The 133166-nt window shown below is 41.0% G+C and overlaps 5 protein-coding genes across 9 annotated transcripts in view; 4 read left to right on the top strand and 1 right to left on the bottom strand.

The window, feature by feature from the left end:
- The first annotated feature begins 9284 nt into the window (after positions 1 to 9284).
- Positions 9285 to 20821, top strand: LOC311100282 (beta-1,4-galactosyltransferase 4-like). Of its 3 annotated transcripts, XM_084141137.1 has the most exons (8): positions 9453 to 9541; positions 10682 to 10797; positions 10904 to 11293; positions 15143 to 15375; positions 15594 to 15781; positions 19038 to 19160; positions 19265 to 19369; positions 19470 to 20821. In XM_084141137.1, exons 3-8 carry the CDS (start codon positions 11011 to 11013, stop codon positions 19603 to 19605), a joined length of 1068 nt encoding a protein of 355 aa, XP_083997263.1. In that variant the 5' UTR covers positions 9453 to 9541; positions 10682 to 10797; positions 10904 to 11010; the 3' UTR covers positions 19606 to 20821. The 3 variants fall into 3 exon arrangements, with proteins under 3 accessions (XP_083997265.1, XP_083997263.1, XP_083997264.1); XM_084141138.1 differs by lacking the exon at positions 10682 to 10797 and having other exon boundaries at positions 9455 to 9541; XM_084141139.1 differs by lacking the exons at positions 10682 to 10797; positions 10904 to 11293 and having other exon boundaries at positions 9285 to 9541.
- A 20954-nt stretch (positions 20822 to 41775) lies between these two features.
- On the top strand, positions 41776 to 54896 carry LOC311100324 (rho GTPase-activating protein 31-like). Of its 3 annotated transcripts, none has more exons than XM_084141205.1 (12): positions 41776 to 42529; positions 45639 to 45741; positions 47607 to 47751; positions 47917 to 47999; positions 48101 to 48208; positions 48457 to 48599; positions 48775 to 48982; positions 49306 to 49430; positions 49655 to 49711; positions 49870 to 50583; positions 50722 to 50897; positions 51009 to 54896. In XM_084141205.1, the coding sequence occupies exons 1-12, from the start codon at positions 42430 to 42432 to the stop codon at positions 53160 to 53162; spliced, it is 4116 nt and encodes a 1371-aa protein (XP_083997331.1). In that variant the 5' UTR covers positions 41776 to 42429; the 3' UTR covers positions 53163 to 54896. The 3 variants fall into 3 exon arrangements, with proteins under 3 accessions (XP_083997331.1, XP_083997332.1, XP_083997333.1); XM_084141206.1 differs by having other exon boundaries at positions 50728 to 50897; XM_084141207.1 differs by lacking the exons at positions 41776 to 42529; positions 45639 to 45741; positions 47607 to 47751; positions 47917 to 47999; positions 48101 to 48208 and having other exon boundaries at positions 48236 to 48599.
- On the bottom strand, positions 54623 to 57678 carry LOC311100325 (uroplakin-1b-like; the record flags this gene model as incomplete). Its single annotated transcript, XM_084141208.1, has 7 exons — positions 54623 to 55036; positions 55690 to 55773; positions 56171 to 56350; positions 56757 to 56891; positions 57039 to 57113; positions 57313 to 57513; positions 57607 to 57678. The coding sequence occupies 7 exons, from the start codon at positions 57676 to 57678 to the stop codon at positions 54986 to 54988; spliced, it is 798 nt and encodes a 265-aa protein (XP_083997334.1). The 3' UTR covers positions 54623 to 54985.
- Positions 57679 to 67136: 9458 nt separating this feature from the next.
- Positions 67137 to 107945, top strand: LOC311100042 (zinc finger and BTB domain-containing protein 20-like). The gene is made up of 5 exons (XM_084140784.1): positions 67137 to 67321; positions 70736 to 70842; positions 96376 to 96561; positions 100124 to 101653; positions 106889 to 107945. The coding sequence occupies exons 4-5, from the start codon at positions 100144 to 100146 to the stop codon at positions 107416 to 107418; spliced, it is 2040 nt and encodes a 679-aa protein (XP_083996910.1). The 5' UTR covers positions 67137 to 67321; positions 70736 to 70842; positions 96376 to 96561; positions 100124 to 100143; the 3' UTR covers positions 107419 to 107945.
- A 15646-nt stretch (positions 107946 to 123591) lies between these two features.
- The window catches only part of LOC311100225 (U3 small nucleolar RNA-associated protein 14 homolog A), a 12790-nt gene continuing 3215 nt past the window's right edge, over positions 123592 to 133166 (top strand). Inside the window, exons 1-10 of the mRNA XM_084141045.1 lie at positions 123592 to 123684; positions 126932 to 127028; positions 127328 to 127398; positions 127606 to 127670; positions 127872 to 128020; positions 128102 to 128257; positions 128339 to 128458; positions 128696 to 128790; positions 129912 to 130035; positions 130167 to 130244. Of these exons, the coding sequence (XP_083997171.1) occupies positions 123632 to 123684; positions 126932 to 127028; positions 127328 to 127398; positions 127606 to 127670; positions 127872 to 128020; positions 128102 to 128257; positions 128339 to 128458; positions 128696 to 128790; positions 129912 to 130035; positions 130167 to 130244 (1008 nt within the window). The 5' untranslated portion in view covers positions 123592 to 123631. The remainder of the gene's footprint in view (positions 123685 to 126931; positions 127029 to 127327; positions 127399 to 127605; positions 127671 to 127871; positions 128021 to 128101; positions 128258 to 128338; positions 128459 to 128695; positions 128791 to 129911; positions 130036 to 130166; positions 130245 to 133166) is intronic.

Consider the following 133166-nt stretch of genomic DNA (forward strand, 5'->3'; position numbering starts at 1 on the left):
CTATCACATTAACCCCTCATTCCATGTGTCTCTCCTCAGGCCGGTGGTAGCTGGTCCACTCCAGGAGAGTGAGATAAGGGAGACCCCTCCGCCCCCACTGGACATCGAGGGGGCTCCGGCGTACTCAGTCCGGTCCATCGTGGATTCAAGACGTCGGATGGGGGGTCTACAATATCTTGTGGAGTGGGAGGGGTACGGTCCGGAGGAACGGTGCTGGGTGCCTCGGAGGGACATTTTAGATCCATCCCTCCTGACTGAGTTCCATCGTAGTCATCCTACGCGCCCTGCTCCACGTCCTCCTGGCCGTCCCCGAGGCCGGGGTCGGCGCACGGCTGGAGCCGCGCGTCAAGGGGGGAGTACTGTCACGAATTCCGCCGAGACTGCTCCTCCTCCTTGTTCGGGCAGGCTTCGGCGTTCGTCGTCCCCGGAGTACTAGCTGCTACCGTTTGATGTTCTCTATGTTTGTTTGGTTTTGTCTGTTTGGTGCACCTGTGTCTTATCACTTATTGATTATGTCACCTACAGTGGGGAAAAAAAGTATTTAGTCAGCCACCAATTGTGCAAGTTCTCCCACTTAAAAAGATGAGAGATGCCTGTAATTTTCATCATAGGTACATGTCAACTATGACAGACAAATTGAGAAAATAAAATCCAGAAAATCACATTGTAGGATTTTTAATGAATTTATTTGCAAATTATGGTGGAAAATAAGTATTTGGTCACCTACAAACAAGCAAGATTTCTGGCTCTCACAGACCTGTAACTTCTTCTTTAAGAGGCTCCTCTGTCCTCCCCTCGTTACCTGTATTAATGGCACCTGTTTGAACTTGTTATCAGTATAAAAGACACCTGTCCACAACCTCAAACAGTCACACTCCAAACTCCACTATGGCCAAGACCAAAGAGCTGTCAAAGGACACCAGAAACAAAATTGTAGACCTGCACCAGGCTGGGAAGACTGAATCTGCAATAGGTAAGCAGCTTGGTTTGAAGAAATCAACTGTGGGAGCAATTATTAGGAAATGGAAGACATACAAGACCACTGATAATCTCCCTCGATCTGGGGCTCCACGCAAGATCTCACCCCGTGGGGTCAAAATGATCACAAGAACGGTGAGCAAAAATCCCAGAACCACACGGGGGGACCTCGTGAATGACCTGCAGAGAGCTGGGACCAAAGTAACAAAGCCTACCATCAGTAACACACTACGCCGCCAGGGACTCAAATCCTGCTGTGTCCCCCTGCTTAAGCCAGTACATGTCCAGGCCCGTCTGAAGTTTGCTAGAGTGCATTTGGATGATCCAGAAGAGGATTGGGAGAATGTCATATGGTCAGATGAAACCAAAATAGAACTTTTTGGTAAAAACTCAACTCGTCGTGTTTGGAGGACAAAGAATGCTGAGTTGCATCCAAAGAACACCATACCTACTGTGAAGCATGGGGGTGGAAACATCATGATTTGGGGCTGTTTTTCTGCAAAAGGACCAGGACGACTGATCCGTGTAAAGGAAAGAATGAATGGGGCCATGTATCGTGAGATTTTGAGTGAAAACCTCCTTCCATCAGCAAGGGCATTGAAGATGAAACGTGGCTGGGTCTTTCAGCATGACAATGATCCCAAACACACCGCCCGGGCAACAAAGGAGTGGCTTCGTAAGAAGCATTTCAAGGTCCTGGAGTGGCCTAGCCAGTCTCCAGATCTCAACCCCATAGAAAATCTTTGGGGGGAGTTGAAAATCCGTGTTGCCCAGCGACAGCCCCAAAACATCACTGCTCTAGAGGAGATCTGCATGGAGGAATGGGCCAAAATACCAGCAACAGTGTGTGAAAACCTTGTGAAGACTTACAGAAAACGTTTGACCTGTGTCATTGCCAACAAAGGGTATATAACAAAGTATTGAGAAACTTTTGTTATTGACCAAATACTTATTTTCCACCATAATTTGCAAATAAATTCATTAAAAATCCTACAATGTGATTTTCTGGAATTTCTTTTCTCATTTTGTCTTTCATAGTTGACGTGTACCTATGATGAAAATTACAGGCCTCTCTCATCTTTTTAAGTGGGAGAACTTGCACAATTGGTGGCTGACTAAATACTTTTTTCCCCCACTGTATAAGTTTCCTTTGGTTTTGTTTGTAGTTGTGTGTTGTTGTCCGCCTGTCCGTTGGGGTTTTGGATTTTGCTCTGGTGTATTTGAGTGTATTGACGCACTGTTTGCGCATCCCTTATATTTCGTGTTTTACGCACTGTTTGCGTATAGCTCGCCTCCGTTGCTTGAGGCCCGTTATTTTTGTATTGTCATATTTCTGACTAGTCTGTTGGACTAAGCTTCTGTGTCCTGCGCCTGACTCTAACACCATATCCACTTCAAACACTGACACCCACGGCGGATTGTTCCTAGACTCAGGTGTTTAAACACACTTGGGGATGGGGATATGAGACCGAGGGGGACTGAACATCCAGATGGGGGGTAAAGAGAAACAAAGACATCACCAATTATCAATTGGAGATAGTAGTAATGTGACAGACTTAAGTTCGGAAGCACAGGAGAGAATTTTGAACCTTACAGCCCCTGTAACCGATGTGTGGTGGGCGTGTGCCAGTAAGGGCAGTGTAAGGCAGAGAATTCCAAAGGGTTGGCTAGATACATGCGCCCTGGTTATACTGGTTCAACTAGTTAGAATTAGTCACCAGGAACCAAGGATTAAACAGATGTAGGAGGAGTTTTAACAAGAAGGAGAATAGCCCTATTTAGATGGATGCGATTGGGCTACCAAGGGGGATATCGGATGGATACCGAGCTATGAAACAATTAGGGGAAGGGTTTACTACCACATTCTTTTGGTGGGTGACAATAAACAAAATTGTGAATTGGATTAATTATATCTATTACGACCAACAACTATTTATTGGCTGGACTAGGGATGCAACAGAAGGGATCTTTTGAACAATTATCCGCCATCTCACTCTTATGACTTGGTAAAAAGAGGTTGGCTCTAGATCAGGCAGAAAGGGGTGGTGTCTATAGAATGTTAAGCCATTGTTGTACATTTATCCCTAACAATACAAGTCCTGACGGGAGTATCTCTAAAGCCCTAGTTGGTTTAGATAAACTATCAGCTGAAATGAAGAGCATGGCTGGAATGGAGGGAAACGGACTGTTCTCCTGGTTGGGTGATTGGTTTGGTGGGTACTCTGTTGTGGTGGTTACTGGATTTCTGACCCTAGTAGTTGTGTTTCTAATATTAATGTGCTGTACTGCCTGTGTAATTCCTTGTCTGAGAAAGTCTGTTACAGATGTCGTGCATACGGCTAGTATGATGCCCCTCCTAGGGGCTCAAGAAGGAGATGCAGACACTGAGATGAAGTTGACTGAGGATGACCCTTGGTTTGCTATTGGTGAGGTGGTGGAGTGACACCCTAGAGCAGGGGTGTCAAACTCATTTTAGCTCAGGGGCCACATGAAGGAAAATCTATTCCCAAGTGGGCCGGACCGGAAAAATCATGGTATATATAACTTAAAAACAACAACTTCAGATTGTTTTCTTTGTTTTAATACGATCAACATACAACATAAAGCTGGAGCCTGAGGACAGTGTGTCCAAAATAGTACAAGCACAACATCACTATTAATCATAAAACACGTCAAGTTTATTTGAAAATTCTAAAGAAAAAGAACACACAAACACACAATGCCTCAGTGATTAACAGAACTGTTTCACAGATCACAGAACTGTATCAGGGTGTCATTTCTCAGGCAGAAATGTAGATAAAAATAATGAAATCCTGTTCCCCAAACAAGTGCAAGAACCACAGAGTCAAGAATAGGTTAAATATACAAATAAAATAAAATCAATTAAAAACAATAGCACATCAACATAAAAACATAAACATAAAGCTTGAGCCTGAGGACAGTGTCCAAAAGCACAACATCACTATTAATAATAAAACACCTCAAGTTATTTGAAAGTTCTGAGGACAAAGAACACACAAACACACAATGCCTCAGTGATTCACAGAAGTATATCACAGAACTATATCAGGGTGTCATTTCTCAGGCAGAAATGTAGATAAAAATAATGAAATCCTGTTCCCCAAACAAGTGCAAGAACCACAGAGTCAAGAATAGGTTAAATATACAAATAAAATAAAATCAATTAAAAACAATAGCACATCAACATAAAAACATATAAACATAAATCTGAAAGCGTTGCTCAAACTCCCGTAACAGTCCAGTTATTTTATATTTGAACCGCTTCATGTCTGCCACATGTTGGGTCGCGCACACATTTTTCAGACAGGGGAAGTGAGCTGCATCACCACCGGCAAGTTGCGTCTCCCACAATGACAGCTTCAACTTGAAAGAACGTATGCTGTCATAATACTGCGTGACAACTTTGTTGCGCCCTTGCAGCTGTTTGTTCAAGTTATTCAGGTGCTCTGTAACATCCACCATAAATGCAAGGTCCGGCATCCATTCTGCGGAATGAAATTCTAACACTGGTTTGCCCTTTTCTTCCATGAACTGTTCAATTTCTTCTCGTAAATCAAAGAAACGCCTCAGCACAGCACCTCGGCTTAACCATCTTACCTCAGTGTGGTATGGCAGGCCATAGATGTGGTCTTTCTCTCTGAGAAGGCTGTAAAACTGACGGTGATTCAGGCTTCTGGATCGGATGAAATTAACAGTTTGGATGACCACCTTCATGACGTTATCCATCTTTAATGACTTGCAACACAAAGCCTCCTGGTGCAAAATACAGTGAAAAGTCAAAAAATCACGTCCTCCATTTGCAGATTGCACTTTCTCTCTGAACTTTGTCACAACGCCTGCTTTTTTCCCGATCATTGAGGGCGCACCATCTGTAGCCAGGCTGACAGCGCGGGACCAGTCCACTCCGACCCTGTCCAGCGCGCCGACGAGTGCGGTAGAAATATCAGCTGCTGTCATTGTATCTGTCATCGGCACCAACTCCACGAACTCCTCGGTGACGGTCAATGTGTCATCAACTCCGCGGATGAAAAAATGGCCAGTTGTGCAACATCTGTAATGTCCGTGCTTTCATCAATTGCAACCGAAAACGCAATAAATGACTTTACTTTTTGCTTCAACTGGCTGTCCAAATCCACTGAAAGATCGGAAATCCTGTCTGCAACTGTGTTTCTTGTCAGGCTGATATTTGCAAAAGCCTGCCGCTTTTCAGGGCACACAATCTCCGCTGCCTTCATCATGCATGTTTTTACAAATTCACCCTCACTAAATGGTTTTGAAGCCACTGCGATTTCATTAGCAATGAAGTAGCTAGCTTTCACTGCAGCGTCACTGATGTCTCGGCTGTGAGTAAACACAGACTGCTGTTTCTTCAGACCCGCCAACAGTTCATTCACCTTCTCTCATCTCCGCTGTCCTTGAAAGTTGTCATATTTGTCGGCATGAAGACTCACATAGTGGCGACAAAGGTTATATTCTTTCAGCACTGCAACATGCTCTGAACACACCAAACATACAGCTTTCCCATTCAATTCCGTGATTAAATAGGATGACCATTTTTCTTGGAACACTCTGCACTCTGCGTCCACTTTTCTCTTTTTTGACAGAGACATATTGGGGCAATGAGGGTGCCAAAGCACATAATGTTAAAAGTAGAAGCCGTAATAAATATTGCGGGCAAAACAAAGTAGCTCATTGGCTGCACGTGCTTGACCTACTTGCTCTGCCCCGGTATAAACAGTTTGCTTGCTTAACACAATTGCTATTGCGCCATCCAGTGGACGCAATTGGAACAGCAGTTTATTTTATTTAAAAATTGCAGCGCATTTTTTATACAAAATCATCTCGCGGGCCGGATTAAACCTGTTTGCGGGCCTGATCCGGCCCGCGGGCCGTACGTTTGACACCCCTGCCCTAGAGGGTGTCTAAAGGGGGCCAAAATGTATTAATCTTTGTGTTTTATGTTTTATTAATCTTGTTGGGTGTAGATGGAAGGACTGAAGGCCTTTTTATTATCATTATTGCCTATTAATAAAAGTGTGATTCTTTTTGTTTGTATTGTATTTTAATGAGTGACACCCTAGAGGTTGTCAATAGGGGGAATCCTACATTTCCCTCAAATTTCTTATTTTGGGTTTTCTTATTTTGGGTTCACACCCAGTGGGTGTGAAAAGGGGGATTGTGGGGCTCTATTTTCTTATAACTAGATGTGATGCCTAGCTTAGAAAGAATGCATTAATGATTAAACATAATAGGTTTGTACTGTACTGATATAAATTGTTTAACATAACAAGCTGTGATTCATGTGAGGAGCTGTTAGGGAGTAGGGGGAGATAAGAACTTGTGTCTCACATACACGAACACTGCCTCTTTGTTAAACCGCGCCCAAGGACGTGTACTGCAAAAAGTGCTGACTCTCTGGACAAGTTGTGATGATAACAACTTATGCCTGGCAACAGTGAAGCGCCAAGGGACTGGGACCAGCCTGTGCGCCAACGATAGGCTGAGTAAGTCTAAACCACACTCAGCCTCTACCCTGATAGGCCCAACAAGGAGCGGGAACTATCACTGTCAGGGTATTTAAAGAAGAGCCTGTAACAATGGATCAGTTCTCTGTCTGCCCTGCGTGGTATTTCAGTGGACCCGTATATACGAACATCATATTTACCATTGAAGTGTTTTGCATTAATTAAAATACTAGTCTATTTTAGAAGACGTGTATTGACCTCTTTTGTTCCAATACCAGATTTGAATTGATGCAACTTATCAACTTTTACTTTAACTTTTGATATTTAAGTACATTTTATCAATTACATTTACTTTTGATACTTATCTATATTTAAAACCAAATACTTTTATTCAAGTAGTATTTTACTGGGTGACTTTCACTTGAGTCATTTTCTATTTACGTATCTTTACTTTTACTCAAGTATGACAATTGGGTACTTTTTCCACCACTGGGCATGAACTAGTTTGACAAAAGTGTTCAAAAGTCAGTAACAAGTCTTTAAAATATAGCAAGCAAATTGTGGGGATCTATTTTCTTATAACTGTATGTGATGCCTAGCTTAGAAAGAATGCATTAATGATTAAACATAATAGGTTTGTACTGTACTGATATAAATTGTTTAACATAACAAGCTGTGATTCATGTGAGGAATGTTAGGGAGTAGGGTGAGACAGACTTGTATTTCTCACAGACACATACACACTGCCTCTTTGTTAAACCGCGCTCAAGCACGTGTACTGCAAAAAGGTGCTGACTCTACAAGTTGTGATGATAACAACTTATGCCTGGCAACAGTGTGCAACAGTGAAGCGCCAAGGGGCTGGGACCAGCCTGTGCGCCAACGATAGGCTGAGTAAGTCTAAACCACGCTCAGTCTCTACTCTGATTGGCCAGCAGGGAGCGGGAACTATCTCTGTCAGAGTATTTGAAGAAGAACTTAGAACAATGGATCAGTTCTCTGAGTGCCCTGCGTGGTATTTCAGTGGACCCGTATATACGAACATCATATTTACCATTGAAGTGGTTTGCATTAATTAAAATACTAGTCTATTTTAGAAGACGTGTATTGACCTCTTTTGTTCCTAATACCAGATTTGAATTGACGCAACTTAACAAAATATATAGTTTTTATTTTCTAGACACCTAGCTAACATTAGCTACGCTGCAGTGATGATGGTGGGAGTTAACTGAATAGCTTTACCCCGGCAGTTTCAATGTAGCTTGATAGCTAGTTAAGTAATGGCATTTATATCAACTTTATCAATCAGATGGTTAACTAGCAAATATATTTGTTTTCCCCTTGCATCTAAAGCTGCCTGATAAAGCTAGCCAGTTGATAGTAAAGCTAGGATGAATGTCAGAGGCCAGCTAGCTAATGCAATAGCGGCTGTCACTAGAATGGCTGGTCTGGAGTTCGTCTGAAATGTACAATTATATTTCACATGATAAGCAAACTACTGTCATGCCTTTTCACAAAAAAAAATCGATGTACACAGAAAAAAAGAGACGATTACTTCTTCTTCTTCTTCAGTGGGGTTTATCGACGGTTGGCATCCAACATTATGGTGCATTACCGCCACCTACCGTAATGGAATGTGGGCCAGAGACAGGGAGAAACTAAATCCTACCTGCCAACCCCGTTTCTCTTTAAAAAGATAACAAAAATATTTGAGACTATATCTAATGACGTTCTGCTCAATATAATCTTTAAACTAATTTCCTGTATCCCCTTCTCCCTCATACTAAATCTCATCCTCTCTCTTTCCCTCTGATACGGCCCACACTGTAGCAATACATGCTCCACAGTCTCTATTTCCTGACAATAATCACACTTTCCTGATGGATGCTTTCCTATCACGTTTAATGTCTTATTCAACTGGCCGTGTCCCACCCTTACTCTTGTAAAAATAGCCTCCTCTCTTCTGTCCCTTCCTGCCGTCCTCCCCTCCCTGACTTTCCTCTGTACTTGAAATAAATGCCTTCCCTTATTATTTATATTCCACTGCTCCTGCCACCTCTGCACCATCACTGTATATATCAGTCTTTTTGCCTCTGCCTTGCTCATTGACAATTCAACATCAACATCCCCACTACTAAGTGCTTGTTTAGCCTGTTCATCTACTGCCTCGTTCCCCTCCACCCCCACATTGGCTGGAACCCAAGTAAATCTTATCTGAATACCCATCTGTTTAATTCTGCCATGGGTTTGTAGCTAGATACGATTACCTTCAAGTAGATCGTTTTAGTTACCTCATCCTCTGTTGCTCATGTGAGTAACTACTTCCTGAGATTTGATTGATGGAACAATCCAGCCAATGGTTAGGCGGTTGTGGTTTTTGGCAGAGGGTACTGATTGGGCAGGGGTAAAATGTCCTGCCCCCAAGAGCTGCTCAATTCAAATATTTACTTTCAAATCTCTCTCTAAATTTACGAATCTCTTGGTAATCTGACAGAACTATTTTTTGATTCACAGTAGAATATTCATACTCGTAAATGGATTTGTAATAATTCTGAAAATAAATTATGTTTACAAATCTTATTGAATGTATTCAAATGTCAAGTTACAAGTTTGCGACCGTTTTTACATCATGATACAAATTTGCAAAATTAAATGCCACATTTGCCAATCGTACTTGCAACCACGAATCTCAATGTGCGACCACGAAATTCAAAATACAAACTCAGGTAGTTCTGTCATTATAATCCCATAGTTTTCCCCTTTATGTTCACCTGTGATGCCGCGTTCAAGACAACTGGGAACTCGGAAATCTCTGACTTCAGACAAGGAAAAATCGTTTTGAAAGGTCATCCAACTCGGAATTCCAACTCGGGAACTCTGGCGTCTTCCGACCTGAAGATCACTGATTTAACCACGTATTTTCCGAGTTCCCAGTTCGTTTGAATGCGTCATGAGTCTTGAACCTGGTCTGTATTTGCACATCCTTCTACGTGGTACGGTGTTTGCAAAGGTAGTAGCCAGGAGGAGTGGCCAGCCAGCATCCAGTCCAAAACAGCAGAACTCGAGGCAACTCACAGGTAAGACATCTTCATTCTTCAAGATTTTTTTTAATTATAAACGGCAAATGCTGTGTAAACTTTAAAGCGTATTCTGGGACCTAATTTCTACCTTGATAGCTATCTGACACAATGGTCGCAGTAGCTGTTAGCTGGCTAGCTAACTAAAATGCTATTTGCATTGGATGACGCTACACTTAACAAGCTACTTACTGCTAGCAAGTTAGCTACCTGCTAGCCTCTTGGTTGCACGACAACACGAGCCATTTGTCAACATCTAAAATATGTGTTACTGTTCAGAGTTTGCAAATCAGGTGAACGTTCTATATAATTTTGCGTGGTGCTTAATCAACTCCTTCCAACTTTGACCATTCACAAATATGTCAGCAACAACGTAGTCAACGTTAACTAGCTACAGCCAGTTGGGTAACATTGAATGTGTAGCAGGCAGCATTCAAACAACAAATACGTTCACTGACTGTCAATACAGTTGGGCAGAAGGCTACTGGCTATGTCATCATGTTTCAATTCCACAACTCATGATAGGTAGCTAGCTAACAAGTTAGCTAGTGATTTGTAAAGCAAGGACTTTACAGCAAGTTATCATTTTACATCAATTTAGTTGTCTTTTGTCATGGGTCTGTTCTCTAGTCATTTTAGCTAGCCTAACCACCGTTTAGATTAGGATGATAGGTATCCCATTTTGGTTATGCAAATAGATTAGGAGAAATAAGAAGAACGTGGCAACATGTGATGTGTCTAAGCTAATCACACACACAAAAGCAGTTACAGCCTAAGATTACTACCCTGGACAAACATGAATAGTGTGCATTGAAAGACAATGGCTTGAAACAGTGTCAACAACATGAAACCAAAGAGCGAACAGGTGTGAGTGAAGAGGAGAGAATCGTTCCACTTCAGCTACTTTTCCTTTTGGTTGGCGGGAGTATATAGAGGCGAACGTGTATAGATTAAACACCACAGAGTGTACAGCCAAGGTAAAGAAGCCTACTGTGAATTCTGTTGTCGCATAGGCCTAGCCTCTGTCACAGGCATTCACTGAAGCCTGGGTGCCCAAGGCTAGTTGTGGTATAATCCCCTGGTGGAATGCTATAAATGCAAGTGTCGATGAAAATTAAATATTTATTTCTTCATATCCAGGTACAGCGTGCAGAGGAATTGAGTTTATTTTAAGTGACTCACCTTCATTCACATGCAACTGGATTTTCTCTGAATTTAAACTTTGCACCAGTGGAAAATCAATAAAATAATTCAAAGTAGGCATAATGCTTTTTTACATTAGTGACAATGATTAGGAAACTTCCCCAGAATTTTGTGTCATCAAGGGATGAGTGATCAGGGGTCCTGTTGCTCTCTACCCAGTTATTCCTCCTGTGGCTGCTGCAGAGGAAAACCAGATATCGTAAACCAAGACTGAAGCCTACCACATTTTTGGGGATTTGACACTGAACCTCTACAACTGAGAAACCATGGGAGTCTGTCCTGCTATGTCCATGTTTTTCCGGAAGTGCAAGTATATGGTACTGTTGCTGCTCTCCGTCTCCGTCTTGGCTTGGTACGCCACTTTTGCCCGTGAAACAGTGAAAGCAATTCAGGATACCCTTTTGCCAACACAAACACTTGCTGATAATGCTGAGGTCCCGAGTGTGGGAGAACAAAACTCCTGGAGATCAGTGACACAGGTCTTCTCCAATCCTCTCCCTGACACCCCACCACCAAAACAAAGCTGTCCTGAGAAATCGCCACTGCTCCGTAAGTACAGACTCTGAGTATCCACAGATGTAATTGTAAGCTTGATACAAGCCTTTCTATAACCTACTTACTGATGATGATATGTTACTGTAAAATTCCTTGTAAAGAACATGATGTACGGTGTGGCTTAACGTTGGGGGAATAACATTGGTAATAAAGAAAATACTTTAATGTTTTATGTAGGGATTGTGTAACAAGCATTTGTTACTCCTAAACACTGCTAGGCTATGGCTCGATTGATTACTTTCACATACTGTAGCAATCTGTGGTAATCTCATTCCCGGAAACTTCCGTCCATGCGCAAAGAGTCTGGTGGACAAACAGGTCAAACTTGTCCTTCGTTAGCCAATACAGAGAGCTGTGAGAATCTCCCGGCTCATAGGCATTTGCTTAATCGGCTTAATCTACCAACCAATCATCTCCTACAACACCTTCCTCCCTAAACCTCCCCCGTACGCTAGCACACCACAAGCACAGAGCCACGCCTCGCAGTCGTGTGATTCACTAAAATTAAATGATGACAAATACTTTACTCAGTAGGTCACTCCCGCTAAGTCTAACTTGGAGTGGTTGATATCCCAGGCTTATATGCACTGTGTGCAGTAGCCTGGGGATGAGGTTACCTGTGCGGTAACAATTAGCATGTAGCTTACATACAATGGCTCCTTGTTGACAGGAAGTGTACAGCTGTTGTAATTGTATAGAGTGATTCCATATGAAACCAGGACAAAAAAAATACTTTTTTTCCCCACGAGATTTAATCCATGAATGGTCCTTTTTGGAGGAAGGTTTGTTGACATATATTTGACATTTGTATCTAAAAGCAAAACTGAGAAATAATTAAGATTGTTTTGATCACGCAGACTGGGATATGTTCCGGGTAGCTTGCCAAAATAATTTAGACGAATACACTGAAACGGTGACTGAGTTTATCAGGAAGTGTATAGGTGATGTTGTGCCCACTGTGACTATTAAAACCTACCCTAACCAGAAACCATGGATAGATGGCAGCATTTGCGCAAAACTGAAAGTGCGAACCACCGCATTTAACCATGGCGAGGTGACTGGGAATATGGCAGAATACAAACAGTGTAGCTACTCACTCCGCAAGGCAATTAAACTGGCAAAACATCAGTACAGAGACAAAGTGGAGTCGCAATTCAACGGCTCAGACACAAGACGTATGTGGCAGGGTCTACAGACATTCGCGGACTACAAAAAGAAAACCAGCCACGTCGCTGACACCGACGTCTCGCTTCCAGAGAAGCTAAACACCTCCTTCGCCCGCTTTGAGGATATCACAGTGCCATTTACGAGGCCCACTACCAAGGACTGTGGCCTCTCCTCCTCCGTGGCCGACGTGAGTAAGACATTTAAGCATGTTAATCCCCGCAAGGCTGCCGGCCCAGAAGGCATCCCTAGCCGCGTCCTCAGAGCATGCGCAGACCAGCTGGCGTGTTTACGGACATATTCAATCTCTCCCTTTCCCAGTCTGCTGTTCCCACATGCTTCAAGATGGCCACCATTGTTCCTGTACCCAAGAAAGCAAAGGTAACTGAACTAAATGACTATCGCCCCGTAGCACTCACCTCTGTCATCATGAAGTGCTTTGAGAGACTAGTCAAGGATCATATCACCTCTACCTTACCTGTCACCCTAGACCTACTTCAATTTGCTTACCTCCCCAATAGATCCACAGACGATGCAATAGCCATCACACTGCACACTGCCCTATCCCATCTGGACAAGAGGAATACCTATGAAGAATGCTGTTCATTGACTATAGCGCAGCATTCAACACCATAGTACCCTCCAAGCTCATCATTAAGCTTGAGGCCCTGGGTCTGAACCCCGCCCTGTGCAACTGGGTCCTGGACTTCCTGACGGGCCGCCCCCAGGTGGTGAAGGTAGGAAACAACATCTCCACTTCGCTGATCCTCAACACTGGGGCCCCACAATGATGCGTGCTCAGCCCCCTCCTGTTCACCCATGACTGTGTGGCCAAGCAGGCCTCCAACTCAATCATCAGGTTTGCAGACCACACAACAGTAGTAGGCTTGATTACCAACAATGACGAGACCGCCTACAAGGAGGAGGTGAGGGCTCTGGGAGTGTGGTGCCAGGAAAATAACCTCTCACTCAACGTCAACAAAACAAAGGAGATGATCGTGGACTTCAGGAAACAGCAGAAGGTGCACCCCCCTATCCACATCGACGGGACCGCAGTGGAGAAGGTGGAAAGCTTCAAGTTCCTTGGCGTACACATCACTGACAAACTGAAATGGTCCACCCACGCAGACAGTGTAGTGAAGAAGGCGCAACAGAGCCTCTTCAACCTCAGGAGGCTGAAGAAATTTGGCTTTGCACCTAAAACCCTCACAAACGTTTACAGATGCACAATTGAGAGCATCCTGTCGGGCTGTATCACCGCCTGGTATGGCAACTGCACCGCCCGCAACCGCAGGACTCTCTACAGGGTGGTGCGGTCTGCCGAACGCATTACCGGGGGCAAACTACCCGCCCTCCAAGACACATACGGCACATCAATGCGAGCTGTGGCAAGAAGGTTTGCTGTGTCTGTCAGCGTAGTGTCCAGAGCATGGAGGCGCTACCAGGAGACAGGCCAGTACATCAGGATATGTGGAGGAGGGCGAATGAGGGCAACAACCCAGCAGCAGGACTGCTACCTCTGCCTTTGTGCAAGGAGGAGCAGGAGGAGCACTGCCAGAGCCCTGCAAAATGACCTCCAGCAGGCCACAAATGTGCATGTGTCTGCTCAAACGGTCAGAAACCGACTCCATGAGTGTGGTATGAGGGCCCGACGTCCACAGGTGGGGGTTGTGCTTACAGCCCAACACCGTGCAGGACTTTTGGCATTTGCCAGAGAACACCAAAATTGGCAAATTCGCCACTGGCGCCCTGTGCTCTTCACAGATGAAAGCAGGTTCACACTGAGCACATGTGACAGAGTCTGGAGACACCGTGGAGAACGTTCTGCTGCCTGCAACATCCTCCAGCATGACCGGTTTGGCGGTGGGTCAGTCATGGTGTGGGGTGGCATTTCTTTGGGGGGCCGCACAGCCCTCCATGTGCTCGCCAGAGGTAGCCTGACTGCCATTAGGTACCGAGATGAGATCCACATACCCCTTGTGAGACCATATGTTGGTGCGGTTGGCCCTGGCTTCCTCCTAATGCAAGACAATGCTAGACCTCATGTGGCTGGAGTGTGTCAGCAGTTCCTGCAAGAGGAAGGCATTGATGCTATGGACTGGCCCGCCCGTTCCCCAGACCTGAATCCAATTGAGCACATCTGGGACATCATGTCTCGCTCCATCCACCAACGCCACGTTGCACCACAGACTGTCCAGGAGCATGCCCAGGCGTTGTAGGGAGGTCATACAGGCACGTGGAGGCCACACACACTACTGAGCCTCATTTTGACTTGTTTTAAGGACATTACATCAAAGTTGGATCAGCCTGTAGTGTGGTTTTCCACTTTAATTTTGAGGGTGACTCCAAATCCAGACCTCCATGGGTTGATAAATTTGATTTCCATTGATAATTTTTTCGTGATTTTGTTGTCAGCACATTCAACTATGTAAAGAAAAAAGTATTTAATACGATTATTTCATTCATTCAGATCTAGGATGTTATTTTAGTGTTCCCTTTTTTTTTTTTTTGCAGTGTATTTAAAAAATATATAAATATTTAAATGTTTTCAGAAACTAGTGCAATGTAAATATTTTGCAATGGAGTTAATTGAGTAAAGCATAGATAATGAATTTGTCCATAAGACTTTACTATTTAATTGTCTGTATTTTAATTATGCCTACTATTATCTGCCTACAGAGGGAGTCCTGAAGCTCACATTTGAGGACTCTCTAACGCTGAAGGAGGTGGAGCGTGAGAACAGTGGAGTGGCTGAGGGCCAATACCAGCCTCCAGACTGCCTTGCCCAGCAGAGTGTGGCTGTCCTCATTCCCCATCGTAACCGGGAGAAACACCTCCTCTACCTCCTGCATCACCTGCACCCCTTCCTCCAGAGGCAGCAGCTGCACTACGGCATCTACGTCATCCACCAGGTATTACTCTCATGATGTGTAGTAACAGGAAATTATGTCAGTTTCACTCTTAGAGCTAATCATTTGTGAGCAAATTTGTATAACCGTTTCATGAAGAGGACTTAAATGTTCAACATGTTTCACTTGACTCAAGAATATTGATGGGAAAAGTGCAGCACTGATTCTGAGCCTGATATGGGTTACAAACGTTGAAATTGATGATTTGTTTGTTTTGACAGGCTGGAGAGGTGATGTTTAACCGGGCCAAGCTACTTAATGTTGGGTACTTGGAGGCACTCAAGGACTACAGTTGGGATTGCTTTGTTTTTCATGATGTGGATCTGGTTCCAGAGAATGACAACAACCTATACAAGTGTGACCAACAGCCCAAACACTTAGTGGTCGGCAGGAACTCCACAGGGTACAAGTAAGTATCTCAGCTCTCAACCCATATCCACCTACAGTACCAGTCAAAAGTTTGGACACACCTGCTCATTCAAGGGTTTTTCTTTATTTTTACTATTTTCTACATTGTAGAATAATAGTGAAGACATCACAACTATGAAATAACACATATGGAATCATGTAGTAACCACAAAAGTGTTAAACAAATCAATCTATTTTATATTTGAGTTACTTCAAATGGTGACATAACATGGCACTTTCTTCAGTCCTCTTGCTATGGTGGCTAACAGGCCTAGTTACCATGGTCCTATCAATTATCAGTGATGGGCTCATAGAAGATGGTTCAAATACTTAGAATTCAAATTCTGAAGAATCTTTGTTTCCCACAGTCTCATTATTTGCAACACTGTGGTGCTGTGGGGGCTTATTCAAATGAAACAAAACACATCAGGAGTTTCAAGGTCGATGTGTACCTGTGGCAGACAGATAGCATAAGGGCCTGTAGTGGCCACTACTTCACACAGAGTACAGTATGTTTTTCTTAAATGAAAAAGTGGAGGAAGAAAGTGGGAAAAACTATAATATTAAGCATTAAGGTTATTTTCTGAGATTAAATAGGCTAGAAAGGGAGGACTGAAAAAGGCCAGATGCCCAGATGATAGCAATACATTATAGAGATAGCCAGAGGGATAAATAATTCTAAAAATATTAAAAGAGAGAATCAATCATTTTGATTTGATTCATGTCGTTACTGCTTTTAATGAGCTCAAGCCTACAATTTATAAAACTTTGACTTAATGTCTTGAACATTTTTAAACCCAGATTGCTTCATTTACCAGGGTAAGCGTAAACTACAGTATGTTCATTATAGTGGATAATCTAAATAGCCTATTTGGTGACTGGCTGAGCATTGAACATTGAACTTCTATTAAGGCAAGTTGTCCAGGTCCTGAGGCAACAAAGCATCCCCAAACCATCACACCACCACCACCATGCTTGACCTTTGGCATGATGTTCTTACTGTGGAATGCAGAGTTTGGTTTTCGCCAGGCGTTACTGGAACCATGTTGTCCAAAAAGTTATACTTTTGAATCATCTGTCCATAGACGACTTGCCTTAATAGAAGGAACCATGAATTCTGCTCCGTATCAGAGAATTCTACAGGAGAATGTCAGACCATCCGTCTGTGAGCTGAAGCTGAAGCGCAGCTGGGTCATGCAGCAAGAATGATCCAAAACACACAATCAAGTCTACATGAAAATTGCTAAAAAACAACAAATTGGAAGTTTTGGAATGGCCTAGTCAAAGTCCAGACCTAATCCCAATTGAGATGTTGTGGCAGGACATGAAACGAGCAGTTCATGCTTGAAAACCCACACGTCACTGAGTTAAAGCAGTTCTGCATGGAAGATTGGGCCAAAATTCCTCCACAGTGACATGAGAGACAGATTAACTACTACAGGAAGCATTTGGTTGGAGTCATTGCAGCTAAAGGTGGCACAACCAGTTATTGAGTGTAAGGGGGCAATTACTTTTTCACACAGGGGAATTGGGTGTTGCATAACTTTGTTTATGAAATAAATATGTAATTGTTGTGTTATTTGTTCACTTATGTTCCCTTTATCTAATATTAGGTTTTGGTTGAAGATCTGATAACATTCAGTATCACAAATATGCAAAAGTAGAGAAAATTAGAAAGGGGGCAAATACTTTTTCATAGCACTGTATGTATATGTATGTGTAAATATATGTATGTGTATATATACATACACATATATATATTTACACATACATACATACATACATACATACAGTACCAGTCAAAAGATTGAACACACCTACTCATTCAAGGCTTTTTCTTTATTTTTACTGTTTTTTACATTGTAGAATAATAGTGAAGACAACAAAACTATGAAAGAACACATGGAATCATGTAGTAACCAAAAAAGTATTCAACAAATCAAAATATATTTTATATTTGAGATTCTTCAAATAGCCACCCTTTGCCTTGATGACCGCTTTGCACACTCTTGGCATTCTGTCAACCAGCTTCACCTGGAATGCTTTTCCAACAGTCTTGAAGGAGTTCCCACATATGTTGAGCACTTGTTGGCTGCTTTTCCTTCACTCTGCCATCTGACTCATCTCAATTGGGTTGGGGGATTGTGGAGGCCAGATCATCTGATGCAGCACTCCATCACTCTCCTTCTTGGTATAATAGCCCTTACACAGCCTGGAGGTGTGTTGGGTCATCGCTGCAGAATGCTGTGGTAGCCATGCTGGTTAAGTGTGCCTTGAATTCTAAACAAATCACAGACAGTGTCACCAGAAAAGCACCCCCCACACCATAACACCTCTTCCATGCTTTACGGTGGGAACTACACATGCGGAGATCATCCGTTCACCCACATCTCGTCTCACAAAGACACAGCGGTTTGAACCAAAAATCTCAAATTTGGACTCCAGACCAAAGGACACATTTCCATCGGTCTAATGTCCATTGCTCGTGTTTCTTGGCCCAAGCAAGTCTCTTCTTCTTATTGGTGTCCTTTAGTAATGGTTTCTTTTCAGCAATTCAACCATGAAGGCTTGATTCTCACAGTCCCCTCTGAACAGTTGATGTTGAGATGTGTCTGTGACTTGAACTCTGAAGCATTTATTTGGGCTGCAATTTGAGGCTGGTAACTTCAATGAACTTATCCTCTGCAGCAGAGGTAACTCTGGGTCTTCCATTCCTGTGGCAGTCCTCATGAGATCCAGTTTCATCATAGCACTTGATGGATTTTGCGACTGCACTTGAAGAAACTTTCAAAGTTCTTGACATTTTCCATATTGACTGACCTTCATGTCTTAAAAGTAATGATAGACTGTCGTTTCTCTTTGCTTGTTTGAGCTGTTCTTGCCATAATATGGACATGGTCTTTTACCAACTAGGGCTATCATCTGTATACCCCCCCCACCTTGTCCCAACACAACCGATTGGCTCAAACTCATTAAGAAGGAAATAAATTCCACAAATTATATTTTAAGAAGGCACACCTGTTAATTGAAATGCATTCCAGGTGATTACTTCATGAAGCTGGTTGCGAGAATGCCAAGAGTGTGCAAAGCTGTCATCAAGGCAAAGGTTGGCTATTTTAAGAATCTCAAATATAAAATATTTTTTTTAGCACTTTCTTGGTTACTACTTATTTTACCTTTTATTTAACTAGGCAAGTCAGTTAAGAACAAATTCTGGGAACAGGTCTGTAATGTCTTGTTGTTTTTTGCTCTCGTAGATTGCGATACAAAGGTTACTTTGGAGGGGTGACGGCCATGACGAAGGACCAGTTTCACAAAGTGAACGGATTTTCAAACACTTACTGGGGATGGGGTGGAGAGGATGACGACCTTCGCATCAGGTGAGACCACTGCTAAATGTTGGACCTCTCTCTATATCTCTCACTACATCTTAGTCAATACGGAATGTTATTGATCAATGATTGATGTAATTTGTCTCTGGTAGGGTGGAGCTCCAGAAAATGAAAATTATACGACCCCCCCATCTTATAGCACGCTATACCATGGTATTTCATAAAAGAGATAGCGGCAACAAAATCAATAAAGAAAGGTGAGTCACGGTGGACACATCAATGATAAATAGCTTGCTGTATTGGAAATATCATTCGTCATTGAATTAATTTCATTCTGAAATCATTTCTCCTTCACAGGATGCGTTTGCTAGGACGGACACCTAAAGTCTGGAGAAAGGATGGCCTTAACACCTGCTCCTACAGTACTCTATCAGTTGATAGGCCACCTCTGTACATTAATGTCACCGTGGACATTGGCAAACCACTGCACTGATGCTTCAGAGCACCTCTCTTCGTTTACTGCTGTGTGTACATGATTAGTGATCTGGTATGTCCGTGTTACTTACCAGAGGGTCGCAAACAGAAGGTTAGTGGCAGTAGCTGTTGACCATAATTAATGTGATCTACTCAAAGATTTCACTGTAAACCATTCCAAGCAGGGCACGTAAAATTGCTAGGTCCTCATAATGTAATGTAAGTCTGGAAGCCCTTCAGTCAAAACTGGTGACCAGGTTCTAGCAGTGAGAGTAAGACCAAAATATTATATTTTTATTTATCCTAGACTTAAAGGGGCAATCTGCAGTTGCTACATCCATTTTTGGACTTATACATTTACGATATTTAACCATTGATTCTTGAAGAATACAACTTATAAATGCCTAATGAACTTAGTTCAACTGTTGAACCCCCTCTGAACCCAACATATAAGCTTATTTTACGCCAATGTTTGTAAACATTGTACATGTAAACAAACACTGTATAGCCTCAAAACATGCTTACAACTATAATTTTGATATCTTGGATGGTCAGTACCTGTCTATTAATTTTTATGGTTTAAATTTCTCCAGGCCCGTCACTCAGCTTTTTGCCAAAACAGAGGCAGGGAGATGCTTTGTTATTGTTTCAACTAAGGATTTGCCCTCTAAGGGTTGTTGTTACTTGATTGTTTCAACAAGAATATGTATTCTAATAGAGCGTGTTGTCATGTTTTTGATTCTAAAGAATCCTGGGTGTTAGACCTGGATTTGTTCATTTCTTAAAATCTCTTGTTGTCAAAAGAAAATGGGAACGAAGAATTTCTCTCAAATCATTCCTATATGATGAATGTAGACGGTAATATGGGACACAAGGGACTCATTTGCATATATTAATCATTCTCACACGGTTCCATGTTTATGAAAGTATGTTACATGAAGATCAATTGTAATTTTTTATGAAATCTTTTTCCAACAACATTATTACAGTGTAGATGACTTCATTTTATAAACATTTATCACAAGTTTGATATTTTGGATTAACATTTTCGATATGCTGATAAAAGATTTGTGAAGTAACTCATACAGACATCAGATGTGTAATATTGTATGATACTTTCTGTTGCCTTAATGCTGCAATATGTTACTTTTTGGGCGACTCGACCACATTCACATAGAAATGTGTGTTATACACTGCTAAAAAAAATAAAAGGAACACTTAAACAACACAATGTAACTCCAAGTCAATCACACTTCTGTGAAATCAAACTGTCCACTTACGAAGCAACACTGATTGACAATACATTTCACATGCTGTTGTGCAAATGGAATAGACAACAGGTGGAAATTATAGGCAATTAGCAAGACACCCCCAATAAAGAAGTGGTTCTCCAGGTTGTGACCACAGACCACTTCTCAGTTCCCATGCTTTCCTGGTTGATGATTTGGTCACTTTTGAATGCTGCCGGTGCTTTCACTCTAGTGGGAGCATGAGACTTAGTCTACAACCCACACAAGTGGCTCAGGTAGTGCAGCTCATCCAGGATGGCACATCAATGCGAGCTGTGGCAAGAAGGTTTGCTGTGTCTGTCAGCATAGTGTCCAGAGCATGGAGGCGCTACCAGGAGACAGGCCAGTACATCAGGAGACGTGGAGGAGGCCGTAGGAGGGCAACAACCCAGCAGCAGGACCGCTACCTCCGCCTTTGTGCAAGGAGGAGCAGGAGGAGCACTGCCAGAGCCCTGCAAAATGACCTCCAGCAGGCCACAAATGTGCATGTCTGCTCAAACGGTCAGAAACAGACTCCATGAGGGTGGTATGAGGGCCCGACGTCCACAGGTGGGGGTTGTGCTTACAGCCCAACACCGGGCAGGACTTTTGGCATTTGCCAGAGAACACCAAGATTGGCAAAATAGCCACTGACGCCCTGTGCTCTTCACAGATGAAAGCAGGTTCACACTGAGCACGTGACAGACGTGGCAGAGTCTGGAGACGCCGTGGAGAACGTTCTGCTGCCTGCAACATCCTCCAGCATGACCGGTTTGGCGGTGGGTCAGTCATGGTGTGGGGTGGCATTTCTTTGGGGGGCCGCACAACCCTCCATGTGCTCGCCAGAGGTAGCCTGACTCCCATTAGGTACCGAGATGAGATCCTCAGACCCCTTGTGAGACCATATGCTGGTGCGGTTGGCCTTGGGTTCCTCCTAATGCAAGACAATGCTAGACCTCATGTGGCTGGAGTGTGTCAGCAGTTCCTGCAAGAGGAAGGCATTGATGCTATGGACTGGCCCGCCCGTTCCCCAGACCTGAATCCAATTGAGCACATCTGGGACATCATGTCTCGCTCCATCCACCAACGCCACATTGCACCACAGACTGTCCAGGAGTTGGCGGATGCTTTAGTCCAGGTCTGGGAGGAGATCCCTCAGGAGACCATCCGCCACCTCATTGGGAGCATGCCCAGGCGTTGTAGGGAGGTCATACAGGCACGTGGAGGCCACACACACTACTGAGCCTCATTTTGACTTGTTTTAAGGACATTACATCAAAGTTGGATCAGCCTGTAGTGTGGTTTTCCACTTTAATTTTGAGGGTGACTCCAAATCCAGACCTCCATGGGTTGATAAATTTGATTTCCATTGATAATTTTTCTGTGATTTTTGTTGTCAGCACATTCAACTATGTAATGAAAAAGGTATTTAATAAGATTATTTCATTCATTCAGATCTAGGATGTGTTGTTTAAGTGTTCCCTTTATTCTTTTGAGCAGTGTAGATCTGTCATTCTCATTGAAAGCAAGTCTAAGAAGTGCCAGATCTAATCTATGTGCGCTATTTCTATGCCTCGTTTTTGCATATTTTACTTTCGGTTTTGTACACCAGCTGAAATTACAAAATTTTGGGTTATGGAAAATATATTTCACAGCGGTTTAGATGGTACAATGATTCTCTACACTATACTTGGCTTGTTTAGTCACATAAACTGAAATTAGGCGAACTATTAGAATTTCTGCAACCAGGAAATAGCGGAGTGATTTTTGCATGGACTGCCCACTCCATGATCTCGCCATCACGGTTGACAACTCCATTCTGTCCTCCTCCCAGAGTACAAGGAACCTTGGCATGAGCCTGGACAACACCCTGTCGTTCTCCGCTAACATCAAAGCGGTGACCCGATCCTGCAGGTTCATGCTCTACAACATTCGAAGAGTACGACCCTACCTTACACAGAAAGCGGCACAGGTCCTAATACAAGTACTTGTCATCTCCCGTCTGGATTACTGCAACTCGCTGTTGGCTTGGCTCCCTGCCTGTGCCATTTAAACCCCTACAACTTATCCAGAACGCTGCAGCCCGTCTGGTGTTCAACCTTCCCAAGTTCTCTCATGTCACCCCACTCCTCCGTACACTCCACTGGCTTCCAGTTGAAGCTCGCATCTACTACAAAACCATGGTGCTTGACTACGGAGCTGTGAGGGGAACTGCACCTCCTTACCTTCAGGCTCTGATCCTACACCCAAACGAGGGCACTACGTTCATCCACCTCTGGCCTGCTTGCCCCCCTACCTCTACGGAAGCACAGTTCCCGCTCAGCCCAGTCAAAGCTATTCGCTGCTCTGGCACCCCAATGGTGGAACAAGCTCCCCCACGACGCCAGGACAGCGGAGTCACTGACCACCTTCCGGAGACATTTGAAACCCTACCTCTTTAAGGAATACATGGAATAGTATAACAGTAATCCTTCTACCCACCCCCCCATAAAAAAAGATTAAAAAAAGAAAAAAGGGTGGTTGTCTCACTGGCTATCCTAAGTTGAATGCACCAATTTGTAAGTCGCTCTGGATAAGAGCGTCTGCTAAATGACTTAAATGTAAATGCATCTTTAACTAATCCATTTGTATTAGAACCAGAGGTCTGCTTTGTTTGTAATTGCTGATCTATAGTTCCTTGTGGGTTGTCCCATTTTTAAGTTGTTAAGAACCACATACTCCCTTTATATGTGACACCTTTTTGATAGAATGTATTCTTGGTCTATGCCTGTTTTTAAAAAATGTTATCCAATCAAATAGGACTATTGTGTGTAGTTTATTTATTTATTTATTTATTTATTTATTTATTTATTTATTTATATATATATATATACATACATACATACATACATACACACAGTGAGGGGAAAAAAGTATTTGATCCCCTGCTGATTTTGTACGTTTGCCCACTGACAAAGACATGATCAGTCTATAATTTTAATGGTAGGTTTATTTGAACAGTGACACACAGAATAACAACAAAATAATCCAGAAAAACGCATGTCAAAAATGTTATAAATTGATTTGCATTTTAATGAGGGAAATAAGTATTTGACCCCTCTGCAAAACATGACTTAGTACTTGGTGGCAAAACCCTTGTTGGCAATCACAGAGGTCAGACGTTTCTTGGAGTTGGCCACCAGGGGCCTGTTGCACAAAACTAGGATAAGGGATTAAGCCAGGATATCTTGGTGATCCTGGCTCAATTGATCCGTAATCCGGTTGCACTAAAGATGGATAGGGGGCAGGAGGATATGTTATGGTATAAATTACCATGGAGATTTATTCTGTGGAGCTAGCCTGCTCCAGACCAGGCTAAATTCCAGGATCTATTTAATCTCATCCCTAATGTCAGTCAGCAGTCACCACAAATGGAAACCAATAGTTATTTCACTGCTCACTATACATTGTTATCACATATAACTAGACCCACTGTCATTATTTAAACGTTTGTGATCATTAATTTCAATGATTTTGGATAAAAAATGATTTTTAGATGATGTTGCTATCATTAGATAATTTACAGTTTCCCATAGACTATAAGGCTATATATAAAATGATAGAATATTAGGGCCACAGAGGGGAAAAAAACACAAGTCATAATATTGTAACCAGTTGTTTTAAAGGAGGACAGTTGTTAAAATGACAGATGTGGGGCATTTCGTGAAATTGTACTTCAGTATGGTTTCATAAACAAAGACATGCTGATGTGCCAGAATATTAAGTATCACATTGTCATAAGTATCAAAACTGTAAAAACAATATGTAGCTTTTCTGCAGAAAGAACCAGCCTCATAAATTTATGACTTTATCCTTTTTCTTCAGTGTGGCCCTAGTACTCTGTCATATAAACAAATACACATTCCATATGAATATAAAAACACAATGTGTAACATTATGTTCCTTTATTGAATAAGGACAAAACAAAGCAGGTAAACCATCAGCTCCTTTCGAAACTGAAGTCACAGTGACTCTACAAGATGGAAAGCACAGAATCCAAGCATATTATACAAAATGATACATACACATTCAAAGGTCTGTATATAACACACCCTGCATGTCTGCACACTAAAATAAATGCAGGACAAATCCATACACATCAACTGAACAGACAAATGAATGGATGCAGTAGCCTCCCTGCAGCCTTGTATTACACACAGTATACCGCACAAACATCATAAGAGGCCAAATTCGTAAAAAAACGAACCCAAAAAAACCCAAATTCCTCTGCCACCGCAGGACATATTTAACCAAAATTGAAAGCACACATACTAACTAAAATAATTCAACACATATTGGTCCCTCAGCAGCCGACCACTGTCGTCATCAGGGAAGATTGCCGGATTGTCCCAGTCCATGGCTGGTGGCACTCTGGGGGCCCTCTCCTTCCTCAGGCAGGCCACATTGTGGAGGACAGCACAAGCCACAGTAATATCACATGCCCTAACAGGGCTGACCCTTAATTTGTGAAGGCAGTGAAAGCGTGCCTTCAGGAGGCCAAAGGTCATTTCAACTCTGGCCCTGGTCCTGGCATGGGCATGGTTGTAGGCCTGCTGTGCTTCCTGGGGGTCTGTGAAAGGTGTCAGGAGAAAAGGCTGGCAGCCATACCCCCTGTCTCCCAGCAACACACCAGAGAATTCACCTGTCAACACAAAATCTCATCATTACTACCTCATAAACACAGTGATATTCTTGACACAGCCATGATGGTTATAAATAGGGGTTGTGTGGCTTACCTTGTGATAGGCACTGATAGATTTCAGAGGCCCGAAAGATTCTGGAGTCATGGACTGAGCCAGGCCATTTTGCCACAACATTGCTGATCACACAGTCAGCATTGCAGACCATCTGAAATCATAAGATGAGGAATATTACACCAATCAATGCACATCACTGGCAATGCAGAGTGTTCGTCAATGGACAATATCAAAAAGTTATGTTCACCTGAACATTAATGCTGTGAAAGGATTTCCTATTCACAAAATCGGCCTCATGGGCACCTGAGGGGGCTTTTATCCTTATGTGTGTGCAGTCCACTGCACCAATGACATTGGGGAAACCTGTCACACAAAGTAATGAGTATCCTACTATGTGTTAACAGTTGTCCTGTAATTTGTAGATCCTCTTACCTGCAATCCTATAGAACTCCTCTTTGATGTCAGAGTCTTCTGTGGCCAGGGAAGGAGATGAAGACATCTGCTAATGCTTTGATAGCCAGACACACACTCCTTATTGTGCGGCAAATTGTGGCCTTGTTCAGCTGTTCTGCATCCCCCACTGAGTACAGGAAGGCTCCACTAGCAAAAAAGCGCAAGGCCACACAAACCATTTGCTCCACACTCAGTGCATGGCTCCGTGCAGTGCGGTGCTTAATCCTGGGACCCAGTAGTCTGCATAGATACCTGATGCCATCTGCAGAAAACCTGTATCTTTCATATAGATGGTCATCAGGGAAGGCCAGTGGGTCCAACCGGTCCCTGAAGACCCTTTCTCGCCTGAAGGCTCTCCTCAGCACAAGTGCTTCTTCATCCACCACATCTCGCACGAATGGGCATGCCATTGTCAGAGCAGAAAGGAACACACAATTTTGGGCCTTCATATAGGCTAGTGGCCACACCTGGTGCTGGGGGGGTGGGCAAAAGAGGGCGATGCCTTATAACGATGACTTGGTTGTACTGATTGCTGGGAAAATAAAAAAAACCTTAGAAAGATGCCACCGTCCTGTGTGCTCACAATAAGAGCTCATATGTCATGGCTCACTTGACTTTACGAGAATATACCTAATTTTTATTTTGAGCTGTGTCATCTTCTTGGAGCTGGGGGAGGAAAGAAAAATAATGATTAATACATTTGTGTTACAGTTAGCATACAGTGTACATTGAAGGCATATCTCACCTCCCTCTCAAGTTTTTTTATTTCAAGGTCCAGTTTCCTAATTGTCCTCTTTTTTATTTCGGACTCCAGTGCAAGATTTTCCATCTTTTTCTTCTTGTACTGAATGTCTATGTCTGCCAGTTCTATTTGGCGCCGGAGGTGGTTGCCATACAACTTTCTGATAGCTTGTGAGCTCTGTGAACACAATACAATTAGCGCAGCTGGAATTTGGCAGGATGTGGTGTCCTTTTATTAATACGCACTGTTGCCAGGCTGGTTTTCCCACTGTATAGCATCTGGGTCCTGTAAAAGAAATTAGATTTTTTGATTTTGATGAGGACTCCTCACCATTGTAGAGTAAATAGTACTTTCACAGTCTTAACATGATACCTCATGCCTTCTGGAATCCAGAGAGATGGTCTCCTCCTCATCATCGTCTCCATCATGTGCTGTTGCTGCTGCACTGGGGCCTTCACCCTATCACATTTAATCGGATTCATATTGAAGCTAGTAGACAAGACATGCCAGGCCTACAGTATGCCTTTGATGGAGTACTCACTGGATCAGCATCGTCTGGTGCTTGTGCTGGTGGCTCTAACAGGAACACAGTGCTGCCAGACACTGCAAGGCAATAGGTAAACCAAAGTCAGACAGTCCAAATTGATTCAATATGAATGTGGTTGTATCCCATGTAGAGATGGAAGGACATACCTTGAATGAAGCGGGTGGCATCTTGGGAGGAACCTATGCTCGTCTCTTTCCCCCCAGGGATCCCCTCTAAGACGGGCCTGCCTTTATTTAGCTCCAAGGCCATGTCCTCTGCTGGGGTAAGGTCAGCCTTTGGTGACCCACCACCCGTGCCTTGTCTGTGGGTATTCTTTTTCACTGCTAAAACAGTACAGACAATGTGTGAGCAGGCACCTTCTGGGTACAATATATGCTTGTGCTTTGTTAAATATTAGTCAGGGACCATACCATTCTGCAGAATGTTCTTGTATTTGATTTTGACCTGCTGCCATGTCCGTTTTGGCCCGTTCATGTTTAATCTACACACACACACACACACACACACACACACACACACATTTAATGGAGTCACACTGCAAAAAATTACTTGGTATTTTTGTCTTGTTTTCAGTAAAAATATCAAAAAATTTATCATAGCTTTATACAGTGTGATGGAGTTACTTTACACAATTTCACTCATATCTGCAGTGCATTTCAATAAAAAATTTAACCGTTTCATAATTACAGTACAACTGCATTTTTGGAGATGTGAATTAAATATTTGAATTGTCATTGTGATGTTTCAGCGGAGCGGTGAGTGTGTAATTGTGCACTACTTACGCATTCAGGCGGTCTGCAATACTTTGCCACGCTTTTTCTCTTTGCTTTATCACTGTGGCGGTGTTGCCTTTCTTCTTAATTATATCTTTTACCTCCTCGTATGCCTCCATGAGGATTTGTGCTTCCGACGGGGAAAAGTACGCGGCTCTAGTTGCCATGGTAAATCAGTTAATCTGTGATCTGTGGCGGGGTCTATTTGAGTGAGCCGTGAGCGCGCACCTATCCAGGATTGGTTTCACCTGGCTTAATGAATCCGTGTCTGCTCATCCTGGCTTGGTCTTTGTGCAACCAATTAAGCCTGGATGCACATGTTTTGGCTTCATTGAGCTCAGCTGAGTCATTTATCCCGGATGTCTTAATTCTACTTTTGTGCAACAGGCCCCAGGTTTGCACACATCTCAGGAGGGATTTATTTTTATTTATTTTTTTTAGTTTGAGTTTATTTTTACAGGGACAGTGCACATTAATCAACGTTTCAGTAAAAGTGCCGGTTTTAGCCAGCCGGCTAATTTTCAACCGCAGTCCCTGGGCAGGTTATTAAAAACAATTACAATATAGACAATAACAACATAGAACAAGACATAGCATACAGACATAGCAACATAGGACAAACAAGACGTAGCATACAGACCGAGTAACATAGAACAAAAAGCAGCAAGACAAAATTCATAAAAGCAACAAAGTGTTTCCACACCTCACAAGTTACAGACAACAGACATGGAAAGCGGCAACACACAGCTAGGGACCATGTTCACAAATCTGATTGACCTTTAGCCATGTCTTCAAGCATTTTGTGAAAGTGTGATATGTGGTGCAGTTATGTGTGTCTGATGGCAGTGTATTCCAGACATGGGAAGCTCTCACAGAAAAAGCGGATTTACTAAAGGTGCTTTTCCTTAGGGGAACTACACAGTCACCTCTCATGGCAGACCTTGTGGATCTGCTGCCATATGTTTGGGTTTTCTGTTTAACAAAAATACTGAGTGGAGGGGGAGCCAAGCCATTTAGGATCTTGAATACAAGACATGCATCGGTGTATTGCACAAGATTTTCCCAACTCAGGAGCTCATGCTTTCTAAGGATGTGACAGTGATGATGGCTATTGGGCTTCCTATCAAGCACTTTGAGAGCCTGTTTGTAGACAGACTGAATAGGTCTTACTGTTGTACAGCAAGCTTGGGCCCAACTAGTCAAGCAGTATGTTAAGTGGGGGAGTATTTTGTCCCACTCCTATTTGCAGATCTTCTCCAAGTCATTAAGGTTTCGAGGCTGACGTTTGGCAACTCGAACCTTCAGCTCCCTCCACAGATTTTCTATGGGATTAAGGTCTGGAGACTGGCTAGGCCACTCCAGGACCTTAATGTGCTTCTTCTTGAGCCACTCCTTTGTTGCCTTGGCTGTGTGTTTTGGGTCATTGTCATGCTGGAATACCCATCCACGACCCATTTTCAATGCCCTGGCTGAGGGAAGGAGGTTCTCACCCAAGATTTGACGGTACATGGCCCCGTCCATCGTCCCTTTGATGCGGTGAAGTTGTCCTGTCCCCTTAGCAGAAAAACACCCCCAAAGCATAATGTTTCCACCTCCATGTTTGACGGTGGGGATGGTGTTCTTGGGGTCATAGGCAGCATTCCTCCACCTCCAAACACGGCGAGTTGAGCCAAAGAGCTCCATTTTGATCTAATCTGACCACAACACTTTCACCCAGTTCTCCTCTGAATCATTCAGATGTTCATTGGCAAACTTCAGACGGCCCTGTATATGTGCTTTCTTGAGCAGGGGGACTTTGCGGGCGCTGCAGGATTTCAGTCCTTCATGGTGTAGTGTGTTACTAATTGTTTTCTTGGTGACTATGGTCCCAGCTGCCTTGAGATCATTGACAAGATCCTCCCATGTAGTTCTGGGCTGATTCCTCACCGTTCTCATGATCATTGCAACTCCACGAGGTGAGATCTTGCATGGAGCCCCAGGCCAAGGGAGATTGACAGTTATTTTGTGTTTCTTCCATTTGCAAATAATCGCACCAACTGTTGTCACCTTCTCACCAAGCTGCTTGGCGATGGTCTTGTAGCCCATTCCAGCCTTGTGTAGGTCTACAATCTTGTCCCTGACATCCTTGGAGAGCTCTTTGGTCTTGGCCATGGTGGAGAGTTTGAATCTGATTGATTGATTGTTTTTGTGGACAGGTATCTTTTATACAGGTAACAAGCTGAGATTAGGAGCACTCCCTTTAAGAGTGTGCTCCTAATCTCAGCTCGTTACCTGTATAAAAGACACCTTGGAGCCAGAAATCTTTCTGATTGAGAGGGGGTCAAATACTTATTTCCCTCATTAAAATGCAAATCCATTGATAACATTTTTGACATGTGTTTTTCTGGATTTTTTTGTTGTTATTCTGGCTCACACTGTTCAAATAAACCTACCATAAAAATTGTAGACTGATCATTTCTTTGTCAGTGGGCAAACGTACAAAATCAGCAGGGGATCAAATACTTTTTTCCCTCACTATATATATATACAGTGGGGAGAACAAGTATTTGATACACTGCTGATTTTGCAGGTTTTCCTACTTACAAAGCATGTAGAGGTCTGTGATTTTTATCATAGGTACACTTCAACTGTGAGAGACGGAATCTAAAACAAAAATCCAGAAAATCACATTGTATGATTTTTAAGTAATTGATTTTCATTTTATTGCATGGCATAAGTATTTGATACATCAGAAAAGCAGAACTTAATATTTGGTACAGAAACCTTTGTTTGCAATTACAGAGATCATATGTTTCCTGTAGGTTTTGACCAGGTTTGCACACACTGCAGCAGGGATTTTGGCCCACTCCTCCATACATACCTTCTCCAGATCCTTCAGGTTTCGGGGCTGTCAATGGGCAATACGGACTTTCAGCTCCCTCCAAAGATTTTCTATTGGGTTCAGGGCTGGAGACTGGCTAGGCCACTCCAGGACCTTGTGATGCTTATTACGGAGCCACTCCTTAGTTGCCCTGGCTGTGTGTTTCGGGTCGTTGTCATGCTGGAAGACCCAGCCACGACCCACCTTCAATGCTCTTACTGAGGGAAGGAGGTTGTTGGCCAAGATCTTGCGATACATGGCCCCATCCATCCTCCCCTCAATACGGTGCAGTCGTCCTGTCCCCTTTGCAGAAAAGCATCCCCAAAGAATGATGTTTCCACCTCCATGCTTCACGGTTGGGATGGTGTTCTTGGGGTTGTACTCATCCTTCTTCCTCCAAACACGGCGAGTGCAGTTTAGACCAAAAAGCTCTATTTTTGTCTCATCAGACCACATGACCTTCTCCCATTCCTCCTCTGGATCATCCAGATGGTCATTGGCAAACTTCAGACGGGCCTGGACATGCGCTGGCTTGAGCAGGGGGACCTTGCGTGCGCTGCAGGATTTTAATCCATGACGGCGTAGTGTGTTACTAATGATTCTTTGAGACTGTGGTCCCAGCTCTCTTCAGGTCATTGACCAGGTCCTGCCGTGTAGTTCTGGGCTGATCCCTCACCTTCCTCATGATCATTGATGCCCCACGAGGTGATATCTTGCATGGAGCCCCAGACCGAGGGTGATTGACCATCATCTTGAACTTCTTCCATTTTCTAATAATTGCGCCAACAGTTGTTGCCTTCTCACCAAGCTGCTTGCCTATTGTCCTGTAGCCCATCCCAGCCTTTTGCAGGTCTACAATTTTATCCCTGATGTCCTTACACAGCTCTCTGGTCTTGGCCATTGTGGAGAGGTTGGAGTCTGTTTGATTGAGTGTGTGGACAGGTGTCTTTTATACAGGTAACGAGTTCAAACAGGTGCAGTTAATACAGGTGATGAGTGGAGAACAGGAGGGCTTCTTTAAAAAAAACTAACAGGTCTGTGAGAGCCGGAATTGTTACTGGTTGGTAGGTGATCAAATACTTATGTCATGCAATAAAATGCAAATTAATTACTTAAAAATCATACAATGTGATTTTCTAGATTTTTGTTTTAGATTCCGTCTCTCACAGTTGAAGTGTACCTATGATAAAAAATTACAGACCTCTACATGCTTTGTAAGTAGGAAAACCTGCAAAATCGGCAGTGTATCAAATACTTGTTCTCCCCACTATATATATACAGTGGGGAGAACAAGTATTTGATACACTGCCGATGTTGCAGGTTTTCCTACTTACAAAGCATGTAGAGGGCTGTCATTTTTATCATAGGTACACTTCAACTGTGAGAGACGGAATCTAAAACAAAAATCCAGAAAATCACATTGTATGATTTTTAAGTAATTAATTTGCATTTTATTGCATGACATAAGTATTTGATACATCAGAAAAGCAGAACTTAATTTTTGGTACAGAAACCTTTGTTTGCAATTACAGAGATCATACGTTTCCTGTAGGTCTTGACCAGGTTTGCACACACTGCAGCAGGGATTTTGGCCCACTCCTCCATACAGACCTTCTCCAGATCCTTCAGGTTTCGGGGCTGTCGCTGGGCAATACAGACTTTCAGCTCCCTCCAAAGATTTTCTATTGGGTTCAGGTCTGGAGACTGGCTAGGCCACTCCAGGACCTTGAGATGCTTCTTACGGAGCCACTCCTTAGTTGCCCTGGCTGTGTGTTTCAGGTCGTTGTCATGCTGGAAGACCCAGCCACGACCCACCTTCAATGCTCTTACTGAGGGAAGGAGGTTGTTAGCCAAGATCTCACGATACATGGCCCCATCCATCCTCCCCTCAATACGGTGCAGTCGTCCTGTCCCCTTTGCAGAAAAGCATCCCCAAAGAATGATGTTTCCACCTCCATACTTCACGGTTGGGATGGTGTTCTTGGGGTTGTACTCATCCTTCTTCTTCCTCCAAACACGGCGAGTGGAGTTTAGACCAAAAAGCTCTATTTTTGTCTCATCAGACCACATGACCTTCTCCCATTCCTCCTCTGGATCATCCAGATGGTCATTGGTAAACTTCAGACGGGCCTGGACATGCGCTGGCTTGAGCAGGGGGACCTTGCGTGCGCTGCAGGATTTTAATCCATGACTGCGTAGTGTGTTACTAATGGTTTTCTTTGAGACTGTGGTCCCAGCTCTCTTCAGGTCATTGACCAGGTCCTGCCGTGTAGTTCTGGGCTGATCCCTCACCTTCCTCATGATCATTGATGCCCCACAAGGTGAGATCTTGCATGGAGCCCCAGACCGAAAATGATTGACCATCATCTTGAACTTCTTCCATTTTCTAATAATTGCGCCAACAGTTGTTGCCTTCTCACCAAGCTGCTTGCCTATTGTCCTGTAGCCCATCCCAGCCTTGTGCAGGTCTACAATTTTATCCCTGATGTCCTTACACAGCTCTCTGGTCTTGGCCATTGTGGAGAGGTTGGAGTCTGTTTGATTGAGTGTGTGGACAGGTGTCTTTTATACAGGTAACGAGTTCAAACAGGTGCAATTAATATAGGTAATGAGTGGAGAACAGGAGGGCTTCTTAAAGAAAAACTAACAGGTCTGTGAGAGCCGGAATTGTTACTGGTTGGTAGGTGATCAAATACTTATGTCATGCAATAAAATGCAAATTAATTACTTAAAAATCATACAATGTGATTTTCTGGATTTTTGTTTTAGATTCCGTCTCTCACAGTTGAAGTGTACCTATGATAAAAATTACAGACCTCTACATGCTTTGTAAGTAGGAAAACCTGCAAAATCGGCAGTGTATCAAATACTTGTTCTCCCCACTGTATATATATATATATATATATATATATATATATATATATATATATATATATATATATATATATATATATATATATATATATATACCAGTCAAAAGCTTGGACACACCTACTCATTCAAGGATTTTTCTTTATTTTTACTATTTTTTACATTGTAGAATAATTGTGAAGACATCAACTCTGAAATAACACATATGGAATCATGTAGTAACCAAGAAAGTGTAAAACAATTCTAAATATATTTTATATTTGAGATTCTTCAAATAGCCACCCTTTGCATTGAGGATAGCTTTGCACACTCTTGGCATTCTCTCAACAAGCTTCATGAGGTAGTCACCTGGAATGCATTTTAATTAACAGGTGTGCCTTCTTAAAAGTTAAATTGTGGAATTTCTTTCCTTCTTAATGCGTTTGAGCCAATCAGTTGTGTTGTGACAAGGTAGGGGGGTATACAGAAGATAGCCCTAGTTGGTAAAAGACCATGTCCATATTATGGCAAGAACAGCTCAAACAAGCAAAGAGAAACGACAGTCTATCATTACTTTTAAGACATGAAGGTCAGTCAATATGGAACATTTCAATAACGTTGAAAGTTTCTTCAAGTGCAGTCGCAAAATCCATCAAGTGCTATGATGAAACTGGATCTCATGAGGACTGCCACAGGAATGGAAGACCCAGAGTTACCTCTGCTGCAGAGGATAAGTTCATTGAAGTTACCAGCCTCAAATTGCAGCCCAAATAAATGCTTCACAGAGTTCAAGTCACAGACACATCTCAACATCAACTGTTCAGAGGGGACTGTGAGAAACAAGCCTTCATGGTTGAATTGCTGCAAAGAAACCATTACTAAAGGACACCAATAAGAAGAAGAGACTTGCTTGGGCCAAGAAACACGAGCAATGGACATTAGACCGATGGAAATTTGTTCTTTGGTCTGGAGTCCAAATTTGAGATTTTTGGTTCCAACCGCCGTGTCTCTGTGAGACGTGGTGTGGGTGAGCGGATGATCTCCGCATGTGTAGTTCCCACCGTAAAGCATGGAGGAGGTGGTGTGGGGGTGCTTTGCTGGTGACACTGTCTGTGATTTATTTAGAATTCAAGGCACACGTAACCAGCATGGCTACCACAACATTCTGCAGCGATACGCCATCCCATCTGGTTTGGGCTTAGTGGGACTATCATTTGTTTTTCAACAGGACAATGACCCAACACACCTCCAGGCTGTGTAAGGGCTATTTCACCAAGAAGGAGAGTGATGGACCTGGCCTCCACAATCCCCCGACCTCAACCCAATTGAGATGGTTTGGGATGAGTCGGACGGCAGAGTGAAGGAAAAGCTGCTGAAAGTGCTCTGTATATGTGCGAACTCCTTCAAGACTGTTGGAAAAGCATTCCAGTTGAAGCTGGTTGAGAGAATGCCAAGAGTGTGCAAATATAGCTTGGTTTGAAGAAATCAACTGTGGGAGCAATTATTAGGAAATGGAAGACATACAAGACCACTGATAATCTCCCTCGATCTGGGGCTCCACGCAAGATCTCACCCCGTGGGGTCAAAATGATCACAAGAACGGTGAGCAAAAATCCCAGAACTACACGGGGGGACCTAGTGAATGACCTGCAGAGAGCTGGGACCAAAGTAACAAAGCCTACCATCAGTAACACACTACGCCGCCAGGGACTCAAATCCTGCAGTGCCAGACGTGTCCCCCTGCTTAAGCCAGTACATGTCCAGGCCCGTCTGAAGTTTGCTAGAGTGCATTTGGATGATCCAGAAGGGTATTGGGAGAATGTCATATGGTCAGATGAAACCAAAATAGAACTTTTTGGTAAAAACTCAACTCGTCGTGTTTGGAGGACAAAGAATGCTGAGTTGCATCCAAAGAACACCATACCTACTGTGAAGCATGGGGGTGGAAACATCATGCTTTGGGGCTGTTTTTCTGCAAAGGGACCAGGATGACTGATCCGTGTAAAGGAAAGAATGAATGGGGCCATGTATCGTCAGATTTTGAGTGAAAACCTCCTTCCATCAGCAAGGGCATTGAAGATGAAACATGGCTGGGTCTTTCAGCATGACAATGATCCCAAACACACCGCCCGGGCAACGAAGGAGTTGCAGCCCCTAAACATCACTGCTCTAGAGGAGATCTGCATGGAGGAATGGGCCAAAATATCAGCAACAGTGTGTGAAAACCTTGTGAAGACTTACAGAAAACGTTTGACCTGTGTCATTGCCAACAAAGGGTATATGTGGTCCTCTGTAGCTCAGCTGGTAGAGCACGGCGCTTGTAACGCCAAGGTAGTGGGTTCGATCCCCGGGACCACCCATACACAAAAAAAATACAAATTTATGCACGCACGACTGTAAGTCGCTTTGGATAAAAGCGTCTGCTAAATGGCATATTATATTATTATTATTATTATTATTATTATTATATAACAAAGTATTGAGAAACTTTTGTTATTGACCAAATACTTATTTTCCACCATAATTTGCAAATAAATTCATTAAAAATCCTACAATGTGATTTTCTGGATTTTTTTTCTCTCAATTTGTCTGTCATAGTTGACGTGTACCTATGATGAAAATTACAGGCCTCTCATCTTTTTAAGTGGGAGAACTTGCACAATTGGTGGCTGACTAAATACTTTCTTTCCCCACTGTATATGCTTCTGTAAGTTATGCCTCATTCATATTTGAATAGTGTGAGGTTAAAGCTATATCAATTCTGTGGTCCTACTATACCTGAACGATAATGAATGATTCGTGTTAGAATATATTTATGGATGCCATGGTGACTGATTAATTAAGAGTGCCATGTTGGGTGAGGCCTTTCTGTCTTGAATGTTTTGTACATTTCCTTTCAAAACCACATCTTTAGTCTTGTAGGGTTTCATTGGGTGTATGGTGGGGAGACCCATATGAATCAAATGGAAGTTATGAATTCAAGATAAATAATCTATTTCTATCAGCGAAATATCATTCTCAAGTGTGTTTCAGTAAGGGATAGTCTTTGATTTGCAATGTCGTTTTTTGCAGCATTGCTTCATCAAATAGCCTATAGTGTAAAGTGTTTGTTTTGACAGTGGATTGACAAGACTGATTTCATAAAGTAAGGTCCTTAGATGAATTTAAACAGAAGTCCCTGTTCTTCACCCACTATGCTTTGCTCTCCATATGATGGATACAATGCAATGTAGAACATTTTCATCTAGTAGTTTGACTACAAGTTTGAAGGACGTGCTCTGAAAGGAACACTAGTTTCACCAGTACAGTCTTGTGGAGTGACCCAAAGAGGGGGAAGGAGTGTGATGTCCGAGCCTTTGTATGGACAAAATGATGTCATCCCTTTTTCCTGTGATACAGAAAGAAAGCTTTGTTCAACGGAGGCCAGGATGGCCAGAGCACCATTTGAAACATTAAGCTTTGAGCCCAACAAACAAGATATCACATGATGCCATAGGATGTAGGATTTTAACTGTAAGCCAACTTCACACTACAGCCGACATCAATATCTTAGAATAAGGATAACACCATAGCATTACCTCCTACTTACATGTACTATTAGTCAGCTGTCCTTGGGAAAAATATACAAATGAAGGCAATGGGATATGTAATAATATAATAATAATATGCCATTTAGCAGACGCTTTTATCCAAAGCGACTTACAGTCATGCGTGCATACATTTTTTTTTTTTGTGTATGGGTGGTCCCGGGGATCGAACCCACTACCTTGGCGTTACAAGCGCCGTGCTCTACCAGCTGAGCTGGTGAGCTGGTGGGTTGTTAGATATGGCTCAGCAGGCCTGGTCACTTGACTGGAAACTTTATTTTAAGCCAAAACAATTGTTCCATTAAATGCCCGTTATGGCTAAAGACCTGGTGCTAAAGTAAGGGTCCTGACAACATGACCTCACCTGGAAAATCTATGGGCCGGAGTTATAATTTACATCTACTATAACTATAAACACCCTTGTTTGACCCTACTTGACAGAGTCATATACAGTGCATTCGGAAAGTATTCAGACCCCTTGACTTTTTCCACATTTTGTTACTTTACAGCCTTATTATAAAATTGATTTAAATTAAATGTTTTCCTCATCAATCTACACACAATACCCCATAACGACAAAGCGAAAACAGGTTTGTAGAAATGTTTGCACATTTATAAAAAATAAATAAAAATTACATTTACATAAGTATTCCTATGGTATCACACTCTACTCAGTATTTTGTTGAAGCACCTTTGGCAGCGATTACAGCCTTGAGTCTTCTTGGGTATGACGCTACAAGCTTGGCACACCTGTATTTAGGGGTTTCTCCCATTCTTCTCTGCAGATCCTCTCAAGCTCTGTCAGGTTGGATGGGGAGCGTTGCTGCACAGCTATTTTCAGGTCTCTCCAGAGATGTTCAATTGGGATCAAGTCCGGGCTCTGACTGGGCCACTCAAGGACATTCAGAGACTTGTCCCGAAGCCACTCCTGCATTGTCTTGGCTGTGTGCTTAGGGTCGTTGTCCTGTTGGAAGGTGAACCTTTGCCCCAGTTTGAGGTCCTGAGTGCTCTGGAGCAGGTTTTCATCAAGGATCTCTCTGTACTTTGCTCTGTTCATCTTTCCCTCGATCCTGACTAGTCTCCCAGTCCCTACCGCTGAAAAACATCCCCACAGCATGATGCTGCCACCATCGTGCTTCACCGTAGGGATGGTGCCAGGTTTCCTCCAGACGTGATGCTTGGCATACAGGCCAAAGAGTTCAATCTTGGTTTCATCAGACCAGATAATCTTGTTTCTCATGGTCTGAGAGTCCTTTAGGTGCCTTTTGTCAAACTCCAAGCAGGCTGTCATGTGCCTTTTACTGAGGAGTGGCTTCCGTCTGGCCATTCTACCATAAAGGCCTGATTGGTGGAGTGCTGCGGAGATGGTTGTCCTTCTGGAAGGTTCTCCCATTTCCACAGAGGAACTCTGGAGTTCTGTCAGAGTGACCATCGGGTTCTTGGTCACCTCCCTGACAAAGGCCCTTCTCCCCTGATTGCTCAGTTTGGGAGTGCGGCCAGCTCTAGGAAGAGTTTTGGTGGTTCCAAACTTCTTCCATTTAAGAATGATGGAGGCCACTGTGTTCTTGGGGACCTTCAATGCTGCAGAAATGTTTTGGTACCCTTCCCGAGATCTGTGCCTCGACACAATCCTGTCTCGGAGCTCTACGGACAATTCCTTCAACCTCATGGCTTGGTTTTTTCTCTGACATGCACTGTCAACTGAGGGACCTTATATAGACCGGTGTGTGCCTTTCCAAATCATGTCCAATCAATTGAATTTACCACAGGTGGACTCCAATCAACTTGTAGAAACATCTCTAGGATGATCAATGGAAACAGGATGCACCTGAGCTCAATTTCGGGTCTCACAGCAAAGGGTCTGAATAGTTATGTAAATAAGGTATTTCTGTTTTTTATTAGCAATACATTTGCAAAAATGTCTAATAACCTGTTTTCATTTTGTCATTATGGGGTATTGTGTGTAGATTGAGGATTAAAAAAAAAATGTAATCCATTTTAGAGTAAGGCAGAAATGTAACAATGCAAAAAAAGTCAAAGGGTCTGAATACTTTCCCAATGCACTGTGTAGCTGAATGGAAGCAAGTCCCCGCAGCAATGTTGCAACATTTAGTGGAAAGCCTTCCCAGAAAAAAAAGCCTACACACACACACTACATGACCAAAAGTATGTGGACACCTGCTTGTCGAACATCTCATTCCAAAATCATGGGCATGTAGTGTGTGTGTAGGCTGTGTGTGTACCCCCCCCCCCCCCCCCCCTTTGCTGCTATAACAGCTTCCACAGAATCGTCTAGAATGTCATTGTATACTGTAGCGTTAAGATTTCCCTTCACTGGAACTAAGCGGCCTAGCACGAACCATGAAAAACAGCCCCAGACCATTATTCCTCCTCCACCAAACTTTACAGTTGGCACTATGCATTGGGGCAGGTAGCGTTCTCCTGGCATCCGGCAAACCCAGATTCGTCTGTCGGACTGCCAGATGGTGACGTGAGATTCATCACTCCAGAAAACGCGTTTCCACTGCTCCAGAGTCCAATGCGGGTGAGCTTTACACCACTTCAGCCGACGCTTGGCTTTACACATGGTAATCTTAGGCTTGTGTGCGGCTGCTCGGCCATGGAAACCAATTTCATGAAGCTCCTGACGAACAGTTCTTGTGCTGACGTTGCTTCCAGAGGCAGTTTGGAACTCGGTAATGAGTGTTGCAACCGAGTACAGACTTATGCGCACGCGCTTCAGCACTCGGCGGCCCGTTCTTTGATCTTTTGTGGCCTACCACTTCGTGGCTGAGCTGTTGTTGCTCCTAGACATTTCCACTTCACAATAACAGCACTTACAGTTGACCAGGGCAGAAATTTGACAAACTGACTTGTTGTAAAGGTGGCATCCTATGATGGTGCCACGGTGAAAGTCACTGAGCTCTTCAGTAAGGCCATTCTACTGCCAATGTTTGTCTATGGAGATTGCATGGCTGTGTGCGCAATTTTATATACCTGTCAGCAGCGGGTGTGGCTGAAATGGCAGAATCCACTAATTTAAAGGGGTGTCCACATACTTTTGTATATCTAGTGTGAGATATATGACTTGTTGCGATTTATGAGTGAACATTCCTATGAGTGTCACTTTTTACTCCATAGCCGTTGCTAAGTGATAATTGACAGCATTGTGCTGTTTATTTCTGATAGTTTTCAAAACCTATGAAGATGTGAAAGCAAATATGCAATTTGTTAACACAACACAATACAGGCTTGGATACACATGCCGATTGTTAATCAATAAAAAACGTCTGTTAAATTCGCTGCTCTGTTTTGCTTATTTACAGTGGGTCAGGTCATAGGGTATTGATGGGGGCGATCTCGTATTGTTACACCAACAGTTTTAGAATAAAGGTGCTAACATGGCCGAACTCTCTATATACAGTGTGGCTCTGACACTACGTAAGAAACAGCAAGGGTATGTCAATAGGATGGCAGGTAGCCTAGCGGTTAAGAGTGTTCTGCCCGTAACTGATAGGTTGCTGGTTTGAATCCCAGAGCCGACTAAGTGAAAAATCTGTCTGTGCCCTTGAGCAAGGCACTTAACCCTAATTGCTCCTGTAAGTTGCTCTGGATAGGAGTGTCTGCTAAATGACTAAAATGTAATGTAAAATGAATTAATTTGGTAGTGCACTGATTTCTTGTTTGAACAGGGAGGGCAACAAGACTTTGAACAGATCTACAAATTGCCAAGAAACAATTTTAAATCAAACAAATGTAGACCTGTAGCAGTTCATTCAAGTTATAGTTCATTCACTAAAAATGTATTTTTTCAGACCTCAAAAGTGGTCTAATGTTAAGAGTAGTCCACATCCTACACCATCAGTTGTATAGATCCAGCTATATGCTTTAAAATGTAATGAAAAACCCTGAATGTCTTTCAACCTACCCAGTAGCTATGTATTTAGGCCTACTTAATTGTATTAATGTTGTTTTTAAAGTATTGGTTCATTCTTATCAGTTAAACATTTATTTCGATAGGATGAATTGTCCTTCAAACACGTGGTTGGAGCTTCAGTCTGCTGTAGAGGGAAAATGATGAAACAGCTAAGTCAGTAACAAGTACCCTGTATGTCTCCCCCCCGCCCCCTTTTTTTCCCATCTGCGCCCTTCAAGCCCTCATTTCACTCTCCCCCCACTTCCCTCTTCCTTCAGAACTGTTTTTGTTTTCCAAACAAGGCTCTCTGTACAGGAAATTGTGTACTTTGGGAGCATTCAGGAAGGCAGAGAGCACATTTCCTGTTAGGACCATGGCAACAACAAAAAAAGTGTGGATAAAAGGGGTCAGTAATCTCTAAACCAGAGGAGAAACAGCAGTCAGCTATTCCCCTCCCCTGACTTCACTTCCCTCCCCTTCTCACAGTCTTGACATTTCAAACCTCCATGCCACTCCAGTGCCACAACTAGCATGACCTTCGAAACATGGATCAATTGAAAACTGGAAGCAAGAAGAATAAAGAAACAAACACAGAAACTATATTCCTGCTCCTCACTGGGTACATCTCCTCAGATACAGGGGAGCCAAAGAACAGGGAGATTGTCTGGACGGGAGGAAGCGAAAAAAGACAAAGGCAGACTGAGTAAAAAAACTACAACAGGAAACCAACTAATTCTGATGCTGTTTCTGCAAATCCTTCTGGGATAAATCACTTCAGAGGACTGCCATTCCCAATCCACATTTCCAGCTATTTCACTATTATAACTGACCAATGGTTTTTCCCTTATTTTTGATAGATTGATTGGAAATGTATAAAGCACTAAAAAGCTAAAAGGAAAAGTGACGTCAACTTTATTATTCTCACAAGGACTTTTCAGTCTCCCAAACAGTGTGGTTGGTCAAGATGTGAGCGGATGAATCCTTTTTGGGCGGCTTTGTATGGTTTTTACTCCTGGGCTACATTTTAGCCCTTTCCCAGGGTCTGTTGGATCATGGTTGTGTATTTGAGGATTTGTTTGTTCTGAACTCCTGGACTACTAACTGGATCCAGATGAAGAATAAAGGAGCCAAGCAGAGGTCCAAAAAGAAAGGAAGTGAGAATGCATTCGGCTGTGACTTGACAGAACATCTACAGAATTCAGGACAAGACGGTAAACTAGTTTCTTTCAATATTTATTATGTTGCTTCCCTTTCCTGCTGCTTCCCTTTTCTAGCACATTTCAGCAGATTTCATCATGTCCCATAAAAAAACTGTTACACAACAACAGAGCCCAATTATTGGCCCATATATAGTCATTATTTAACATGTACTGGATTTATTGAGGGCATTGTCATATTTCATGTTTTTAGATGTAGTAATAACCTAAATAAACAACAAATAATAGTTATGATTATGATAAAATAATAATACAGGACTATCCTTTAGAAAACACTTTTCCAAACCACCTACATTGGGAAAAGCTGTTCTCAGACAAAACGTTTAATAATTTAACAACTTAGTCTATTTTTTTTTTTTTCATTGAGCTATTACAATATTTGTACTTTGGTCTGAGAACAGCTTTTCCTAAATTGACAGCGAATTCTCAATGACTGTTTGAGACAGGATATGTAATGGTGCAGTTGAATTATCTATACATCTTCTGTATGGAACACCTCAAAGGTTTTAGGAGAATTCAGAATTAGATTGAGCCTTATTCAACACTTATGTTTTGGGCAAAGAATATGTTAAACCTCTGCTTTGGATGATTTGGTAAACGTAGTGTGAAATCAGTTAGGAAAGATCCCTGCTGTTTACATAGTTAACAGTTGGACAGTACATTATTTAGTTTATTAAGGTGTGTGACACAGATATATGTTGCAATTTGGACATCAATGGACATATGTTTTACATTTCATTAAGTCCTTTAGGCACCCACAGAGGGGATTTGTGACTTAGGGTGTGGCTCCTGGTGTTCTTGTCAACTTCCCACCAAGAGGCCTGCGTCTTTCTCTCTCTCTCTCTCTCTCTCTCTCTCTCTCTCTCTCTCTCTCTCTCTCTCTCTCTCTCTCTCTCTCTCTCTCTCTCTCTCTCTCTCTCTCTCTCTCTCTCTCTCTCTCTCTGTGAGGATTCTGGGTGGGCAACACTGTTCACAGGGGACAGTAGCAGCCAACAGATCATAATTCAGACAACAATTTGAGGATGGGTGTGTTTACCCAGATAGTATTTGAATGGAGGTAAAAAATAGTTATATGAAGTGAGGTAATGTGATGTGACTTGGAAACCTTTACTTTGAACAGATTTAACAGCTAAACAGATTTTATAAAGTAGTTTACACAAGACACATGTTTCTGCTACAGGGGGAGAAGGGACTATAATTGACTATATGGCTAATATGATGATACTTTTAGTTTTTATTTGTAAATTACAAGTGACTTATGATATCTGCTTTTGTTGACGTGACACTGCAATATCAGCTGTTGTTGACTGTCACTAACTCTGTCTGACCCTAGACAGGGAAGACAAAGGATGTGTATAATTACTTAATTTACACAGACAATTTACTTACGAGGATGTTATCCAATTTAACAGTCAACAGTATCTTATTCAATAAGCCGTATTAGATTCCTTTTGAATCCACAATAAGATTTCCAGGCAAGCAGGAGTTTCGTTCTGAGCAAATACTCAAAAGTAATGGTGACTCAAATCCCATTCGGACCAGGCAGCCACCATTTTGACCACAGGCATGTCACTGCGAGTGTCTGTTCAGATGTGGGAGAACAGACTTTCATTCATACAGCCCATGAGAACCTCAAGATAGAATGAATTGTTTGAATTGTTTTCGTGTTGCTTGGCTAATGTTCAGCTGCATATCAGCGATATCCTCATGTCTATGTGCTTATTGATTTATTGTTCAGGTTGAGTTGTGATGTTCATGAGATATGTTAAGAGTTTGAAAATGAGGGAAACGATGTGTAAACTGACATTGATCTATGCCACTGTTCCACTATAAGCTGTTGTATAGCTTATACAATAGCTCTGCATTCTCTGGGGACAAGACCTCCACGATTGCCATTGTGTGGCTAAAATGTTAAACAATCCACTGTCACTGGGCCACGCCACTGGCCAGATGGTTCCTTATCCCTTTGTAAAGAGTTCTGGGAAGGGCCTCATCTAGTGTATCTGTGAAGTGGGAATGCCTGGTAGAAAAGTGGGAAGTTGAACTATGAGTCACAAATACTTTACTTGTGGGAAAGAGGAGCTTACAGGAACATTGTGCACTGTACAGCTACATTTCTCTTCTAAGGTTGTTGCATATATTGGTTTGCCGATTTCAGTCCATAGTGGAATAACTTTCCTTTTTCTTTTAGCATGGCACAGAGGTATACTAACATATTAACTGCTGTAGTATATGCCATACTGTGCATAAGAGGAGCTATACATTTTTTATTTTCAGTTGAAATGTATTATAAAGTTGTTCCTTGATTTACAAGTATATATTAGTATAGAAAGCAACCATACATTCCTCTTAAACACAGCATTGTAGATAACAGATTTTAAGAAAAGAGATGCCCCACTAGGGAATACCGTTTCAAAATCAATAGAGAATTGGGTGGTAACATTTTGAAAGGACATTTTCTATTAGAGGAAGTATCGTAAGTAATACCAGCTGCAAGGATTGGGTGTGTCCACCTTCCTCTGAAACAAACAAACCATGTTTTACTTCCTGAGAAATTCCACCTTCTTCACAATCAGCAACCCTATGGAATAAAAAGCAGAGCTACTGTGTAAAGTATGTTTAGAATAAATAACTACTGATACAATTTATACTAATGGCAATCGGTTTCTCCCAAACTGTCCTTCTCTATCCTTCTCTGCCATGGAAAAAAATGGTTGACTCAAAGAATGAGCCAAAGATCCAGATTCTATTTATAGTACACACAGTATTAAAGGCCCAGTGCGGTCAAAAACATGATTTTCCTGTGGTTTATTTGTATTTCCACACTACGAATAATACTGTGAAATTGTGAAAATCAGTTGCCTATTACAGAAAACCTAAAGACTGTATGTTATGATTCCTCTCATAAATCATAGCTTATTCACATAACTTAGTAACGAAATCCTAATGACGACTGTCATCAGTGTTATATTTTGACCTTCACGTCAAAATCTGTATGTTGCCAGACTGGACCCTCAAAATATGTTTTATTTGGTTTGCTATGTATGTGTGTCTTTTGATGTCGAATGTATGGTTAAAACATTTTTTTTTTTTTTTTCTTCAGTTCCTCAAGTTTTAAGGACGTGTGCAGAGTTCATTGAGAAACATGGTGTTGTGGATGGAATATACAGGCTCTCAGGAGTCACCTCAAATATCCAGCGACTAAGGTAACTCTTTTTGCCACATAAAGTGCCTTCCAAAAGGATTAGGACAAGGTAGTGAAAGTTGGTGTTTGGTGCTCTATACTAAGCATGTTTGTACAGTACGTTTCTAGATCTAGGCCATTATGAACATACCATGTTGGACAACTTTTGTTTATTCAATATAAACACACGTTTCTACATTTCAATCTTACAAAGCATACAGTGAGGGGAAAAAGTATTTGATCCCCTGCTGATTTTGTACGTTTGCCCACTGACAAAGAAATGATCAGTCTATAATTTTAATGGTAGGTTTATTTGAACAGTGAGAGACAGAATAACAACAAAATAATCCAGAAAAATGCATGTCAAAAATGTTATAAATTGATTTGCATTTTAAAGAGGGAAATAAGTATTTGACCCCCTCTCAATCAGAAAGATTTCTAGCTCCCAGGTGTCTTTTATACAGGTAACGAGCTGAGATTAGGAGCACACTCTTAAAGGGAGTGCTCCTAATCTCAGCTTGTTACCTGTATAAAAGACACCTTTCCACAGAAGCAATCAATCAGATTCCAAACTCTCCACCATGGCCAAGACCAAAGAGCTCTCCAAGGATGTCAGGGACAAGATTGTAGACCTACACAAGGCTGGAATGGGCTACAAGACCATCGGCAAGCAGCTTGGTGAGAAGGTTGACAACAGTTGGTGCGATTATTCGCAAATGGAAGAAACGCAAAAGAACTGTCAATCTCCCTCGGCCCGGGGCTCCATGCAAGATCTCACCTCGTGGAGTTGCAATGATCATGAGAACGGTGAGGAATCAGCCCAGAACTACACGGGAGGATCTTGTCAATGATCTCAAGGCAGCTGGGACCATAGTCACCAAGAAAACAATTGGTAACACACTACGCCGTGAAGGACTGAAATCCTGCAGCGCCCGCAAGGTCCCCCTGCTCAAGAAAGCACATATACAGGGCCGTCTGAAGTTTGCCAATGAACATCTGAATGATTCAGAGGAGAACTGGGTGAAAGTGTTGTGGTCAGATGAGACCAAAATCGAGCTCTTTGGCATCAACTCAACTCGCCGTGTTTGGAGGAGGAGGAATGCTGCCTATGACCCCAAGAACACCATCCCCACTGTCAAACATGGAGGTGGAAACATTATGCTTTGGGGGTGTTTTTCTGCTAAGGGGACAGGACAACTTCACCGCATCAAAGGGACGATGGACGGGGCCATGTACCGTCAAATCTTGGGTGAGAACCTCCTTCCCTCAGCCAGGGCATTGAAAATGGGTCGTGGATGGGTATTCCAGCATGACAATGACCCAAAACACACGGCCAAGGAAACAAAGGAGTGGCTCAAGAAGAAGCACATTAAGGTCCTGGAGTGGCCTAGCCAGTCTCCAGACCTTAATCCCATAGAAAATATGTGGAGGGAGCTGAAGGTTCGAGTTGCCAAACGTCAGCCTCGAAACCTTAATGACTGCAAAGAGGAGTGGAACAAAATCCCTCCTGAGATGTGTGCAAACCTGGTGGCCAACTATAAGAAACATCTGACCTCTGTGATTGCCAACAAGGGTTTTGCCACCAAGTGCTAAGTCATGTTTTGCAGAGGGGTCAAATACTTATTTCCCTCATTAAAATGCAAAACAATTTACAACATTTTTGACATGCGTTTGACATGTGTTTTTCTTGTTATTCTGTCTCTCACTGTTCAAATAAACCTACCATTAAAATTATAGACTGATCATGTCTTTGTCAGTGGGCAAACGTACAAAATCAGCAGGGGATCAAATACTTTTTTCCCTCACTGTACATATACTAGAGGAGTGTGGAAGCGTCATACGTCTCCAGCTGTATTGACACCCATGTGTTTGTGTGCTTACTTACAGACAGGAATTTTGCTCTGACTTGTGCCCTGACCTCACAAAGGAGGTGTACCTCCAGGACATCCACTGTGTGGGCTCCTTGTGCAAGCTGTACTTCAGGGAGCTACCCAATCCCCTGCTCACTTATGAGCTTTACAAGAAATTCACTGTGAGTACTGTTCAAAGAGGTAGGGTCTCTACCTGTCTGTAATGCACCCACTTTGTTTACCAGAATGTCTCTTGATTTATATTAGGAATGAGTCCTTTAATAGTGAGGCACATTCAAAGAAAGAATGATGTGCGACATTGATAATACTTCACTTTTACTGTGTAGGACGCCGTCTCAGTCCAGGAGGATCATGAGAGACTACAACATATCCAGGGTGTTATCAAAGAGCTACCACTCCCCCACTTTAGGTAAAACTCACTTCAGCCCTTTGCTGCCTCTGTGATGTACCACTCAATCGTTTATATGTGGTTAAAAAGCTAAACAAATTCTGTTTGTTCTCTCTCTCCAGGACTCTGGAATATCTTACCAAGCATTTGTCCCACCTGGCCACTTTAAGTCCCCAGACTAACATGCACACCCGCAACCTGGCCTTGGTGTGGGCTCCAAACCTATTGCGGTGAGCTCTACACCAATTGTACACAAACCAATATCACCTTATCCAAGAACATACTAAAACAGTTGTATGATAACTATATTTTGTTCTTCCATTTTGTTTGAGTTATACTCTAGCTGATATTTAATGTAAAATCCCTCCTTGGTTGTGACTGAAAGCATTTCTACTTTCTCGCTTGGCTATGCGTTTCTCGCTTGGCTATGCGTTTCTCGCTTGGCTATGCGTTTCTCGCTTGGCTATGCGTTTTGTAGCTCTAAAGATATTGAAGTTGCATCCTGCAATGGGGACATGGCTTTCCAGGAGGTGCGGGTACAGCAGTCCGTGGTTGAGTTCATTTTAAATCACACTGAGCAGATCTTCAACCATGCAGCTGCACCAATAAAGACGAAAGAAGGTATGTTGTTTGAAAGTGTTGATTGTGTGCATTGAGATTTCCTGAATGTTGCCCTCTTGCTTGTTGCCCTCTTACCCTAATTTTATGTTGCCATTGGAAAACGCATTGTATTTATTGTCCTCCTTTCTACCTGATGCCAATAGTATTTAAAAAACGACATATTGTATTGCTACAGGACCCAGTTTGATGTGTGGGGAGAAGTATGCCACTCTTCCTATCAGTGGCCAGAGTGGGCCAATGAAGCTGATGAGCCTGGAGGAGGCCCAGGCTCGCTCCCTGAGCCCTAACCACCCAGCACGGAAAGAGCGACAACGGGAGAACAGTCTACCTGATACCAGCACTGCCACACTGTACCATACCGTCATAGACATATCAGATACAAAGTGAGATGGATGAGAATGGCTAGAGCGGAATCATTGGAACGGTATCAGACACATGGTTTCCATGGTTTCCATGTGTTTAATGCCATTCCATTCACTCCATTCCAGCCATTATTATGAGCATTCCTCCCCTCAACAGCCTCCACTAGTATACAGAGTAAACAGTAAAATACCCTGCAAATCAGTCTAGGTTGATTGTACTGTTTTAGCAATATGTATGTTTATTTGTGTTGTTTTGTTGTACATTTAGCACACATTGAACTTCAACAAATAACATCCGAACAAGCCATGTTGTTAATGTGCTTCATCATCTCCCTGTCTGTCAGAGGAAAGGTTTCTGGGAAATCAAAGAAGTGGAAGTTCATCTTCAACCTGGGCAAGTCTGTGACGGACTCTAAGGGGAGACTGAGCCGGAATGGGAGCGTGTTAATGAAAGCACAGAACATCACAGGTAAAGCATGATGGATATGCTTATCAACCAATATAGTGACCCTTTCACTGCTAAGGCTAAATGATTTATCATGGAAAACATAGTAACATAGTACACATTCTATTGCCACCTTGATATATTGAATGATCAAATGAAAATTAATATCACACAAATAAACATGCTACTTGAAATAATTGAGATCATGATACAGAATAAAATAACATGACTACATTCTTCATTCACAGAAAAGGCAGCTATCCGACCAGCGAGAAGCATGGACTCTTTGTGCTCTCTACAGACAGGTGGTGCTGAATGCACTAAATTGCATACGAAAAACTTGTCATCGTTAAACCTACTCACAGCAGTTCTCTCTCCCATAAACAAATCTTAATTTGCTTTGTAAATAAGGCAGAGACGATATGTATCAAACAATTTGCTTCTCATTTGATTTCCAACACAGATGATGACAAGGCAGGACATTTCAGCTCAGCAGGCGGAGCCAACGGTTTCTTTGCGCCCGGCATAAAATCCAGAACACTTGAATCTGACACGCTCCATGACGTCAGTGAACAGGACCAGAGGCGGGAGTTTGAGATGAAGAGATCGAGCAAGGCCACAGGTGGCAGCAGCCCTAACATGAAGAGAAGGGGCTCTCCAAGCGTCTCACCACCACAGCAGAAGGCTCTACCCGAACAACTGAAGGTTTTCAAAGGCGATGATGACCTCAGCAGCTGTCAGCCCAGCTCCCCTAAGAACAGGATGCTGTGTTCTGGCTCCACCCACAGCAGTGCATCCAGGCCCTCCTTCCCAGGAAGCCTCTTCCCAGAGTCCTCCCCCAGACATCAGCGCAAGGCTCTCAACATATCAGAGCCCTTTGCTGTGTCCGTGCCCCTGAGGGTGTCTGCAGTCATCAGCTCCAACAGCACTCCCTGCAGGGCACAAGGGAAGGAGAGGCCTGCTGCAGCTGCTCTGAAACCCAGCAGAGAGACCTCCCAGTCAGAACAGAGTGACAGTAGTGGCAGCTCAAGTTACAGAGAGAACCCCCTTGGAGAGAGCAGTGTTGGGAGTGAGAGCAGTATCTACAGCAACAGCAGCTCAACCCCTCTGGAAACGGAAGAGAGACCAGCAGAGGAGAGGAGCAGAGAGGAGGCAGCTTTCAAAAGGGTGCCAGAAGGTAGGACATTTTCACCTGTTAACATAGAAAACAAGCCTGTGTGTGCACATGCTTGCCCCCCCTCCGCGCATATGCATGCACTCACTCAGATGAAAAACCTTCCTCATTATCCAAGGTAATATTGTCTATTAATATGAGTTTCAGGAAGTGAAGGAGAGTTGAATGATGTTCAAGGAAAGGTGGAAGTATCTGACCTGAGACAGTCTTCCACTCTCACCACAAGAGAGGAAGATCAAGAGAAACAGCAATCTCCTGGGAAACAACTGGACAACCCGCCAGCACCACAGCATGAGCCAAAAGAACTGACACACCTGGTATGTTTAATCTCCAGTTTAACGCTGTGCTTCATCACAGACAATTAACAAAGAATAACGCAATGACAATGACTGACGCTTTAATAAGCATTTGTGGTTCATGTTTTGCAGGATATGGGATCTCTACCTATCAAGGAAGAGATGTGGTCTGACCTCCATCTTGAGCTGAAAATCACTGAGCCTGAGATTGACATTATGGACGAGGAGTTTATGCCTGTTTTCTGTTCCACCAAGAACACTTGTGAGGATGTTAAGGCAATGCCAGATGCTCCAGCAAAAAGAAGAAGCAGCCTTCCAACTCACTCGTTATTATATAAGGGACAGCCTTTGATGCCCGCCAGGCCTGCACTGACCGATCACGATGCTGCCACTGTAGCACATTCAGCAAGAAAGCACTCCTCAGACACACAATTTCCAAATGAGAAAACGTTACATTTAATGGTTGGCACAGATATGACAAATACACCTCTACATGCTGCTGATTCAACAGATAAAACAAAAAACAAACTACACACTTTCTCAAAATCTAAGCTCCCAGAAACCGATAAACTGACTTTCGTCAAGCCACGGCCTGCGGTTCGTCACCTCGCAGAGCCAAGTTTACATTCTACTCAACAAAGCCAGGTCACAAAAAGTTTGCAGCCAGGGGATTTCATAACAGACATGGGCACGTTTGTAGCAGAGAAAGGAAAGGAGCCATCAGGGAAAAGTAAAAGTCAAGATTGGGTCAAAGGGGTTTTCCATGACGATGGAAAGAATGCTTTGTCAGTTGTCATGGGAGGCATTGAGAGGCTTTCAATATGTTTGGAAGAAAGACCACACCACACCTTGGGGCTACCACACCAAGACAATGAGGATGGATGTGGAGGACACTCTGAGTTGGAGGACTTGGAGGAGGAACCTTGGGAGGAGGTCTTCCGCGCCACCAAACAGTGGGTAACCAGTCCTCTCCATTCACCCACACTTAAGGATTTGTTTGGAAAACTAGATGTGTCATCGTCTTGTTCTGCGGGAGAAGGTTTGAACTCCAAAGAACTAAACGTTCCTCCTCTATCTAGAGACGACAAACCAACAAATGGATCATGTCCTGTTAGGAGCATAGAAGTGTTCCCAGGAAATAGCTCTCAGGCATGCAGCAGCAAAACAGAGACCAAAATCACACATCTACTTCACTTATCCTCCAAAACCACATTGGTCGGTGATGATGCAACGAGAACACAAAGAGGAAACAGCTGCACAGCCAAACAGAAAAACACCACCTCCTCCCAGAGGTTTCACAGACAGACGTCTTATGAAGCATCTCATTCAGAAAAAACTGAGCAGAACAGCTTTTCCAAACACAGGCCCTACTCACTCAATTTGGATTTAGGACATCGACGCATCAGAGACATTTCCAATCAGCAAAACCTTGAATCAGCCGAGTTCACCTCCATTCAGAGAGGGGCAGTGACCCCGTCTGGGACCAAATCCAATGGCCTGTCCCAGGAACTGGAGCTGTTCCTGAGCCATCGACAGGCCCCTGTGCGCCGAAACTCGGCCCCTGTCTGTGTGTCGTCTGTCAGGACGGCCTTCATGGTAAAAACGTGCCAGGCCAAAGCCGTGCCTGTCATCCCCCCCAAGGTGCAGTACAGCCACATACCTCATCCGAGGCAAGACAAGGGCTCTGGTGCAGGAAAGGGACCAGAGAAAGAATTCACAAAAACCAGGGGAGAGAAACTAGATCCTGTAGCTCTTCTTCTTCCCTCTATCAGGGATCTAAAGGAGGAGTTGGAGAATAAGGAACCAGCACCCAAATCCCAGATAAGGCAGGCTATTGCAGAGAAACCTACAGAGACTAATAAAACCACACCTACTTCAGACCCACCGGTGCTGAGGAGGAAACGCTCCTCCAATGCAGAGGCCTTTGCTGATTGTCCAAGACCTGAACGGTCTACGGTTCTACAAAGGCCGTCCTTTAGGAACCGCAAGAGACCACAAAGCCTCATCTTGTTCAGTCCACCCTTTCCCATCATGGATCACCCACCGCTGGGGGATGATGCCAAGCTCATCCTCTCGCCCATCAGAAGTCCAACTGAAACATCAGCACTGGATATCTTTTCCAAAGAGATGGCAGATAACCTCGGGACCCCAGAGGGGGTGACCCTGCGGAACAAAATGACAATACCCAAGAGTGGACAGAGACTGGAGACCTCGACCAGCTGCTTTTATCAGCCACAGAGGAGGTCCATGATATTTGACAGCAGAAGCCACAGGCAGATTGAATGAGACACTGGACAGTTTAACCAGTCATGTTGTTTCCTAACACTACTCTGGTTATCCTCCTCTTCATCCTCCCTGTTCTTGGACTTATGTAAATGATTTGAGCAATATTGGGTCTATAAATCTACCTTTGATATGAAACTATTTTGGGAAATTAACAGTTTCTTTGTTTCCAATGCTCCACCAATCACCTCTCTGTCCTGCACTAAAATAAGCAATCTAGACTAGTGGCATGTGAAGATGTGTGTATTTCCTTTAGCCCAAATCATATGCACTAATTATCAATATTCAAATGATGTTTTTTAAATTCAGATGTTAGACATATTTTGTAATGTGCATATAAAGGATAGACAGCCAAAGAGAGGAAAATGTTACATCAACACATATTGCCATTGGTATTTCAGAAAAGCCATGTACCGGTAGTTTATTTGTTTGCATCTCATCATTGGCAATCACAAGATTGCCTTTTTCCAAAGAGAGTTGTACCTTCAGTACTAGCTAGCTACTTTGTTTTTAGTTATACCTTATGTCTTAAATATGTTTGTGAACTGAATAATGACTTCATACAGTATGAACCCGCTGACGTCCAGCTATTGTCACTGTGATCAGCTTTTATCCTGACAGTATCAGGATAGTGTTTTTCCAACATTCTACGTAATGAGAACTGCAGAAAACTGCTATTTTAGTTGTAATTGTATTATAGACACTAATAGTATTTATTTATCCAATTAGTAATCTATAGATAGTCATTAACACACTTCACCAAGTCTTAGTTGTTTTTTGTTGTTGTTACTGTTAAGAGGGACAGAGTGTGTGTTCTCTTTATTGGTCTGTAAAGTCCGATATGCTTTTAGAATGAGGAGGACAGATGACAGAAATACCTCAAGTAAAGTGTCTGATGTGATTACTTTATCTTAAAAACTAGGCTTTGCTGAGAAATGTTTGAGTTAAAATCAAAAGGAAGTGAGGGAAATGGCACTTATAATGGTGTAGATTGTAAAAAAAGAGGACTCAAACACTATGCTTTAAATGTTGTGAAGATTTTAAAAGATATCAGAACAGGGATTCTGGTTGTTTGCAGCTGTGTTGACATAATACTACGCTTGTAACCTGTACAATTTTGTATTGACCAAAATTGGATGTATTATGTATAGCCACGGCAAGTTATGCAAATTATAAATACACATATAACGGATTCTCTGAGAATTTGTTCATAGAATGATTTGTCATAATGATTTATTTTGGCAATATATTTGAAAAACATCAACAGAAGGTGAAACAAGGAGAATCATGCAGTGTTTGGGCTTGAATGAAAAATCACAGATACTTCAAATCAGTCACTGTCTCCTCTGAGAGTCGGTTACAGATGTTCAGGACCAGGCTAAATCTCTGATTTACTGTACGTTTCCCTTATCTTGTGCAGGGGTCCATACATGTCAGTATAATTGCATAACTGTTATTCATAGTTGTATAATAATTACATAACATAATGAGGGATGCTTGTAATTCACAAAGCAACCATCCACTGATTGCATAATTGGTGTGAAACATACTAACACCGATGGTATTCAAGTCGGGGTCGCAACCTCTTTTTTGGGGGGGGAACAGAAAATTAAGAGTACAGCGTATTATATGGTACAATATACACCCTTTTTTGAGAAAGCTCATTTGAAAACAATAATATTTAGTACATTTATTGCTTCTCAATTTTGATAAGAGACATTAAAATGTTATTTGTTGATCATAACAAAAAAGTGTAATATTTGTATTACTTCTTTACTGGTAGTTCTGTCCTGAAGTTTATTTGAAGATTTCTTTATTGGTCATCCTCAGAAATCCAACTGAGTGTAGTGGAAAATTACTCCCACCATCACAAAGAACTGCAGGGAAAAACAAAGAAAACCGTTGATCCAATTCTCCATTATGCTATTTTCATTTTTTTCCCACCACATTTAAAGGGACAATCAGCAGTTGCTACATTGATTTTTTAAAGATTATAAATTCACTATATGTACCCATTTGTTCTTGAAGAATTGAACTTATAAGTGCCTCATGAACTTAGTCTAACTGTTGTACTCTATCAGAACCCAAAATAGAAGCTTGTTTAACTCCAGTGTTTGTAAACCAAGTAAATGTAAACAAACACTGTATAGCCTCGAAACATGGTTAAAACTATCATTTTTATGTCATGGATGGTCAGGTCTTGCATCCATAGCTCTGTTTCTGAATTTGAGAGTGATTATATTTCTCCAGCCCTATCCTTCACTTTTTTATCGAAACAGTGGTGGGGAGTTTGCTTTGTTATTGTTTCTACTGCTGATTGGCCCTTTAAGGGGTATTTTAAGTAATGCCATCTTACAATATTTAGGCCTACATGATGAAACCAAACTTATTTTGAGTAATGCATGCATTGTCTTAATGCTAGAGCAACTACATTTGTTTCTGCAGTGCAAATTTGTTTGAATACTATACTAGTGCATGCAAAAAAACATTTCATGCTTATGGAAGTTGATGATATGCATTCTGTACTCACTGTCCAACACAATATGGCAAATCCAAACCATGAGACTCCAAAACAGTGTCTGATTAAAGGACCAGCAATGTAATCATAACAACCCTAAAAGAAATATTAGATTTTATATTAGAGCACTGTACAGTTTCATGCAGCATAACCCTGCTAGGCACCTCCATAATTTTACCACACTTTATTTTAAAAAAAAGGTTCTTAAATGGTTCTTCATTGTCTGTTGGGATTCATGGAAGAACTATTCACAATAAATCGTATAATTATTTTGAAGGTTCTCTTGGAGTAGAGTGACAAAAAGGTTATTGAAAAGCAGATGCGCTTCGTACGCAACATATTCCTCCTTTGCCCCCCCCCCCCCCCCCCCCCCCCCCCCCCAAACCATTTTTGCTGCACTCCCTTAGACTTTTGGGGTTTGTGGTGCACTCAATAATGAGGAGATGGTGAACATTTCAGTGTGGTCATTGACAAAGTCAGCTTTGACAATTACCTGTGCATGCAGGAAAGGGCTGACCCCGATTTTGCAGGCCTCTAAATGGCTGATTGCTCCCATGGCGTCCTGCTGACAGCATTGTCTGGGCCAAGGATAATCAGCATCAGTGTTCTGTTGCCTGAAGTAGGACTCATACTTCACCCAGTCCTTTGGCCCGTACACTCCACAGCACTTAGACTGCAAGAGGAGCACTCTGGTTACTAAAATGCTTCAGTTAATAGGGAGAGTTTAAGACCATAAATGATTTTACATTACCAAACTGTGGTAGTATAGAACAGTAAGTAAATAATAAATCATCATCATAAAGTAGTCAGTCCCACTGGGCAAAAACTGCTTGAATCAACGTAGTTTCCACATAATTGTGACGTTGAATCAACATTGAAAACTAATTGGATTTGCAAAAAGTCATAAACGTAAGGGCATTTAATATTTTTCTCACCCATCTTTCAACCTAAATCCAATGACATGGTGACATTTGTTGTTGATTTCACATTGAGTTCACGTTAGTTGACAACTCAACCAAATGTAAATCAAAACTAAACGGTGAACTGACGTCTGTGACCAGTGGGGTAGGCCTAGCTACCTCAGTCATGAACCGGTTCCATGTTTCTGTTATCCCGTTGATGACATAGATCTGGTCCTGGGTGCTGGGCAGATTATATGGTAGTGGTTTGTTGTAGTTCTGTAGCATTTGCTTCAGGAAGAGGTTGGGGACAAACTGAGGAGATGCATCAAAATGTTGAGAAGATAGCCAAACACTGGTCAGTGCACTAATTCCAATTTGTATCATAAAATTTAGTGTAGCAAACTCTGAAATATAATATGCCAAGACAATTTTAACAATGTATTTATCTTAATGATTTACCCAGTCTTTGTGTGTTGCAGCAGTAATAGCGGATGCCACCTCAAATGCATATATGATCACCATCAGGAGGATGTACTACAGGTAAGACAGTTAAAACAAAAATATGTCTGAGTCATGAGTTTTCTGGCCAAACGTTCCAGCAGGCCAAACCAATGATGTTTTTCAGTCAAAAGGATAATATTAGAATGCCTTTAATAACATAAGTATTCATGCATAGAATGTTTTAAAAATATTATTGTTGGAGATGTAACAGGGGTACAGCAGAACGACTCACAGCTAGTAGGATATTTCTTTTGGACACAGCTATGGCGTGCATTCCAAAGATCGACGTGCAGAAAAGGGCAAACCCAGTGAAAAGGCCTATCCAGGCTCCCCTCCAGATGCTGTCATTTCCTGTGGCATACACCAAAACATACAATCCGCCTCGATCCGATATGAAGAAGATACACATGGCCATCAAGGCAATCCCACAGCACTGAAAACAGAGGTAAAGGGGATACCTAGTCAGTTGTTGAGACAAATATCAGAGGTAAAGTCACACTCACCATTTCATATTAGTCGAACTTACCGCAATGACCAAATTGCTCCAGATAAGCAAGGCCTTAAAGCAGCGGTCCTTGGTGTCCAAATCAGGTGTCATGTTTCTTCTCTGTATCAAAAGTAAAGCATAAATGCATAATGTGCGTAGACACAGTTATAAACTAAACCAGTCACTATAGTCAAGGTAGTGCCTTAAAAATGTTTAAATCTATCAATTTATTAATGACCAACAAGTAAATTCTATAAGTGCAAGACCAGACTGGACATAACCCAATGTGTTATGATGATTCAGGTGACACCGTGGCCGGTAAGTACACTGTAAATACAGGTGTGGATCAAATTTCCATGGTGTCAGATTGAGAGGTGGTGTTGTCAGGGAGACAGGAATCTGTGTGACAGCAGAATCTCATAAAGAAAATAGAACTAAAAATAAAATGACCAGTATGATTAATACCAGTCTACAACCTTCTTTCAAAAAGACTGAATACTAAATCTATAAGTCAGACAAAATCACTACTTTTCATACAAAACCCTATAATCCTTTAAGTCACAGTGTTGGTAGGGAACTGATCTGTGCCCTGTCATTGCAAACTACAATACAAGTGGAGGCCCTACTAAACTAAACTAAAGCATTGTCATGCAAGTTGCAAAAACGATTATGTTAAAACTGAGGTAAAATCTAGATCAACTCATAGACCTCTTGACCTTCATGAGTATCCCAGTATTATGGTACACTTAGAAAAAAGGGTTCCAAAAGGGTTCTGCGGCTGTCCACGTAAGAGAACCTCTGTGGAAAGGGTTCTACATGGAACCCAAAATGGTTCTACCTGAAACCAAAACGGGTTCTTCAAAGGGTTCTCCTATGGAGACAGCCGAAGAACCCTTTTTGGTTCTAGATAGCACCTTTTGTTTTTCTAAGATTGTATTTTAAATGACACTGAAACATGTCATATGTGTAGAAAATGTGAAACCAAACACAGATAAAGGCTTACCTCGGTAAACAGAGTGATCTGTGATACACATCCACAACCAAATAAAGAATGAATGCTCCCCACAACTGGTCTTTCATTGAAGTAACATGAGATTGTGAAACCTGTTCGGTTAGTTTTGAGTGTTTATTGTAAAAGCAAGACAATCCTGAGTCATTGCAAACAAAAGTGACCCAAGATACAACCTTGGAACAGACAGTTGATTCTCAACTTTAATGACTGTATTTTCGAATAAACCAAAACTTAATGGACCACCAAATTGGGAAACTGGTCCTAAGTGTTGTCATCGTTGCTAAATTTCATGTATACTCACTTATAACAGTTCTGCCAAGTGCCAACTGAGTCTGCCTAGGCCTATTCTAAAATGTGAAAGTATGACCATCATGTTATTGGTTGAAAGTTTAACCACTGCATACAGTATGTCATAACTGGATGATCACTCGTGATAACCATAGCATTATGTTTGTCTGTTTTCTCGATCTGCCATGACACTTGCAGACTGTACACAATGATTTCAAATGATTGGAGAATCCGCTTGAAACTTTAAAAACATAGATCAGATTGCTTGCTTCGCTTGATCTATGACGACGTCAACTACACATGGTACAGGTCTGTCTCCATGGTGACATAACATGGCGCTTTCTTCAGTCCTTGCTATGGTCCCCTGTAGCTCAGTTGGTAGAGCATGGTGCTTGCAACGCCAGGGTTGTGGGTTCGTTTCCCACGGGGGGCCAGTATGAAAATGTATGCACTCACTAACTGTAAGTCGCTCTGGATAAGAGCGTCTGCTAAATGACTTAAATGTAAATGTAAATGTGGCTAACAGGCCTAGTTACCATGGTCCTATCAATTATCAGTGATGGGCTCATAGAAGATGGTTCAAATACTTAGAATTCAAATTCTGAAGGATTACTTTTAATTCAAATTCTGAAGAATCTTTGTTTCCCACAGTCTCATTATTTGAGGTACAATGTGGTGCTGTGGGGGCTTATTCAAATGAAACAAAACACATCAGGAGTTTCAAGGTCGATGTGTACCTGTGGCAGACAGATAGCATAAGGGCCTGTAGTGGCCACTACTTCACACACAGAGTACAGTATGTTTTTCTTAAATGAAAAAGTGGAGGAAGAAAGTGGGAAAAACTATAATATTAAGCATTAAGGTTATTTTCTGAGATTAAATAGGCTAGAAAGGGATGATGGAAAAAGGCAAGATGCCCAGATAATAATAATAATAATAATAATAATATGCCATTTAGCAGACGTTATTATCCAAAGCGACTTACAGTCATGTGTGCATAAATGTTTTTACATATGGGTGGTCCCGGGGATCGAACCCACTACCCTGGCGTTACAAGCACCATGCTCTACCAATTGAGCTACAGAGGACCACCCATACGTAGGGGTGGTCCTACGTATGGGTAGCAATAAATTATAGAGATAGCCAGAGAGAGAAATCCTTCTAAAAATATTAAAAGAGAGAATCAATCATTTTCATTTGATTCATGTCGTTACTGCTTTTAATGAGCTCAAGCCTACAATTTATAAAACTTTGACTTAATGTCTTGAACATTTCTAAACCCAGATTGCTTCATTTACCAGGGTAAGCGTAAACTACAGTATGTTCATTATAGTGGATAATCTAAATAGCCTATTTGGTGACTGGCTGAGCATTGAACAGTCTGCCTGGGACACTGAATATACAGTTGAAGTCGGAAGTTTACATATACTTAGGTTGGAGTCATTAAAACTTGTTTTTCAACCACTCCACAAATGTCTTGTTAACAAACTATAATTTTGGGAAGTCGGTTAGGACATCTACTTTGTGCATGACACAAGTAATTTTTCCAACAATTGTTTAGACAGATTATTTAACTTATAATTCACTGTATCACAATTCCAGTGGGTCAGAGGTTTACATACACTAAGTTGACTGTGCCTTTAAACAGCTTGGAAAATTCCAGGAAATTATATCATGGTTTTAGAAGCTTCTGATAGGCTAATTGCCATCATTTGAGTCAAATGGAGGTGTACCTGTGGATGTATTTCAAGGCCTACCTTCAAACTCAGTGCCTCTTTGCTTGACATCATGGGAAAATCAAAAGAAATCAGCCAAGACCTCAGAAAAATAATTGTAGACCTCCACAAGTCTGGTTCATCCTTGGGAGCAATTTCCAAACGCCTGAAGGTACCACGTTCATCTGTACAAACAATAGTACGCAAGTATAAACACCATGGGACCACGCAGCCGTCATACCGCTCAGGAAGGAGACGCGTTCTGTCTCCTAGAGATGAACGTACTTTGGTGCAAAAAGTGCAAATCAATCCCAGAACAGCAAAGGACCTTGTGAAGATGCTTGAGGAAACGGGTACAAAAGTTTCTATATCCACAGTAAAAACAAGTCCTATATCGACATAACCTGAAAGGCCGCTCAGCAAGAAAGAAGCGACTGATCCAAAACCGCCATAAAAAAGCCAGACTACGGTTTGCAACTGCACATGGGGACAAAGATCGTACTTTTTGGAGAAATGTCCTCTGGTCTGATGAAACAAAAATAGAACTGTTTGGCCATAATGACCATCATTATGTTTGGAGGAAAAAGGGGGTACCTTGCAAGCCGAAGAACACCATCCCAACCGTGAAGCACGGGGTGGGAGCATCATGCTGTTGGGGTGCTTTGCTGCAGGAGGGACTGGTGCACTTCACAAAATAGATGGCATCATGAGGAAGGAGAATTATGAAGCAACATCTCAAGACATCAGTCAGGAAGTTAAAGCTTGGTCGCAAATGGGTCTTCCAAATCGACAATGATCCCAAGCATACTTCCAAAGTTGTGGCAAAATGGCTTAAGGACAACAAAGTCAAGGTATTGGAGTGGCCATCACAAAGCCCTGACCTCAATCCTATAGAAGATTTGTGGGCAGAACTGAAAAAGCGTGTGCGAGCAAGGAGGCCTACAAACCTGACTCAGTTACACCAGCTCTGTCAGGAGGAATGCGCCAAAATTCACCCAACTTATTGTGGGAAGCTTGTAGAAGGCTACCCGAAATGTTTGACCCAAGTTAAACAATTTAAAAGCAATGCTACCAAATACTAATTGAGTGTATGTAAACTTCTGACCCACTGGGAATGTGATGAAATAAATAAAAGCTGAAATAAATAATTATCTCTACTATTATTCTGACATTTCACATTCTTAAAATAAAGTGGTGATCCTAACTGACCTAAGACAGGGAATTGTTACTAGGATTAAATGTCAGGAATTGTGAAAAACTGAGTTTAAATGTATTTGGCTAAGGTGTATGTAAACTTAAGACTTCAACTGTATTAGTTTTGTATATTTCTGTTGCATTGAAGTTATTCTGCATTTGCGATATCAAAATTGTATCACAAGGTTGTTTGTATGTCTGGTCTTGCTAAATTGTAATTTGGACTGTAAGATAGCTTACTTCACAATTGCCATTTTACTAAGACTTGATCTATAGATTCCTGAGGCAGTTTATAGTGTAACATAGTCTATGTGTATTCCTGTGAATGGCCTATGCTAGCTGGTGATTTGAAGTCCCTCCGGAGATATACAGACAACACTGTGAGCATTGAATTACGATTTACTCATGATTGAATGATGCGGTTGTCTTCTGCAGTGCATGGTAGAACAGGCTGCTAGCCTACTCTCTTTTCTCTGGTTTGCCGTTAGATTCTTCTCTGTTTCGAATCATCAATTGTACCTGAGCAGGAAAAAGGGGGACTTTCCATTACTGAGCAGTTATATACAGTGGGGGAAAAAAGTATTTAGTCAGCCACCAATTGTGCAAGTTCTCCCACTTAGAAAGATGAGAGAGGCCTGTAATTTTCATCATAGGTACACGTCAACTATGACAGACAAAATGAGAAGAAAAAAATCCAGAAAATTACATTGTAGGATTTGTAATGAATTTATTTGCAAATTATGGTGGAAAATAAGTATTTGGTCACCTACAAACAAGCAAGATTTCTGGCTCTCACAGACCTGTAACTTCTTCTTTAAGAGGCTCCTCTGTCCTCCACTCGTTACCTGTATTAATGGCACCTGTTTGAACTTGTTATCAGTATAAAAGACACCTGTCCACAACCTCAAACAGTCACACTCCAAACTCCACTATGGCCAAGACCAAAGAGCTGTCAAAGGACACCAGAAACAAAATTGTAGACCTGCACCAGGCTGGGAAGACTGAATCTGCAATAGGTAAGCAGCTTGGTTTGAAGAAATCAACTGTGGGAGCAATTATCAGGAAATGGAAGACATACAAGACCACTGATAATCTCCCTCGATCTGGGGCTCCACGCAAGATCTCACCCTGTGGGGTCAAAATGATCACAAGAACGGTGAGCAAAAATCCCAGAACCACACAGGGGGACCTAGTGAATGACCTGCAGAGAGCTGGGACCAAAGTAACAAAGCCTACCATCAGTAACACACTACGCCGCCAGGGACTCAAATCCTGCAGTGCCAGACGTGTCCCCCTGCTTAAGCCAGTACATGTCCAGGCCCGTCTGAAGTTTGCTAGAGTGCATTTGGATGATCCAGAAGAGGATTGGGAGAATGTCATATGGTCAGATGAAACCAAAATATAACTTTTTGGTAAAAAAGTTCGCCCGGACAACGAAGGAGTGGCTTCGTAAGAAGCATTTCATGGTCCTGGAGTGGCCTAGCCAGTCTCCAGATCTCAACCCCATAGAAAATCTTTGGAGGGAGTTGAAAGTCTGTGTTGCCCAGCGACAGCCCCAAAACATCACTGCTCTAGAGGAGATCTGCATGGAGGAATGGGCCAAAATACCAGCAACAGTGTGTGAAAACCTTGTGAAGATTTACAGAAAACGTTTGACCTGTGTCATTGCCAACAAAGGGTATATAACATTATTGAGAAACTTTTGTTATTGACCAAATACTTATTTTCCACCATAATTTGCAAATAAATTCATTAAAAATCCTACAATGTGATTTTCTGGATTTTTTTTTCTCATTTTGTCTGTCATAGTTGACATGTACCTATGATGAAAATTACAGGCCTCTCATCTTTTTAAGTGGGAGAACTTGCACAATTGGTGGCTGACTAAATACTTTTTTTCCCCACTGTACTTAAGCAATAAGGCATGAGGGGGTGTGGTATATGGCCAATATACCATGGCTAAGGGCTGTTCTTAGGCACAATGCATTGTGGAGTGCCTGGATACAGCCCTTAGCCGTGGTATATTGGCCATATACCACAAATCCCCAAGGTGCCTTATTGCTATTATAAACTGGTTACCAACTTAATTAGAGCAGTAAAAATAAATGTTTTGTCATACCTGTGGTATACGGTCTGATATACCACGGCTGTCAGCCAATCAGCATTCAGGGCTCGAACCACCCAGTTTATAATGTTGGCTACATAGTGAGGCGGATTCATGGTGACATTACAGGGACCCAACAACAACCCACCACCTCTGCTAGCTCAGCTGGTAGAGCACGGCGCTTGTAACGCCAAGGTAGTGGGTTCGATCCCCGGGACCACCCATACACAAAAAAAATGTATATGCACGCATGACTGTAAGTCGCTTTGGATAAAAGCGTCTGCTAAATGGCATATTAAATATTTAATTTAATATTTAATTTAATTAAATTTAAACAACCCATCTCTCACCCTCTGTTTATATGTGGCAATACACACAGGGTAAAAAAAAGAGCAATGAAAGGATTTTAAAGGGTTCAGATTGCCTGGGCAGTATTGCTGCCTTGTTGCCAAGAGGCTAGGCAAAACGTGCAATAGGTTATTGTATCTGTATGGTCTCTAGGCCTTTATCTAAAAACATAAAGGAGTCATCTAACCTGTTCTAACATGAACTGAAGAGGATCATCTGGCCTGTCAAAAACCAGGTTCTCAGTAATCTCCTGTAGAAAGATCACACAAAAATATGATTATACTGGAAACACTGTATGCCCATGTTTCATGATCATCAACTTTTCTTTCACTTCAGAAGTAAGGTGCTTTTCTCACCTGAAAGATCTGAAGAATTTGATGGCTTTCCATGTATTTTACAGAGCGCTCATAGGGGTCCAAGTAGGATGGCACAGAGCATGAAGACAGTTCTGAAGTCTCTGTTAAAAGCACTTTGTCTGTTGTTGCTGGGTCTGCCATCTGAGCAGGGAAATTATTACATTGTCATTTTTCAATACTGTATGATATGACACTCCAAAAACCTGTATACAGGACTAGGAGGAGTTTCAGTGATGCAATTGGCATGAACAATGACCTCTGAGGAATGAAAGAGTGAAATGGTCTGGCAAATCCATACCGTTTTTAAAAGTGACATGTTCTGAGAAATGAAGAAAATCGAACATAGGTTTCTAATTGCATCTGCTCTCATTAGCCTATATCAGCACAGAACTTTATGAACAGTAAAACGAAATGACTGAAATTAATTCACACACACCAACCTTTTCGTATGACAAGGGGTTGTTTTTCCTCAGTTACTACAAAATGTCAATGCCACTGATCTTTAGGCGCAGTGGTGGCTGAACGTGAACCTCCCCAGGGCGGGAGTTAGACGTTTCCCCAGCAACTGTAAACAAGAGCTTTTGTGAAGTCATTTATACACCTTTCAAAGGTATAGAAAGGCACCCAGTAGTGAATTTGAGCCAGTGCAGAAGACACAAGTCTGTCTGGTAGTAGAGAAGTGCTGGATACGGGATACCTTAGCAATATTCTCCCAATATCATATTTTCTGTGGAACAGAATCATTCATCAATCATTCATGGAACAGCTACAAATGCCACTTATTGCTGAAATAATTTTGTTCATTGCAATAATAAATGGTGCTGCGTTTAAAATAATAAATAACTGTAGAAACGATTTAGACTAGATGCATCCATAAATATGCCTGCTGTGCCTAATAATATTGATTTAAAGTGTTAGGAAATGTATTCAAAATGTTCAAAAGAATGATCGTTGTATTCAGTTGGTGTCATGTCTACAACCGAATATTGTTTTTATATGTAGGTTAATAGTCTAACAGTTAGCAGCCTCTGTGACACCGAGGGTGTCCGCCCCTGAACCTGAACCCATAATAAAATGACATACAAATATCCGCCAGATGGCGCTCGTAATCAACTAAAAGCATACGTCTCACAATATCCGTAAATCTACAAATCGGGATGAACACTTAGGCTACTGCCATGAGAAATGGCGTTTGTTTGACGCGACACCCAGCCTATACTGTACATTGGTTGTAGTTATGAGATTTGTCTTGCTGGACAAAGCGAAATAGGAAATACGCTTATTTGATTTTTACTGGTCTACACTTGCTCAATGGTTCTCTAAATTGTCTTTCATAATCTATTATTATAGTAGGCCGAAGCACGCGTATTATTGTTATTATGCTATGACACACGTAGCCTAATTATCCTACAACATAGTTTTATTCATGAAACAGAACCTCCTGATAAGCATAATTCCGTATGAGAACGTAAATGATACTTGGGATTTTGCAGATACGTTCAACATCTCGTGGTGTTGCCTGCAACGAATAGCCCACGATGTTTAGAATATACAATAAACATTAACTTCAGCTCAGTCTAAGGCTGATTATTGCAGTCTAGACATCAGACAAGCGCGCGCACGCGCGCACACACACACCTGTCACTGTCTAGACAAGGAGGGGGCACAAGGAAGGGGGGTCCCACACGATGCACTATTTCTTTATTTCTTGCCAGTCAGAACATACTGTACGTCTATATGTGAACGCATTGGAGAACAACATTTTTAAATATTGCTTTACTCAATCTGATTGGCCAGCTAAACCGTCAGCATTTTTTCCCCACTTGGCTTGAGGTCAGCTAGGGACGTTGAAAAATAAATAAATGAGAAAATAGAAATGCGTAGAAAGTAAAAGACACGGCAGGCAATCTAGCTTGTTGGTACAAAAAATGATAGGCAGCTACGTCATCCAATATAAAGCTGCAAACCAATCGGTAGCGGTTACTGACAACGACTTTGTCCAATGCAAAGTACAGACACATGATCGACATAATTCTCAATTGACTGCCCTTTTGATCGAGAATGGAATATTGAGACTTGAGAGAGTACTTCTGTTTAAATTATAGACCAAGAGCCATACTTCCAATATAGGCCTGTTTCATTATATTTTCGGATAAAAGGTTTTAAAATGAAATTAACACTTGATGACCTGTATAAAAATGATTTGCTTAAAGAACAAGACATACATTCTGCATGGATGAACATTTGAAGACCCAGAGAGCAGAATTTAATTATGAAACTACAGCCTTCGGTTGTCCATATTGGATCAAACAACTTCCCCGTCTGCGTAGGAGGAAAATTTACTATTTCAGAGCCACAATGGAGCCAGTTTCACCGTCCCACTGCGCTCCGTAGAGAGGGTGTACGACTCAATGATTGGGGCAAAACCACGCTGACCAATATATCTTCCAACCTACACCGCTCAAGAGATGGCTCTCTGTTCCAATCGTAAGTAAAAAGGCGTGTCTGTCCAAAATATTCAACGTATAGTTAAAAAATGGGTGGGTACATTTGAACTCGTTGAGGTCCTCTATGAAGGTAGGCTGCAGCGTGTGTTTATTGATGAGATGAAAGAAGATGGAAGTGAGAAATGAAACAAAGTAAGGGAAAATATTAAAAAAACTCGAAGCCTTGCCGGGGAAAAACCGGGGAAGCTGCGAAACGCTGTCGCCACTGGAGAACAAGCTTAGGACAGCAGGTAAGAAATAGGAAAAGTGAGGGAAGGGGCGGGTGTTAATTGTATCTATGTTAGGCTATTTATGAGAAGAGAAACGACAGTTATGCTCAATATATGAGATATACAAAACTTAATAGTAAGTGAAGCTTAGAACATAGCCTACGGAACATTTTACGCTGAGTTCCATTGCCTCCATTTCTTGATTTCCCACCTAAATATACAGCAGAATCAAAAACTTTATTTAATTCCAGCATTCCAGAGGCTCGTTGAATTAGAACTTAAATGCAGAATGACATATGATATTGTGGGGTTTATTGATTGCAGACAGTCTGGTTTTACAATAGCCTAGTCCATTTACATTACACCCGACAAAAAAGACGCGCTGCACACTGTCATGACGTCCCAGGTTGTCATCTGTCATTATTCTCAACATCAATGCTTATTTCCTTAGTTTCACTCCTTCCGATTTTTGACAGAAATATGAATTGTGTTGACTCAGTTCTACTTCTGTCTGTTTGAAAACGTCATTATGAATGAGACGCCATGGTTAAAAATGGATGAGACAAATTAGACAAAATAAGGATAATTTGCTTGAAACATCTGGAGTCCAGTGCAGGCGATGTAGTAAGTAAAGCGGGAATAAACACATTTATAAGGGTGTTTAATTTGTGAATGAGAAGGAGCGGGCATGCAACTTAAAACCACCATGTAACTCAGTCTGTTGGCTATTTTCTCGAACTATGCCCAAATTTGTCCAACCTTTATCAAGTCAACACTTGTTGGCACGAAATAGAAGTAACATTGCAATAAAACCCTCAAAAAAATGTTTTGGCACATGCTGTACCAGAAGTTAAAATTAGGATGCATGGTGTCTGACATTTGTCAAATTAAATTATACATTAACATCTGCCTGACACAGAAAGGTAGCCTACATTTTGAGCCATTATCCTCCGCTAAAAGTATGAAAGACAGTGCTGATTTAGTTCACCGATAAAAGAAAGACTGTCCATCTGCTCTGGATTTTGGTGCCATGTTTTACAAAATGAATGCCCTCTTTTATTGTCACGATCTGTGTTGCGCAATTCCAGCTAGGCTACTATATTAACGCACATGACTGTATAGGAAATTAGAAGAGGGACCATTTAAAAAATATTTTCATCTAGAAAGAAGATATCAATAGATATGAGTAGTTTATAATCTACTTCTCACCATTTCACCCATAAATTTGGCCTTTTGAGACACCGTCCGATTTGTATAATAAATGACAGCACATGGGTGCTTGAGACAGTGAATTGGCTCATCAAGAGGTTGTCTTAGCCACTGAGATGTGTGCCTACCCTCGAAAACACAGTTTGATTAATTTTAACAATTTTAGTGACGGTTGATTAGACAGTTGATCAGGCAAAACATCCAGTCCATCTCTCAAAGTTGTTGAGACTATTGCCTCTGCGCCGCATGTGGATTTCAGCACCAGACTTGGTCAACAAGGTTAGGAGTATAGCCTATTAGAATGAAACGCAGAGAAACATCATTCTTCAAATCTTTTGAGGTGATTGCAAAAGATAGGACTCACACAGCACCGGTTAGGGAGTTGACTGCACATTTGAAACACTCAAATAGATGACCTTGGAGGCATGATTGACTCAGTATGAGCCCCCTCGGTAGGCCTATGTGTTGACTTGCTCAATATTAGACCAAACTCGGACTAAACTATATGATCATATCTAACATCTACATTTTTTGCGCTGAAATATCAGATTTTCCATAATGGTGCAAATGTTGCAGGTTGGAGGGTTTTTGGGGTGAAGAATAGGCTACTGTACGGCTATATCACGTCGTTCATTATGTCAAACTTTATTAAATCAGTTACGAGATTGTTCACGATGTCATTTTCGGATAATTAAATTTTTAAGTAGAACTGTTTCGGTTTGTCTTGTATCCCATTCACCCCCTTGCAACAGCCTACTAATGGTCATAAACTACTATTGAGGCTTTTCTGTCCTATAGGCTATATAATAGGCCTACTTTATATAGCTTGATATACCGGTAACTCCACAACAGAAACTTTGCTTGGCACTGTGAGTTGTGATGGATGACCGGCCACATGTTTTGACCGCACATGTTCACCGGCTGCTACTGACATGTGTGTTGCGTGTCGCATCTCCTCCTAAGTACATGTAATTTGGTCGTTCTTGTGACGTCATAGACCACACCCAATGAACGTTAAATTGCGATTAGATGTTTTGTGGATATAAGAAAAAATTGGGCCCAGAAGTAGCGTATCACTATGAATGTTCAATAATTATTATTATTGAGGGTGCCATAAATTGCTCATATGCGGTCTGTGCTTTCAGAGAGGTGTTAAGTACTAAGCACCTATAACTCTGTGATTCTCATGTGGTTAATGTAGTCGACAGGTGTAACCTAAATCTTACACAGGCCTTTATGAAGTGAAAACGTATTCTAAATAAATTCACAGCCTTTCTTTGGACTGATGCCATCATGTCTCATTGTTGGGCCTATACTGTAAACTTTGGATAACAATCCCTTCACAAAATCCTGAAATTGGTATAGCCTTCCATATGGCTAATAGATCTTCACTAAATGATGGTGTGAATCATAGGCTGTTTTATATACGTCATGAAGAATAGTATTATGTGTGTTGAATTGTAGTATTGCAAACATACATTGAGGTATCCTTTGTTTGAAATGCCTGTTGACAAGGAGTCTACTGAGCAATACACATCTTGAGCTAAAATAAAACTCATAACTGAAATGTACATTATAAAGAATAATTGTTCCCTCCAATTTTTCTGTCTCATGCTCCATCTTCCTTTTGATGATGAGATAGAGAGATGCTGTTTTATGTTAACTTTTGGTTTGATATGGCAAGTTTGAACTGAAAACATCCACTATTGTAGTGATTGAGGGTGTGTGCAGAGTATGCTATGATTGATGAAATTGTAATTGTTGTAATAAGTGCCAGTATCGTGAAGTATTGCAATTGAAGCCTGTTTGCTGGGACATTTAGGCCTATTCTTTAGAGAGAGAGTTTGGCATCCAACATCCATCTCTGCTGTTCCGTTTCAGTTCAATCTGATTTTCATACAATGTTCATTAATTGAACCACAACAGATAGTAAACAGGCCCAGTTGTCCATAATTGTCAAATTGTCATTGTAATAACAATAACAGTGTAACTACATGCACATCGTTACATAGTACCTACAACTATTAAAACTTATTTTCAGGTTGTGAAGGAAAAACCTGGTTATTCAGGCTACAATTCAGAGAGACTAGCAGAGTTGAAGGAGTTTGTTTGCAAACCCATGTCTTACAAGAACTCTTTATATGAGCAATCACAAAACAAAAACGATTAAATGCAAGATGTCAAGCTTTCATTCATATAATAATTGATTGAGTATTTTGTCCATAGCGATAGGTCTGGATTGACTCACGAAGGCACTGCCAGGACATCAAATGTGATCTGTGATGTCATTGCCAGGTGGGGAGGTTTCGGAGGTGTCCAGTTTAAATTGAAAGGTAAGCCATGTAGCCTATTTGTGCTAACAGAACAAAAGTATGATGAAAATGTAATGGTATACCCTTCAGCTCTCAAGGGTACGACTGCTTTGTTTGTGTGGTTAATTCCATGATCAAGCAATGGGTTCCTTGTTCAGAGATGTATTTGTTAATGGATTGTAACTATTACAAAGCTAGAGGAAAAACAATATTTGCAGTTTTAATATGACTTCCTCTCCTCTTTTGCTCAACCACATAGAAAGGTTTCAGCCTCTTTGTTTTCATAGTTCCAACATCCAACCAATTTAGGCCTGATGTTCAATCAAAGCTGCCCCCTTTGCAGAGAGTGTGATCTACAGGGTTAGCAAGCCCAGCTGTCAGCTCTCTGGCAACTGGTCACTCAAATATTTACATATTGAGACATTTGTAAATGGAGGACCCACTCTTATAGTGCCTCCCCTCCGCAGAACGCTAGGGCCTCCCCTTCTCTTCAGCACAGCAAGCCTTTAAACTGAAGACATAAAAAACCCTCAATTAGCTAAACAACAGCCGTGTTGTTCTCATTGGCTGAGTAAATCAGTAAGTGTGAAACTGAGGCTCCCCGACACATTATGTAATGATATTTGAACATTAGGCTATAATCAACTAAGAAACGTATAATGGTGTGTAATCTGGGGCACGGATGACAATATTGCAACATTTTTTGAAAGCCCATTATAGGCCTTTCAGGAGCACGCTGTAAGATGTCATGCTGCAAACAGCTCATTTTATTGCTGAAATATATCCTGACAATTTGAAGAAGATGTGTAAAATGCAGTAACAAGTTAACATTACCATATCATGTCCTCTTAATGATACTTCTAAAATAAATTTTTATTTGTCACATGCGCCCGAATACAACTGGTGTAGACTTTACAGTGAAATGCTTGATTACGAGCCCTTCCCAACGATGCAGAGTTAAAAAATAAAAAATAAAATAGTAAAACAAGAAGAATAAAATAAAATACACGAGAGTGGAGCTATATACAGGGAGTACCAGTACCAGATCAATGTGCAGAGGTACTAGGTATTTGAGGTAGATATGTACATGAAGGCAGGGTAAAGTGACTAGGCATCAGGATAGATAATAATAAGAGTAAAATAAAGAACAGAGCAGCCCTTTGGTATATGAACATGTAAAGAGTAGCCTATGCCTAAAGTTCAAACAGAGGGGGGAAAGTGAGTTTAAGATATCTTATTCAGTAGTAATTGTCTGAGCATATCCTCTATGTGACACGATTTAAGCTTTTCTCTAGATTGTGTGACACAGATTTCTCTTACATACCTAGCCTACATGCAGAAATGTGGCCACACTCTGCTACATATAAGTTGGTGGACTTGTATTTTGGCTGTTGATATGATTTGTAATTATTTGTAATTATTTGAACATTCCTAGTTTTGTATTTGCTGTTTTAGAACTTTGGTACTTAGGTATTGTATCATCGTTGCCATTAGCAACCATTCTTTGACAACTGCCAAGGACGTATACCTAGTAGGCCAAGGAGTTAGCAAGACCATCCTACCGTGTGTGCCTACTTCATGTGAAAGGATTGGAAAGAAAGTTGAGGGGTATGTGCCTTCCATTGCTAAGTGTACTACAACCACTGCTAAATGGATTACTCTATTTTCACAGGAAGAAGAGTTGTTAACACATGTTACTGATGGAAAATGTAGAGTAGGGTAAAACCACAACACTATTTGATCACTAGGCTTGATCATTTATTTGACAAACTATTAAACTTCACAATAGTGACAAGCTTGTAAACTACCAAACTCTGGTAGTTGACTGGTTAGTTGGCGAGCAAGCTATCTGAGCAGATCGCCGGCATGCTGTTAACATTCTTACCCTGTGACAGTCACTTAGGCATCTAATCCTGACTTGAGAAATGTTCATATAACTCAAATAGTAATTGAGATGGCAAAACCCAACTGGTTCATCAAGGATAGGTTTTAGCACAAAGGTACACAGTGTATGCCTATAGGCCTACCTCTAACAGTCATGATGAACTGTGTGATTAGATTGCCACTCCCTTTCCAATGAACTAGTTTAGATTGCAGTAATATAAAAAACAGGTAGGCAGTATAATCTCTCTTGGTTTATTTATTTGCCAGTACTCTGTCAGTCAGTTTTCTGTGCCAGATCTAACGTGACTGCTTCTTACAATGTATAGTGAATCAGCTTGATCGTCAGAAAGTTAGGGTGAATTTAATCAAACCCACACTGCAGCCAAGCTGCACCATGGAAAATAAAATGTCATTTTTAACGTAATGTGATTTGTTAAATACCTCAGTGGGGGTATGATAGGAGTAGCTAACATAGCACTTGTTAAAATATTTAGTGAACTTTAAGGTAGATTGTCATTTCTCTCATGTGTAGATCTAAGGACTTTGTAACCTACAGCCGTTTGTTCTTTCAGAATCTCTTTTAGCCTGTACAGTAGTCTCTGTACTTTCTTTGTCAAACTTATTGTGCTGTGCTTGAATTCCTTGAACATATATTTTATTTGGGTAAAAGACAGAGGCATGTAAATACTTTCGTCTCCATCTTACTCTTTAAACATACACGAGGGCTCAGGCATTTCACTGATGCGAAAAATGTATCTTGGTTTCTAATAGGGAAGTTGTATGTTTGCCAAGGTGCATGTGTGTCCTCAGCTAACCCTGCTACCCATATGGTTTTCTACAAGTCATGGTTAAATCACTGTGTATTCAAAAGGAAAAGTATCTGGAGATGGTTGAAGAAAATAAATAAAAGAGTCTCTTCTGTAACTTTTTGTGGATAATGCCAGAGTAAGTTTATATTCTATTTGTTTACACCTAGGCCTCCTGAAAAGCCTTTTAGGCCCCATGCTAGTGAAAAACACTTTTAGTACAGTGGCCAAAACTGTATGATGGACTAGCCTACATCCCATTAAAAAAGGCACAGTGACATTGGTGTGCAATGGAAAAACCTGAGACGTATTATCTACACAATGGCATTTGTGTTATAAAGCCAGAGTTGACCCACAAAAATAAAGGCTATTAGGACTTTCCACACCTCATTGTTACTTTATTATTAATAGGGTAGCAATTCGTTTTTAGGAAATAGCTGGCAGTCATATCTTTAGATGTTTTGTTTTACCCATGAAAACAGTTAGACCTGCTTTTATTATGAAATCCTTTTGGTTTATGCTCAAACAAATCTATCTTTGCCTAATGAATATCCACTGAAGAAACAGACGCTCTCCGATTTTTGCATTATTGCTCTTTACAAACACTTCCTGCATGAAATGGATCACGATTATCAAATTATACTGATCATAGACGCTTTATAGAAGCTAGCTTCCCGGTATTATTTTTAGAAGGTGTGCTGACTGATTCAGACAACTTAACATCTAGGTAGCTAACATTTTAGGGAGATATTGACAAGTGTGCTTTCTTGTAAAGGTAAGAGAAAACAGGTAACAATGGGGATATGGCCTAGCGATCCAGACACACTGTTATTCTTCTTTCAAGTAAAACAGATTTGTTTGTTTCTAAGAATTTCTGGTCTCTACTTGCCTTTACATGTTGTATCAGCTTGCATGTCAATCACAGTAAAAGTATCTTGTCTTACGTGTTGTTTAATCTTAGTTGGATTGTTATGCTGTGTGGGATAATACATGGCTATATGTTTATTCAAGCTATGGTGGCCTACTGTACGACATTTTACATTGAAAAGGACAATTATCAAGGTATCAGAATTACATTTTGCCCAAGGAAATATTTGGCAGAATGACATATACAGTTCCTTCAGAAAGTACTCACACCCCTTTACTTTATTGTTTTGGAATTTCTTTACAAATTCATAAAAAATGAAAAGCCGAAATGTCTTGAGTCAATAAGTATTCAATCCCTTTGTTATGGCAAGCCTAAATGAATTCAGAAGTCAACATTTAGATTATTGTGATTTTGCTCTCCATTGTAAATGTTTGTAGACTTATGTAGCCAAATTGTATCTATGATCTTATGCTATCCATTCATGCTTTTTATATGTTCTATTTACACTACCGGTCAAAAGTTCTACATTGTAGAATAATAGTGAAGACATCATAACTATGAAATAACACATATGGAATCATGTAGTAACCAAAAAAGCGTTAAATCAAAATATATTTTATACTTGAGATTCTTCAAATAGCCACCCTTTGCCTTTATGACAGCTTTGCACACTCTTGGCATTCTCTCAACCAGCTTCATGAGGTAGTCACCTGTAATACATTTCAATTAACAGGTGTGCCTTCTTAAAATTTAATTTGTGGAATTTCTTTCCTTCTTAATGCATTTGAACCAATCAATTGTGTTCTGACAAAGTGGGGGGAGTATACAGAAGATAGCCCTATTTGGTAAAAGACCAAGTGGCAAGAACAGCTCAAATAAGCAAAGAGAAATGACAGTCCATCATTACTTTAAGACATGAAGGTCAGTCAATACAGAACATTTCAAAAAATGTTGAACGTTTCTTCAAGTGCAGTCGCAAAAACCATCAAGCAAGAAACTGGCTCTCATGAGGACCGCCACTGGAATGGAAGACCCAGAGTTACCTCTGCTGCAGAGGATAAGTTAATTAGCGTTACCAGCCTCAGAAATTGCAGGCCAAATAAATGCTTCACAGAGTTCAAGTAACAGACACATCTCAACATCAACTGTTCAGAGGAGACTGTGTGAATCAGGCCTTCATGGTTGAATTGCTGCAAAGAAACCAATACTAAAGGATATCAATAAGAAGAAGAGACTTGCTTGAGCCAAGAAACACGAGCAATGGACATTATACCGGTGGAAATGTGTCCTTTGGTCTGTAGTCCAAATTTGAGATTTCTGGTTCCAACCGACGTGTCTTTGTGAGACGCGTTGTAGGTGAACGGATGATCTCCGCATGTGTATTTTCCCACCGTAAAGCATGGAGGAGGAGGTGTTATGGTGTGGGGGTGCTTTGCTGGTGACACTGTCTGTGATTTATTTAGAATTCAAGGCACACTTAACCAGCATGGCTACCACAGCATTCTGCAGCGATACGCCATCCCATTTGGTTTGGGCTTAGTGGGACAATAATTTGTTTTTCAACAGGACATTGACCCAACACACCTCCAGGCTGTGTAAGAGCTATTTTACCAAGAAGGAGAGTGATGGAGTGCTGCATCAGATGACCTGGCCTCCACAATCCTCCGACCTCAAACCAATTGAGATAGTTTGGAATGAGTCAGACCGCAGAGTGAAGGAAAAGCAGCCAACAAGTGCTCAGCATATGTGGGAACTCCTTCAAGACTGTTGGAAAAGCATTCCAGGTGAAGCTGGTTGAGAGAATGCCAAGAGTGTGCAAAGCTCTCAAGGCAAATGGTGGCTATTTGAAGAATCTCAAATAAAAAATATATTTTGATTTGTTTAACACTTTTGTGGTTACTACATGATTCTATATGTGTTATTTCATAGTTTTGATGTCTTCACAATTATTGTACAATGTAGAAAATAGTAAAAATAAAGAAAAACCCTTGAATGTTCTAAAACTTTTGACCGGTAGTGTATATCTGTAAATTAACCAATGAAATCAAGCAACACCCGGCCATGATTACAGACACCTGTGTGTCCTTTGAAACTATATAAACTAGTGACCCGCAGTGTTTGTCATTATACCCTGATAAAGACAGCTTGTCTGTCGAAACGTTATTAAATTATTGCATCTGAGCTCCTTTTCTTTTTCACTAGCCAGCACCTCACCTAAACATGTGTGCGTTTCTTTCGCCTCCAGTAAGAATTTGCTTAACAAGTCACATAATAAGTTCCATGGACTCACTCTGTGTGCAATAATAGTGTTGAACATGATTTTTGAATGACTACCTCATCTCTGTACCCCACACATACAATTATCTGTAAGGTCCCTCAGTCGAGCAGTACATTTCAAACACAGATTCAACCACAAAGACCAGGGAGGTTTTCCAATGCCTCACAAAGAAGGGCACCTATTGGTAGATGGGTAAAAAAAAAAAAAAAGCAGACATTGAATATCCCTTTGAGCATGGGGAATTTTTTTATAATACTTTGGATGGTATATCAATATACCCAGTCACTACAAAGATACAGGCGTCCTTCCTAACTCAGTTGCCGGAGAGGAAGGAAACTGCTCAGGGATTTCACATTTCCAGATGAGGCCAAAGGTAACTTTAGAACAGTTAGAGTTTAATGGTTGTGATAAGAGAGAACTGAGGATTGATCAGCAACATTGTAGTTACTCCACAATACTAACCTAATTGACAGAATGAAAAGAAGGAAGCCTGTACAGAATAAAAATATTCTAAAACATGCATCTGTTTGCAACAAGGCACTAAAGTAATACTGCAAATACTGTGGCAAAGCATTTCACTTTTTGTCCTGAATAAAAAGTGTTATGTTTGGGGCAAATCCAATACAACACAGTACTGAGTACCACTCTCCATATTTTCAAGCATGGTGGTGGCTGCATGTTATGGGTATGCTTGCAATCGTTAAGGACTGGGGAGTTTTTCAGGATTAAAAAAGAAACGTAATGGAGTGTGACAGAAATATTAACATGTAACATGTTTACCTGCTTTGTTTAATATTAATAGTTAACAATTCTAGACTGTTCTACTAATGCTGTGTTTTTGTAAAGGGATGGTGTCTACTCCAGCTCCCTGCAGCTAGTCTAGGCGTGTGGTCAAGGACATGGGTTTCACTTGAGATAGGGGTATCTGGAGCTGACAATTGATTTATGAATGGTTTGGTGATAAAACCTACAGAATCCATTCCATAGAATGAATTGGTGTTTGTGTATAATGAGGTACCAGGGAGAGATGGCTCGGGTATGGATAATGATGAGAGGAAGCTTGTTTTGGGTGCCAAACTCTGATTTCCATACAGTAAGAACAGGCTTCATAGCAAATGCTATCTGGCTGGGGGATACTCCTTTCTCATACAGTGAGGGAAAAAAGTATTTGATCCCCTGCTGACATTGTACGTTTGCCCACTGACAAAGAAATGATCAGTCTATAATTTTAATGGTAGGTTTATTTGAACAGTGAGAGACAGAAAAAATCCAGAAAAACGCATGTCAAAAATGTTATAAATTGATTTGCATTTTAATGAGGGAAATAAGTATTTGACCCCCTCTCAATCAGAAAGATTTCTGGCTCCCAGGTGTCTTTTATACAGGTAACGAGCTGTTATTAGGAGCACACTCTTAAAGGGAGTGCTCCTAATCTCAGTTTTTTACCTGTATAAAAGACACCTGTCCACAGAAGCAATCAATCAATCAGATTCCAAACTCTCCACCATGGCCAAGACCAAAGAGCTCTCCAAGGATGTCAGGGACAAGATTGTAGACCTACACAAGGCTGGAATGGGCTACAAGACCATCGGCAAGCAGCTTGGTGAGAAGGTGACAACAGTTGGTGCGATTATTCGCAAATGGAAGAAACACAAAATAACTGTCAATCTCCCTTGGCCTGGGGCTCCATGCAAGTTCTCACCTCGTGGAGTTGCAATGATCATGAGAACGGTGAGGAATCAGCCCAGAACTACACGGGAGGATCTTGTCAATGATCTCAAGGCAGCTGGGACCATAGTCACCAAGAAAACAATTGGTAACACACTACGCCGTGAAGGACTGAAATCCTGCAGCGCCCGCAAGATCCCCCTGCTCAAGAAAGCACATATACAGGGCCGTCTGAAGTTTGCCAATGAACATCTGAATGATTCAGAGGAGAACTGGGTGAAAGTGTTGTGGTCAGATGACACCAAAATCGAGCTCTTTGGCATCAACTCAACTCGCCGTGTTTGGAGGAGGAGGAATGCTGCCTATGACTCCAAGAACACCATCAACACTGTCAAACATGGAGGTGGAAACATTATGCTTTGGGGGTGTTTTTCTGCTAAGGGGACAGGACAACTTCACTGCATCAAAGGGACAATGGACGGGGCCATGTACCGTCAAATCTTGGGTGAGAACCTCCTTCCCTCAGCCAGGGTATTGAAAATGGGTCGTGGATGGGAATTCCAGCATGACAATGACCCAAAACACACGGCCAAGGCAACAAAGGAGTGGCTCAAGAAGAGGTACATTAAGGTCCTGGAGTGGCCTAGCCAGTCTCCAGACCTTAATCCCATAGAAAATCTGTGGAGGGAGCTGAAGGTTCGAGTTGCCAAACGTCAGCCTCGAAACCTTAATGACTTGGAGAAGATCTGCAAAGAGGAGTGGAACAAAATCCCTCCTGAGATGTGTGCAAACCTGGTGGCCAACTACAAGAAATGTCTGACCTCTGTGATTGCCAACAAGGGTTTTGCCACCAAGTACTAAGTCATGTTTTGCAGAGGGGTCAAATACTTATTTCCCTCATTAAAATGCAAATCAATTTATAACATTTTTGACATGCGTTTTTATGGATTTATTTGTTGTTATTCTGTCTCTCACTGTTGAAATAAACCTACCATTAAAATGATAGACTGATCATGTCTTTGTCAGTGGGCAAACGTACAAATCAGCAGGGGATCAAATACTTTTTTCCTTCACTGTATATCAAGTCTCGCCTTGTGACCCATTTCATACATCTGTTATTTGTCATGTAGACTAAGAGGGTGTATCTTTGCTATAAAATATATTTGTATTCTTTGTGTCGGGGCTCTCAGCACAACAGTCAAGACTGTTGGGCGGACCAGCCTCACTTATTACCTTATTAATACGTTTTGAATAAAGTAATATCCTGATTGGTGATTGACCCTGTCTCTCCGTATTATTGATTAGAATTTCCACTACAGGAGCTAAGCACAGGAAACATTCTGGAGGAAAACGTGGTTCAGTCTGCTTTCCACCAGACACTGGGAGATGAATTCACGTTTCAGCAGGACAATAACCTAAAACACAACGCCAAATGTATACTGGAGTTGCTTACCAAGAAGACAGTGAATGTTCCTGAGTGGCCGAGTTACAGTTGTGACTTAAATCTACTTGAAAATCTATGGCAATACATAAAAATGGTTGCCTGCCAATGATCAACAACCAATTTGACAGAGCTTGAAGAATTTTGAAAAGAATAATGGGCAAATGTTGCACAATCCAGGTGTGGAAAGCTCTTAGAGACTTACCCAGAAAGACTCACAGCTGTAATCTCTGCCAAAAGTGTTTCTACAATGTATTGACTCAGGGGTGTGAATACTTATGTAAATGAGATATTTCTGTATTTCATTTTCAATCATTCTACAAACATGTTTTCACTTTGTCATTATGGGGTATTGTGTGTAGATGGGTGTGAAAAATGTTGAATACAGGCTGTAACACAACAACATGTGGAATAAGTGAAGGGGTATGAATACTTTCTAAAGGCACAGTACATATGACTGGTCAAGATTTTATTTGTTCACTGACTATTTGTGTCTGCAACAGCCTTACACAGTATCCAGTGGTTGTGCAAATTATTGTTTTTTACTACCTAGCCTAAATCATGAAGTCACAAAGATGATGCAGTCACTCAAATGTATTTTCATTAAATGTATTGATTGAAGAAATACAGTACATTTTACATGTCGTCTTGTGAAGACGATAGCAGCTAGGCTTTAACTATTTTATAAATTGGTTGTTGCACTTTTCTTGACAAAGTTTCTGTTGAGCAACAACAAAATATTTGTGATCACGATTAGCCTACATACCTCTTTTAATATATATATTTTTTTATTTTACCTTTATTTTACCAGGTTGGTCAAATTTTTCTAATTTAGGGACTTTTTAAGAGTCCCTCTGTCATTATAAATTGTAATATTGAGACAACGCCAAATGGTTTAATGGATAAGTACACTTTTAATACAACACTGTAGTCATCACAGAATATACAGGATGTTTGTCTCTTGATAGTTCACCTTTGCTATTAGCCTAAATCACGTTGCTATTTTCTGAAACAAGCAATGAGCTTCTGGCTCATGGCTTCATTATTGTGAAATGGCTGGCTTTCTTAACAACTTACCCTAGCAACACAGTTATTAATCTATGGGTCAAGTTTATAAAGACCTTATATTTTCAGGTTGTCAGTTTGCATCTACCCCTTCTGGATTAACAGAAAACAATACCTTTGTTTCCTGAATGACAAATACTTTATAAATACTTGGTATAAGTGTATGTTTGTGTGTGTATGTGTGTTTTTTAATTTGATCTATCTCTGATGCAATGTGTAATTGATAACTAAACTTTTGTAGATCATTACAGTAGCTTCATGAGAAACTGGCCAGCAGGCCACTGGCACCGAAGTAAGCTTGAGATTTCATCTGCCAGCATAACAATTATAGAGAGGTCAAAGGTTATGAGAGCTAACAAGATGTATTTATTTATTTTATTTTATTTAACCTTTATTTAACTAGGCAAGTCAGTTAAGAACAAAATCGTATTTACAATGACGGCCTACACCGGCCAAACCCGGACGACGCTGGGCCAATTGTGCGCCGCCCTATGGGACTCCCAATCACGGCCGGTTGTGATACAGCCTGGAATCAAACCAAGGGGTCTGTAGTGATGCCTCAAGCACTGAGATGCAGTGCCTTCGACCACTGCGCCACTCGGGATCCCATACAGTGATACTGTATCTCTTTCATACAGCATACCCATCTTCAGAAATCTATGTTTTGAGTGTGGTATGGTGTAAAGCAATGACAGCGTGCTTTGAATGTAAAATCTATGATTTTTTTCTCCAGATTCCTCACTACGTCCTACAGTACAAGTGATTTACTGTTCCTCTTGAATATCTATTTTCATTTTTTCCCCCTCCAAATTTAGCAGTTGCTATGGACACCTGCCGTGCCTAAATAATAAGACTGTGATTGTGCAAATATCTACTTCTGGGTTAAAGCATTTTAAAGACTGTCCATGAATGGTCAAATGGTTAATCTTTTGAATGACTTTGTGAAACATCAAACCCAATCAAATTAGCATATTGAAAGGCAACCAATCATGGGATTCAAACAGCATCCTGATATTGACTGCTTTTACTAGTACTGTATGTAGTAAGCCTACTGCAAGATGAACTTGGTCAATGGTTTGAGAATAATTAATAGTTGAGCCTCAACCTTGTTTTGAGTTCCTATCTTAATTATTGTTAAAATATTCAAGACAATTGAGATATGCGTAAGTATTTATGATAAAACCGCTGTAACTGCTAAACTGCTTACTGACTATACACTGTAACGTTACTGTAACGGGTTTACTAATGCCTTAGTTATATTAGCTATGTTGACTATAACGTTATTTGAGCTAATATGGTGACAACGATGTAGGCTGTGTGTAGTCACCTGGTCACATACATCTGATGTGTTGTGTCCACAAGTCCACAAACGAAGGGACAAGGTGAGAGGAGGAGAGCGCATAGATGCGAGAAGGAATACAACGTGGCTGCTATGAAAGTAAACTGTGTTTATGCTTGATCAGGGGTGTATACTCTTGACCTGTGTGCACCTACGTTGTAAACTTTAATTCATAGGCTAGGTTGTAGCAACCTCATGATGGGTATAGGGAAAATTAGAGTCTCATGTAGTAGCCTAAACCTATCGATGTTACATTGAACTGGGTGAATGTAATATGAATTACATATGCTGTAATAGAAATAAGACCATGCTCATTATTATTTTTTTGTATAACTTCATATAAATAGCCAAAACTATTTTAAAATACTTATTTCCAAATACATTATTTGTATTTGAAAATACACTTGTCTGTGTATTTGAGTATTTTCAAATACATGCCAATACTTTCCAAGTGTATCTACAAATACATTCCAATATTCAACTACTTGTATTTTCAAAGAAGAAATGTTTAGTAAAATCAGATTTGTATATATTTTGCTTTTTTTTGCAGCATGAAATTTAGAAGTTGTCCTTTTTGGGTGGTGAATAATTTTTTTCTAAATGCTAACTACCATTTGGATAAGCTTGAAATCGATTGGTGGAAGTTGCACTCTTTTTTAAGTATAATGCAGGTATTGGGGACGACATCCATACAAGCATTATAATCTTTATAACCCAACATAGTGTGAAATACACATATAAACAAAATCCTTAATGTGGGTACATTTTGATAGGCGGCAATGAGGAGATTCTGGGGAAGCTAGAGAGGAAGAGGCGAAGCGAGAGGGCTGACTCTGCCCCAAAATCTGTCCACCATGAAAATAAAGCGTTATCCAGTAGAAGTGGGGATTTTTTGTATTTCAGGTCAATGGGAGTGTGTCAAATTTTGTCATCATAAAATTGAATTGCTAATTTGCTACATGAAGCTTATTTGATCGAATAGAAGTTTTGTAATGTTTAGGTTGCAACTTTGTGCCTGTTGTTCACATGCGAATCTGCCCTCTCATTGGCTAAAATGTTCCCGCCTCCTCCCGCCTGCCTTCCGCCTTTGCGGAAATGTATTCCAGTCTATTGTCAGTATATACAATAGATGCTCGTTTTGGTCGAACTCCGACCTAATCTATGTGCTTTTAAAGGGATAGTTCACTACAATAGCCTATCTGTGTCACGTAATCATTTTAGTATTTTCTATATTTTCCATCAGTTCTGTACCTTTTATCTTGTTTTTCTTGCAAACAGACAACATTTGCATTGGTCATTGGTGGAAGAAAACAGCAAAATCTGCTATTATCTAGCTAATTTTAGCAAATTAACCATACAGTAATGGTGGATTGGAGACTAAACTGTAATTACGGAAAATTATTCAGCAATACAGACTTATCCACTTCAGGGTGTAATGTAAAGTTATTAAGTCATTCATACGACTTCATTGTATTGAAGTGCTTTTGAAGTTGGAACGATTTTGGATCAATGAGATTGACAATAACAGTGAATTAGCCAGCTAGCTGAGGTTGGTTAAAGAATTAGCCAATCTTCTCATGAAACGTCACAACTTGTAAACTAGGGGCACAAAGATGATACCAGATTCTCTCACTTGTATTTCCGACTTGGAAGCTCACGTGAACAGTTTTTCAACGTCAGACTGATATTTCTGATAATTCCGATAGCACATGAATGCAGCAATATATCCATCGCAAGTAAGAGAATTCAAACGAATGCTACTTACGTAGCTAGTTCTAGTTGTCTTTGTGCTGGGAATTAGTCCAGTGGTGGAAAAAGTAACCAATTGTCATACTTGAGTAAAAGTAAAGATACCTTAATAGAAAATGACTCCAGTAAAAGTGAAAGTCATCCAGTAAAATAGTGCTTGAGTAAAAATTCTAAAAGTATTTGGTTTTAAAAATACTTAAGTATCAAAAGTAAATATAATTGCTCAAATATACTTAAGTATCAAAAGTAAAAGTAAAAGTATAAATCATTTCAAATTCCTTATATTAAGCAAACCAGGCGACATCATTTTATTTTTTATTTACGGATAGCCAAACAAAGCATGTGTTTAGTGAGTCCACCAGATCAGAGACAGTAGGGATGACCAGGGATGTTATTTTGATAAGTGTGTGAATTAGACCCCTTTCTTGTCCTGCTAAGCATTCACAATGTAACGAGTACTTTTGGATGTCAGGGAAAATGTATGGAGTAAAAAGTACATAATTTTCTTTAGGAATGAAGGGAAGTAAAAGTAAAAGTAGTCAAAAATATAAATAGTAAAGTACAGATACCACCAAAAATGACTTAAGTAGAACTTTCAAGTATTTTTACTTAAGTACTTTACACCACTGAATTAGTCCTATCCAATAGTAGGGTCGGCATGCGGAGGAACAAGTTGATCAGGAAGAACGCTTACGTCCACTTTGAGTTTGAGTAGCAAGTCACATTGGCTACACTGCCCCCTGGTGGAACATCGAGTGTTGACGTCACTACAGAAGTATTTTGAGGCCATTCAAACAAACTACTCTTTACCTTTGTTATCTCAAGATCGTGGGAAACTTGTTGTGATCACCAGATAAGTTTCTCGTTATCTCAAGATAAAGAAAAAATATATATATTTTGTTTCAACAGCCTTTAAAGACTTTCGTACGTTAAACATTTTGGGATGCACATTATTAACACAACCATGACTCAAACAAATGGCATATTAACAAGCAGGGTGGGTTCTTGTGTGGCTATGTCGAAGACACTCATTACTAAGACGCTGGATTGTTAGCATTTCCCATAGGAAAACATGTCACACTTAGCCGGTATGCTAATACTAGCTGGGCATGTGTAATTGTACCGGATAGCTACGATAGTGCCATAGACGAAGAAGAACAGCCTTAGCTAAGCATCTGCATATTGCACAGGGGTTTCCCCCGCTCTGAACGATGGTATTCATGCCCTGTGAGTTGCACCCCCCCCCTCCCAAACACTTTTCCTCATTACAGCTAATGCTAATAAGTGGACTATTGCTAGACAACCATTTTCAGGTCTTGCCATATATTTTCAAGCAGATTTAAGTCAAAACTGTAACTCGGCCACTCAGGAACTTTCACTGTCTTCTTGGTAAGCAACTCCAGTGTAGATTTGGCCTTGTGTTTTAGGTTATTGTCCAAACATAACACTTTGTATTCAGGACAAAAAGTGAATTGCTTTGCCACATTGTTGCAAACAGGATGCATGTTTTGGAATATTTTTATTCTATTCAGGCTTCCTTCTTTTCACTGTGTCAATTAGGTTAGTATTGTGGAGTAACTACAATGTTGTAAATCCATCCTCAGTTTTCTCCTATCACAGCCATTAAACCCTGTAACTCTTTTAAAGTCACCAATGGCCTAATGGTGAAATCCCTGAGCGGTTTCCTTCCTCTCCGGCAACTGAGTTAGGAAGGATGCCTGTATCTTTGTAGTGACTGGGTGTATTGATACACCATCCAAAGTGTAATTAATAACTTCACCATGCTCAAAGGGATATTCAATGTCGGCTTTTAAAACATTCCATCTACCAATAGGTGCTCTTCTTTGCGAGGCATTGGAAAACCTACATGGCCTTTGTGGTTGAATCTGTATTTGAAATTCACTGCTCGACTGACGGACCTTACAGATAATTGTTTGTGTGGGGTACACAGATGAGGTAGTCATAAAAAAAAATGTTAAACACTATTATTGCATACAGAGTGAATCCATGCAACTTATTATTATGTGATTTGTTAAGCACATTTTTACTCTTGAACTTATTTAGGCTTGCCATAACAAAGAGGTTGAATACTTATTGACTCATGACTTTTAAGTTTTTAATTTGTAATTAATTTGTAGAAATTTCGAAAAACATAATTCCACTTTGACCTTATGGGGTATTGTGTGTATGCCAATTTTAAATTCAGGCAGTAACACAACAAAATGTGGAAAAAGTCAATGGTTGTGAATACTTTCTGAAAGCACTGTCTGTCACAACCAAATGGGACCTTTTAACTTAAGGCAACATATCTTGCATTCGGAAAGTATTCAGACCCCTTGACTTTTTCCATAGTTTGTTACGTTACAGCCTTATTCTAAAATAGATTAAATAAAACATTTTCCTGTCATGATCGTTATGAGAAGCGGACCAAGGCGCAGCGTGATAGGCGTACATACTTTTAATAAGTGCCTAAGTATGGCCCCCAATCAGAGACAACGAGCTACAGCTGTCTCTGATTGGGAACCACCCTGGCCAACATAGAAATAAACGATCTAGAACAAAACCCATAGAAAACTAAACATAACAAGTCCACACCCTGGCTCAACATTTAAGAGTCCCCAGAGCCAGGGCGTGACATTTCCTCATCAATCTACACACAATACCTCATAATGGCAAAGCGAAAACAGGTTTTTAGACATTTTTGCAAATTTATAAAAAATAAAAAACAGAAATACCTTATTTACATAAATATTCAGACCCTTTGCTACGAGACTCGAAATTGAGCTCAGGTGCATTCTTTTTCCAATGATCATCCTTGAGATGTTTCTACAACTTGATTGGAGTCCACCTGTGGTAAATTCAGTTGATTGGACATGATTTGGAAAGGCACACACCTGTCTATATAAGGTCCCACAGTTGCCATGAGGTTGAAGGAATTGTCCGTAGAGCTCCGAGACTGGATTGTGTCGAGGCACAGATCTAGGGAAGGGTACCAGCATTGAAGGTCCCCAAGAACACAGTGGCCTCCATCATTCTTAAATGGAAGAAGTTTGGAACCACCAAGACTCTTCCTAGAGCTGGCCACCCGGCCAAACTGAGCAATCGGGGGAGAAGGGCCTGGGTCAGGGAGGTGACCAAGAACCCGATAGTCACTCTGACAGAGCTCCAGAATTCCTCTGTGGAGATGGGAGAACCTTCCAGAAGGACAAGCATCTCTGCAGCACTCCACCAATCAGGCCTTTATGGTAGAGTGGCCAGACAGAAGCCACTCCTCAGTAAAAGGCACATGACAGCCCGCTTTGAGTTTGCCAAAAAGCACCTAAAGGACTCTCAGACCATGAGAAACAAAATTCTCTGGTCTGATGAAACCAAGATTGAACTCTTTGGCCTGAATGCCAAGCGTCACGTCTGGAGGAAACCTGGCACCATCCCTACGGTGTAGCATGGTAGTGGCAGCATCATGCTGTGGGGGTGTTTTTCAGCGGCAGGGACTGGGAGACAAGTCAGGATTGAGGGAAAGATGAACAGAGCAAACTACAGAGAGATCCTTGATGAAAACCTGCTCCAGAGCACTCAGGACCTCAGACTGGGGCGAAGGTTCACCTTCCAACAGGACAACGACCCTAAGCACACAGCCAAGACAATGCAAGAGTGGCTTCGGGACAAGTCTCTGAATGTCCTTGAGTGGCCCAGCCAGAGCCCGGACTTGAACCCGATCGAACATCTCTGGAGAGACCTGAAAATAGCTGTGCAGCGACACTCCCCATCCAACCTGACAGAGCTTGAGAGGATCTGCAGAGAAGAAATGGGAGAAACTCCCCAAATACAGGTGTGCCAAGCTTGTAGCGTCATACCCAAGAAGACTCAAGGCTGTAATCGCTGCCAAAGGTGCTTCAACAAAGTACTGAGTAAAGGGTCTGAATACTTATGTAAATGTGATTTTTCCATTTTTTATTTTCAATACATTTGCTAAAAATTCTAAAAACCTGTTGAGGGAAAAAAACAATTTAATCAATTTTAGAATAAGGCTGTAACATAACAAAATTTGGAAAAAGTCAAGGGGTCTGAATACTTTCCCAATGCACTGTATGTTATAGATTGGTGCATAATGTAACTTCTCAGTAGTGCTTTCATTTCTGAGATGCTATGGCATTAGCTTTCTACCATTTTTGGTAAGTTCCTTACCTAAAATGTTGTAATTTTACTGGAACAACAGTCAGTAATTTCAACATCCTGACCCTGCCACTTCCTTTGGTAATCTGAGGGATGGACTAGGGACATGTAACCATTGGCACTTTCATAGATATGGATGCAAGGACTGACATTGCTACTGTAATGATAATTTTTAAACAATTTTTTGAAGCTATACATTGTTTTCAAAGACTCAAATGACCAAAGAACATTAAGAATGGAGTAAGATGACCTTAGATTAGAACATGACCTAACCCTCAGGAGTCCTCTTTTTGTTGGGGGGGCAATGTTTATCATCTCATTTATCATGTATGAAATCATTCTCATGTTTTGAGTGGTGGTATTGCTTTAACTTAAATGGACTGTAGTATTGGCACGTACTGGACCAATTACTATACCTTTATAAACATGCCCATCGTGTATGTTTCAACTTCGTTTAGTCCAACACATTACTAAAATTAGAAAAATGTGTAAGGAATGTTAGACTACACAGCACATTATGACAATGTGGCCTTTTTTTGGGGGGGGGGGGGGGGATTTTTATATATTTGAAGCTGTGTAGGTGTTTTGTTAATGTTGTTTTCAAACGTGATGGATTTTCTGACATCAGAGTTCATATGCAGACCAAAGGTTAATCAATTAAAACCTGAGATTGAGTTGTTGTTTTCCAGTATGGGTGCATTAAGTGTATTATCAGGTAATTTCCATGTTTATAGTTAATAGCACAAGGGCTTGATTTTAGAACACTCAATGGTAATAAGAGATGTAGTACTGTATATTGCTCATTAATTTAATTACCCAACAGAATGTTGTTGGGAGAGAACTGAACATTCAATTGCCCAATAATTTATTCAGATCAGAGTGGCATTTGCAGTATTGTTCAATTGTGGTATACAAATTGTTCAGATGTGGTATACAAATTGGTGAAATGATGTGCAATGTAGCTCCTTGCAGTGAATGAATAGATGTAGACCTATGTGTATTATGTTATTCAAGTTATTCAAATAATTTTTCGAATGTATGTGAAATTATAGAAATGCTGTGATTAAATAGTAGGCCTGCTGCTACAGGGTTTGACCTCTGTCAAACTGTCACAACAATACTGTAACATTTGTTTTTAACGTATAAATCACATTTGCTACTCTTATGACATTTGTGACTATAATTATTTCATCTGGTGTGAAAAGGTTTTTGGGGCAATTTCATCAGTGTGCAAATACTTACCATTCATTCATAAGTGTTGAAAGCTGACCCATTTTCTTATGCTTAATTTTTGGTAGTATAAATAACAATTGTGATGAAATGATGGTTGAACCAGATTGTTTTGACAGATTTTATAGATTTCCCTTTACTTTACAGTTATTGATAGTATTCAGGTGCAACAACAAAAAGTAGCAAAACACTGCATGCTGCGTTAATGTCTGTTTGCTATTAACACTAAATAGAATCAGAATAGGTCTGAATATCCTTCTGAATGGTACAGTATGCACAGTATGCACAACACAATACACATCACAGATTATTCATCGCCCAAGGAAACAAATGGGTTGGTTCATTTCCATTAAAATCCCTTGCCCCGTCCCTCTGTAGGCACACATGTATCAAGGAGAAAATATATGCTTGTGGTGTGTATTGTAAGTAACATTTGCATATTCAAGATGTATATTATTCACATGGCTAACATCGTCTCCTTTCACAAACCCGCCTCTCATCTCTGTCCTCAACCCCATCCTGCACCCCCACCTTTTTTTCATTTTCCCACTAGATTAAACTGATTTCCAAATTTGGCGCAGTGTTCTTCATGAGGTTGCCAACTAATTAAGGCAGGCTAGGCAGCTCTGACTAACCTGGAGTCAGACTGGTGATGCTGCTCTCTTCCCTTCTCTCCTTCTTTTTTTCTTCCTGTGGTCTTTGTTGTGGCAGCAGGGCATGGCACTGGCAGTCTGGAGCATTGTGTCTGATTTCTAGCAGACGAACTGACCTCTGGGGACTTATTGACAGCTATCTCTACAGAGAGACACACAGTGCAGTGCAGGGAGAGAGAGAAAGGGAGAGCTGTGGAAAGGCTTGGGGAAGATCAATATCAGACACATAAATGCATTATAATAGTATAGTTTGATTCCCTTTGAACAGGGACGAAAATACAAAATTATACAGATTTGGCAGAGGCATAAGTAGTGGAAGAAAATGGCTGCCTCCAAAAAGGATCTAATTAATTTTGAAGGATCATCATCAGCCCCTTTCGTCCAAGGCAGGGGAGGGAGGGAGACCCCTGGACTGATTAGCATTCACTGCAGGTAGGAGCTGGCTGCTGCTCACCCACTGTGTCACAGCTAAAATGGAATCACTGTTGTGAGTGGCAGTCTGGAAAGCAGAAGTGTGCTTCCCTTCGTCTGCTCCTTTGTGCCCCTATTCACCTCACTATTCAACGCTCAGCCAGGTGGATTTACATGTCTAGATTGCAACTGAGACTAGGGAGGAAATATATATGCTTGTGTTGCCTAAAACTGGCCATGCAGAGGCCTTTGTCATCAGGTCACCATAGAATGACACTAACCTAACGTTACCACACTATTAAACCTGCATTTGCTGGCTTTTGTAAGCTAGTGTAAATTCCCTCTTGATTTCAGCACTTTGTGACACTTTTAAAAAATAACTAGAAAAAGTTAATTTCCTCAAGTTAAAAGTGAGTGAGGGAGTGCATACTGTGTGTGTGTGTGTGGTGAATGGTCAATTTCTATGACATTCCTTATTATAGAATGTACTATTGTACTTTAATTCAAATTCTATAGATATAGGTCTGACGTTTAGTTACTCAGTGTTGGGCAATGGGCATACCGAATAGGCAATGTACGTACATAGAGGTTAACCAGTGACTACGGTCCTGGCAAGTGTGCTTACATATTAAACTTGATCAGGGGTCCGCAAGGGTAGCTGCTGGGACCTTATTGTGATTGTATGGATTATTAGGGGTCAGAAGACAATTGAGGGTGTTGCATTGGTTTGTTCCAGCTGTTGCCACACAACACTCAATCTTTTCAGTTGCATAGCAATTAGGGGTGTGAATGTTTAAATGTTTTAGGGTGTGAGCGTTTAAACGTTAAAACATTTAAACGAAGTTGGGATCCTTAAAGTTAAGAAAAATCCCTAACCGAAAAACTATGTTTCTTTCCCACACATAATTAAAATCACAGTGCAGTTATCACGAAACATTATTTTCCGTGTTATAGCCTAACTAGACTATATGGCTATAAAAGCCTGGGGAAAGTTGGGTAGTTTAAATAGAACCAGAGAGGAAGAGGCGAACTTTAGGCTACTTTGGTGAATTTGCGAGGCATGTAATACAATTAAGACATTGTGAGATGCAGATTACCAAGACATATGCGCACGGTTCTGCCTGCCCCTCCTCTCTCTCCCTCATGCTGGCCGGCCTGCTCTTTCTCTTAGCTAATGACACTAGTGTGTGTTCAGTCTTCGGTCTGTTGCGTGTAGAATATCCTAGTTTAGGCTATTCATGGGAATGATGTTGCCTGGATACAGTATCTTCGGGCCAGTCTTGTGAGCACGGGGTAGGCTACTCTTCGTTGCAGAGTGGATGGGGGTGTTTTTGTCTCCTAATATGAAATTACAGTAGGCTACCGGTATAGCCTGTATCGATGACCCTTTTCAGATATAATGGTATGTGCCCCCTTGAAAGCACCTCGTAGTGTAGCCTGCACCCTGTAAGGGCAGGCTACACTACGTCTTTTTAAACGCTGACACAAAAACTTTTTTAAATTGTCTGAAAAGTGATCAATTATTAACATGCTACTGTAGCTGTGTTCTATGTCTGTAAAGGGTTGTGGTAGATATAACTTCATTGCCCGGCCCTAGCAGTCATACATATGTAATAGGACCATTATTCTGCATTGTGAATTGATGTGGAATTTTGTGATTTAAAGGAAAACCGATAAAACAATTGCAGTTTAGACGTTAAGAAAAATCCCTAACAGCAATGGCTTCAGACTTAGTTCTTAGCATCATTGGAAGGTATTTTGCTAAGTCCCTATATTAAAATAATATGGCTGGTGGCGTAGTTGGCAAGGCTAACTAATACTTGTTTCTGTTGAGCTGTTTGACCTAAAACCACAGCAGTGGCTCGTTATGGAAACATGGTGCCATTTTGTCCAAGATGGAAAACAAGCTGCAACACATGCTTACAGCTATATTTACTGTGCCTCAAACTATAATTCAATAAAACGATAGGAGGGGCACACAACTGGCATAGAGGTGATGCTGTATGTCCATCTTCTGTAGTGTAACCACAGGCATTTGGTTGTTAGGAAGCCGGTTAAAGAGGTCCACTTTTTTTTATTTGACCTTTATTTTAACAGGGAGTCCCATTGAGACCAATAATCTATTTCGCAATGGAGCACTGCATGTATCCAGGTAGAACCCTTTTGGTTCCAGGTAGAACCCATATGGGTTCATTGTACTGTAGAACCCTTTCCACATATTTTTTAGTTTTTCCAAAGGTTGTATGTGACTGCTTCTGTGCATCTACAGATGTAGGATCTTAATTTGATCACCCTGTGGCAGGAGAACATCTGTAAGTGTATTTGAGGTTTAAAAAGGGTTTCTGAAGTTTGTAACCCCGCCCCCCAATAAAAAAAAAAGAACGTATGAAAAATTTATTAACACAACAAAAATGTCCAATCATTATAATCCACATAATAATTCACATTTCCTGTTCCAGCAGGATAATTTTCCTGCTGTAGCATACTGGCTCAAATTAAGATCCTACATCTATACAAAGCAGTGTTTAATTACATTAATCTGGCTGGTCTGCCAGGGGCATAGGCCTACTAATACAATGGAAAGTATGCAAGGATAAATAAAGCCCTTTTTAGAAAAATAAATATCTGAGCTCAGAGCAGACTGGGCAAGATAACCAAAAGCAGAGAATAAATCTGTTGAATAGATAAATGACATAAAGCATTTATGGAGACAATTCAGTATTCATTACCGTCACATGCTATGTCTTGTTTGTCTGTTGTAGTTATTACCTTTTGATTAGTCTCTCTTAAAGTTAATACAAGTTGTGTTACTTGATGCCAGTATATTTTCCCAGAGTCAAATATTTTTTGGCTCCTTAGAAATATTAAAATGGTTGTTGGTTGCCCAAATACCCCTCTACTAATGTTTACAGTTTAATCAAGCTTAGTGCTTTAGCCCAGGAAGAGTAGCTGCTGCTTCAGCAACAGCTAATGGGATCCTAATAAAATACCAAATACATGATATTCCTACAGTATAGTGTATGATCATATTCATGAAGATCATTCAGTAAGTAGATTGCAATAGATGAAAGACACATGGCAACAAATGTTTAATATGGGAAGACATTTGTTTGTATTGTACTATAGGCACTGTCCACCACAAAAAAAGAGGAAACCACAATGGAATGGTTCAAAGCAAATATGGGTATTTATCCTTTAGCCAACTTCATGATATATTCAGGTTTATTTGAATTTGACATATGGACATTTCCTCCATTTTGTGAACAGTTGTGAGGACCTACAGGACAAACCTGAGGATGCTCACATCGTCTACGGTTGGCCTTTTACTGTTTGTACCCATGCATACTCACATGTATAGCTTAGCATCTCTGTAAACCTGAGAATCACACACTGGGTGTAGTTGAATGCCTTTTTGTGTTTCTTCAGCAATGCCTTATGTGTTACTTATATCTCAGTTGACTGTTACTAATCGTAAGGTCTTACTATGGTGCGCCATAGTAACGCCATTTTGTCTATTTTAGTATTGATATACAGTACCAGTCAAAGGTTTGGACACACCTACTCATTCAAGGGTTTTTATTTATTTTTACTATTTTCTACATTGTAGAATAATAGTGAAGAGATCAAAACTATGAAATAACACATATGGAATCATGTAGTAACCAAAAAAGTGTTAAACAAATCAAAATATATTTGAGATTTGAGATTCTTCAAATAGCCACCCTTTGCCTTGATGACAGCTTTGCACACTCTTGGCATGAGTAGGTGTGTCCAAACTTTTGACTGGTAGTGTACAAAAAACAGAATAGCGAGCTATAGAGATATAGGAACTGGGAAAAACATACATTTGAAATCACATTCAGTACTGCCTTGGCACACACATACATACACACATACACACACACACTGTTGGAGTCCTTCATATTGGAGAACAATCCTTTCGCCATTGTTGCAACCTTTTATTCAATTAAATCAAGCTCCTGAGTCCTCTGTAAGTCCTCTCAAGGCATGTTGTAGAATTTTCTGGTCTCTCTCAATGCTTTTCTGAGAAGTCTCTGAGATCTTGAGTATATGTACAGTGAGGGAAAAAAGTATTTGATCCCCTGCTGATTTTGTACGTTTGCCCACTGACAAAGAAATGATCAGTCTATAATTTATTTGAACAGTGAGAGACAGAATAACAGCAAAAAAATCCAGAAAAACAAATGTCAAAAATGTTATGAATTGATTTGCATTTTAATGAGGGAAATAAGTATTTGACCCCCTCTCAATCAGAAAGATTTCTGGCTCCAAGGTGTCTTTTATACAGGTAACGAGCTGAGATTAGGAGCACACTCTTAAAGGGAGTGCTCCTAATCTCAGTTTGTTACCTGTATAAAGGACACCTGTCCACAGAAGCAATCAATCAATCAAATTCCAAACTCTCCACCATGGCCAAGACCAAAGAGCTCTCCAAGGATGTCAGGGACAAGATTGTAGACCTACACAAGGCTGGAATGGGCTACAAGACTATCGCCAAGCAGCTTGGTGAGAAGGTGACAACAGTTGGTGCGATTAATCGCAAATGGAAGAAACACAAAATAACTGTCAATCTCCCTCGGCCTGGGGCTCCATGCAAGATCTCACCTTGTGGAGTTGCAATGATCATGAGAACGGTGAGGAATCAGCCCAGAACTACACGGGAGGATCTTGTCAATGATCTCAAGGCAGCTGGGACCATAGTCACCAAGAAAACAATTGGTAACACACTACGCCGTGAAGGACTGAAATCCTGCAGCGCCCGCAAGTTCCCCCTGCTCAAGAAAGCACATATACAGGCCCGTCTGAAGTTTGCCAATGAACATCTGAATGATTCAGAGGAGAACTGGGTGAAAGTGTTGTGGTCAGATGAGACTAAAATCGAGCTCATTGGCATCAACTCAACTCGCCGTGTTTGGAGGAGGAGGAATGCTGCCTATGACCCCAAGAACACCATCCCCACCGTCAAACATGGAGGTGGAAACATTGTGCTTTGGGGGTGTTTTTCTGCTAAGGGGACAGGACAACTTCACCGCATCAAAGGGACGATGGAGGGGGCCATGTACCGTCAAATCTTGGGTGAGAACCTCCTTCCCTCAGCCAGGGCATTGAAAATGGGTCGTGGATGGGTATTCCAGCATGACAATGACCCAAAACACACAGCCAAGGCAAGAAAGGAGTGGCTCAAGAAGAAGCACATTAAGGTCATGGAGTGGCCTAACCAGTCTCCAGACCTTAATCCCATAGAAAATCTGTGGAGGGAGCTGAAGGTTTGAGTTGCCAAACATCAGCCTCGAAACCTTAATGACTTCTCCAAGAAACGTCTGACCTCTGTGATTGCCAACAAGGGTTTTGCCACCAAGTACTAAGTCATGTTTTGCAGAGGGGTCAAATACTTATTTCCCTAATTAAAATGCTAATCAATTTATAACATTTTTTACATGGGTTTTTCTGGATTTTGTTGTTGTTATTCTGTCTCTCACTGTTCAAATAAACCTACCATTAAAATTAGACTGATCGTGTCTTTGTCAGTCGGCAAATGTACAAAATCAGCAGGGGATCAAATACTTTTTACCCTCACTAGCCTTTGACCTTTGACCTTTAATTCAGAACGAAAAAATATGATACAGTATGAGGAGTATAATATCTTTGTTGGTAAATAAGACTGGAATGTGGAAGGATCTCCTTTGGCAGGGTGTGGTTCACTGACCAGTAGTTTAGATAACGACTGAAAAGAGATTTGGCCCTGTGACCATGTGATTTCTAACCTTGACATATAATTGGCGGTCAAGTGTCCACTAGAGTAAACTGCCTTAAATTGGTCTAGAAGGTCCACTCACTCTTTATCTTAGAAATTATAACATATCCAGATTGCATTGCTCGCTTCGGTCTCTACATATCAAGGTTAGACACCTATACATTTCTTTCTCAGAATGACCATGTTGATTTATGAATTCTCTTTTTCCCCCAGGGTGGTATTGAAGAGACCACTGTGGCCCTGTGGCAGAGCGACCTATGATAGTGGCAGTAGAGAGGACTGAAGGGATAGCCTAGCACTGGTCTTTCCACAGCCACCTCCACCAGCAACCTGTAGCAGTGTGCCCTGTGCCTCATCACCAGCCTCACACACATCTTCTCAACAAAGAGTCATCTGACTGTGAGTATATTTCTGTGGTCGGTCAGTTGGTCAGTCGGTTGGTCGGTTGGTCAGTCTGTCGGTGGCACCCATAGTTAGGCTACTCTGGCCACTGTATCTCTAGCTGCATGGGTGTGTATCTCATTTATTAACAGACATTCAATATGGTTTTATAAATATATACCAAAGCTGTCCTGCTGTCACGGCATGTTGCAATCATCCCTTTTTTCTCTTTCTGATTGTATTAAGCCTACTGGCTGTGATTTGAGGATGTTTGTTTTAATTATTTTTTCATTTGTTTTTCCATTTTTATTTATTATAATTATTTCAATCATTTGGTTTCCCAAGAGTAAATAAAAATAAATGGTGTTCATTAGTTCTTCCCTTGGTTTTGATAGCATGTCTTATATAAAACATTAAAGTAAATAGACACATGCTGTAGATTCAAGGCTTTTATTTTCTCTGGCAGATGGTCAAAGGTAATCACTTGAGCTAAAAGCAAGGCATGGCCATGAGTATACATTATACATTATCTAGGAAGATCTTGATGATTGTGTTAAACATTAAAGGGAAGATTGCAGAATTAGGTTGCTGTTAAACATACTGATTGATTTCATCCTTCCAACTAAAAGTCCCAATACAACATATCACTTTACATTAGAATTTTGGGAGAAATGTATATTTTATCCGAATTTGACCGAGGTCATGTCGGAAAAGCGTTCGGAATAGTGACTTCAAGAGAAGGACACAAGTGAAGCCACAATCCACATAAGACGGTAAAGACCCCCATCATACCGAGTCCAGCATTTCTCATACTTTTACACAAAATCAAGATAAACATTTACCATCATAGTAGATATTGAACGTATATAACCAAACTGGCTAAAACTCTGTTGTTGGCCGATGGTAGCTATTGCTAGCCACATGCTAACCTGAGTGCTAACGTTACTAGCAGTAGTAACAGTAAATCCAGGGATAATTGCTAACACAAACATTGGCTACCATGATATCCTGCAAGTTAGATCGGCCAATAAAGGTCAGGCAGTTCAGAAAAAAAGACATACCTTGAAATAAACAATTACATTAAACCGAAAGGTATTTGACTATTCATTTCTGCAAAACGTGCAGTGTTGATGAGGTTGTTGTAGCTTGCTTGCTTGCTAGCTAGCTAGCTTATTCCATCCCCAAACACCATGTTAGATCTGAGTGGGCCAATTCGTTTTGCCTGGCCCGGTGCATTTAGATAGCTGGCTATATTATTTTTAAAATAATCTACTAGCAACATAACATGACAAAACTCTTTGAGCACTTTAGTACCTACTTACCTGATTGGCCTCCATCACCAAAGCCACCAGCAGGCTGTTCATTTCTTGACGTCAAAGCTGCAATGTATAGTTGATATAGGAGTTTTTTATAAATGTAATTCAAATTGCGAAAATGTTTTATACACTTTTGCATAAAGAACGTTTTAGATGGAATATAATCAATCTACGTTGTTAGATTTGTGGAATATACTGTATATCGTGCCACCTTTCCTTTACGATTGCATAGGAGAGAAGCCTGATTTCATTGTATTTTTACAGCTGTTGCATATGATAATTACAAGGGTGATGGTAGTGAAAGGGGGTCAGGTGCTATAAGGATTAACTAGCGTACAGGATGTACCCAGAGGGTAAAGGGGGAGGTACTGTATAATAGCAGTGGTTTTAAGAACCCCTGTGCTCTGGGTGTGGATTATGTGGATGAATGAATTTATGTAAAACGTATACGATTGTATGAACAGCTGTTCAGTCTTACAGAAAAGCCATTCATGTTTTTTTAGGACAGTATAACGTAGAGGCTGTTTGCTGGAGGGCTAATGCTAAATAATATTTAGGGATTTGATACTTTTTCTGCTATCAAAGTGGTTAATAAAATATGTTGTTAATGGTGAAATGGTAGAAAACCAAACACCACATTGAAACTATTTAATGAATCTAGATTCCATGTGTGGAATGACAAAGCTATTGGATGTATTTAATTGTCATATCCAGTCTTTTTCAACTGATCTACAAATGTCAGCTAGAAAAGTCAAGCATTATTCAACAAGTCAGTTGTACATTGTCTTTGTAGCATTTTGTTAATACTACATTTAGATATCTAAGAGGAGCTTTAACAATGCATGAATTGAGAGCAATAATGTTACGCTTGAAATATCATGGCGCCATCTCTGAATATATATTTTTCGTAGCTGAGCCAATTTGTAGATGTGAGTTTATCATTTACAGTTTGTGTTCAGGGCAGGCACTACTCCATTTGTGAGGATGGCCTAAACATTGTCAGACCAAATTTTAGCAAACGAGTCGGGCGCAAATACCAGCTTAAACACTGCTTAGTTGTGTAACGTCCCGAAATTGGGAGAGCAGAGGGTAGGATAGTTAGGGAGCACCATCACTGGGAGAGCAGAGGGTAGGATAGTTAGGGAGCGCCATCACTGGGAGAGCAGAGGGTAGGATAGTTAGGGAGCACCATCACTGGGAGAGCAGAGAGTAGGATAGTTAGGGAGCACCATCACTAGGAGAGCAGAGGGTAGGATAGTTAGGGAGCACCATCACTGGGAGAGCAGAGAGTAGGATAGTTAGGGAGCACCATCACTAGGAGAGCAGAGGGTAGGATAGTTAGGGAGCACCATCACTGGGAGAGCAGAGGGTAGGATAGTTAGGGAGCACCATCACTGGGAGAGCAGAGAGTAGGATAGTTAGGGAGCACCATCACTAGGAGAGCAGAGGGTAGGATAGTTAGGGAGCACCATCACTGGGAGAGCAGAGGGTAGGATAGTTAGGGAGCACCATCACTGGGAGAGCAGAGGGTAGGATAGTTAGGGAGCACCATCACTGGGAGAGCAGAGGGTAGGATAGTTAGGGAGCACCATCATTGGAAGAGCAGAGGGTAGGATTGTTAGGGAGCACCATCACTGGGAGAGCAGAGCGTAGGATAGTTAGGGAGCACCATCATTGGGAGAGCAGAGGGTAGGATTGTTAGGGAGCACCATCACTGAGCACGCGGGCGGACGGGTGATAAACTAAGCCTATTAGTCTAAACCCAGAGCACCACCTACTGGGGGTTTAGAGTCTCTTAGAAAATATACCACCAGGGCTTTTAAGATGGGAACAAAACTAATGGGATGGGGATCCATCTTGATTGTCTCTTTCCCTCTATCGCCCTACAGATCCTTTGTCGTGCAGTTTTGTGCAGAAATTCATCCAACTACTAACCAGCTAGCTAGTTTACCTTTGACAGATTTGATTGTTTCAATATCAAATGCCAACATCTTATGAAAATAAGATCACCACCGAAATGTGAGGAAAGCACATGGGGTGGATGGAGAAGGTCATTTGTTGAAGTGGATTAAATGTGGCATTTATGTGCTAAATATCCTGATTATATCCCTGCAGTGCAGCTGTGTTCCATCTCAAAATGTATTTGATAATCATTATCCAATTTTTTTTTATTAGATAATGCTCATCATGTGGCCCACATTTAGAATTTCTAAAGGTTTATTCATTATTTAAAATGTTTTGTGTTTTTTTTCTTCTGTGTCCAGGTGACATCTGTTGCAAGGGGATGACCGAGCGCATTCATAACATCAATCTCCACAACTTCAGCAATTCTGTACTTGAGACCCTCAATGAGCAGCGCAACCGCGGGCACTTCTGTGACGTGACTGTTCGGATCCATGGAAGCATGCTGCGAGCCCACCGCTGCGTGCTGGCCGCTGGGAGCCCCTTCTTTCAGGACAAGCTTCTCCTGGGCTACAGTGACATTGAGATCCCCTCTGTGGTCTCGGTGCAGTCCATCCAGAAGCTGATAGACTTCATGTACAGCGGGGTCTTGCGGGTGTCCCAATCGGAGGCTCTCCAGATCCTCACTGCTGCCAGCATCCTGCAGATCAAGACGGTCATCGATGAGTGCACCCGCATCGTGTCCCAGAATGTGGGCCTGGCCGGTCCAGGGGGGTTCCCTGTCAACCCAGGGGACTCTGGGCAGGAGACTCCCCGGGGCACGCCTGAGTCAGGCACCTCTGGGCCCAGCAGCGATGCAGAGTCAGGGTACATGCAGGCTACGTCCCAGCAGAGCCTTGAGCGTGCCTACACATCGCTGTACTCCTACTCGGGCCTCTCACTGCAGAATGGAACCCGTGAGCGCTCCCACTACGTAACCAGTATGACAACAAGCTACGACCCAGCCCTCAGCACGCAGAAGGACCAGCACGACCAGGACCCGCCGTGGATCACCCGCATCCATGAAAGGTCACAGCAGATGGAACGCTTCCTATCCACCCCTGAGACCACCCACTGCCGCAAGCAGCCCCGACCGGTACGCATACAGACAGGAGGCATGCACATAAAGCAGGAAGTAGAGGATGAGTACAGCTGCTATGGTATGGATGAGTGCACAGAAGACACTGACCACGTTGAGGGTGTGGAGACTGAACCGAAGGGTGAAAGCTTTGACTCAGGGGTAAGCTCCTCCATCGGTACTGAGCCAGACTCCGTGGACCAGCACCAGTACCCGGTGGGCTTTGGGAGGGAAGGGGGTGGAGAGGGGACCCCACTGCAGATCGAGGTCGATGACTCCTCCCCAGAGCAGATTCATGAGACGGAGGAAGGGGGTACATCCCACAGCACTAGCGACAGTAACATGTTGCAGCCCCTGCCCAACCCAATCATGGCCCAGTCTCTGCCAAGTGCCCTACTCTATATGCGTCAGGCCGAACCTCATACCAGCAACCTGAGGATGCCGCTCACCATGACCAGCAACACCCAGGTAATGGGCACGGCTGGCAACTCCTACCTGCCCACTCTGTTTGCCACACAGTCGGCCAGCAACAACAAGCCCTTCCTCTTCAGCCTGCAACAGTCCATGGGAGGCCAGCAGCCCCAGTTTGTGTCCGGGCCACCCCCTAGTATGCCCTCATTCCCTCAGCAGTTGACGGTACAGCAGCAGGCAGCGCGGGAACAGCAGCAGGCGGCCCAGATGGGACCGGGGGAGAAGAAGCCCTATGAGTGCACTCTCTGCACTAAAACCTTTACTGCTAAACAGAACTACGTCAAACACATGTTTGTGCACACTGGTGAGTACACTGGCTCCTCCTACCATTCTGCATGTGACACTAGTATATTGCCATGAGTGGTTGGGGTTTCAAATCATTTCCCTATACATTTGCAAACATAAAATACACAAACACAATGAATAATTATTTTAGTTTAGATGTAGCAATGGATTTTTATTTAACTATGCTGAGACCAAGGTCTCTTTCACAGATGAGCCCTGTATACACCTCAATGTACACTATATACATCAATATACACATAGCTATACACTATACAAATCAATATACACATCACTATACACTATACACATCAATATATACATTAACATACACTATGGTCCTCTGTAGCTCAGCTGGTAGAGCACGGCGCTTGTAACGCCAAGGTAGTGGGTTCGATCCCCGGGACCACCCATACACAAAAATGTATGCACGCATGACTGTAAGTCGCTTTGGATAAAAGCGTCTGCTAAATGGCATATTATTATTTATTATTATTACTATACACATCAATATACACATCAATGCACACTAATATACACTATACACATCAATATACACATCAATATACACTATACACATCAATATACACTATACACATCCCTATACCCATCAATATACAATATACACATCAATATACACTATACACATCAATATACGCTATACACATCATTATACACTATACACATCAATACACACATCAGTATACACTATACACATCAATATACACATCAATATACACTATACACATCAATATACACATTAATATACACTATACACATCAATATACAAACCAATATACACTATACACATCACTATACACTATACACATCAATACACACATCAATATACACAATACACATCAATACACACATCAATATACACTATACACATCACTATACACATAAATATACCCATCAATATACATAAGGGATAATCAATGAGGGGCTATGCGTTCTATGGAAAATCTTTTTTTCTTAAATCTGCATTGTTGGTTAAGGGCTTGTAAGTAAGCATTTCACTGTAAGGTCTACACCTGTTGTATTTGGCGCATGTGGCAAATAAAATTGGATTTGATTTGGAATGAATGAGGTGGAAGGTGTGTTCCACGACACGCTAGCGGACTGGAACTGACCTTCCACAGAGTTGCTTTATTTTCCAGAGAACGCATAGCTCCTCTTTGATTATCTCTTTTAACACATTTGCCACTAGAAATGAGTTAATTTGCCTGTAGACAGGTGTTCAACATCCACTGAAGTAGCTAGCAAGTTTACTAGATAGCTACAGTAGTTGCTGTGGTAACCAAACAAACAGACGTGTAGCTTGCTATTATGAAAATCGAATTCAACAATACCAATACTATTTTCAATTGGACTTTGGCTTTCAAAAGCAGCTAAAACAAAACATGTAAAAATGAACTAAGGCACCTCTGGGGTTTCTGGTATATGGCCAATATACCACTGCAAAGAGGTGTTCTTAGGCACGACGCAACTCTGAGTAGATTGGCCATATACCACACCCCCTCAGGCCTTATTGCTTAAATATACACTATACACATCAATATACACTATACACATCACTATACACATAAATATACACATCACTATACACTATACACTATACACATCACTGTACACATCAATATACACTATAAACATCACAATACACATCAGTATACACATAAATATACACTATACACATCACTATACACATCATTATACACTATACACATCAATATACACAACAATATTCACATCTATACATGAAAAGCATCAACGCAATCATAGAAAACAAACAGATCTTCAGTACAAAGGTCCTCAATCAGCCTTTTGAATTGCCTCCTAATAAATGTGTATTTTGTTTAGTTGCTTGACGTATATAGGCTATTTCTTGATGGATGGATGGATGGCTAACTATAAACTATTTTACTACCATAATGAACATTACACAGGTATATATCTGTTTTCTGTTTATGAAAGAAGTAGTGATTTCAGGGATTGACATTAAGGGTTGTCTTACTGGCCAGGCAAGTGAACTTTCTGGTTCCTTCCCTTATGGAATTAATGGCAGTCGGGCAAGTTGCGCCTTCTCTGTGGTTTCCCAATTGGTCAGGTGAAAACAACCAAACTGTCCAGTAGCCTAAAATGTATATTTTTAGTTCCTCCCAATTGTTTAAGTGAAAGAGAGACAATCTATGGCACTTCATGGCCCTAGCTGTTTGCATACAGACATTTCATAAATTGTCTTTCACTTAAACCACGTGTCAAACTCATTCCACGGAGGGCCAAGTGTCTGCGGGTTTTCACTTCTCCCTTGTACTTAAAGTCACTAATTAGTAAATATCTCCCCTCACCTGGTTGTCTAGGTCTTAATTGAAAGGAAAAAGCAAAAACCCGCTGACACTCGGCCCTCAGTGGAGTTTGACACCCCTGACTTAAACAATGGGGAGGAACCAGAAATATCAGTTTTAAGTTACCTTAATGTCAATCCCTGATTTTGATTCAGCTGAGTTATACCAATTAGTTATAAGGCTCTGTCACATTGAAAAGTGAACTGTGGCTACCTGCATCATATAGCTGATAATATGTTTTTGATTAATATAGTGGGTGATATGTAATGCCCTGTATGGTTGCCAATTAAGCTTGTTCTATACGATACCACACATTGATTAGGTACTATTTGTAATTTAGAGTTTTATCAGTGGGTGGTTGGTGCATAAATATTAAACGTAAAAAGAGAGATGGCAACACCAAGCAGGATGTTGATTAGTTTAGAATATATATCCAAACTGAGATTTGTGTTTTTTGGATGTTGGAAGAGGTTCTAATGTGACCTTAATTCATAATTGGGCTCTACATGTCCCGGTTAAGAGCAGAATGAAAGAGCAATGAATATTGGCACATAGTATTGTTTTTGATTAGTTTAGAAAATATGTTCAAACTGAGATTTGTATTTGTATTTATTATGGATCCCCATTAGCTGCTGCCAGGGCAGAAGCTACTCTTCTTGGGGTCCAGCAAAATTAAGGCAGTTATACATTTTAAAAACATTACAATACATTCATAACAGATTTCACAACAGATTAAGTGTGTGCCCTCGGGCCTCTACTCTACTACCACATATCTATAACCCAAAATCCATGTGTACATGTATGTACAGTGAGGGAAAAAAGTATTTTATCCCCTGCTGATTTTGTACGTTTGCCCACTGACAAAGAAATTATCAGGCTATAATTTTAATGGTAGGTTTATTTGAACAGTGAGAGACAGAATAACAAACAAAAAATCCAGAAAAACGCATGTCAAAAATGTTATACATTTGCATTTTAATGAGGGAAATAAGTATTTGACCCCTCTGCAAAACGTGACTTAGTACTTGGTGGCAAAACCCTTGTTGGCAATCACAGAGGTCAGACATTTCTTGTAGTTGGCCACCAGGTTTGCACACATCTCAGGAGGGATTTTGTGCCACTCCTCTTTGCAGATCTTCTCTAAGTCATTAAGGTTTCGAGGCTGACGTTTGGCAACTTGAACCTTCAGCTCCCTCCACAGATTTTCTATGGGATTAAGGTCTGGAGACTGGCTAGGCCACTCCAGGACCTTAATGTGCTTCTTCTTGAGCCACTCCTTTGTTGCCTTGGCCGTGTGTTTTGGGTCATTGTCATGCTGGAATACCCATCCACGACCCATTTTCAATGCCCTGGCTGAGGGAAGGAGGTTCTCACCAAGATTTGACGGTACATGGCCCCGTCCATCGTCCCTTTGATGCAGTGAAGTTGTCCTGTCCCCTTAGCAGAAAAACACCCCCAAAGCATAATGTTTCCACCTCCATGTTTGACGGTGGGGATGGTGTTCTTGGGGTCATAGGCAGCATTCCTCCTCCTCCAAACACAGCAAGTTGAGTTGATGCCAAAGAGCTCGATTTTGGTCTCATCTGACCACAACACTTTCACCCTGTTCTCCTCTGAATCATTCAGATGTTCATTGGCAACTTCAGACGGGCCTGTATATGTGCTTTCTTGAGCAGGGGGACCTTGCGGGCGCTGCAGGATTTCAGTCCTTCACGGCGTAGTGTGTTACCAATTGTTTTCTTGGTGACTATGGTCCCAGCTGCCTTGAGATCATTGACAAGATCCTCCCGTGTAGTTCTGAGCTGATTCCTCACCGTTCTCATGATCATTGCAACTCCACGAGGTGAGATCTTGCATGGAGCCCCAGGCCAAGGGAGATTGACAGTTATTTTGTGTTTCTTCCATTTGCGAATAATCGCACCAACTGTTGTCACCTTCTCACCAAGCTGCTTGGCGATGGTCTTGTAGCCCATTCCAGCCTTGTGTAGGTCTACAATCTTGTCCCTGACATCCTTGGAGAGCTCTTTGGTCTTGGCCATGGTGGAGAATTTGGAATCTGATTGATTGATTGCTTCTGTGGACAGGTGTCTTTTATACAGGTAACAAGCTGAGATTAGGAGCACTCCCTTTAAGAGTGTGCTCCTAATCTCAGCTCGTTACCTGTATAAAAGACACCTGGGAGCCAGAAATCTTTCTGATTGAGAGGGGGTCAAATACTTATTTCCCTCATTAAAATGCAAATTAAATTTATAAAATTTTTGACATGCGTTTTTCTGGATTTTTTTGTTGTTATTCTGTGTCTCACTGTTCAAATAAACCTACCATTAAAATTATAGACTGATCATTTCTTTGTCAGTGGGCAAACGTACAAAATCAGCAGGGGATCAAATACTTTTTTCCCTCACTGTATGTTATCATGTGTTTGTATGCATGTGTCTATGTTGGTGTTGCTTCACAATCCCTGCTGTTCCATAAGGTGTATTCTTATCTGGCATGAGTTACCTGATGTGGAATAGAGTTCCATGTAGTCATGGCTCTATGTAGTACTGTGCGCCTCCAATAGTCTGTTCTTGACTTGGGGACTGTGAAGAGACTGATAATATGTTCATGAGTAAGAGGGAAATATTGGTGCCTATTCAAATGTAAAGAATCAGACACTGGAGGATGAGCGTGCCCATCAACAATGGCTGCTTGGCAGTGAGTTCATGGACTGAGGTGTTGGGTTTAATGTTGTTTTGTGATCGGCACCGTCCTCGTTAATTAGCAAAAATCATGCAACATTTTCAAGGCTACATTGGAAGAATAGAGTTTCACTGTCAGTCACAGTGTCCTTTGTTGTTTTGCAGGGTTTTGTGTTTTCCTGTCTCTCCTTTTTCCTCCTAATGACTGTGACTTCTGTGTACATCCAGGTGAGAAACCACATCAGTGCAGCATCTGCTGGCGCTCGTTCTCCCTGAAGGATTACCTAATCAAACACATGGTCACTCACACAGGGGTACGTGCCTACCAGTGCAGCATCTGTAACAAACGCTTTACACAAAAGAGCTCCCTCAACGTCCACATGCGGCTGCACCGTGGAGAGAAGTCCTACGAGTGCTACATCTGCAAGAAGAAGTTCTCTCACAAGACCCTGCTAGAGAGGCACATGGCTCTGCACAGCACAGGGGGCGCCGTCACGGGGCTGTCTGGGTCAGCAGGCACCGGTGGCCCCGTCTCCATTCCCATGGCCGTGCCCGAACCTGGCGCTGGAGTGGTGGCCCTCGCCATGCACGTCGGTGGAGGCGCAGGAGTAGGGGGTGGGGTCGGACCGGGAGTGGGTGTGGCTGCGGAGGCAAGCTGCCAAGAAAGGACCACCTACGTGTGCTCCGTCTGCCCTGCCAAGTTCGACCAAATTGAGCACTTCAATGACCACATGCGAATGCATGTCTCCGATGGATAAGTACAAATAGATACACTTCTTTAAAAAATATTACATGAAAAAGAAAAATGGCACTAGATTTTTTTTTTTTTTTTGAGGCATGAAGAGTAATGAGTATAGACACTGGCACATTAAGTTTCCCAGAAAGGAGTTTTTTTTTTTTGTTATTCTAAAAGAAAAACAAGATGGTGGCCTTAAGGCTTTGTAGTTTGATATTGATCCACTGGATGGATCCTTACTACAGGCCTCTAAATGTATGCTTTCCTAAAATACTGATTTATGTGTTGAACACTACCGAAAGGCCTACGAAAGAAACACACACACATACACAAATTCAAACTCACACACCTATAGATATATCTTTGTATGAGTGTATGTGTTAATCTGTGTATGTGTGTACTTGTGCGTGTGTATTTGTATGTGTGCGTGTGCGTGTGTGTGTGCGTGTGCAAACATTGCCATGGAATTTGGAACATGGTAAATGTAACCCCATATTGACCGTTTTGGACACTATTAGGAGTCCAGGCTTACTGTGCTAGAATTTTCACAAAAAAAAAAAAAAAAAAACATCTGGCTTGGGCTAATGATTCCCTCTAAAAAATATTGTTGGTCACAAGTTTGCCTTCTTATGTCGGATAAGAAAAGGAGAGTAATTAATTTGACACTGGGTTTTTATTTATTGTTATTATGGTATTGAGGGATTACAATACAGCTGTTGTGAAGGTACAAGTTGATATTAACAATTGTACTGAAATGTAACTTCCTGTGAGTTGGTATAGAAATGGGTATTTAGTATATGTGTTAATGTCCATGCATTTTGATGGTTCAGGTTAAGTTTACAAAATTAGGGTTGTTGATAAGACAGTATTTGAGCAAAAATGTAATAGGAGTTTATTTCATTTGCATACACTGCCACTAATATCTTAGAAGACTGTTAAGGCTATTAGACCTCTTCCATTTAAAACATGTGACCTAACAAAAGACAAAAGGTTCTTCTTGACATAATCAGTTTATCAATTATTGTTTAGTTCTATGAAGAGGATTTTACATGTGCAGTTGTAGCAGGCTTGATTGAGTATGCTACCAGACTCATCGTGACTGCTGCTTCGCAACTTGCACCAGACTGTTATCAGCTGTAGACTACAACATGATTTGTCAATATTACTATTAACATTTAAATTAAGAAACTAAAATATATTATTTGATAATGGAATGGTTTACCAGGATAGTTTAAGACAGCTGTCAAATAGATTACCGGTAAATTGAGAATGATTCTGTGAACTTGCATAGGACAGAAATATAATCGTGTGACCTAAATCTCTGTATATCCTGTTCCTACGGACATGACACAGCTATTTGAGCAGGTGGAGAAACTAAAATGCACTACTCCTGAAATGTTAGCTCCACCTGGTGGCCCAAATGGCATGTCATGTTCAGGCATTTATTACAGACACGAGACAGGAGGCAAAATAAACCACAATAACATATACCCCGGGTCAATAATTACTTCATAATATAACACAACTTGCAGATGGACTTCCAAGACAATAAGATACATTCCTCACGGATACCTAGACACAGTGTGTACAGAATAGATTGATTTGGGAGTAAGGAGAGGGGATGTCATTCAAGTGTCACATCACTCAAAGGCTCTGCTCTGATATTTGGCTTGCTGTTCATGCATTTTATCCAAAATAAGACAAATATGTCTGCCTGCAACTGCAATCTGAAGATTTTGCTCATTTCTTTGAGTAGACACACCTTTTTAGTTACAATGACGAGATAGTAACTTACCACAGATACAGTACAGTCTGAAAACAATATGTTGTAGATAAAAGCAAAGTGCTACTTTGCACATTTTCTTCAAATGCCTGTGCTTAATATTTAATTGTTTTACTTAATAAAAGAAATTCTATTATTTTCATTTTTTCATTTTTAAAGGAAAAAATCTTTCTTAAAAGCTTAATAAGAGGACTGCGTTATTTTCTTGCATAGCCTATATGTTGCACTGCTTAAACCGATAAGTGCACTACTGTTACCAGAGATATTATAGTTTTAGAGAAAAATAATCATTTTTTATCTAATAATTGGTTGTAGAATTCACGTGTTAGAATAGCTTTGTTCCATTTTACGATAAGGTAATTTAATGTTTCTTAGCTTTTGTTATCGCTTGCTATTATATGTATTTACTTGTGCTGTGTTTGTGCAAGCGTTTATTTTTATTTAAATGCAATCCATCGTGTGAGCTTGTCTCTGTTTTCACCCTTTTAATGTATTCTTTTCAAGAGTTTAATCCCCTTTAACAGCAGTTATCGCATTGCATACATTAGAACAGATGCTGAATTTTCATACAAAAGCATTCATGCCAAACGAAATCCCCCCCCCCCACCCCACCCCCCAAAAAAAGAAAAAAATATTTTATAGTGTCCGTGGACATAAATTATATGTGTTTTTTAGAACAAGTTTCTTTAGGAATTACAGGGTGGGTGGGAGATTGTACACAGCTTATTTGCTATTTGTAAATTGTACACAAGTGTGCGTCTCTTGTGTTTGTCTGTGTGAGTGTTTGTATGTGTTATATAATCAAACTGTTGGTGTCCCAAGTGGAGGTGTAATACCTGAACTGTAGGGCTTCCTTTGCAATATGCAGTGCAGGTACTATGAGACGCAGCTTTAGCTAACCCTCTTGGGCTAATAAACACATTTGTTGTGCACATTTACAAATACATCTATTGATCAAATATTGATACTGGTAAATACATTGCCCCGATTGGAAGAAGTGCATGGCATTTTGTGCCTAGAGCTTTAGTTATCTTCAGCTGGTTGCTATTTGGATAAGGCCTACCTAATAATACTCTTCTATCATCTTCACTGTGTTCTATCTTTGTCTCTTTCAAATTGAAAACAAGGAAGTGATGAGGGCTATTAGTTAGTAATCAATCCCAGAGTTTCCTCATATCAGAAACAACGTACTTACTGAATGCATCAGAGAGAGGGCCTTGTGTTATGTTTCATAGAGTTTCCATCTGGTCACTGAAATAGCATGTGGTTGTCAAGTGAAGGGAACAATATATGTGACTTGTGATTGGGCCGCAGTTTGTTATCCTCTGCTGCAGAGGTCTCTATGGGGAACATAAGCCTATAAATGCTTCTACTGTGTAGCTCCTATTGCTACTCTGTAAGACAAGGAACACTGCATGGCTGCATACAAGGTTCATTGTGTCTGTAGTCTTAGAGGACTCTAGTCTTATGTTTGATGAGACACAGTCCTTAACAGATGGCTGCAGTATGTAAGGAACTGCTGAGATCTATTTTGATTACATTTTATTGCTCTGGCATACAGTTGTTGATGGTGGTAGAGGTAGTGGTGGAGGTGGTAGTGGAGGTGGTGGTGGTGGTAGAGGTAGTGGTAGTGGTAGTGGTGGAGGTGGTAGTGGTGGTGGAGGTGGTAGTGGTAGAGGTAGAGGTAGTGGTGGAGGTGGTAGTGGTGGAGGTGGTAGTGGTGGAGGTGGAGGTGGAGGTGGTGGTGGTGGTGGTAGTGGTGGAGGTGGAGGTGTTGCTTGTGGTGGTGTCTGCTCTATGGAATAATATATAAGTGGTCAACCAGCTAGGCAGAGCAGTACATTCACCAAGTTAGTCCCATTAAACACAGTAAGAACCATGCACTGTGAACTAAGTCCAACTTTCAGTTTCAGAAACAGAATAATGAAGGCTAAACAATGAACCATCACTTATTTCTAATGAAACCAAGACCAGACTATAGTTGCTTCCAAATGTATTATCAATGAGATAATCTAGCATTATTTTGACCACTTGCAGTCTCTTACAGTCAGCCTAAAGGATATTTATGTAATAAATGAATCAAATGCACTATTGACTGTAGATGTTTTTCTAAAGTACGTCATTTTCTCGTTGTCATAGGTTGTGGAAAAATATAATAGCAAGGGAATAGTTTGATGTTGGTTTTGAGATATTTCAAGAGTGGATTTGGGCTACATAAGTCATCCATATTATCACACAGCTCATGAGAAAGGTTCATTGGAAACATGACATCATCTTTGACAATACTGAGGTATAGGCTTGTTGGCTCTCCCCTGCCCATAGACGGTTGACCTCACTTACACCTGTGTGTGACTTACAAGCAGACGTTTAGCATTAGTATCATCTTATGATACTATAAATTGACATGACATAAGAACTACCCAGGAGTTGTTTTCCAACAGCGCCATGTTTTGTCGGCAGTCCCTCCCTGGCATTTCTTATCATGTCTCTCTTTTGTTTTATTAACTTGTACCAGTGGCTGATGTCATTGTGTTCAATTAATAGTCAGTTAAAAAGTTGTGAAAACATGCAATGCAACCCTGAAATACGCCCCTGTCGTTGTTGTCCTTGGTCTATATAACTATACAGTCAAGAAAGAGTTGAGAATGTATGTTTGTAAGATTGCTATAACATAATGTATTTTTCAGCTATACAATATATTCACAGGTATAGAATTACGTAGAATTAAGCCTACAGCTTTTCGTTTGGTGTTTTAACTGTCATTTTCTTATATTTCACGTTTTTACTTAAGTGTAGAGACACAGGATCAGTTTTGCAGTGTGTTTGAATCATCTGAGTGCTTGTGTGTTCCAGGGCTTTCATTTGCCCGTTTTTCTTGCAACCATTATGTACCGGTGCATTTGTAAATAGTTTTTAGTTAGTGGGCAAAGGATAGACAGCCATTGAGTAAGACATCACAGCTTGTCAGAAGCGCATATCTTCTGGTTGGACATGAACCCTCTTTTCAAATGGGAGATACTGTACGTTCAGTTGAAAACATTTTTGGAAAATATAACAAAAGTAGTGCTAAGACTAAAGTGATGTGATCAGTGACTAGTATAGCTCTTGTGTCTTAGCAGGCTTTTAGAGAAGTACCCATGCTGTTTATCTTGCAGCTCCCAATGACTTTCCTTCGGTGTCTTCACATTCATTTTATTCACTCAGATACAGCAGTAACACATAGTAACTCGGATAGAAACTAACAATTACCATGACAGTAAACCTGCTGGCATACATTATGTAGATACAGTCCAACTACATAATATCAGTTGAATCTATATATAAAGTATATATACACGGTTTTTAAATCAATATCTTCTTCATCAACAACTTTAACACATATAATAGAACATCTTTGAGATACAGACAGAACTGCAACTATAGGAATCTGCTTTGAGGGATATAAGGAGTATGCCTATCTATCAAGTGCCTATTTGTACATTACTATACTAAATCTTCATAAAGTAGTTTTGCTCTCCTACTGTACATTTTCCAAATATATACAGTAGTTATATACACATGATAATCTATACACAAATGATAACAATATTTATACTACTATAACAACAATGTTGGTCATAGTCATAACACAGTGCATCCTAAGAAAGCCCTTTAAAATATCTTTATTCGCCTCAAATCTTCTATTTATATCAGATAGATTTGTGTTATTATTTCCCGCTGACATACTTCGTTTTTTTACATAAGAGAAAACAGCTAAGATAATCAACTTGAGTTCATTAACTGTAGTAAAAATGTGCTTTAAGGGTCCTAGTCATGAGGCATTCATCCAACTCTTCTTCATTAAAACAATGAGTGAGCATGTACAGTAATATGATATAGTAGCTAGTCCCTATCTTCATATTTGCCATTACAAAAACACAACATTGTTTTGTTTGTCTAAAACTATATGATCCGAAAGATTTGACATAGTTTTGCGTAGTTTGCCCAGGTTTGTAAGCACACCTAAATTGTCATGACTTCTGGCTTATCAGCACTAGCTATCATTCTTCTGCCACGCTGAACTTCTATAATTTGGGGGGGATTTGCTGATAAAAGAAATATAGAAATAAATAGTAGTCACTAAAACACTTATTTTCTTACCTTTTGATGCAAAATGCCTACCACAATCAAATGTTGTCCTTAGACATAGCCTAGCTGTTCTCTCAGAATACAGTGATTACGATCTCACTTCAGACATGCAAGCCATTTGAGCACATTCTGTGTGTTTGTTCTCTGGTTGTAGCTCATATTGATGGATTACGTGTATACTATTGTCTTTGTGCTGGTCGGGATGTTTCAGACCTAGCAATCAATGATGCTACTCGGTCCCTACAGCTAGCTACACGTGCGCCTACGTTACTGTACTTGATCAGTGACATCAGTGCAGTGCTATATTTGCTTCAGCTACTGCAGTCTACAACACCACAGCAATACCAGTTAGAAGTGCAATCAAGTTTTACTTGAAGAGTACCAAGCCTTTGTCTGAGTGCTAGCTGTAAATAAAAGTGTCCTTGTAAACCAGAATCAGACAGCTACCACTTATCTTCAGCAGTCTTGTCATAACTATCGTTGTATGAGAGTGTTACTCTAGAATATGATTTGGAATCAAAATTCATCATTTTTGTGTCTCTACCTTGAATTGATAAGGAAAGTTAGTGTCATAAATAATTAGGACCCAATACCCGCAGCATTTCTGAAATATGCACATTCCTGTAATGTCCAGAACATTCCTGTACCTAGTCTGGCCTCTATGTCGTCGATTATTTCAGACTCTGTAACAAATGATGTGACCCCAACAGCCTTACTAGGACAATAGATCAGTTACTTTATTTTCACTACTCGCTGGTCTGCTCTGCAGGTTATTTTGTCATGTGACATTTTCCCCTCTTAAGTTGGTTTACGTTTAGTTGAATCTCCGCAATAATCACCCTCATATTGATGTTTATTGTAGTGTCACTGGCTTGCTAAACTGTATATGATTGCAGATCTGTCTCAGAAAAGCACTGCCTAGCATCTCTGGCATTGATGGTCCCATCATTGGATTTCTTTATAGCTTCTAACCATAGTGCAGAATATGCCCCTGCGTAAATGAAAATGGCCTGCTTGTAACCATGGTTTGCTCTTCTGGAACATGGTGTGCCCTTCAGCCTATCGGATTGTGTTTCATATGCAATATATCTCAAAGTCTCCCTTAAATGTTGTCTCTTAGTTACAGAGAATACTGAGTCATCCAGAAGATGTGGAGTTTGAAAGGTGCTGAATAAAAGAGCCTGAACAGTAGCTTGCTTAGCACCTTGAATAATTGTCTTGGGGCTTTCAGCGGGTCTCTTGCACTTCTCACATGTCCAAAAGATAATTTATGTCTATGGTGAGACTAAGCAACATGCACTGCACTGTATTACCCATATGTTTTTCTAAGTTTGTCTCTCTTTCACCTAATAGGTTCTGTGAACATATTTCTGCCCACTTTCTGCCGTGTTCCACACGTACTTGTGGTCTCAATCAGCATGCAATCATTTATAATTAGTTTGGACATGCAGAGCTTCCATTACAATACATTGCTTTGTGTTGTTGAAGGTGTCGGTGGTTGTAATGATTTTTGTCTGTTGTGATATGGAACCAAGGAAACCATTAGGGGGCTATTGAACATGTTGGATGACATATGCTTGTTTCCGTGAACACCAAAGAATGATAAGAATATCACAGTGTCTGAATTTCAAACAGAAAGAACATTATCTGTTGCGATAACAAAGACTACCAAGATGTACGTTCCTATAAATTTGTATGCGTTCAAATCTGGCTAGATGGCTAAAATTATATTTTCTTTTGATACTCAAGACAGGGTGCTTGTGAAAATGCGTTTCTGCGTTTTGTCCTTTGATCACTATTGGTAGACTGTCGTTTAATTGTTGTGTTAATGTGCCTACTGTAGACCAAAATAGCTTTTCTAAAGAAATTCAGCAAAACAGAAAAATTTACCTGACACGTAGTAGCTGTGGTGTTAAACTATAGCATGTTATAACATGAATAAGATTGTAAATGATTGCATTGTTCCTCTGATTAAAATTAATACTCAATATCCATTAGTTATTTTTTTAACACACACTTAGCAAATTGATTTAGGCCTTTCCAATACACATTTTATTTTGTTTGATTGATCTGTTTGTCTTTGTTTAATCCATTTGTCTGTTATTCCAGTTTTCAGTAGTTGATTTCTTCCTGCGGTATTGTTGATTTCAAAGCTTTTATTCTCTGATAAACAAAATGCACTGGATTAGTGGAAAACTGATACTAAATTGACATGCCATGCACAATTTATCTATTTGTCTGACTAATATTCAAAAAAAATGTTATTCAAGCATATAGTGGAAGATCCATACCGAATTTTGACAGTTTTTTCATACTTTGAGATGGACCAAGCTATTAGTTGCTTTTGCACATACTTGTTTTGCAATGTGTTGATGCCATTGAGTAAAAGAGTAGAAGGTATGAGTAGATTAAACTTGCCGCTGCCCATAACAACCAAACCAAGCAACACAAAGAGGCCTAAATCTGATTTAAGGGCAAATGTTTTATCCCACAATACGATATTACAACATTTTGATGGCATACCTAGAGCCTGCTATAGATACATTTCCCCCAGAGAGCATTAAACCCAAAAGCCAGCTGATATTTTATGAATAATTAAAGAAAAAACAACAAAACGGTGTAAAGATATTCCTATTAATTGAGTTGTATTAACATCTTGATGAGTTGGACCAAATTTCTTATCAGTTGGTAGCATACAGTTCATGACATCGATTAATACATTTTATATTTGTTTTAATATGAATTGTTCATATCAAAGAATGTAACCCCTTTGAAAATGTGTATTGGTAATATTTTACTTATTGTGGAGGTATGACATAATTTGAAGCTTTTTTTCAAGCTGGATGTTTGAAATATGAAATATGATTAGTTATTTGGGCCAGTTGCATAAAGTCAGTGTCTACATTGGACATTGTAAGATCTACTCAGTGATGAATCAGAAAGTCAGTATGCTCCCACAGTACATGTGTAGATTTATGTTACAGAAAGCTTAGGTTTTTAATCAGATATTCAAGCTTTTTTTCTGCCATATCTTATAGCTGTTTATTTTATTTTTTATGTACCTGCAGTGAAATATAAGGTGCACATTCATTATATATATATATATATATATATATATATATATATATATATATATATATATATATATATATATATTTAATTAAGAATCTTTTGTTAGGTTTTGATGCCTGCTTTGGCTTGCGATTTCATTATCTTCCTGATCAAATACTCCTTATATATTAGAGTAATGAACTTGGCAGAAGTGGAGCTGTTGTAGTAAAGGTAGTTAACATCACAAATAAGCAACCCTGACTTATATGCTGCAGTAATGTTGTTTTTTCAGTTTGTTTTCTTTTATGTGTGTTCCAAGTTGGTTTGTATTTTTATTACTGTTATGAAACAACCTTGTTTGAATTGTTTGACTGCTGTTTTGAAATAGGTGATAAGGGTTTTTTAATGTATGTAGGCTACAAGGAAGTTTCATACTTTGACTTGTCAAACACTGGATTGGAGTGAGTTTTCCAACATTTCCAAGTTGAGAGCTATTATATGAGACATGACCTGACTGCACAGATACAGCCTTATCACACCCATTACCAGACTGACAGAGTGGGTCCACCTTGCTAGAGAAGGAATTGTGACTTCTCTGATCTTTAGTGGGGGGGGCTCATAAGCTTTCAATGGAAATTGGAAATTGGAAATTATATTTGCACCATTTAAATCGATAAGGTGCTGATTATATCTGCTAAAATGTTGCATTTGTCAGGCTTATAAAATCTGTCCGTCATGATTATACAATAACGATTTCAAAATTCCCTGTTCTAACAAAAGACTGTTCTAATAAGTAAATGCTAAAATATCAAAAGGGATACCACTTAATAGCAATTCATGAATCAAAAGAAACCACTCGGTATATGTTGTCTTACAATGTCAATCAAACATGAAGATTGAGCCCTGTAGTGACCTCACTACCACTTATCAAACCAGAAAAGAGATTTGCACTAAACATATTTTGGACTTCGTTGATGGAAAGCAATACGACACAGAACAATTGACACATTCTACAAGCCACAGTATCTGAAATAAGAGAGCTGTCTGTGCACAGGGGTAATGCTGTGTAAAAGGTGATATTTGAAAAGTTTTTTTTTTTTAATTTTGTGTAAAGGTACAGAATGGAAACTTGTTGTCTTTGAGACGCACATTATGAACTTGGACACGCACATATTGTTGTTTAGAGTTGACAAATTTGACCAATCAGAAGTGTCCGAGTCTGAGGTGCATAGTTTCCTCTTGTGATTGTTTTGGACAAAATTAAACTGCTCTTACTAGCCCTAAATGAGGGACAGGAAGGAGAGGAGAGTTACAACATATTCCATAAACATGCACTCATTGTAAAATGTCCTCATCAAAAAGATAACTGAACAAAAGGTAATAAAGGTTTACGTTATGTAGACAATATTTTTTCTCAAATGATGCCAACATAACACATTAAACTTCCTCCATGTTAAAAATAAATGTATCTTCACTGATTTACTCATTTTTGTTTTAAAACACTCATATGATCTGTAAAGATTCAAGGTCAGATCTGAGTACATTTTTCTGGGAAATTATTGATTAAAAAATATTATGAAAAAAAGACTACAACATTTCTGTAGTAAAACACTGATGGATGGGAAATGCAACTTTCCTTGTCAATTGTAACATCAGTTTAGCCATCCAAAGAATCAAAGTCCACCCACATATATTGTAATTCATAATTATCCATAAGAAAATAGACCGCAAGAGTAGTGGGGTGAAATATTGTTGAAGTCTAAATGTTCTTTATTGAAAATTATAAATCATCAATCATTTATGATAACAATCATGATAATTATGATTTTTGGTATCTGGAAATATTAGCTTTCCTGTTATTAGGCCTACCGCTTTGTGGTGTTGTTGGAAGATGTTGCAGTTTGTCTAAATATGTTGCGTGTTAGAGGAAGCATAAGTATGTGCCTTCTTGTAATCTCCTTGGTGAGCTTGTTATTATTGAGAAGCTGAAGCCAGCCAATAGTGTTTGCACTAAAACCAAATTGCTTTTGTGATGTAGGCTATTTAAAACGAGCTTGTTGCGTCACTTTAACCGTACAGTATGCATGAGGGTGAAATTGGTAAGTTCTAGGGCTAGAGCTCCCATCTGTTGAACTAGTGCAGCTTAGGGAATCCCCTGAACATATCAGCTTTGTACTGCGTTCAGTTTTTGATTCCATCTCATTCATTACTCTTCTAAATTATCACAGACACATGTTCCACAGTAAATAGCCTCTGTGGAACATCCATACTCTAAAAGATAAGTAAATAACATAAGAAATAAAATACAGCTCTCCTTTTTTTTCTTCATATGCCACAGCTGAACAGCTGCATTACTGTAGTAAGAGATATTCAACCATTCTCTCAACCCATGGAGATGCATGATTACAAGAGGTCGCCTCGAGACTTGGTCAACTTTATTTTGATGGTTTTTGAAAGTTTCTGTTTCTAAGTTATTTTTGTTTGTTGAAATCTAGAAAGACCTACAGTACATGCTTTGAGTCTTACAAATGCACCTTATTCATGTCAGTCTGAGTGGAAAATACTGGCTATGTAATATCTCTGGTTTATCACCTTACTACACAGCATGTTTTCACTTTATGCCAGTTTTGCTATTCCGTGCATATGATTTTCAAAATAAACCTTATATATTTTGTGAAAATGTTTAAAGGGATGTGCCAAAGTTTGGAGGCGATCTCCCAAGTTTGTATGCTAATTATTTGTTATTTCTTCCTTCTTCAGTTATCACAATGGTATGTCAAACCTTTCCTATCAATGTGTGAAAGCAAGTTATTTCAGCAAACAGTATCATTACCTGCCATTTTACAGTAAGCCCTGTATTTCACGTATATTTACCAGTGATGTGTATTTGTTATTATAAAGAAAAATAGCCGTAAAGCTTCATTATGTTACATAATATTGTGACTTTTTTCGAAAAACTGTGAAGACTTATCTTGCATATACTTTATACAGAAGTATTAAGCCTTAATACAAAAGACTAAAAAAAGTGAGGAAGAATAAACTGATTGTTGCTAAGTAAGGATGATTTTTTGTAAATGTTACCAGCACTTTTTTTGTAATTTTCACTCTGAGGTATTGTACAAGTTCACGCTGTTTGTGAAGTTTGATTATGAAGGAATAAAAACTAGTACTTTCCTGTACTTCACAGAAAGTAATGTTATGTGTTTTTATTTAATTAAAGGATTTGTTTAGTAGACCAGCCATATGTTGCTACCTGTTGCTTCAATAATGCAAAGATCCATACTACATTAAAGCCACTGATTTCCAAACAATTTCAACTAGTGAAATGTACTCTGATGGTCAGCCTATGCAGTGTGGTTTTGATCATATAAAAAAAAAAAATCATCCACAGACCATAGAAGTTTATTTCTTTAGTTCTAGAAAAAATTACATTTGTATGATTCAAGACATTAGTTATTGTTGATTGCATTATCATACTTTCTAGTTGGCTATATATAACTGTTCAGGAAACTACATACCTCTCCAGAATGAAATGATGGCATTTATTCAAAGCCATCACATGGCTGTATAAATTGTTTTACCACACAAACTATGTACAAAATGAAATAAAACAACCAAAATATTGTAGTGATCCTCACCATATGAGCCACGTTACAATTCCCACCAAGTGGGTGAACCGAATTGGTGCGAACTTGCATATGGTGTTTGCATTTTACGCCAGTGACCCGGGTTTGCTCCCCACTCCCGCTGTTTGCTATATTGGTGTCAGATGTGGGATGGCAGCCATGGGCCCATCGGAATGCACAGCCCGGGACGTGTGAGGGGGCTGAGGTTAGTCAAAGCACAGGGACATGCCTTCCCGTTTGGAGGTGGCAGTGTAGCAGTCCTCACTATACTTAGCCAGCAGCATACCACCATGCATCCCACTGCTGGCTTGCCACTGAAGCTAAGCAGGGTCGGTCCTGGTCAGTCCCTGGATTAGAGACAAGATGCTGCTGGAAGTGGTGTTGGAGGACCAGAAGGAGCCCTCCAACACCACTGTCCCAACACCAATGCCCCAGAGGCAGTGATTGGGGACTGCCTTTTGGGATGTTAAACGGGTGTCTTGACTCTTTGTGGTCACTAAGAGATACGGTATTTATTGTAAGAGTAGTGGTGTTAACCCTGGTGTCTAAATTCCAAATCTGGCCCTCATACCATAATGCCACCTAATCATCCCCAGCTTCCAATTGGCTACTTCATCCCCCATCCTCCCCTGTAACTATTCCCCATGTTGTTGCAGTAAATTAGAATGTGTTCTCAGTCAATTTACCTGATGAAATAAGGGTTAAATAAAATATGACCCATGTTACAATTCCCACTGGTGGGTTTGCTGGAGATCCTCATTTACTCATGTGTTTCCTTTATTTTGGCAGTTACCTGTAGACCAATACTTCATTGTCTTCTTAGAGGAAAATTGTTTCCACAGCCTCTCAGATACATGCAACATAATAGTCAAACAACAAAGCAACACACAATCAGATATAGATAATACAAAAACACAGCAGTACAGTGGTTGTGGAAAGCAGTGGCGACCCGTCATTCAGGGCTTATTTGCTTTCTAGAGTAAGGCAGCTCCAAAGGGGCAGCCAGCGGAAAATACGGAGCATAGGGGTTGGTAATGTTCTCTAGTTGCGACGTGATTGGCTCAGTGTTCTGTCACTCATGGGGACACTACGTCACCGCAAAATCTACAGAGAGCTCGAAAATTCAAGCCCCTTCGGTGCTGCCATATAGTTACATTAGAAGTGCCCATCCAAGAAGGCTCAAGGTCATTGGCCACAGATGAAATGACATCAAATCACGTTATATCTACCTTAGCTTTGATTGGACTGATCATGTTAACATCATACTTTCTAAATCTTAGCTAGCAAGCTAGACAGGCAGTCATCGTCATGAATCAAGTCTACAATCTACTGGCAAATCCTTTTCAATCCTTGTCATATGAAGAGAAATTATAGATAAAAGGTATCGGTGCTCATCGGCCATTGGATATAAACATTACACAACCAGTTGGAAATCGCAAATTCAACAATGAGTAGTTTGGAAGGAATCAGTGGCTAACTGCAAGTGATGGGGCGGCGCGCAATTGGCCCAGCGTCGTCCAGGGTAGGGGAGGGAATGGCTGGCAGGGATGTAGTTCAGTTGATAGTGGGTTCGATTCCCACAGGGGGTATGAAAAAAATAAATAATGTATGCACTAACTAACTGTAAGTCGCTTTGGATAAGAGCGTCTGCTAAATGACTAAAATGTAAAATGTAAATGTAAGTGTTGCAAAGCAATCACTAGCCTGCTATTCAGTGGAGTGGGTGTGTGGTCCAAGGTTTAAGGGTCTCTTTTCCAAGCATAAAAGGATAAACACTCAACACCATGGGCCAGAAAAGTTTGAATACATTGGCCATGCTGTCAATCCAGTATGACTAAAGTAAATTCAAGACATCTGGGAACTCGGAAAAAACGAGCTCCGACTGGGAAAATACGTTTTGAATGGTCATCTAACTCATAATTCCAAGTCTGGAACTCGGGCCTCTTTCTAGAGCTCCGACCTGAAGATCACTGATGTCATGATTCGACCTTGTGTTTTTCCGAGTTCCCAGTTGTCTTGAAAGCGCCATAAATCCAGAGAATGCCAGACTTTGATGACAAAGTTTGATAACAAAATTTGCCAACAAGGACCGCCGTGCCACCTTTCTGTTCAAGTGAGTATAGCACAACAAGGTGAGTCCAAAAATGTATTGTATGTTACTGCATAAATTATGTAATATACCAGGGAGATATGTATACTGTAGCTAAGAAAGTAATACTAAGTGTATGTTGTGTAGTAAACTGTTAGTAGCCCATGTGCCTCACCCTAATAATTTGGTCCCTTTCCCCCTCATAACTTAGCCTACTGTTCTGACTTGGTGGTGCACATGTAGCCTATAGCCTGTTTTAGAGAAATGTAATCATCGAATATTGTAAGAGCTTTCATTGTCTGCTTATATGCCCCCTTTATTTATCCTACAGTTCTGACTTGGTGTACAGGGAGAATATTGTAAGAATGGCCCATTTTCTGAATTCTGTCGCTGTACATTTCAAAAGTGCTGAACAAATAGTTATATTGACGACGTCCGTCCTAGCTCGCTCATGAATGTCTTAATCGAAATTACGGATTGCCTCTTATCCGCTCGTCATACCCTTATGCCATAGTTTGTACATCTCAATTGTCAGTAAAAAAAACACATTTGTTTAGGCAAGTCAGCCATATCAACTATGTTTTTTTTTAAGGCAGTAAATGAGGCTGAATGAACTATTTCGCTGTCAGACAAGGCTCTGCTGATAGCCAGGTGTAGCAGTTGTAACGATTCACTCCATGGTGCTGAAAAGAAAGCTCTGCTGTTGGGACAGCTTTATGTAGGCCCTAACAGTTTGTGGGCACCGTTTGTCACCGCTATAGTGCAATTAATGTATTGTTTAGTGTTGTGTAGTGGCTTTGCTGGCATCTTACATTTTTGAGGGAAGTTTGCCCCACCAAGATTTACATGCTAAAATCGCCACTGGTGGTAAGTAGGCATAGTAGAGTTCAGGGGAAAACCTGGGGGAATTCATGTTCAAAGAGACCAGAAGAAGATAAGTCATTAATTATGAACATGGATGGTCATGATTAGAGCCGGGCGTTATTTTTCGAGTCATGGGTAACTGCATAAACGGAGTGTGTCTGAAAGTGGCCGTGTCAGTAGATGTGGGAGGATCAAGAGAAGTGGGTGTATGGAAAGCGAATCAGCTAATTGGGCAGATTTGTTGCCACTCAAGACCGTTTTGCGTGTCTGATTGGGCTGCAATTCTAATCAATTGTTGAAAACTGTAGCATGTTTTGCAAATCCTGACCTTAAACTCATTATCCTAACCTACCGCCTTAATTATCCTAACCTGCTACGTTAGTTCTTAACCTGCTATGTAAACATTAAGCTACCAATCGCTGTTGATCCACCCACTTCTTTTGCAACGCCCACTTTCAGACACACTCCAAGCAAAGATTTTTTATAACTAACCTCATTGTTCAATCTGTGCTCCAAGTATCCTGTTACCCATACTTGTCAATTTCAGCAGATCTGGGCCACGAGCGCTGACTGCGCACTACGCAGCATTGATGTACTCGAACATGGCAGCTGTGGGGCACGCGCTTTTACGACAGATTTGACTCCCATCCGGCATTTACATTGCACGTGTGTTTCTAGCTAGTTTATAGTCAAAATGGCTAAGTCAAAAACTGCACGAAAGAGTGGAGAAACTATGAAGATGACAAGGTTTGTGCACTGAACTCACCTTTTCAATAACCCGGGTCTCAATTTATATTATTTACAGTGCGACTAATTACTTGAAATGGAAGGTCGAGAGCCACAGATGGTGCCACATACACCAAATTACGTTAGCTAGCTAACATTAGCGGTCAAGCTAGCTACCTAGCTGACCAAAGTAATCGTGACTTATTTCTTACGTTACATGACCAAAAGTATGTGGACACCTGCACGTCGAACGTCTCATTCCAAAATCATGGTCGTTAATGTGGAGTTGGTCCCCCCTTGCTGCTATAACAGCCTCCACTCTTATGGGAAGGCTTTCCACTAGATGTTGGAATATTGCTGCGGGTGCTTCCATTAAGCCAATGAGCATTTGTGAAGTCGGGCGATTAGGCCCGGCTCGCAGTCGGCGTTCCAATTAATCACAAAGGTGGTTGATGTCAGGGCTCTGTGCAGACCGGTCAAGTTCTTCCACACCGATCTCGACAAATCATTTCTGGATTCTTCCACACCGATCTCGACAAATCATTTCTGGATGGACCTCGCTTTGTGCAAAATGGCATTGTCATGCTGAAACAGGAAAGGGCCTTCCCCAAACTGTTGCCACAAAGTTGGAAGCACAGAATCATCTAGAATGTTATTGTATGCTGTAGCGTTAAGATTTCCCTTCACTGGAACTAAGGGGCGAAGCCCGAACCATTATTCTTCCTCCACCAAACTTTACAGTTGGTACTATGCATTCGGGCAGGTAGCGTTTTCCTGGCATCCACCAAACCCAGATTAGTCAGTTGGACTTCCAGATGGTGAAATGTGATTCATCACTCCAGAGAACACGTTTCCACTGCTCCAGAGTCCAATGGCGGCGAGCTTTAGACCACTCCAGCCGACGACGATAGTGAGTGTTGCAACCGAGGACAGATGATATTTACGCGCTACACACTTCTGCACTCTGCGGTCCTGTTCTGTGAGTTTGTGTGGCCTACCACTTCGCGTCTGAGCCGTTGTTGCTCCTAGACGTTTCCACTTCAGAATAACAGCACTTACAGTTGACCGTGGCAGCTCTAATAATAATAATATGCCATTTAGCAGACGCTTTTATCCAAAGCGACTTACAGTCATGCGTGCATACATTTTTGTGTATGGGTGGTCCCGGGGATCGAACCCACTACCCTGGCGTTACAAGCGCTGTGCTCTACCAGCTGAGCTACAGAGGACCGGGGCACCCATACACAAAAATGCAGGGCAGAAATTTTACTGAATTGTTGTAAAGGTGGCATCATATGACAGTGCCACGTTGAAAGTCACAGAGCTCTTCAGTAAGGCCGTTCTACTGCCAATGTTTGACTATGGAGATTTGCGTGGCTGTGTGGTCGATTTTATAGACCTGTCCGGAATGGGTATGGCTGAAATAGCCACATTCACTAATTTTAAAGGGGTGTCCACATACTTTTGTGTGTGTATATGTATCTACAGTGGGGAGAACAAGTATTTGATACACTGCCGATTTTGCAGGTTTTCCTACTTACAAAGCATGTAGAGGTCTGTAATTTTTATCATAGGTACACTTCAACTGTGAGAGACTGAATCTAAAACAAAAATCCAGAAAATCACATTGTATGATTTTTAAGTAATTAATTTGCATTTTAATGCATGACATAAGTATTTGATACATCAGAAAAGCAGAACTTAATATTTGGTACAGAAACCTTTGTTTGCAATTACAGAGATCATACGTTTCCTGTAGGTCTTGACCAGGTTTGCACACACTGCAGCAGGGATTTTGGCCCACTCCTCTATACAGACCTTCTCCAGATCCTTCAGGTTTCGGGGCTGTCGCTGGGCAATACGGAATTTCAGCTCCCTCCAAAGATTTTCTATTGGGTTCAGGTCTGGAGACTGGGTAGACCACTCCAGGACCTTGAGATGCTTCTTACGGAGCCACTCCTTAGTTGCCCTGGCTGTGTGTTTCGGGTCGTTGTCATGCTGGAAGACCCAGCCACGACCCATCTTCAATGCTCTTACTGAGGGAAGGAGGTTGTTGGCCAAGATCTCGCGATACATGGCCCCATCCATCCTCCCCTCAATACGGTGCAGTCGTCCTATCCCCTTTGCAGAAAAGCATCCCCAAAGAGTGATGTTTCCACCTCCATGCTTCACGGTTGGGATGGTATTCTTGGGGTTGTACTCATCCTTCTTCTTCCTCCAAACACGGCGAGTGGAGTTTAGACCAAAAAGCTATATTTTTGTCTCATCAGACCACATGACCATCTCCCATTCCTCCTCTGGATCATCCAGATGGTCATTGGCAAACTTCAGACGGGCCTGGACATGCGCTGGCTTGAGCAGGGGGACCTTGCGTGCGCTGCAGGATTTTAATCCATGACGGCGTAGTGTGTTACTAATGGTTTTCTTTGAGACTGTGGTCCCAGCTCTCTTCAGGTCATTGACCAGGTCCTGCCGTGTAGTTCTGGGCTGATCCCTCACCTTCCTCATGATCATTGATGCCCCACGAGGTGAGATCTTGCATGGAGCCCCAGGCTGAGGGTGATTGACCGTCATCTTGAACTTATTCCATTTTCTAATAATTGCGCCAACAGTTGTTGCCTTCTCACCAAGCTGCTTGCCTATTGTCCTGTAGCCCATCCCAGCCTTGTGCAGGTCTACAATTTTATCCCTGATTTCCTTACACAGCTCTCTGGTCTTGGCCATTGTGGAGAGGTTGGAGTCTGTTTGATTGAGTGTGTGGACAGGTGTCTTTTATACAGGTAACGAGTTCAAATGGGTGCAGTTAATACAGGTAATGAGTGGAGAACAGGAGGGCTTCTTAAAGAAAAACTAACATGTCTGTGAGAGCCGGAATTCTTACTGGTTGGTAGGTGATCAAATACTTATGTCATGCAATAAAATGCAAATTAATTACTTAAAAATCATACAATGTGATTTTCTGGATTTTTGTTTCAGATTCCGTCTCTCACAGTTGAAGTGTACCTATGATAAAAATTACAGACCTCTACATGCTTTGCAGATTTTGCAGGTTTTCCTACTTACAGTGTATCAAATACTTGTTCTCCCCACTGTGTATGTATGTATGTATGTATGTATGTATGTATATATATATATATATATATATATATATTACAGTTGGCCAACTAGCTAACTACTACACGTTGCACAGAACTACAGGGCTAATGTTGATGGAATAAAAGGTAACTAAGTGCAAAGTAACAGGAAGCTCTTTTGTCCCCCACTCCAGTTCCCGTGAGACGGTGGTCCAGGGGATGGATGACGAGGATGAAGTGGAGCTTCATCAAGCACTGGCTGATGACAATATTAGTGCTAGTGAGGATGAGGTGGGATACACACACACGTGCAGTAATTATCTTGAGCAATAATAAGACGGTAGCATATCTGTCTATTTGGAATTTTTGAAACATGCAGGAGGCGGTCACTATATTGAGAATCTGTATGAGCTGACTTCTCAAAGCACATTCATTATGGATTGTTTTTACACGTGTGCGTCCAGGTAATTTTTCTAGACGCACTGGTGCTCCTAAATACAAATTCCAGGTCGCACAGCAAAATATTTAGGCTCATATGCGAGTAAAATGGATGCACTGTAGAGCCCTGATGTGTGTTTTGTCTGATACAGGGAGGCAGCGATGACGAGAGGAAACACTGCAAACTGCTGGAGGCCATCAGCTCGCTCGGGGGGAAGAAGAGGTGAGAGATGTAGCAACATTGTGCTCCTATAGTACCTTCCTAGATGAGTGGGGCTTCTGGAGTTATACAGGAGAAATGAGGACTGGAGAACTTGGCCCACCAATTCATTTTATTCACCAGTATTTAATGTTACATTTTTACTTGTTGCTTTTGTGGTCATGTATGTTTGATCTGTTTTTTGTCAATGTGCATTATTCTAACGATCAGGAAGAAGCTTACTGAACGGTCTGAAGCAAGCATTCAGGTGTCAGAATTCACAGTCAATGCAGAAGGTAAATGATGCTAAATGTACCTGATTTACTCCTATGAAAATGCCTTGTGCTTTTATCAAGATATTTTGCCAGTTAATTAGTGAAAAGTGTTGCTAAATGTCTGTAATGACAGGATCCAGGAACAGTGATGGAAATCCAAAATGTGATTTGACAATAAGCTGAGTCTGAACTGTATGTCTGTCTGCGTGTCATGACTGACAGGTGAAGGAGACAAAATAAATATGTCTGACCTCATTGGAACCTTGGATAAGACCCCCAGTGCCTTAATGAAGATGAAAAAGCAGCTGAAGAACCTTCAACATAACCAGAGCACCCTGGAGACACCCCTGACCAGGAAGGAGACAGAAAGGGTAAGAACACCGACGGGGGCCGGATGTCTAGTCAGGCCACTGTTCACGACTCAAGAGGATTTAACACATTTCCTTTTACAGATCCAAAGAGAAGTGGCTTTTGAGAAAACGTCAAAAGAGGTGTCTCGCTGGCAGAGTGTGGTCCTACAGAACCAGAAGGCGGAGCAGCTGGTCTTCCCACTGAACCAGGAGCCCTCTGGACCCAAACGCATGGAGCAGGTGGTAGCTGGATGGAAGGTGGGTGTAAAAAGATCCTTTGGATTTTTCTGTGTGTTCCACGATTATAAACTAATTTCAGATGCATATTTTATGTTCAAGGCTCAAACCCCCCTAGAACAGGAGATATTCAGCCTCCTACGCATGAACAAGCAGCCTCTCCATGACCCTGTCCTGACACCCACTGAGGAGGCCTCTCTGAGGGCCATGAGTCTGGTGGAGGTGAGTCCCCGCCTCAAGCATGACATCCGGCATGTGGTGAAATGCATAAAATAAGCTGAATATGGTGTGTTAGTGCTGGGCAAGGACACAGGCCTGCACACACTACTGATCTTGACTTCATTCTGTATGTGGACAAAAAGGACAATGTACAAATTGGGGAGTTTTTCTAAATGTTTCTTGGTTGACTCGCATATCTACAATCAATATATAATACATTATTGTTAAATTTTTTTGCAGGCCAAGATCCGTCGTGCAGAACTTCAAAAAGCCAGAGTACTACAGTCTTATTATGAAGCGAAAGCCAAAAGGGAAAGAAAAATAAAAAGCAAGAAGTGAGTGTTAGATATCCTTACAATATAGTTCCCTATATTAAGGAGGGTTTGAGATATCCTTACAATATAGTTCCCTATATTAAGGAGGGTTTGAGATATCCTTAAAATATAGTTCCCTATATTAAGGAGGGTTTGAGATATCCTTACAATATAGTTCCCTATATTAAGGAGGGTTTGAGATATCCTTACAATATAGTTCCCTATATTAAGGAGGGTTTGAGATATCCTTACAATATAGTTCCCTATATTAAGGAGGGTTTGAGATATCCTTACAATATAGTTCCCTATATTAAGGCGGGTTTGAGATATCCTTACAATATAGTTCCCTATATTAAGGCGGGTTTGAGATATCCTTACAATATAGTTCCCTATATTAAGGAGGGTTTGAGATATCCTTACAATATAGTTCCCTATATTAAGGAGGGTTTGAGATATCCTTACAATATAGTTCCCTATATTAAGGCGGGTTTGAGATACCCTTACAATATAGTTCCCTATATTAAGGCGGGTTTGAGAGATCCTTACAATATAGTTCCCTATATTAAGGCGGGTTTGAGATATCCTTACAATATAGTTCCCTATATTAAGGCGGGTTTGAGATATCCTTACAATATAGTTCCTTATATTAAGGAGGGTTTGAGATATCCTTACAATATAGTTCCCTATATTAAGGCGGGTTTGAGATATCCTTACAATATAGTTCCTTATATTAAGGAGGGTTTGAGATATCCTTACAATATAGTTCCCTATATTAAGGCGGGTTTGAGATATCCTTACAATATAGTTCCTTATATTAAGGAGGGTTTGAGATATCCTTACAATATAGTTCCCTATATTAAGGAGGGTTTGATACTTATTTGACACTTTATTTATTTTGCGCTACAAAAATGAACTGTTGTATTGATATTCCTCAAGTTTGCGGTGAGAAGAAATTCCTGACTTGTGTAGCTGTAAATTCTGCTGGAGGATGAGTAATGCAAAGTAAAAGGAAATTCGATGATCCAGGAGGAGGTTGATTAACTGAGATGGTGGAAGGAAGGTGGCATGTGAATGGTGTAACATCACTGCAAGGAAACATCAGAGGCACTACTTGATGAATAACATTCCCATTTCTTCCCCAGATACCACAGGGTACAGAAGAAAGTGATGCGTAAGGAGTATCTGAAACAGTTTGATGAAATGGTTAAGACAGACCCTGCTGCTGCCTTGGAGGAACTGAAGAAGATGGAACTGTCAAGAATGAAGGTAATATGCTTTGTGAGACCTTTACATGAAAGGAGAGATTGATAGAAACAACTTGAAAGAACCTAAGAATAAATTGTGATTATTAGCATTAAACCTGCTTATTTTTTTCTGTTTCATCTCTATTCCCACAGGAACGAATGTCTCTGAAGCACCAGAACAGTGGCAAATGGGCCAAGTCCAAGGCCATCATGGCAAAATATGATGATGGGGTAATGTGCTTTTAAACTGTTTTTAGATGTTGTTTGTTTTAAAGGATATTAAGCTACCAGTCGCAATAATTTATGTGCAAATATATTTGAAATGTATTGGCCTGGCAGTTTGAGAGAACCAGTGTTTTCAGAAAAGAGAGCGGTATCATATGGAGTTAGAAATCTATCAATGTTTAAAATATATAAGTAGTGAGTCACGAAGATACCAATATTTTTTTAAAGACTAAAATAAATTACAATCTGCAAATGATAATGCAAAGTTGGTGTGCATGTAAATGTGATGACTATGGTCTGAATCCAAAATGTCAAATGGTAATACTGTTTATACTACTCTTTATCAGTCTTACATAATGTAATCAGTCACCAAGGTTGATGTCAATTTTAATTTCTAGTTTAAAATGATGTAGTTTTTTAAATTAAGAAGTGGGACCCTGTGTGTGTGAGGGCTGACCTGTCAAAGATGGAGCCCACTCCACCGCTGTGGACACTGCTTTAGCCAGGAGGATCCCACCTGAGGAAGCCCTAATATGGATGCCGTGCTTTTAATCTGCACAAAATGAGCCGTAAAATGCAATTCACAAATATGGGATGGCAGTCAAATGTAATGCAAGGCACAAATATATATAATGCAGGTCACAAAAGTAATCTGTGGAGTCACAAATGTCACATTCACAAAAACATATTAGACCACTTGTCTTTGCAAAGTAAGAAATATGTTGGCAAAATGTGCTGTGTTAACCAGAAAAAAACAATCATCTGTTTTCGTTAATGATGACTCCTTTGCTTTTGGATCATGACATACTGTATGTTTTTGAAACTACACTGAACAAAAATATAAACACAACATGTAAAGTGTTGGTCCCATGTTTCATGGGCTAAAATAAAAGATAGCTTAGTGGTTAAGAGCGTTGTGCCAGTAACTGAAAGGTCGCTGGTTCTAATCCCAGAGCCGACTAGGTGAAAAATCTGTCTGTGCCCTTGAACAAGGCACTTAACCCTAATTGCTCATGTAAGTCGTATGTATTTTTTATAAATATAAAAGTATAATTTATATTTAGTATAATTTATATTTTTCATACACACAAAAAGCTTAATTTTCTCAAATGGTGTGCGCAAATTAATTTACATCCCTATTTGTGAGTATTTCTCCATTGCCAAGATAATCCATCCACCTGATAGGTGTGGCATATCAAGAAGCTGATTAAACAGCATGATCATTACACAGGTGCACCTTGAGCTGGGGACAATTAAAGGCCACTCTAAACACAATACGACAGATGTTTTAAGGGAGCATGCAATTGGCATGGTGACTGCAGGAATGTACACCAGAGCTGTTAAAGTTGCCTCCAACGTCGTTTTATAGAATTGAGTAGAATGTCCAACCGGCCTCACAACCGCAGACCACGTGTATGGCGTTGTGTGGGCGAGTGGTTTGCTAATTTCAACATTGTGAACAAAGTGCCCCATGATGGCGGTGGGGTTATGGTATGGGCAGGCATAAGCTACGGACAACGAACACAATTGCATTATATCGATGGCAATTTGAATGCACAGCAATACCGTGACGAGATCCTGAGGCCCATTGTCATGCCATTCATCCGCCGCCATCACCTCTTGTTTCAGCATAATAATGCACGGCCCCATATCGCAAGGATCTGTACACAATTCCTGAAAACGGAAAATGTCCCAGTTCTTCCATGGCCTGCATGCTCACCAGACATGTCACCCATTGAACATGTTTGGGATGCTCTGGATCTACGTGTACGACAGCGTGTTCCAGTTCCCACCAATATCCAGCAATATCGCACAGCCATTGAAGAGGAGTGGGACAACATTCCACAGGCCACAATATCTTGTTTCAAAAAAGTATAAAAAATAAATAACTGAGAAGTGGTGCGTGCATATGTATTCACCCCCTTTGCTATAAAGCCGCTAAATAAGATCTGGTGCAACCAATTACCTTCAGAAGTCACATAATTAGTTAGATTGCACACAGGTGGACATTATTTAAGTGTCACATGATCTCAGTGTATATATACACCTGTTCTGAAAGGCCCCAGAGTCTGCAACACCACTAAGCAAGGTGTACCACCAAGCAATCGGCACCATGAAGACCAAGGAACTCTCCAAACAGGTCAGGGACATAGTTGTGGAGAAGTACAGATCAGGGTTGGGTTATAAAAAAATATCAGAAACTTTGAACATCCCACGGAGCACCATTTTTAAAATCCATTATAAAAAAAATGGAAAGAATATAGCATCACAACAAACATGCCAAGAGAGGGCCGCCCACCAAAACTCACGGACCAGGCAAGGAGGGCATTAATCAGAGGCAACAAAGAGACCAAAGAACCCTGAAGGAGCTGCAAAGCTCTACAGCGTAGATTGGAGTATCTGTCCGTAGGACCACATTAAGCTGGACACTCCACAGAGCTGGCCTTTACGGAAGAGTGGCCAGAAAAAAGATATTGCTTAATGAAAAAAATAAGCAAACACGTTTGGTGTTCGCCAAAAGGCATGTGGGAGACTCCCCAAACATATGGAAGAAGGTACTCTGGTCAGGTGAGACTAAAATTGAGCATTTTGGCCATCAAGGAAAACGCTATGTCTGGTGCAAACCCAACACCTCTCATCACCCCGAGAACACCATCCCCACAGTGAAGCATGGTGCTGGCAGCGTCATGCTGTGGGGATGTTTTTCATTAGCAGGGACTGGGAAACTGGTCAGAATTGAAGGAATGGTGGATGGCGCTAAATACAGGGAAATTCATGAGGAAAACCTGTTTCAGTCTTCCAGAGATTTGAGATTGGGACGGAGGTTCACCTTCCAGCAGGACAATGACCCTAAGCATACTGCTAAAGCAACACTTGAGTGGTTTAAGGGGAAACATTTAAATGTCTTGGAATGGCCTAGTCAAAGCC

The sequence above is a fragment of the Coregonus lavaretus genome, assembly GCF_964263955.1.
Source record: "Coregonus lavaretus genome assembly, chromosome: 24".
In the NCBI taxonomy this organism is placed as follows: domain Eukaryota; kingdom Metazoa; phylum Chordata; class Actinopteri; order Salmoniformes; family Salmonidae; genus Coregonus; species Coregonus lavaretus.

Bases quoted from the DNA above. Each gene is read 5' to 3' on its own strand.
- LOC311100324 (XM_084141205.1), top strand. From the start codon at position 42,430: ATGAAGAATAAAGGAGCCAAGCAGAGGTCCAAAAAGAAAGGAAGTGAG. The intron at 48,000-48,100 runs GTAAAACTCACT...CTCTCTCTCCAG, and splicing joins CTACCACTCCCCCACTTTAG to GACTCTGGAATATCTTACCA. The intron at 49,431-49,654 runs GTAAAGCATGAT...CTTCATTCACAG, and splicing joins GAAAGCACAGAACATCACAG to AAAAGGCAGCTATCCGACCA.
- LOC311100282 (XM_084141137.1), top strand. From the start codon at position 11,011: ATGGGAGTCTGTCCTGCTATGTCCATGTTTTTCCGGAAGTGCAAGTAT. The intron at 11,294-15,142 runs GTAAGTACAGAC...ATCTGCCTACAG, and splicing joins TGAGAAATCGCCACTGCTCC to AGGGAGTCCTGAAGCTCACA. The intron at 19,370-19,469 runs GTGAGTCACGGT...TCTCCTTCACAG, and splicing joins AACAAAATCAATAAAGAAAG to GATGCGTTTGCTAGGACGGA.
- LOC311100042 (XM_084140784.1), top strand. From the start codon at position 100,144: ATGACCGAGCGCATTCATAACATCAATCTCCACAACTTCAGCAATTCT. The intron at 101,654-106,888 runs GTGAGTACACTG...GTGTACATCCAG, and splicing joins ACACATGTTTGTGCACACTG to GTGAGAAACCACATCAGTGC.